Source organism: Hemicordylus capensis, chromosome 11 (genome assembly GCF_027244095.1).
Source record: "Hemicordylus capensis ecotype Gifberg chromosome 11, rHemCap1.1.pri, whole genome shotgun sequence".
NCBI lineage: Eukaryota > Metazoa > Chordata > Lepidosauria > Squamata > Cordylidae > Hemicordylus > Hemicordylus capensis.
Window position 1 is genome coordinate 14189097 of NC_069667.1, and position 136470 is coordinate 14325566.

General features: G+C 51.0%; 2 protein-coding genes and 1 long non-coding RNA gene across 15 annotated transcripts; 1 reads left to right on the forward strand and 2 right to left on the reverse strand.

Annotated features, from left to right (window-relative positions):
• Nucleotides 1-375: 375 nt before the first annotated feature.
• LOC128335744 (gamma-aminobutyric acid receptor subunit gamma-4) lies at nucleotides 376-34434 on the forward strand. Of its 9 annotated transcripts, none has more exons than XM_053274459.1 (9): nucleotides 376-507; nucleotides 10652-10800; nucleotides 11347-11414; nucleotides 20695-20915; nucleotides 21830-21912; nucleotides 25598-25735; nucleotides 30548-30700; nucleotides 32327-32529; nucleotides 34109-34434. In XM_053274459.1, exons 1-9 carry the CDS (start codon nucleotides 452-454, stop codon nucleotides 34400-34402), a joined length of 1365 nt encoding a protein of 454 aa, XP_053130434.1. In that variant the 5' UTR covers nucleotides 376-451; the 3' UTR covers nucleotides 34403-34434. The 9 variants fall into 9 exon arrangements, with proteins under 9 accessions (XP_053130434.1, XP_053130435.1, XP_053130433.1 ...); XM_053274460.1 differs by having other exon boundaries at nucleotides 20725-20915; XM_053274458.1 differs by lacking the exon at nucleotides 11347-11414 and adding an exon at nucleotides 16444-16556.
• A 35773-nt stretch (nucleotides 34435-70207) lies between these two features.
• LOC128335523 (uncharacterized) lies at nucleotides 70208-80903 on the reverse strand. Of its 4 annotated transcripts, none has more exons than XR_008311645.1 (5): nucleotides 79718-80903; nucleotides 78607-79543; nucleotides 73898-78443; nucleotides 71774-73734; nucleotides 70208-71484 (listed from the first exon to the last, which is right to left on the reverse strand). It is a non-coding gene; the product is annotated as an uncharacterized LOC128335523 (long non-coding RNA). The 4 variants fall into 4 exon arrangements; XR_008311646.1 differs by having other exon boundaries at nucleotides 78607-78812; nucleotides 79411-80903; XR_008311647.1 differs by having other exon boundaries at nucleotides 78607-79906; nucleotides 80800-80894.
• Nucleotides 80904-121239: 40336 nt separating this feature from the next.
• On the reverse strand, nucleotides 121240-134334 carry CNGA2 (cyclic nucleotide gated channel subunit alpha 2). 2 transcript variants are annotated; one of them, XM_053274165.1, is made up of 7 exons: nucleotides 134166-134334; nucleotides 130708-130856; nucleotides 128696-128800; nucleotides 126916-127092; nucleotides 124707-124814; nucleotides 123667-123773; nucleotides 121240-123062 (listed from the first exon to the last, which is right to left on the reverse strand). In XM_053274165.1, the coding sequence occupies exons 2-7, from the start codon at nucleotides 130821-130823 to the stop codon at nucleotides 121660-121662; spliced, it is 2016 nt and encodes a 671-aa protein (XP_053130140.1). In that variant the 5' UTR covers nucleotides 130824-130856; nucleotides 134166-134334; the 3' UTR covers nucleotides 121240-121659. The 2 variants fall into 2 exon arrangements, with proteins under 2 accessions (XP_053130140.1, XP_053130141.1); XM_053274166.1 differs by lacking the exon at nucleotides 124707-124814.
• Nucleotides 134335-136470: the final 2136 nt, after the last annotated feature.

Consider the following 136470-nt stretch of genomic DNA (forward strand, 5'->3'; position numbering starts at 1 on the left):
GACGGCGCGATGCCCAACTTTTCCCGACCTCCCCCAAAGCAGAACCAGGAGCCGGAGGCAGAGCGCTCGGGGAGGAGGCAGGGCGGACGGGCAACGGGGAGTGGCGCCGGCAGCAGCAACCGGTAGGGCTGAGAGACGAGGGGGCAGCAGCAGCAGCTGATCTCGCCCGAGGGGCAGCGGCGCCGGGAGGCGCCCCTCTTCTTCCCCAGACCAGCCCGGCATCCAGGCTCCCTTCGGTGGGGATGTCGCTCCCTTCCCGCCGGCCACGACTCCAGCCTCTTTGCTCGGCGGTAGCCACAAGTGTCTTCGCGCCTGGCTCCCGGAGCGCCTAGTCCCGCCGCCGCGCCTGCCAGTCTCTTCCCCGGGCGAGGCCTCCGCCGCCGCCCGCCGCCTGGGCGCCCCCTCGGATGCAGAGCAGAGCGGCGGCCGCCTCTCGGGCTGGGCGCTGAGGATGTCTGGGAAAGTTCTCCTGACCTGCCTGCTCTTCTGTCCAGCCTTCCAGATCAGGTGAGGCTCTTCCGGCTGCCGCCCCGAGAGCTCAGTCCCGGGCTCGCAGAGGCCCCCTGAGCCCTGGGCTCCACCCCGAGAGGCAGCTTGCGCGTGGGGCAGAGAGGGTGGCTGTTCCTCGCGGGTCGGGCGGCGAAGGGCTCGGCGAGAGACGTGCGTGCCACGCGGCGGCCTCGCGCGCGCCCCTGACCTGCTGCGCCAGGGACACCTCGCAGGACGAGCAGCAGCCTGGCCAGCCTCTCCACCAGTGAGGGGGCTGGCTGGCTCAGAGTCAGTGAGGGGGCAGCCTGGAGGACGGGGGGCTCCAGAATTCCGTTGCAACTGGCAGGAGCGGCCCGAGCTGAGCCTGGGCTCCCCCACCGGCTGGCAGGCTCGGGCTCCAGCGCTGCGTGCTCCTCTCACCCGCCGCCTCCGTCTCTATCCCTGCCGCCTCCGCGGCTCCTTCTGCCCTGGGATTCCCCGGCGCTCTCCTCCCTCTCGCTTCTCGAGACTAGACTCTGTCCAAACCCTGCCAGATTTCTGCACAGCCTTTGATGCCACTTGGAGATCAAGAGCCATCGGCAGCTCGCTCTTTCTTTCTCTCCAGGGTGGTTGCAAAGCAATACAGGTACAACAGAAAGAGACACACCTTTAGAAGTATACTACTTAATTTCAGGTAAACAGAGAGAGAGAGAGAGAGAGAGAGAGAGAGAGAGAGAGAGGGTTAGTTAGTCACCCTAACCCAGTCCAAATCCAGATCTTCTCTTTGCTTCTGGAAGATGCTCAGCCCTGGCCTTTGGGATGAAGGGAGGGAGTCCTGGTCAGACCTGTTGCCCTGGGGGAAAGCAGAGGATGCCTTCAGCAGAGCCTGGAGACAGATGCATCAAGGCTTCCTTTGATGCTGGGCAATAAATCATCCAAACAGCCTCTTGAACTGGGCCATGGCAACCAGGAAAGCCCGTCCAGATGCAGGAGAAGGGGGTCAGAGTGGAGCTGCCCACCACACAGGAGTCAGGTTCCTTTGGTAGAGCTTCCTGGTCAGATTTGGGGAAATGGTATTCCTTCCCTTGCGCCTTCATTCTCCTAGCTATGGTCTCTTCCGATGCCCAAAGATGGGCTATACCAGGCTAGAATACTTGGAGATGATCTAGCTAGTTTGAGAAAGGCTAGTTTTCTGCTTTCCCCACAATGACTTTTCCTTCTATGTGGGGTTGCTAGGCAAAGCTGCCTGCTCCATGGGCAAAGGGGGCTTCTGTCCCCACTGCAGCCAGATGCTGGAGAGCTTGTGCCATGCCCCCCCCCAACTGCAGTGGTCATGCTTCCTCTCAAGAGAAGGGTGTACCCCCAGAGGTGCTCTTACCCCTGGACTTCGGGGCCCAAGTCCAGGGCCTCCACACCCCCTGGGCCCCCCCAAATCCTCTTTAGTCTGTCCTGGGTGGTGTGGTAGCCACGCCACACTGCCAGCCCATGCTGCACCGGGCAGCCGAGTGTGATCGTGACTTGCACTGGCTGTTTTAGAGATGGGTGTGTGTGTGGAAAGAAATATGTGAGATGGGAGTATGTTTAGTTGCGTGTTGAAATGTTTCTGCTAATGCATATTTGCATAAATATACCTGTCTTATATTCTTACATTCTTGTGAGTTTTGCTGGTGTTTGTGCACTCATAAGAACATAAGAACAGCCCTGCTGGATCAGGCCCAAGGAGGCCCATCTAGCCCAGCCTCCTGTTTCACATAGTGGCCCACCAGATGCCTCTGGGGAGCCCACAGGCAAGAGGTCTATGCATGCCTTCTCTCCTGCTGTTGCTCCCCTGCAACTGCTATTGAGAGGCATTGTGCCTCTGAGGCTGGAGGTGGCCTATAGCACCAGACTAGTAGCCACTGATAGACCTGTCCACCATGAATCTGTCTAAGCCCCTTTTAAAGCCATCCAAGCTGGTGGCCATCAAGAAGCCATGTGTTAAACATGCTGCATGTGTCACGGTGTGTGTGTATAGGGGTATGATGCAAAACCTATAGGGGGGGGCTCCAAAGACCATTAAGTCCAGGTTCCAAAATTATCTAGAGGCACCTCTGTGTATAGCTGCCTAATGGTACAGCGGGAAATGACTTGACTAGCAAGTCAGAGGTTGCCAGTTCGAATGCCTCCTGGTATGTTTCCCAGACTATGGTAAACACCTATATTGGGCAGCAGTGATATAGGAAGATGCTGAAAGGCATCCTCTCATACCACGTGGGAGATGGCAATGGGAAACCCCTCCTGTATTCTACCAAAGACAACCACAGGGCTCTGTGGTCACCAGCAGTCGACACCAACTCGACGGCACACTTTACCAGAGAGGAGAGCTGGTCTTGTGGTAGCAAGCATGACTTGTCCCCTTAGCTAAGCAGGATCTACCCTGGTTGCATATGAAAGGGAGATGAGAAGTGTGAGGACTGTAAGATATTCCCCTTAGGGGGTGGGGCCGCTCTGGGAAGAGCAGAAGGTTCCCAGTCCCCTCCCCGGCAGCATCTTCAAGATAGGGCTGAGAGAGATTTCCACCTGCAGACCTGGAGAAGCCACTGCCAGTCTGTGACGACAATACTGAGCTAGATAGACCAATGGTCTGACTCAGTATATGGCAGCTTCCTATGTTCCTGCCTTTACCTCTGTGTACCCCTGGGGCACATAAGGCATAAAAGGGTCTGGCCAGTTGCCAGAAGTGCAGAGGCAGTCAGCTTAAAGTGAGAGAGGAGTTGCCAGGCCCCACCCGGGACACCCAAGCTCTCTGCTGGGGTGGTTTCCAAAGCCTGCTGGCTGGTATGGAGGAAACAAACAACCCACAGCAGGGGAGATCCAGCCAGTCGGGCAGCTCCCCGACTGTGGGAGTTGTGCAGTTTATTTTTATTTATTTATTGGTTTGATGCATATACCTCTTTCCATTAAAATATAATCTAAACTAATCTCAAAGCAGTTAGTAGCATAAGCCTATGTGGTGTGGAGGACCCTCCTTCTCCCCAGCACACTTCAGCTCATCTGTGCCTGGACTGAACTCAGCATCCACAGCAGGCTGCAGGGCAGAGCCCTGGTAAGCCCAGCACCAAGTCTGCCTGCCTTGAGCAGGAAGGAGAGCTTTCTCTCCCTGGGCGGCAAGTGGCAAATCTCTTCTGAATGTGGGGCGGGTGGGGAGGGAGCCCAAAGTGATGCGGGGGCTCCAGTCCTCCTCGCTCTGATGCTGAGCTTAATGGGTGAATCCAGAGGAGGAGGAGATGCTGTCAGTGGATCATTTCCCCAGCACTCTGGGGAAGAGAGATGTGGCTGGCTGGAGTTAATTGACAGAGTAAGCCGACTTAAGGTCCATGAAATCCTCCAAGAAGTGCTGCTGGTGGGGGCGGGGCGGGGTGGGGGGCAGGAATCCGATGACTGGCCCTTGGAAGGGCACTGAGGACCACACCATGCCAAGGCCAGGCACGGGTGTGTCTGGCTGCCCCTTGTGTGCTCTTCCTTGGCCCTGGGGGTGGGGGGTCATGCACGGATGCCCAGCTTTCCGGAGGTGGCCCTCTTCCTCACACAGAGGTTTGGCTCAAGCAGAGTGGATAGGAGGAGTCAGTGAGCCTGCTTGGGTTTCCGTATGGGCTCAGATGACGTGTGGGAGGGAGGGAGGGAGGGAGGGGGCCCTGACTGCCATCTCCTGGCCTGAACCCTGCCTCCTTGTCAGTGCAGCCAAACCCTGCTCCCCACCTGCAAAGGGGGACTCAGGGGAAGGTGGATGGGCCAGCTCTGCAGCTGCCTTGAGAGAGGACCTCCTGTGGGCCTCCCCACTGGACTTCCAAGATGCATTAGCACCCACATGGGGAGGTCTTTGGCAGAGAGCTGCCACCCCCTACCTCGATATTTGATATTTTCAGGGCTTGCACATGGACGGTTCTTGCCCTGAATCAACAGCCTGGCCTGGAATTTGTTCTCGCGCTCCTAGGAAGCCATTGCTCCCAGCAGGCCGGTATGGATGGCTGTCCAGGGGCTTCTGAAAGCTACAGACATGGTTTTGGAATAGAGCCATTAAAACCTTCTGGAAGCCGGTGGGGCTGCTGGTAGAGAAGACATCCCCTCCCCTAGGACTGGGAGTTGGGGGCTGTTTTGGTTTTTATCTGGTTTGGACAAATCTTACAGGATTTCCCATGCTCATTCTTTTTTCGAGGATATTGAATGAAGGTGACAGATATTCTCCCCAGGAAATAATGCAGGAAAAAAACATTTAACATTTAGAAAAACCATTCGAAACCAGGATCAAGAAGTGTATAGATTGTTGGTGACAATGCTGTCAGCAGACTGAGCACACTGTCACAGCGCCAACCCCTCTGCTAACACGGGGTGGAAAATCTTGATTGGTGATGCTAATGACACGTTTCCCATTCTCTCTCGTGTAGACACCATCTAGTCCGGCCTCTCCCCTCCACCGCCCATTCCCCCCACACAGAGCAAGGCCTTGGGGCCCTTGGAGAAGCGAGGGAGGGGAGGAGTGGCGAGCTGCCATTCCCCAAGTGGCCTGCCCTCTGCACATGCCCCATTGCTGTATCAAGGCTAATCTGCACCCCCCTTTTGCCAGAATTCAAAGGCCAGATTTGTCTCAGGGTTGCCAGTTCTTGACCTCTCTGAAGGTGTGCAGTGGTCTTTTTCACTGACCCATCATCCATCTAGCCCCGAATAGTCCTGATTAAAGCTGGTACAAAGAAGCAGAGACAGAAGGAAGTGTCTCCTTGCCCTCTAAGGTAGTCAGCCTCACAGAGCACCCCATATCTTCGGAAGACACACCCACCCACTTTATTCTTCAGCACAAATACAGCCTGTCACCATAGCCTGTCCCTGGGGAAACCTCAGAGCACTCGTGGCCCCTACTTGGTTGGTACCCAACATCTGGTCACTAGAAGTCCACTGTCTGCCTGTCCCACACATGTAGCTCTCAGAAATAAGTGCCACAGAACTGTGCAATGCTTTTTTGTAAAGACAAATGCAAGGCCAGTGCAATGAGTTCCACAAGTAAATGTGCAGACGTTTAGCTTCTGTTTGTTCTTTGCAATTGCTTTAACTGGCTGTCTCCGGGTGTCTTGTTTAGAGAGAATGATCAGTTTTTCTATTCACTCTCCATAACTGCATCTGTCAGTTAGCGTGCCCCTTCACTCTCCACCATCTTTTTAAGAAGAAAGGAACATAGGAAGTTGCCATATGGTCAGACCATTGGTCAATTTAGCTCAGTATTGTCGTCACAGACTGGCAGCGGCTTCTCGAAGGTTGCAGGCAGGAATCTCTCTCAGTCCTATCTTGGAGATGCAGCCAGGGAGGGAACTTGGAACCTTCTGCTCTTCCCAAAGCGTCTCCATCCCCTGAGGGGAATCTCTTACAGCGCTCACACTTCTCGTCTCCCATTCATATGCAACCAGGGCAGACCCTGCTTAGCTAAGGGGATAAGTCATGCTGGCTGCCACCAGACCAGCTCTCCTCTCCTATCAGTGTCTTTCTTTCAGCTTCTATTGGTGTCTTTCAGGCTACTGGCACCCTCTCCAGGTGAGGACCCAGCAATCTTGGGAACATAGGAAACGGCCATATACTGAGTCAGACCCTTGGTCCATCTCAGCTCAGTATTGTCCACACAGACTGGCAGAAGCTTCCCCGAGGTTGCAGGCAGGAATCTCTCTCAGCCCTATCTTGGAGATGCAGCCAGGGAGGGAACTTGGAACCTTCTGCTCTTCCCAGAGCGGCTCCATCCCCTGAGGGGAAGATCTTGCAGTGCTCACACATCAAGTCTCCCATTCATAAGCAACCAGGGCAGACCCTGGTTAGCTATGGGGGCTATGAGCTATAGTCATGCTTGCTACCGCAGGACCAGCTGTCCTCTCCCTAAGCTAAGCCTTTCTCCCAAACTCCCTAGGCCTTCCTGCTGTAACAAGATGCTCAGCCATATATCTCCATCTCCATCTCCATCTCCTCCTCCTCCTCCTCCTCCTCCTCCGTTTCTAGAGCTCAACACATCAATCTGAGTTCCACCAAGTAAGGCCCTTGGTCCATCTAGCTCACTGTTGCCTGCACTAACTGGCAGCAGCTCTCTTGGATTGTCAGCAAAGAAGGGTTCTTCACAGGTCGCCTGGAGATGCTGCCAGGGTCTGGAGCTGATACCTTCTGCCTGCCAAGTATGGCTCTGCCACTGTGAGGTTGAGCTTTAGAGACCTGACCAGAATTGCACCTGCTGTTCTCATGTGGATTCTCCATTCCAGTTCTGTGGCATCGGGAAAGCATGCCAGGTCGGCCCATCAGGCCTATTTGCTATCATTAGGAGCGGAGGGCAGCATGCCCTTTCTTTAGCCAAATGCAATTAGAGCCTGCTGACACGGCATGCTCTTGGGAGAAGGTCAACCACTGCTCAAGCAAGGGATGCCGGCTCCATCTGTCCTCTCCCAGGTCTGATCATTCACATGCTTGACGCATCCCTGGCCCAGTTAAGGAAGCCATCCTTGGCTCTCATATAAGAACATAAGAGCAGCCCTGCTGGATCAGGTCCAAGGCCTATCTAGTCCGGCATCCTGTGTCACACACAGTGGCCCACCCGATAACTCTGGGAAGCCCACAGGCAAGAGCTGAGGGCATGCCTTGTCTCCTGCCGTTGCACCCCTGCCACTGGCATCTTGCCTCGGAGGCTGAAGGCGGCCTATAGCCCTCAGACTAGTATCCATTGATAGACCTGTCCTCTGTGAATTTATCCAAGTCCTTCTTAAAGCCATCCAGGCTGGTGGCTGTCACCACATCTTGTGGCAGAGAATTCCATAGGCTAATTATGTGTTGTGTGAAAAAGTACTTCCTTTTCTCAGTCCTAAATTTTTGGGCAATCAGTTTCATGGGATGACCCCTGGTTCTAGTGTTATGCCAGAGGCAGAAAATTTCTCCCTATCCACTCTCTCCACACCATGCATAATGTTATAGACCTTTATCAAGTCTCCCTCAGTCATCTTTTTTTCTAAACGAAACTCTCCTGCTCTTCAGACCTCCTCAGAATATTCCCTGCCCCACCCCCAGGGCCCTGAGAATTCTGGGCAAACTCCTTCCTTCCTTCCTTCCTTCTGTGCATTCCTATGCAATGCATTGCTTCTTCCAAAGAGGTGGGGGCTGTTTTGACACCAGGTTCTGCAAAATGTCAAGCATGGATCGCTCTCTCTTCTGATTCTGACTGAGCCAGCTTGGATCCGGGCTGCACCTTTCACAAGTTGCCGGATTGAAATGCTCAGGTGCAAAGCAGCATCTCTGCCCATCCGCTCTGCCCCTGATTGCAAAATGTTTGCTGCATGTGACATTTCCATTAAGAGATGCGAGGCCCAGCCCTCTCTCCACCTCCCTAATTGCTCAGTGCCTGGAGGAGCCCAGCCATTGCTTATTACACCTGGGAGATGGAAGCGCTTCCTGCACTTGTTACTGGAAAGTGCCGGCAGGGAGGGGAGCTCACCACCTTCCCGCTGAAACTGAACTAGCAGTCAGGCAGCCTCTGCGGAAGCCACTGCCCTGTGCCTTGGAAGTGGCCCTTTTCTCCCAGTATTTGGGATGTGGAGGGGCACAGCTGACTGTATCCTTGGCAATGGCCCGACTGAGCAAGCTCTTCCTCCTTCCCTGCTTGTGCCGCTGCTCAAGGCTGTCAGTTCCAGCCCAGGCAGAGACCCCCTTCATCTGACATGGGGTGAGGCAGCTTCATTCCAGGCACAAGCCAGGCCTGAAGGGCAGCCGTGGGCACAGCCGGGAGGCCTTGTCCCAGGTATTCCAGGCAGCGTCCCTCTCCTGGAGGCTTGCCAAAGGCAGGGGCTGGGCAGTGCTCCTGCATGGACTGGCATTTGGGGACTAAGTGTACTTTTGGACAGGATGCCCATTTCATGCAAACAACTCAAGCCACATTTCTGCTGCAGGTCCACACAGACTTCACGCTTGTAGAATCTGAGGTGGCCTTTGTGTGACTCTTGCAGCGGAGACAGGTGCAGCCCCCAGAGAGGAGTTCTGACATCTAAGGGCATCATATCTAACATCTGTCTAAGGAGTTCTAACATCTATCTAAGTTAGGAGTTCAGCTATCACCTTAGGGGTTCACCTAAGTTAGGAATTCATCTAACTAAGTTAGGAGTTAGCCAGGTTTACGGGCCAGGCAGAGGCCAGGTCTCTCTGCCCATGGCCATCTTATGGGTAGATCAGGAGTTCTAACTTCTATCTAAGGAGTTCTGACATCTAAGGGCCTCACACATCAGGAATGAGCCCCCCTCTGACCCACAAATCTCCTTTGTAATGAAGGAGAGGAGCCATGTCTGGAAATCCTTTTGACAAGATGACACCCTCGCATAGAGCAATGCATCTCACTAGCCCAGTTGGTACTGGAGATTTCCAGCACCCCAGAGCACCATATTCCAAATTGGCTTTCTTGGCCACAGCCTGATAGCAGTGGATGCACAAGAGAGGGAAGGTGCTTTGCCCTCCAGGTCCCACAATGGGGGGGGGCACCGAGACACTCCTGCCCAACCCCCACCCCCAGGACCATTTCAGCAGCTAGGTGCTATAGTGATATTTGGGCATAAAAAGGGAGGAAAAGGAGAAAGGATTAATGGACAGACAGCAGTAATTCCACACATGCACTCCTCTGCACAGAGCAAAAACAGAGAATGCTTAAGGGATCAAACTCAGCACGACTCCCACTCCCAGCCATGCTGGAGAGGGAAGCAAGAAAATGAGTGGTGCCTGCAAACTGAGCTTTCAGATAGCACTGAAATGTATACGGTGGAACTTACTTGTGAGTAGGCATCGTGGAAGGATCTTGGGAATGTAGTGCTGTGCAGAACATAGGAACATAGAAACTGCCATATACTGAGTCAGACCCCTTGGTCCATCTAGCTCAGTATTTTCTTCACAGACCGGCAGCGGCTTCTCCAGGGTTGCAGGCAGGAGTCTCTCTCAGCCCTGTCTTGGAGATACTGCCAGGGAGGGAACTTGGAACCTTCTGCTCTTCCCAGAGCGGCTCCATCCCCTGAGGGGAATATCTGACAGTGCTCACCCTTCTTGTCTCCCATTCATATGAAACCAGGGTGGACCCTGCTTAGCTTAAGGGGACAAGTCTTGCTTGCTACCACAAGACCATCTCTCCTCTAAAAGAAGCATTGGGGGTGGGGCTGTAGCTCAGTGGTGGCTGAGCATCCCCTTGGCAAGCAGAAGGTCCCTTGTTCCATCCCTGGCAGAATCCCACCCCGAGATTCTGGGAGAGACTCCTGAGCCAATACTGGGCTAGCTGGACCAATGGCCTGACTTGGTAGGAGGCCTGTTCCCATGTTCCCATAAAGCTCCCTTTTAATGCCCCTTCCAGCTAGTTGCAGAACAGGTCTGCCTGGGGCTAGGGCTGTTGTGGAAGCAACGTGTGCTGTTGGGCAGCAGGGAGGGACAGAGATGGTGGTGGACAACTGATTTATTTGCCTTGTGGCTGAGTAAACAAACTGCTTGGGCTTTCCTTGGCCTTGGGCTTTCCTGATGGGAAAAGGCTGCAGCATTTGGAGGGGTTTTTTTGTTACCAAAAAAGGGAGGTAGCTAAGGGGGGAAAACAGCAGAGGTGCATAAAATGATGCCCACCATGGGGCCAGTGGAGAGAGAGGAGAGGAGTTCTTTCTCCTTCTCTCCTAACAGAACTCAGGTCATCCATTGCACTCTGTTGGCAGAGATGGAAAGCAGATGAATGGAAAACCTTCTTTGCACAATGTGGACTTGATTTGTGGTATTTGCTGCTGTGGGAGATGGCCATGGCCACTGGCTCAAGCTACAAAAAGAGAGTTGGTCAGTTAATGGAGGAGGAGGGAAAGAAGACTAGCCATGGCTATTGGCCATAGTGAATTGTAGAGACTGGGCTTGGAAGGGCTGGGCTGTTTTCTTTGTACCCTGTTGATGAGCTACCCAGAAGAACCTGGTTGGCCAGTAGCCACAGTGGCCAAGGTGGCCCCAAGGGGTGCTGCACATCCATCCATCCATCCATCCATCCATCCATCCATCCATCCATCCATATTTATTTGCCCCATTTCTATACTGCCACATATACAAATCTCTGGGCGGTTTACAATGTCCTTGTGGACATTATGTCCTGACCTCCTTGCGGGCAGCTCCCTGACCATTTGCCTGTTTCCTGCAGGGCAGAGAGTGCGGAGGAATATGACTATGATTACCTCAGCACGAACAAGACGTGGGTCCTGACCCCCAAAGCCCAGGAGACGGACGCCACCCACATCCTCAATGCCCTGCTCCAGAACTACGACAACAAACTGAGGCCAGACATTGGCAGTAAGTCCTGCTCCCAAGACCCTGGCTGGCTGGCTGGCTCTCTCTTCCCTGCGCAGATGCTCTCGCTTTGCAAAGGGTCATGTACGGCCAATTCCCGAGCCCAGGAAAGCACAGTGGCTGGAGGTTGTGGGCAGGAAGTTGTAGGCCATGTCAATTCAGGAGCGCAAGAAGTTGAGAATGGACCAGGCTCAGAGAGCATGTCATGGGTGGCGGGAGTCAGGGCGAGCTCAATTCATTCTTCTCAGCCAGCAAGGCAGGTAGAGACAGGTGTCCAAGGGAGCCCTGGAGAGCTTGTGTGTCAGTTGGGGTGGGTGAGATTCTGTCTACTTTTCAGTCCACTAACAAATCTAAAGCTCCCTTCAAGAGGGTGAAGGAAACCAGGACTCTAAAATAGCTGTAACTGTGCAGCAGCAACTGTGTAAGCAGAGGCCTTGGTTCTGCACTGTCCCTCATTTTCTGCACAAAACCCTCCACTCCACACCCCTCTCCCCTGATGCCGTTCCTTCCCCACCGGCTGAGCCTGGTCTCTTTGGCTCTCTTTTCCAGTCAAGCCCACTTTCATTGATGTGGACATCTATGTAAACAGCATTGGGCCCGTCTCTGTGATCCACATGGTGAGTGTCGAATCTTCTGGGGAAATCCATGGAAATCCATCAGAATGGAGAGCCGGGTTGGAAAGCCCCACTGGGGAGGGAGGAGGAAGTGGAGATGGCCTTTGAAAGGAAGCCGATTTCCAGGACCCTCTTCTCTGACTTGGCCTCCCCTGCCAGGCCTCAGCTCATCCCTGCTCCCCCTGCTGATCATTGACCCCTCCGAGCCTCAGAGCCTCTCTTTATGAGGTTTCTGCTTTCCTGCACCCTCCCCATCCCTCCACTTACGGCAGCACAGCTGTGTCACAGGTGCACCGTTTTAACTGTTGCAAGCTCAGCTCATCAGATGAAAAAGCATAAACACTAACCATGAATGTTTGAAATGCCAATTGTCATTTAAATTAAAGGATGTTAACATTTTTACCATCTGAGAAAAAGTCTGAAATCTGGCTGATTCCCACCCCCTCCCAAACCTCTAAAGCATTTCCCCCCTTGACTTTCCTCTGAACAGCTGAAAAGGTTTGACTTCTCAAGGGAAGAGACCTGCTTTCTCTAGGAGTCCGTCTCTTTCCCCAAACTAGAGGAAGCCTCTAGAGGCCAAAGTCATTGACCAGGAGATCCAGCAGGGAGCTCAAGAAGCCTTTGCTAGATCAATGAGGTGGTGAGGCCGGGGTCTCAGGGGACACCGCTGTGAAGGAGGGGCATGGAGAAGAGACCACGGCTTTGCAAACCAGCATCGCTTGCAGGGAAAGCAGAGCCTCTTCCTGGGATGTGCAGAAGTGTCCATGTAGGAAATCATTCCAACCACAGCTCTGGTGAAGATGAACTGTTGTGGGTAGGGGGGGAGAAGAAGGAGATGGCCTGCTGTAACAGAGAGCTCTCAGCCCTGTGGGACAGATGTGCACCACCATCACAGCTGGCTCTGTGCTCCCTTCCTAGAATGTGCAGATGCTTCTGGCCAAGGGAAGCGTCAGCGCTCTGCCTGACTGCATGCCTTTGCATCCCTTTGCATGACTCTTGTAACCCAGGCCCTCAGAAGCAGCTGGTACCTTGGAAGGGGAGCTGGAGGGGCACTGCGTGTACCTGGAAGAGGACAGACCTTCTCTAGCATTAATGGAACAGGGTGGTACATGCACAATGGGCCAAGAATGGACTGGCAGAGGGGAGAGGGGGCTCTGTTCAGTGGAAAGTGATGCCCTTTGGCTGTTGCGCAGACTACAGCCAAAGAGATGCAAAATGTGGCTCAATTTCCTTCTAGAAAGGAAATTGCTCCTCACCTTTTGCGCCCAGAGAAAGAGATGAAGGGGACAATCTGCCCAGAATTATCTGCACATAATTATTTAATTTTTTAAAAAATTACATGTTATATCCCGCTCTTCCTCCAAGGAGCCCAGAGCGGTGTACCACATACTTAAGTTTCTCTTTCACAACAACCCTGTGAAGTAGATTAGGCTGGGAGTGAAGTGACTGGCCCAGAGTCACCCAGCAAGTCTCATGGCTGCATGGGGATTCGAACTCGGGTCTCCCCCGTCCTAGTCCGGCACTCTAACCACTAGACCACGCTGGCTCATCCGATGCTTTTCCAGCGCTCTGTTGCTGGCATTTTGCCTGGCTGCAAGATGTTGGCTTCACCACACAGCACCCCTTCCCACATGCACATTGTACTGTAGAATCTGAGCTTCCGCTGTGGGGAGGGACCGATCCCAGGCTGAGGAAGTCCAAGGGGTGCCATTTCCTTCTGCTGTGGGGTGGATCCCTGAGCAGTGCAATGTGGCCCCATATCAGAAAAGAGGGGTGCTGAACTGGGTGGCCTTTTTGCCCTGCCTTTGGCAGAAGAGCTCACCACCGTTATGTGAGCATTTGGAGAATAAGGCCAAGGCTCACTGCCCTGAGACGCAGGAAGGAGGGCTGAACCCAGCAGCTTCAATACCCTGCATACCTGCCTGTTCTCCTTGGACTGCCCTGGATGATGGTCAGGATTTCACCGGGACCACCACTGCCTTAAGGGCATTTGAGACCAGATCTGCCTTGGGTACCCCCCTCTGGCTCATCCCTTCCTCACTCAGCTCTCACCAGCACATCTGTAGACTCTGCAGGCCACTTTGGGGTCCACCTGGGGTGTGTGGCAGGGTCACAGCATCCTGGAGAAAGAGCCCTCCCCCTCCAGATTGGTCCTCTCTCTTGGTCGGTCTGCGCAGGGCCCAAAATAGGGGCCTACCAGGTGCAGCTGCATCCTTTCTGCAGTTCTCCCCATCTGGAAAATACTCTTTGGAGGCACCATTGCAGCAGGATCCCCTTAAGTGGTCCCCCTTGGGCCTCCGCTCCCCATTTGTTGCTCTTTAAAATCATTTGCAAACATCTCTGGATTAATGGTGTTCCCCTGAGTGGGCAGATGTGGAGGCTGCCTTTCAGGGGAACCGAGGGACAGAACTCTTTTGTTTTTCAATTATATTTTTGCTGACTGCTGTGGTTTACTGACAGGATTTGTGGCTGGTTTTATTTTGGAATTGTTTTATTGTTATGGATGATAGTTCTAATGAGTGTCGAGGGCAACCTGACTCCTTTTTTGAGAAGCCTGCCTTTACAGCTCCTGGAAATGCAGCAATCACTCCATGCTTAGGACAGGAGAGCTGGTCTTGTGGTCGCAAGCATGACTTGTCCCCTTAGCTAAGCAGGGTCCACCCTGGTTGCATATGAATGGGAGACTTGATGTGCGAGCACTGCGAGATATTCCCCTCAGGGGATGGAGCCACTCTGGGAAGAGCAGAAGGTTCCAAGTTCCCTCCCTGGCAGCATCTCCAAGATAGGGCTGAGAGAGATTCCTGCCTACAGCCTTGGAGAAGCTGCTGCCAGTCTGTGAAGAGAATACTGAGCTAGATAGACCAATGGTCTCACTCAGTATATGGCAGCTTCCTAGGTTCCTGACCCTGTCAGTTGCCCCCGTGAGCAGAGGTGACATACTCAGAAAGGACTTAGACCTGCCCACTTTGGAGACTGCTTTTTATCTCCGCAAAGTTTGCAAAGACAAGGAAAGTATCACTTGGTCAGCAGCAAGCAGAAAAAGCTGCAAAAAAGGCCTCCTCTTTGACTAGCCTGTTTAAAGAGGCTTGTGGCACCCAGACCACTGAAGAAGAGGTGAGATGGGCCAATGCTATGTGGGTTAAATGCAGCCCACTGCTTGGATTAATCCATCTGAAAGCCTAGATCCTCAACTTCAATCAGCCTAGAGTGCAAGTTCCATTTTATGGCAGCAGCAGAAACAACCCATGTAGTCCCTGCCTCATAGGAACATAGGAAGCTGCCTTATACCGAGTCAGACCCTAAGTCCATCTAGCTTAGTATTGTCTACACAGACTGGCAGCGGCTTCTTCAAGATTGCAGGCAGGAATCTCCCTCAGCCCTGTCTTGGAGATGCTTCCCAGAGCAGCTCCATCCCCCAAGGGAAATATCTTACAGTGCTCACACATCAGGTCTCCCATTCAAATGCAAACCAGGGTGGACCCTGCTTAGCTAAAGGGACAAGTCATGCTTGCTGCCATGAGACCACCTCTCCTCCCCTTTCCCTGAGTGAGCAAAGCAGGCCCAGGAAGAGCTGCTGCCTCCTTCCAGCTCCTCAAACCCCACCTGTGTGGGCTGCCTAAAGGGAGGCCTGCTTGTGTCCCCAGCCCCACTCCCCAAAGCCTCTGTGAACGAAGTACATCTCCCAAAGGGGGTCAGTTCCCAGGCAGGCCTGGTCACACAGCCCTGAAAGGCCACTCCTGGAGGATGACCCCTCCCCCTGCAATGTACCTGAGGTGTGCCTGCCCTCCCCTGCCATCCTGATCAATGGCTTCCCCCAGTAGGGTGCCCACCACTAAAGCGCACCAGTGTAGAGAAGGAGAAACCACATCCCTGCCCAGGACAAACATGGCAGAGAGCAAAAATTCCTACATGGCCCCAAAGGTGACTGGTTCCTTGGGGGAAGGGCTTCTCATCACGAAGTGCTGGCACCAGTGGTGTCAGGTTGCACCTGAGAGAGTGGGAGGGAGGGAGCACCAGCCCCCAGAGTGCCACTGGGCTCCTCATTAGTCAGCCAGGAAGTTTGCAAATGTGACCTTTGCAAATGGGGATTGCAGTCAGGACCTTTGCAAATGGGCATTGCAGTCAGGACCTTTGCAAACGTGAATTGCAAACAGGACCTTTGCAAACGTGCATTGTCAGGGGGAGGTTTGCAGACGCGCTCTTGAGATGGGCAGGCAAACTTCTTCTTGGCACTGAGTGCTGTGGGGTGCCAACTCCTGCTCCTAGCTGGGGTTAGAGGCTAGGAGAGGCTCTCTAGAAAGTGGGTGGCTGAGAAAGGCTTCAAACCCAGGACTGAAGTGTCAATCAGCTGGCTCTTCCACAATCGGTTTACATCAAGAACTGATCCTGCTGTGCAAGGGCCAGCTGATTCACCCATTAGCCCAGGGTCTGAACCCTTTATTTATGTATAGAAGGATGTCTGCTCTGCCTTCCAGCCCCCAAGTGGTTGCTGCCAGATCACAACAACGTTAAAAGGTTAAAACCAAACCAAACAAGCCAACATGTAAAAGACGAGGAGGCTGTTCTCACATGCAGGCAAAACCAGGCTAACAAAGCCCAGCCTGGTCTTGCCCGCAAGTGAGAACTGCCAGGATTGTGCCCAGTCCCCGTGACACCTTGGCAGCAAATCCACCGAACCAGCCACCCTCTTAAACGGGGTGAAGAGAGAGAGAGCATTCTCTTAACCCCACTTTGCTGGCCATCTGCCAGCCGGGAGACTGCAGGGCACACAGTCACACAGTGCCTTATGGGTTATGGAGTTCTGAGGGCTTCCTGGTCCCCAAACCTCCCGGATGCCTGTAGCAGCCAGCGAACATCTGGGTGAGCAATCCTCTTGCCCAGCAAGGCGACCAGGACCGCCTGCAGGGGAGGCAAGCAACGTAAGGCTTCCTCCCCAGCAATCGCGGGGCCCCTTTCTCCGTGATTGTGAGAAAGGGCTCAAAGACTGACACCCTGACTAAATGACTTGACTGTCTTGTCCTGTTCATTTCAGTGGGACTTCCCTGGTGGCACGGAGTCAGGATGCCAGCCTTTGAGAACAGCAGCAAGGACAAAGGTTCACTCCAAGGGGGCAAATGTAGCCCTGAGCTAGGAGCCCCTCCAGGGGTGAGTTTTTTGGGCAGCTCTGGAGGGATTCGGCCATTGTCCAGGAGGGGGGCAAGCAGGGGGAGGCCGTGGGAGAGCCCTGAAGCAAAGGGGGCCTTTATGCCCTGCCACAGGAATGTTTTCCATACTAGCCTGGGATTACCATCCTCTACAAAGAATGCAGGAGCAGCTGGTCCTAATGAGTGGGGTGCGGGGTGGGTGGGGGCAGCACAGCTCCCTCTGCTTCCCAGAGCTCGGTTTGCACCTCTCTCTCCTGTCCCACCCCAGCATTAATGAGAGCCACTTTGCCTGCAGGCTGGCCATTTGTCAGGTTAACCGTGCAGCTCTACCTGACAGATGGCCAGCCTGAAGGCAGGGCAGGCAAGAGAGGAGCTGCAGGAAGCAGAAGCAGCTGTGCCTCCTTTGGCACCCCACTGACTCATTAGGACCCACCTCTCCTGAAATAATGGTGGCTGGCCCGTTCCATTCTGAGGCCTTCCATATTGTCTGCCTGTCTTTTTCCAGGTCTGATTTATGGCTATCTTTGTTTACAAAGAGTATAGCTGGCTTATACGTTCAAGAGACGCTTGCAAGGAAGAGGAGGGGCCTTTGCAGAGAAGGGCTTACTCCAGAGTAACCGCAGGGTAGTGTCTTATCCGTGGGCGTGATGGGATTTTGAGGGGAAGTGAAGAACTCTGTGATGTGCTCTGTGGAGCCACTGGTTAAATTCTGTGCCTAGCTGATTCTGAAGAATTAAGGCCTTGGGGAGGGGGTCAAGGCCCCCACATCGGCATTCAGCCTTCATTGTTCCCAGGGCTTAACGCTGGTAAACTTATGCTACAGTCCAGAGTGTGTTCGTCTCTGATTTGCTGCTCAGGAAAACCAACCCTGCAGGTCCTTTCCTTTTGCAGCCGACCCTTTCCTAAATGAGCTGGGGGGTGGGTGCATGGGGACAGAAGGGAGCCCCCCCCGGGATCATTGATGAGGGAGTGGGGGCAAAGAAACTGCCCAGGATTCAGAGCAGCAACCACAGAGAATTCCCGTGTGCTCTGAGCGAGATGCATTTAGTCACGTGCCTCCAAATCACAGCGTGCATCTGGACGGCCTGAGGCACAACAGAGTCTGGAGATAACAAAATACATCTAAGATGTCTTTGGCTGCCGGGATGTCTTCGGTGAGACTTGCACGTCCCAAAGAAGTGTGCAGCTTGCAAGGGGTTGCAATGGCTCTTTCTCCTAGGGAAAGAAAGAAAACTTCCCCTGGCCAGCTGAAGACTCCCTTTATCTCCTCTGCGGTGTCTGCTGGCAGCCTCAGCCTGTCTTCTCAGTATCTCTTTCACTGGCCTTCCCCACTTGGCGGCAGGGAAAAGAGAGGGCATCAGGGCCACAGCTTGCTTTGGGGCTGAGCTGCAGATCCGAGGTCACTGCTGCCGCTGCCTCCACTCATTGGAGGGCCCAGAATTGTCCTGCAGCTGAGCAAGAGACCGCAAGAGAGATGATGACAATGGCCCCTTTTTAATCCATGGAGCATCTGTGCCAACTCTGAAATTCCTGGTGGCAGCCGCATGCCATCCCTCCATGGCAATGGCCTTGGCACTCCATAGGATGGGGTGAGGAGGTCAGGCACCACTTGGGAAGCATGGAGGGTTCCCTTGAATAGGAAGACAAGCCTCCGGTGTGAAGTGGCCAAGGCTGGCATCCCTGGGCATCCCTCCTACCTGGGCTGCCAGCAAATGGGACCTGCTAGAGGGAGGAGAGCTGGTCTTGTGGTAGCAAGCATGAATTGTCCCCTCTGCTAAGCAGGACCTATCCTGGTTTACGTTTGAATGAGAGACTACATGTGAGCACTGTAAGATATTCCCTATAGGGGATGGGGCCGCTCCGTTAAGAGCACCTCCATGTTGCATGCAGAAGGTTCCAAGTGCCCTCCCTGGCAGCATCTCCAGGACTGGGCTGGGAGAGACTCCTGCCTGCAACCTTGGAGAAGCCGCTGCCAGTCTGGGTAGACAATACTGAGTTGGATGGACCAAAGGTCTGACTCAGTATAAGGCAGCTTCCTCTGTTCCTATGAGGGGAGCCCAACTTGCCTTTCACTCCGCGCAGAAGGTGCTGCGGTTCAGGGCAGCTCTCTGTGGCTGCAGGCAAAGCGAGAGGCGGAGAAACAGAGCCATTGCAGCTGCCGAGATGGGAGACTATTGGGAAGGCAGCTGAGCAGCCTAGAAGGGAAGCTGGTTGCTGCTGAGCCCAATTACCATTCCGTGCATATGTGGGGAGAGGATGTGCTTGCTAGGCCACACAAAGGCAGTCTGCCATTCAGTGGCAAGCACACACACACACACACACACACACACACACACACACACACACACACACACACCCTCTTCCCAATGCCTCCCATTCTTCCCAAATAGCGTTCCTTCACAAATCTCCCTCGCACATGCCTTCCTCCAATTAGGCCTCTGATTCTTTCGGAGGCATCCGCGCAAGAAAAGAGCAACAAAGAGCGGAGGAAGTGGAGAAAAGCCTCTCCCGGCTGCGGAGATTTCAGAGGCAACATTGTGCTGGAAGCAGAGCGGCCCTGCTAAGGAACTGCTCCCCAGCGGCCGCCAAGCACCCTGTTGGCTCCTTCCTTGGCCCCAGCCGGGGAACTCTGGCCAGAAGAGTTCCAGCAATGCACTGGCCGTTCACTGCAACCAGGAGGTGGGATGTCTGATCCCACATGTGGAAAGAGAGAATTGGCCACGTGCCGTGTGGCCTGGCCCTAGGATTGCCATATTCTGGCTCTCCACATCTGGGCACCCTAATGACATATTATGTAAATTGGCTTGTAAATAATTTGCATATATGAAAATTAGCAGGTGCACTTTTCCATTGACTTGAATTTGCACTGGATATCTACCAATAGTAGTTGGGGAAGATATCTTTCCTGACCATTTTCCTTGACAGCAATAGAACAACAACAACAACAAAATGCACAGTTTTTCAGGCTGCAATTCTGTCACACTTACTTGAGAGAAGAACTGATTGAAACCAATGGTGCTTACTTCTAAGTAGGCATACATAGGGGATTACTGTACTTGTGATTTCTTCCCAGCTAGCCTGCTGTGCCTTACCTGCGTGGTGTAGTGGTTAGAGTGCTGGACTAGGGCCGGGAAGACCCGAGTTCAAATCCCCATTCAGCCATGATACAGGTGAAACTCAGAAAATTAGAATATCGTGCAAAAGTCCATTAATTTCAGTAATGCAAATTAAAAGGTGAAACTGATATATGAGACAGACGCATTACATGCAAAGCGAGATAAGTCAAGCCTTAATTTGTTATAATTGTGATGATCATGGCGTACAGCTCATGAAAACCCCAAATCCACAATCTCAGAAAATTAGAATATTACATGGAACCAAGAAGACAAGGATTGAAGAATAGAACAATATCGGACCTCTGAAAAGTATAAGCATGCATATGTATTCAGTACTTGGTTTGGGCCCCTTTTGCAGCAATTACTGCCTCAATGCGGCGTGGCATGGATGCTATCAGCCTGTGGCACTGATGAGGTATTATGGAAGACCAGGATGCTTCATTAGCGGCCTTCAGCAATTCTGCATTGTTTGGTCTCATGTCTCTCATCCTTCTCTTGGCAATGCCCCATAGATTCTCTATGGGGTCAGGTCAGGCGAGTTTGCTGGCCAATCAAGCACAGTACACTGTATACTTTTCAGAGGTCCGATATTGTTCTATTCTTCAATCCTTGTCTTCTTGGTTCCATGTAATATTCTAATTTTCTGAGATTGTGGATTTGGGGTTTTCATGAGCTGTACGCCATGATCATCACAATTATAACATACAGGTAGTATCCCATTCAAATGCTAACCAGGTTGGAACCTGCTTAGCAAAGGGGACAATTCATGCTTGCTACCACAAGACCAACTCTCCTCCCGACCAGCTCTCCTCCTCTAGAGGAGCCCCACCTGCCCATCCCCAATTAAGTTTCCATCCCATTGCTGCCCTCGCCCCAAGGCAAAAGGTACCACCCGGTCCCTGGGTGCCATCTGCGATGCCTTATCCCAAAGCCTCACGAAAGATCACCTGCTACAGTGGAGGTCTTCGAGGCTGCGTTCCAGGCCGCGCCGCGGGTAACGGCTCTCGGCTGTGCCTTTCGCAGGAATACACCATCGACATCTTCTTTGCGCAGACGTGGTACGACCGGCGCCTTCGCTTTAACAGCACCCTCAAAGCGCTGACCCTCAACACCAACATGGTGAGCCGGATCTGGATCCCCGACACCTTCTTCCGGAACTCCAAGAGGGCCGACTCCCACTGGATCACCACCCCCAACCAGCTGCTCCGCATCTGGAATGACGGGAAGGTGCTCTACACGCTCAGGTGCTGACTGACCCCCCAGGAAGGAGCCAAACCTCACAGGGGTGGGATGGACAAAGCAGAGCATCCACATTCAGGAGGGGTGGGTGGGTGTCATGAAAGAGGGAAGGGGAGAGAGAGGAATGATGCAGCACCAACAAGTGTGTGGATCAGCAGGGCCGTTCGTATATAAGTCAAGAGCAACAAAAGGGGGGGGGCGTTCAGTGAAAACGTATTGGTGTCATCAATGTTGTCATTCAATGAAAATTTTGGTGTCATCCCAATTTATTGGTGCCAATTGGTTGGTGTCATCCCAATTTATTGATGTCATCAATGTTGTCATTCAATGAAAATTTTGGTGTCATCCCAATTTATTGGTGCCAATTGGTTGGTGTCATCAATGTTGTCATTCAGTGAGAATTTTGGTGTCATCCCAAGCAGGCTGTCATCAGTTCCAGGCCCTTGAGTTGGATGCCGTCTTGTAGGAAGCCCATTGCTGGAGAGGAGACTCCCCACCTAGGGCCAATGCTTCCAGTTTAATATGGGGGAGGGACATTTTCAAGCTGAATCCGAAAGGGCCAGCATCTGAAGGCGGTGGGGTTCAGGCTGCTTCCCAGCTAAAAAAGGACAAAAGGATTCTGGAGGGGACCTTGTGGTGGGTTTCCAGAGGTGGGCTTTGGTCAGCAGCATCAGTGCAGGCTCTGCACTTAGTTGGAGGTGGGGGCAGAGGCAGGGGGAGAACTCAGGATGCTTTTGCAGAGATGAAGTTTTGCCGTTGCTTTTCCTTCTGCTGCATGGCCCTCTGGGCTGCAGTGGCAGCAAAAGTGGGAGAAAAGCTTTTGAAATAACCTAAGCAGTCCTGATGCAACTGAAGCTCGTTGTTCAGCTGTAACTGCAGCGAACTAACATTTCTCCGCACCCCTCCATCTCTTCTCTAGGCTGACCATTGAGGCTGAATGTCTGCTTCAGCTGCAGAACTTCCCGATGGACACCCACTCCTGCCCCCTGGTTTTCTCGAGTTGTAAGTAAGGGCCATCATTTCATTTCCAGACAGCCTCTTTGGCCAGGACTGCCTGACACACCTTCTGGGCAGGGGCGGGTATCACCCGACATAATCATCCAGGCATTGTCCACCTCTGTTCTCCCCACACTTGAATCATTTAATTTTTATTTATTTATTTTCATTTATATCCCGCTTTTTCTCCAAGGAGTCTAGAGTTATGTCGGTCCTCACTGAGGTAGGTTAGGCTGAGAGATATGCGACTGGCCCAGAATAATGCAGTGAGTTTTCATGGCTGAATGGGGATTTGAACTCGGGTCTCCCCAGTTCTAGTGAAACACTGCACCACACTGGCATCCCATTTCTCCATGCAGGAAACCTTTGGGAACAGAATGCAGGAACACAGGAACCAGAGAAGGGGACTGTGATTAGTGCTGCTGGCTGACCTATGAGGAGAACTACTATGAGGAGAATTACTCCCATTGAACAGGAGTGTCTTGTCCTAACGCGCCAAGGCAGAAGGGTGGGCACCAAAGGATGAACAGCTATTTTCAAGACTGGAGCTGCATTTGCTCCTCCCTCCTCCATCTCCAGTGTTAACGAGAGCTGCTCTGTTGGCAGGCTGGTCGTTTGACAGGTAGAGCTGCATGGTTAGCTGTGCAGCTTTACCTGATGAATGGCCAGCAGGCCATGCAGGGTAGGCAAGAGAGGAGCAAATGGAGCTCCGGAAAGCCGTAGGATGAGCCACTCCCATTGAAATCAAAAAGCTGGGTGATTCTCAGGAAGATATTTATAAAAGTGGAAAGGGTTTTGGAGGGAGGGAGGCAAAAACCACTCCCTCTCCCCCTCCCTGCCTGGTCTATTGCACAAGAAGCCTCCTTGCATCACCGGAGGGCTGCAGAAAATGTCAGCTGCTCTGGTGTGGACGATGAATATGCCACTTCTCGATAGTATCGAAAATGCCATTCCATATTATCTCTGAAAAGGCACTGGCTATCGAGGAAGCACCAGGCAGGGCCAAGACAGACGTGGCCTTTGCTGAGTCCCGGGTTCAAATCCGAATCTGCCCTGTAGGGAGCTTGCCGCTGGCCCGGGCACAAGCCCTTTTGCCCCCTGGAAACCTCGGAAGCAAGAGAGCGAAAGAAGCCCCCAGCCAGCCAATGCGGGAGTGAAGCCCCAGCTGGACAGGAGAGGCCTTGCCTGGTTCTCCCAGCACTTCGTGGGGCAAAGGGGTGCCCTGGGGGAGGGGCGAGGGGGAGCCTTGCCTCCTCCCCCCCTTATCCTGGTGGCCCAGGGATGCTTGTCCCCCTTTGTTCCACACCCCTGACCCGAATCATTCAGACACATGAGTGTGGATCTGTGAAGAGGAGCCTGTTGTGGGGGGGCAGCGGAGCACCCCCCCCCCCACCTTGCTGCCAAGCTCAGTGGCCCAGATGGTGACTTGGAACTTTGGGGGGCAGCCAAGGAAGGTGCCACCAGGCCTCCTGGACTGGCCTCAGCCCTCCCTCCCTCCCTCCCTCCCTCCCTCCGTGTGTGTGTGTGTGTGTGTGTGTGTGTGTGTGTGTGTGTGTGTGTGTGTGTGCTTTCTGATGGGTGCTGAGGTTGCCTGCTGCTGTTTGCTGGACCCCACCAGCCATTGGGCCTGGGAGCTGCTCTCCGCCTGCTTCTTGCTCAAACAGACCCTGCGCAGCCACTGTTGTCCTTTCCCTGCTGCTGCTGCTGCTGTTGCTGCTGCAGCCGGTGTAGCTCCCCGTGCAGTCTCCCCAGCCCCCTCCCCCTGCCTCGCCAGCCTGGGCCCATCTCTGCATCTTAGCTAATTAACAGTACACGCTATGCATGCTTGGCAATTAATTATAAACATAGTTTAGCGATGCAGCGAGGTCTCTCCTTCTCCCCCGAGGAACTTTCATATAGGCATCAAGATCAGTGTTTCAAAATAGTTTTGACATTTTCATTTTGCAAAATAAAACCAGGATGCCAGACGAAACCACCCTGGCAGATGCAGGAGTCCCATTCCTGCTGCAGGCAGGGATCTGTTGCTACCTCCTCCACCCCGCATGCCTCCCCAAACACAGAGAGGGGTGTGGGGGGGGAACCTCTGCAGGTGGACCCCCCATGGCAGGGATCTGCTTTGCTCTCCCTTCTGTGCATGGCTGTGCTCTGACGGGGAGGTTATACTGGACAATCTGGCTGGAAGGGCGGTTTCTGTCCCCTCTAACAGGGATTCCCAGATGTTGTTGACTACAACTCCCAGCATCCCCAGCTGCAGTTGCCTTTGGCTGGGGATTCTGGGAGTTCTAGTCAACAACATCTGGGAATGCCTGTTAGAGGGAACACTGTTTCTGTCCCCCCACAACAATCTTCTACCCATGTCAAGAGCCTCTTGATACCCACAAAGTTGTTCTGAGGTGTTTCCAGAAGAGATGTGGGGCTGGAGATCCTAAGGAGACCGGAAAAGATGTCCCCCATTTTTCCCGAGAAGATGGCTCCATGTTCTCAGCATCAGCTGCCTCTAGTCAAGCAAAGGATGGGCTTTGAATCCCGCTGGAAACTGCCCTTCCTCTCTGCAGTGGGGCCAGACAGGGTCAGCCCAAGGATTGCTGGTGCTCTTGGCAAAGCCTGACTTTGCCACCCCCTTTGCCCACGTGGGCACCCCTGCCCCCTTCACCCAGGAGGGTGGCAGTCCCTGTTGTCTGAGCAAGCAAAGGTCTCCACTGGCCTCCCTCCCACCTCCTTGCCATCCTCACCTTCCCTGCTGCCTTCACCCACCACTTCTGCTTCTGGCCTGTGGTGGTGCATTATAATGACATCCCCGCACAGCGTGGCAACATTATTATAATGGGCCACAGCAGGTCCAGAAGCAGCTGGCGGTGGCAGGAGCAGCGGGCTGAGGAGGCGAGGAGAGCAGAGCAAGTGGGTGATGGGCAGGTGTCAGGGATGGGGAGGGCCTCCTCCGTTACCTGCCTGCTCGCTCACGTGGGTGATGGGAGATGCCCGTGAGCGCAGGCAGGTGAGGCGGGCAGGGATGCAGCCACACACTCCACAGGCTGCTGCTCCAGGGGTCTGCAGCCTGAGGGTCGGCCCTTCTCTTGGCTCGCCAGGTAGCACGTGACCCAGGCTGTTCCTCACCCCCACCCCAAACCTCAAAGCAGCAATACACGCCTCCTGCCTGGGACCCCCTCGGGGCCTTTTCCACAGGGCAAAGGGCAGTCAGTGCCCAGCCAAGCAGGGACTGCCACCTCCCACAGCCGTGGGATAGGACCCTGATGCCTCCTTCCGCAAACACTGGGGGAATCCTCTGCTACACTTCCCCCTTCATTGGGAGTCGGAGGGGAGTACAAGGAGAGGCATTAGAATGACTGGCTGCTTCCCCCCACTTTGAGCTCTTGGTTAAGGCTCAGCCTCGGTTTTGCATCTGGCCAGCTTGCCTCTGGTTAGGAAGGGCCGAGGGGAGATGTTGATGGCTTCCTGCCCAAAGGTCTCTGCTGCTCTGAGACCTCGAAGCAACTAGGAAGCTGGCACAGACAGAATACGCAGTCAGGATCTTTCCACACTTGATCAGGGTGGCTCCGGTGTGTGTGTGTGTGTGTGTGTGTGTGTGTGTGTGTGTGTGTGTGTGTGTGTGTGCGCACCTGCCTGCCTCCACATTGGCCTTCTGTGCAAAGGATGTGGCACTGACCATCCCCTTGGCCTGGCTCCCTTCCAGATGGCTACCCACGTGAGGAAATCATCTACCGCTGGAGGAGGTACTCCATTGAAGTCTCTGACCAGCGCACCTGGAGACTGTACCAGTTTGACTTCACGGGGCTGAGGAATACGTCTGAGGTGCTCAGGACGGGCGCTGGTAAGGCACCACAGCACTGGCCACACCGGTTCTGAGGCCTTTTGCATGTCAGGGAAAACCTCATGATCAAGAAGGGTATGATGGGGGGAGAGCTGGTCTGGTGGTAGCCAGAATAGACTTGTCCCCTTTGCTAAGCAGGGCCCACCCTGGTTGCATCTGAATGGGAGGTCTTACATGTGTGAGCCCTGTAAGATATTCCCCTTCGGGGATAGGGCAGCTCTGAGAAGAGCACCTCCCTCCCTCCCTCCCTGGCATCTCTAAGATAGTGCTGAGAGAGACTCCTGCGTGCAACCTTGGAGAAGCCGCTGCCAGTCTGGGTAGACAATACTGAGCTCGTTGGACCAAGAGTCTGACCCAGTATATGGCATGTTCCTATGTTGTTCCTAAGAGACCAGCTGCTGCCTCAAGACCCAGAAGGGATCCTTGGAGGCACAGGCACACAGCTGAGTTGCGTGGGGATGGGTGGTTGGGTGGGTGAAGAGGCAGCCTTCCCTGGGCCCAATGTCCCTGGCTCAAAGCTCCACGGGAGCCGGTGTCCTCCTCCTTGGCTTCCCAAGGAAGCTCCCTCTTTCTCTTAGCCAAGTGACTATGCTCTTTCTGGCCCCCAGCTAGGGGACCAGAATTATGTTGCATGTGTGGAGGGAGGAGGAGGAGATGGCCAGGCGAGGAGAGGGGTTTGCTCCCCCTGCCACACACGGGATATCCATTTTGGAAGGAAGGGCTCGAGATCCCTCTGTTCCCCCCCAGCCCAATGGAAAAGTCCTCCACTTAGTTTGCCAGCAGCAGACCAGGCCACAGACTGCCCCAGGCCTCCTTGACTTGTGCCATGGGATCTGATGGAAGAGAAGCCGTTCTGGGGGAGGGGGGATGCAATTGACTCTGAAATCAGGTATTGACTAATCTATTCAGGACTGCCTGGCTGCAGATGGGTTCCCCACCCCCACCCCCAAAGCAGCTTTTAATTGGAGGCGTTCTCTGTGACAGACGTAAAGGGCAGATGTCTTTGCTCTCAGCAGTCCAGCATGCATCTCTTGATCTGGGCAATTCCGGGGAGGCAGCAGCTGCCTTGATCATCAATTCTTCGCCGGCAAAGTATAGCTGAGGAAAAATTATGCCTTGCCTGTACGATCGGCTAGATTGTACACACTCCTTCACTGGGAGTCCTCAAGATATCACCTGGGTGGAGACTCTGTAATATTTGGTTTCAAGATGTGCCGGCATCGGAGATAATTTTTTCAGAGGTGGAAGGATCCATCTGCCTTTTGTTCCCCAAAGTGACAGGCAGAGCAGGTCTCCTTGTACCAGCTCAGAAGCAGCGTCAGGCATGGGCTGGCGGGTCCGAGGTGCCCTTGGCACTGCACCTGCATCTTGAATGGATGGCTGCCTGCCAGGGCCACTCTGATCCTGGCTCTGTCTCTGGCCTTTGCTGGGGCAGGGATGCCAGTTCAGGAGTTTAGGGGAGTCGGGCATCCCCATCCGCAGTTGGGGGGCCCCACCATTCCTTCTGTAGTATCCGGAGCTGTTGCAACCCATAAGAACAGCTTTGCTGGATCAGGCCCAAGGCCTATCTAGCCCAGCATCCTATTCCACACAGTGGCCCACCAGATCCCCCAGAGAAGCCCACAGGCAAAAGATGAGAACATGCCCTCTCTCCTGTTGTAACTCCCCTGCAACAGTTAAGAACATAAGAACAGCCCTGCTGGATCAAGCCCAAGGCCCATCTAGTCCAGCATCCTGTTTCGCACAGTGGTCCACCAGATGCCGCTGGAAGCCACAGGCAGGAGTTGAGGGCATGCCCTCTCTCCTGCTGTTACTCCCCTGCAACTGGTACTCAGAGGCATCCTGCCTTTGAGGCTGGAGGTGGCCTTTAGCCCTCCAGCTAGTAGCTGATGATAGACCTCTCCTCCATGAAGTTGTCCAAACCCTTCTTAAAGTCATCCAGGTTGTTGGGTGTCACCACATCTTGTGGCAGGTAATTCCACAAGTTGATCATGCATTATTTAGAGGTGTCTTGCCTCCAAGGCTGGAGGTGGCCTGTAGCCCTCAGACTACTAGCCGTTGATAGATCTGTCCTCCATTAATTTGTCCAAGCCCCTTTCAAAGGTATCCAGGCTAGTGGCCATCACCACATCCCATGGCAGAGAATTCCATAGATTAATTATGCGCTGTGTGAAAAAGTAGTTCCTTCTCTTGGTACCTTCAGTATCATGGTTCTAGTGTTGTGAGAGGGGGAGAAAAATCTCTCTCTGTGTGCACTCTCTCTACTCCATGCATAATTTTATACACCTCGACCATGTCTCCCCATAGTCACCTCTTTTCCAAACTAAAGAGCCCCGGATGCTGTAGCCTTGCCTCATAAGGAAGGTGCTCCAGGCCCCTGATCATCGTGGTTGCCCTCTTTTGCAACTTTTCCAGTTCTACAGTGTCCTTCTTAAGATATGGTGACCAGAACTCTATGCAGTATTCTGCTCTGGGCTCCTCGGAGGAACAGCAGGATATAAATGTAAAAAATAAATAAAAAATAAATTTGTTATAAGGGCATTATAATATTAGCATTTTTATTTTCAATCTGCTTCCTAATGATCCCTAGCATTGAATTTGCCTTTTTCACAGCTGCCGCACACTGAGTCAACACTTTCAACAAGCTGTCCAACGTGACCCCAAGATCTCTCTCCTGGTCAGTCACTGACAGCTCAGACCCCATTCACATATATGTGCTATTGGGTTTTTTTGCCCCAATATACATCACTTTACACTTGCTTACACTGAACCACATTTGCTATTTTGTCACCCACTCACCCAGTTTGGAGATATCCTTTTGGAGCTCCTCACAACCTGATTTGGATTTCCCTACCCTAAATAGTTTAGTGTCATCTGCAAATTTGGCCACTTCACTGATCCCTTCACTGGTTACCCCAACTTCTATATCACTTATGAACAAGTTAAAGAGCACTGGTCCCAGTACAGTATAATCTCAGTACAGACCCTGGGGGACCCCACTTCTTACTTTCCTCCATTGTGAAAACTGTCCGTTTATTCCTGCCTCTGTTTCCTGTCCTTCAACCAGTTCCCAATCCACAATTGAACCTGTCCCCTTATCCCATGACTGCTAAGTTTACTCAAGAGCCTTTGGTGGGGAACTTTGTCAAAAGCTTTTTGGAAGTCCAAGTATACTATGTCAACCAGATCACCTTTATCCACATGCCTGTTGACACTCTCACAGAACTCCAAAAGGTTAGTGAGGAAAGTCTTGCCCTTGCAGAAGCCATGCTGGTTCTCCTTCAGCAAAGCTTGTTCTTCTATACTTTTACAATGTTATCCTTAAGTATGTTTTCTGTCAATTTACCGGGAACACAAGTGAAGCTAACCAGCCTGTAGTTTCCTGAATCCCCCTGGATCCCTTTTTGGAAATCGGAGTTACAGTACCTTAGCTACTTTCCAGTCCTCTTGCACAGAGCCTGACTATAGGGACAAGTTACATATTTGGTAGAAGATCAGCAGTTTCACATTTGAGTTCCCTCAGAACTCTTGGGTGGATGCCATCTGGTCCTGATGATTTGTTAATTTTTAGTTTTTTCTGGTAAGGATGTTAGATTAGAACATCCTCTCTCTTCACTTCAAATTGAAGCTCAGTTCTAGAGAGGGTATATGGTCAGTATCTTCCACTGTGAGATAGATTTAAAGAACTCATTCAGCTTCTCTGCAATCCCATCCTCTTTAATAATCCCTTTCACGCCCTCATCATCTAAGGGTCCAACCACCTCCCTGGCAGGTTTTCTGCTTCTGATCTATTTAAACAAGTTTTTGTTATTCCTCTTGACACTTCTAGCTATATCATGTGCTCCACAAACTCTCTTCTTGTATCCCTTGCATTTTGTCTTCTTGCATTTCTTTTATGGAAATGCAAGGAATTTATTCTCTTCATTTGGCCAGGACTTCATTTTCTGAAGGAAGTCTTCTCTCCTTTTATAGCTTCCCTGACGCTACTTGTTAGCCATGCTGGCGTCCATCTTCCCGAACTTGGTGATACCCTTCCTCCTTCTTGGTATACATTCCAATCGAGCTTCTAGTGTTGTGGTTTTAAATAAGGCCCATGCTTTCTGCAGTGGTTTGACCCTCCTGACGTCCCCTTTCAGGATTAGCGGTGAAGTGCTGCAGAGATGCATCCAGTTGAAACAGGCTCCAGGAGAAGGGAAACATGGAAAACAAATGCAGTTCACTGTTAGCCTGGCCTGGCCTTCAGTCGGTCAACACCTAAGCACCAGTACCCCACCCAACCACAATTGAAGGCTGAAGCTTGCTGGATGCGGGGGTTCCCCTCCTCCAAGTCATCCCAGGCTGGGGGATTTATACACCCCACCTTCTAGGCACCTTCTCTTTGTTGAAGGCACATTGTGGCCAGGTTTGGATCTGGTCTGAACTGGTGTGGGGATCCTGGAGGGGATCTCTTCCAGATCTGTCACTTGTGGCTCCCGAGTCATTCAAGCTTAGCATTCTCACTGACATGTCTCCTACAATGGATTTAGGATTCCTTCAATGGGATTTAGGAACCAGGAAGGGAAACTGAGAAGTGCAGGATCTCCCTACACGGGCAGTAGGAAGTGCCAGGGGAGTGCCTGCCAATCCTTGCTGCAGAAAGAGCCCCTGCCTCCCCCCTGGGGCCCTGGGTGGCTCTTGCAAATGCCAGACCAGCTCAAATGGCCTCTCAGGTCGGAAACAGCACCTTCTGCAGTCCAACGACCTGTCAGGGTGGGCAGCCAAGCCAGACAGACTGGATGGGTAGGGCTGTCCTGATGTGTGGCCTCTCCCCAGGAGAGTACATGGTCATGACGGTGTCCTTTGACCTGAGCAGAAGGATGGGTTACTTTGCCATTCAGACGTACATCCCCTGCATCCTGACGGTTGTCCTGTCCTGGGTCTCCTTCTGGATCAAGAGGGACTCCACGCCAGCCAGGACATCTCTGGGTAAGGACAGCACTGCTGCACTCCACACGTGGGAAAGCCCAGCACCTAAGAGAGCTGTTTAAATAGATCTTGCCTATCTGCTGTGCTGCCTAACTCAGGGCAGTGTGTGGGTAGAATCCTAGCAACATCTCCCGACTATGTTTCTAACTCTGTGGCAGAACAACCACCACCAATATTTATATACCGCTTTTCAACAAATGTTTCCAAAGCAATTTACACAGAGAATTAACAAATAAATAAATAAGTAAAGATGGCTCCCCATCCCCAAAGGCTCAAATCTAAAAAGAAACATAAGACAGACACCAGCAACAGTCACCAGAGGTCCTGTGCTGGGGGTGGAGAGGGCCAGTTACTCTCCCTCTGCTCAGTAAAGAGAATCGCCATGTTAAAAAGGTGTCTCTCTCTGTCCAGTTAGCAGGGGCTAGCAGAACCCCTGCTTTGCATGCTGGGCCCCCCAGATCCAGCCAGGTAAAGCTTGGAATGGAAAGGACCTTCTCTGTCTGAAATCCTGAAGACCTGCTGCCCATCAGTGTAGACAATACGGAGTTCCAGGGATCACTGGTCTGACTTCGTAGGAGGCAGCTTCCTGTGTGGCTAGGACTGGCTTGAGAATTCCTGCTGAACTCAGAGCTGCTCTGCCTCAAACGCCACATTGCAGTCATGAGAAGCAAAGCAGCTCTCCTGGGGGTCTGCAGGATTCCAAGCGGGGAGGCAGGACCATGGACAGCTCCCTGCGCAGAAGCAGGTAGGGATGTGCCTCGGGGTGCTGCTGCTGTGGCCATGGGGGTGGGTGACGGTGGCTCTCCCCCCCCCCGCTGGCCTCCCCCCTAGTCTCCTGTGGCTGGCTCAGCCTGTTTGGGGGCCATTTTGTTTATTTGCACACACTGCTGCCCTTTTTTGCCATTGTGCATGACCGGTCACGCAAATGGCCCATGTGCATGTGCGGTGGCCAAGAAAATGGCCTCCCTGCACTCAAACACGGCCAAAATGGCCCCCCAAAAGGCTGTGCCGGCCACAGGAGACTCGGGGCAAGGCCAGTGGGGGGAGGGGGAGCCACCGGAGACAGACACACACCCCCATCCCCGCAGCAGCACTCCCCAAGGCTGCCGAAGCCCTCCAGCAATGGTAAGTTGACCTTCTTTTGTTGACAAAATTTGATGGTATCTGGCACCCCTGAATCAGGCCCAAACCTATTCGAATTTGAAGCAAACTGGGGGGGCTCTGTTCAGTGGGGGCAGGGGGAGCCGAACATGTCCGGTCCGGTTTGAATCCGGTTCGGATTCAAACCGAACCAGGCAAACTGGTTTTGTGCACATCCCTAGGAGCAGGCTGGAAGCCGCACTGTGTCCCCATATGGGCTTTTGCGCTTCAGCCATGTTTATTCAGGGCAGCCTCCTGCATTTCTGGGCCCTGCTGATGCAGGCTCCTGGGACTCTCTTCCTGGGACGGTAGCTTCTGCGACTTCATGGGGGAAGGTTCTAGGGCCTTCCCTAGCTTCTGTGTCCTCAGACCCCTCCCCTGATCACAGGGGATCTGATCCAGGAGCAGGATGACACCGAGTCCTGCTCACAGTCACCAGTGTGACCCTGGAAGGTCAGCTCACTCTTGTGGTTGTTGTACTCCCAGGGATCACCACCGTGCTCACCATGACCACCCTGAGCACCATCTCCCGCAAGCACCTGCCCCGGGTGTCATACATCACAGCCATGGACCTGTTTGTCTCGGTGTGCTTCATCTTCGTCTTTGCCGCCCTGATGGAGTATGCCACACTCAACTACCTGGTAGGAAACAAGAAGCCAACAGAGCACAGCAGCCGGAGACCCAGGCTGGTAAGCAAGGGAGCTGGGAGTGGGGGGAGAAGCTGCCAAGGGGAGCAAGGCTTCCGAGTCTGTCCATTCAATGGGTCCAAATGAGGAGAGTTGCTGGGAAAGGAAGGGAAGTGTTGGGAGGTGAGGCATCAGCCACTACGCACAATCCTGCCTGGGGCAGGGGTCAGTGGCAGCCAAAGATGGAAGGAAGTGGAGAAGCTTTAGGGTGTCGGGGGGGGGCAGGTGGGCATCAGTAGTGTTTTGCCCCATTTGGACACACACACCCCCAATAGTCCACTGACTGCAGCAGCTGGCTCTGGGTATACCATTGCTCCCCAGTGTGGCCTCCTTGCCCAGAACAAGGGATCACCTCAAAACCTTCAACTGCAGCACTGACCACAGAGAGGTTTCCTTTAATTATCTGAGGCGCCTTTTGTTTTTCTGTGCTCCAATAGGGATGGGCACGAACCGGTTCGGCAGTCCTTTTACGGACCGCTGTACCAATTCAGATGTTTGGCGTTCGGATCGTGCGGTGGCGGGGGGCAGGGTTTAAGCAGCAGAGAGGGTGCCCACCCAGCCCGCCGCCTTCCCTCCACTGGCACTGGTGCCAGAAATGCTGGCGTGGGGTTGCTGTGTACTTCCTTGCAGCCCCAGTCAGTGTCATACTGGCAGTGGCCAATGCACATGAACACCTCACAGACATGCATGTGCACCGGCCATGTCTGGTACGAGGCTGACCGGGGCTGCAAGGAGCTATGCAGCAGCCCTGCGACAGCATTTTTGGCGACAGCGCTGGTGGGGAAATGCAAGGGGTGGGACAGGCACTCTCCCTGCTACTTAAAGGTAAACCGCCCCCCCATGCTGCCAAACCATCTGAACACCAGTTTGTGCACATCCCTAGGTTCCAGAGCCCTGCTGGATTGCCTCTTGGGCTCCCAAAAATCACTATGCTCACTGGGCAGGTGTCCAGCTAGAAATGTACCCAGAAAGGTGAGTCGAAGGGATGGGGGATCTAGGAGACCCCTTGTCAGGGGGGGACTGGACCTGCAAGTGGTCAGGGGAAAGGGCAAGATACAGGGATATCATTGTCAAGATCAATGAATGGAGGGCAGGAAGTAGTCAAGGTCAGGCAGGCAGCCAGGTCCCAAAGGGTGGCAAACCAAAGGCACAGGAGGCCAGGAGAGGCACAGGAAATTGTGTAGCTCCTCTAAACTGTGAGATGTTCAGACTGAGGAGCCAAGCCTGAAGTGATGTAGGGCCATTTGGCTCCAGCTGGCTCCCCAGATCCCCTGGTCCTGGCCTGAAGAGCTGCAATACCCTCTCTGGCCATTACCTGGGTGGCACTGCAGAGCAGCAAAGGTCAGACCTCTCCAGAGACCTGCCCTGGCAGTGCATGGAGTGAAGTTCCTGACAGGCTTGATCCTTCGGTGCCTTGTGCCCCACCTGAAGTGTGCCTGCAGCCTGGCCCAGAGATGTGCTGCCCCAGAGAAGCCCATGTGCCACCTGAGTCAGGTTGAGTGTCTTGGAGAAGGGAGGCTGTGGGGGGAGGGCTCTGCTCCTTCCCTGCTTCTCTCATTTGCTGCCCTCTGTCCCACTCCAGCCAGCGGCTCACGCCCACCTGGTGCCCTCCTACACCACCATCAACATCAACAGCTTGGTGCACTGGCCTCCTGAGGTCGACGATGAGGAGAGCGAAGACCTGGGCTCCCCTTGTGCAGAAGGGAAGGAGTGCCAGCAGTTCTTTTGCTGCATTGAGGACTGTCAAACAGGGACTTGGAGGGAGGGCCGGATCCGCATCCACATTTCCCGCCTGGACTCCTATTCCCGGGTTTTCTTTCCCACTGCCTTCCTCCTCTTCAACATCGTGTACTGGATCGCCTATCTTTATCTCTAGTTCCCTCCAATAAAGATTTGCAAAAAAGGGGACCAGACTTTACTCCTCATTGCCTCCTCCATCACTCCTTTCCAAAGCCAGAGGGTGGGGGGATGGAGGGCGGAGGAAAGAATTGGGCCTTGCCCTGTTAGAGGTTGTTGATTTTTACCCACAATAGGTAAAACAGCAGAGCACTAAGGAATGAGCACACACTCCAGTTACAGAGTAGGAAGCAGAGGATGGTTGGGATATTGCCGCTATTTAGAGAAAAGACATGGAGATCCTTGTATGACTAAACACTAAACATTTATTGGTTAAATACACTTAGATAGGAAAGACCTATCTCTAATCTAAAGGACTACATAGTGGATAGGTAAGGAGAGAGAGAGATGTTTCCATCTGTTCTCTAGGAAGGAAGGAAGGATTGTGACTCAGCACAGGAAGTGCTGCAGAGTCAGTTCAGGGGTCATAGAGTAGGGACAGATAGGGAGACCCTGACTCACTGCCTCTACTCCCAATGCCCTTAGTGGTCATTAGGACAGTGGGTGCAAAAGGCCGATGCACTGGAAGTTCATCTCCAACATGCCCTGTGTGGACAGGGTTCTCCTCCCTTTAGCTTCAAACTAGAGTTGCCATGCCCTCTGAAATTCCGGGTTTCACCCAGATTTTAAGCATCTTACCCAGATTGCTTAGCCCACCCAGATTTGCCTGGATTTCAGCTTTTATTTAAAAAATAATAAAAAATTAAAAAGCTAAGCTCTAGCCCTTGTAGAAGCAGAGCTATGGAGCAAAACGGGCAGTCACTCTTCTGCTCAGAAATCATTTCCCAGCCAATTTACAGAATGGTCAAATTAGGCACCCGGATTTGGAAAGCCAGAATAGGGCAACTCTACTTCAAACTCACTTGGTGTTCTTTTGCTGTGCTTCGGGTACCTTGATTACCTTGATTTTGCAACGGAAAGCTATGTTTTGCTCTGTTCATTGAGAAAAGCTATTGGCCCCAAACATCTTCCAAATAACACCCTGCCATGCGACTGGGAGTTTTATTGGTAGCACAAAGCGTGACACTGGATCCAAGCACCCCACCCCAGTAAAGCAGCACGCAAGCCCATCCAGCAAAGCGGGTGGCCCTTGGCTTGTGCTTGCTCAGCCAATGCAAGGGCCAAGAAATGGAAGCGGGGCCAGCCTTATGGGATAACAGGGCCCTCGCCACGGCTGGGAAATCGGCAGCTCTGCATGACGCTGGGAAAATCTCTCCGGAGAGTCAGATCCGAAGTGAAATGGGGAGCTGCACCCGCGTCTGCCTTTACACGCGTCTCCTATTTGCTCAAAGCCTTGTCCCATTAATATTTAGCCGTGATGTAAACTGCGAATAAATGTTTTAAAGAGAACATACTTTAGGACCGAGTGTCACATTAAAAGCCTGTCATTGGGTGAGATGTGGTGGGATGTGGAAAAGTTGCTGACAGGGACAGCTGGGACTTCTTCTTCTTCTTCGCAAGCAGATCCCGTCCAGGCAGGCAATGGGCTGTGACACTGTTGAATATGATCCAAATAATGATGTGTCATGTTTAATTCATTCCTAAATTGAGCTTCGCCTGGGTTCTGGGGAAGCTGAGGGCGAGCCTCATTACAAAATGGCACAAAAGCTCGGAGAAGCAGAAGCAGCAGCAGCCGCCGCCATGCGGAGTGCAGCCACAAGGCAGACGGCTCCCTGCTTCATGCACAGTGCCCCCAAAGAGTCCTCCCGGGCCAGACCAAAGAGGGGCCATCTTGCCTAGCAGATGCCTCCACGGGAGGTCCACCAGCAGGCCTGAATGATACATGAGCGGGGGTTTCACGCAACTTCCCTTCCCCAAAGTTCCCCTTCAGCCTAAAAACTGCTGAGAACAAAAATTCGGCACAGCCCTGAAACCGCTTCAGTCACCGGTTGGAGCAGATTTGCTCATCGTGGTACTGAGTGAGGAGGAGGGGGCGGTGAGCCAGCAGGACCCTCACACCATGCTCTCCGCTTCTTGCCTCTGCTAGGGCTGTGCAAGGGAATAAGGGACATGAGGCAGGGAGAACGCAGGAGTAATCGGATGCCTGAGTGCCAATGGCCCCTCTAATTTTTCCCCACCTCTGTGTACGGAATGAATTTTGTTCTGGGCAGCAGTATCAAGGCAGTGTGTGCTCACATGCATTCAGGGTGGGGCCTTCCTGATTCAACCTGAGTGGGATCTAAAATGGACTGCGCAGGCATCAGAAAACCGGTGAGCGCGTGCATGCTTTCACACTTTAGAGCAGGCCTGCACAACGTAAGGCCCGGGGGGCCAGATCTAGCCCGTGGGGACTTTTTGCTGGCCCCAGGGGTGGCTCAAAGTATTGTGGTGCCTGAGGTGCGGTGCAAAATGCCACCTTGACCCATAGGCTTTGTGGGGGTCAGCCCCCTTTCAAAATCGATCTTTGCAAGCCTTGAAAGTGCATGGGGTACAGGGAAGAGGAAAGGTTGCTAGGGGCCTCCTCTTACCTTCTCATGCTGTGGATAACTAATAATTGCTTTCATTCATATTTTTAATAATTAATTTTAATGTGCTGAACATTCGCCTTGATCCCAACATACCAAGGCATGGTTAGTTCTGGCCCACCAGAGAATTTGACTTGTGCACCCCTGCTTTAGAGGGAACACTGCTGAGTTAAGTATGGGTTTTTACCACTTTCAACTTAAACAATGGTATAAGTTCCAACTTGGACTGCTTCTCCTCTGCTTATTGATATAACCACGGTAAGCCAAACTGGGTGTGATGTAATTTTGTTTTCTAGAGCCAAAGTGGTGCTGTGGGTAGAGTGCTGGACTAGGACAGGGGAGACCCGAGTTCAAATCCCCATTCAGCCATGATACTAGCTGGGTGACTCTGGGCCAGTCACTTCTCTCTCAGCCTAACCTACTTCACAGGGTTGTTGTGAGGAGAAACGGAAGTATGTAGTATACCGCTCTGGGCTCCTTGGAGGAAGAGCGGGATATAAATGTTGTTAAAACAACAACAACAATAATAATAATAATAGAAAGAGAAGCGTTGTTAGCCAGTAAAAATTGGATTCACTCATGAGCACTATCTGGTAGTCATCACTTGCATGATTTTCATGATCCTGATATCTGGATAATGCTAAGGAAGCCAGTCATTGATGGCTGTGAATGTCAATGTTTTTGTTAATGTCCCCAATATGGGACTGTTGGCAACCCAAGGCCTGTCACCCACCAGAACCACAGAGAATTCTGGGAGGGAGGGAGAAGGGGAGGGAGTCGGAGGTCATAAATTATGTTGTTATTAGTGAAAATAACTGGCTTGATCTGAGCCATAGGTTCTTCCCATTAGCTGAAAATAAGGGACAAATGGCATCCTGTAAGGGACAGGCAATTCTTGGCTGAAATAAGGGATGTCCCTGCTAATAAAGGACTGTGGGTAACCCTAGGCTGTGGACCCTGCTGAATTAGGCCAGCTGAGATCCTTGAGCTGGGTTAGGGTAACCTCTTTCCAGCCACCCCCCGCTTTAATTGCCAGCTGCAAACCAACAGAAAGAGCTCCCATTCCCCCACCAAAAGGGAGAGGGAACTCAGATCTCCCACTATATCCAGTTGCAAGAGTTCACAAAGTTAAGGTTGTACAGTCCGCCTTTTAAGTAGCCCCTTAGCAGCTCAAAGCCAAGAACACTTCTGTGGTGAGCCCCCCCGGGTGTAGCAAGACCCTTGGGGGCCAGGGGGCCATATCTGGGCAGGGGCCCCCCAGATCACGTGCACTAAGCATGTGCGTACCCCAGTGCCCTAAGCCACACCCCCTGCCTCTGATGCCAGATTCAAGGGGCGGGGCAACTAACACCTCCCCTTTGCCACTCCCGCCTCCACTGCCCCTGCCCCGCTGCTGCTTTTAATCTTGGCCTGGGGCGGATGGCAGCTGAGCCGAGCAGGGCATGCCACCCCCCATGGCAGTGGTGGCGGGCGCTGTGGCTGGCAGGCCTCTCTGGCCAGCCTGTGCAGTTCGAATATGGACATTGCATGTCCATGATGCCCGTGACAGCATGGGCGTGCGACGTCCATAGTCAGACTGTGCAGGCGTGCAGTTTGGCCAGAGAGGCCTGCCAGCCACAGCACCTGCCACCACCACCATGGGGGGGGGGTGGCTTGCCTTGCTCAGGTCTCACCAGAGGCCAACAGATAAGAAATAGCAGTGGGGCACAGGTGGTGGTGGGGCAGGGCAGGGGTGGCAGGGTGGCCTGCTCGGGGGCCATTTGGGGCCCCCTGACCCTCTGGGCCCAGGGACAGTTGTCCTTGCTTGTCCAACGGAACCTACACCCATGTGCCCCCCTTCTACTTAGAGTGGAAGCAGGGAGAGTAGCAAGGAGTGATCTGAATAGTGACAGAGAACACACATGAAAGGCTTGTGGGATCTGGGCAGCAGAGGGGGCCTGTTTTGCTTCCCGAGAAGGGGGACCATCTTACAGGGAGTCCAGTTGCCACTGGGAGAAGAGCGCAGTGCTTGGGGAAATGAAGGTGCAAGTCGGGAGAGAAGAGAGTGCAGCAATCATGGTCGTGACTCTTTCTTTGCAGAAGAATCAATTGAGGAATCTCCTCCTGAGCTAGCCACAGAGGAGGAGAAGGAGGAGGAGGCACAAGGTGACCTACGTTGGGTGGGGGTTCAGTTGCCAGTGGCTGCAGCCAATCCTGGGAGAAGGGCTCCATTGGATCCCTCCCTCCCTCCCTTTCCTTCCCAGTGGTTTTGTTGCCTGCGACAGGAAGGAGAGTGTCATTAGCGTGAGGTGTGAAATAAGTCGGGCTGGCAGAATCCAGAGACAGCTCCGCAGCACTGGAAAAACGTCTGGGATAAAATCCTGCTGTGCTGGGGGTCCTGAGGCTCCATTCCAGCATGCTGCAAGGACTCGAGTTCAAATGGGTTTGACCTTGAAGAAAAATCAGCTGGTGACGACAACTGCCTCATTTGCATGGTGAGCAGGCACCCATGGCTAGCCAGCTGGTCACAGGGGGCCCCAGGTTGTGACTCAAAGCTGCTCCAGAGATGCATCTCCAGAAGGTTTGCTTCCCTGCAGTGCCTCTGTGCATGGGTGTATCGTGATTTCCACCATGGCAGGGGCCTTGTGGGAAGTGGAATGGCAAAGCCCCTCCCCACATGCTCCATTTATTTACCTTATGTGAATTCTCCCACCACCCTCCACTCTGGAGATTTGGGTTTGGGTTCAAGGCAGGCAGGAGCCTCTCTCGACAATGGAGGCCCTCCAGACACTGCTGGTTTAGATCTTCCCTTTGCTTCAGCAGCAGAAACTGGCAGAAGTACAAATGTCCACCAGAGCAAAAGAGGAGAAAGGCAGATTCAGGAACACATGATTAATAAGAGATGAAGACACCAGATGCTGCCTCCTCCTCCTCTTCCTCCTGCCTCTGTGTTGTGGTGCTTGCCTTGTTTTCTGTGCACACACACACACACACACACACACACACACACACACACACACACTCTACACTTCCTTACATTGATGTATTTCATCAGTCTGTTTGATGGCACTTCCCATGAACAAGGATATCGTGGTGTCTCAGAAAGTCACAGGCACAAGTGAGTTTCACCCTCCCAGTGGCTCCAGGAGTACAGCTCTGAAGAAAGGAGGAGAGCTGGTCTTGTGGTAGCAAGCGTGACTTGTCCCCTTAGCTAAGCAGGGTCCACCCTGGTTGCATATGAATGGGAGACTAGAAGTGTGAGCACTGCAAGATCTTCCCCTCAGGGGATGGAGCCGCTCTGGGAAGAGCATCTAGGTTCCAAGTTCCCTCCCTGGCAGCATCTCTAAGATAGGGCTGAGAGAAATTCCTGCCTGCAACCTTGGAGAAGCCGCTGCCAGTCTGTGAAGACAATCCTGAGCTAGATGAACCAATGGCCTGACTCAGTATATGGCAGCTTCCTATGTTCCTAAAGAAAGGCTGGCTGGCTTGACCAAAGCAGCTTATGGGAAAGGGTGGAGGGTTCTCTGAAGTCAGGAAGACGTTCTGCCCAGCAAAGCCAGCCAGCCACTGGCCTCCATCCCTAATGAAAGGCTTGAGCCCACCATGGGTTGAAGGGGTCTCCTGGCCCTTTCTCTTTAGAAGGTGAAAAGGAAGGGCAGCGACCCAAGGAGAGGCATTAGAAGGCAGCTTGTTAGGGCTCTGGTGTGTGAGCTGCCCAGGTGGCCTTTGAAGCTAAGTTAGTGGGACAGGAGAGCGATTAGAAAACCTTTTTTAAAAATCACTTAGGAAGGCTCCTGCAAGGATGATGGGGGGACTTCTGACTCCTGTCTCCCCAAGGGCCTACTGCAGTGGAGCCTCCAGAGTCTCTGCTTTATGTGTATTCCTGGAGTGTGGCATTTGCCCATCTCAACCACTCCTTGTACCATCCAGCAGCTGTGCTTGAAAGAGACGCCAGAAGGGGAGCCCAGCAAGCTGGCGGGGTGGGGGGGCAACCTGGGGAAGAGAGCTGGTCTTGCAGTAGCAAGCATAAATTGTCCCTGTTGCTAAGCAGGGTCCACCCTGGTTTACATTTGAATGGGAGACTGCATGTGTGAGCAGTGAAAGATGTGTGAGCACTTAGGGGATTGAGCCACTCTGGCATCCCCACATCTTGCATGCAGAAGGTTCTAAGTACCCTCCCTGGCACCTCCAATAGGGCTGAGAGAGACTCCAGCCTGCAACCTTGGAAAAGCTGCTGCCAGTGTATGTAGACAATACTGAGCTAGATGGACCCATGGTCTGACTCGGTAGAAGGCAGCTTCCAATGTTCCTGTGGCAGAACTACTTGTCCCACTTCTGTGACATGACACCACATGTGAAGGAATTTCAGATCCCACCAGCCCCATGATATCTATGCTTAACCTCTGCCACCGGAGTAGACTTTTCTTTTCTATGGTTGTGTCTACTAAAACAGCCCTTAAACTTTTGCAGCACTGTTTCCTCTAAGGCATGCACATGTGCACATGCTCACACATTTTCTGAGGTCCCCTCAGTTAATTTTAGATCCTACTCAGGTGGAATCAGGAAGGCCTCACTCTGAATGCACATGCACACACACTGCCTTAATACTGCCTCCCTGAACAAAACTCATTCTGCACACAGATGAAGAAAATTAGAGAGAACACTGCTCTGCAGTAATAAAAACAACAACACCCAAACCCTTCAGTAGAGTGGAAGGCTTTTAGGTGGAGACAATCAAACAGAAGCTTCCAATCAAAACAGTAGCTTTGGTTTCTTAGTGCAGCATAACCTTGGGGCAGGGGCAGTTACCATAAGAGCATAAGGTAGAAATAAAATGGTTGGAAAAACACATCCAACTGACCCATCTAAATCTGGTCCCTAATTCAGAGTCCTCTGCAATTACATCTTTTTACAGCAACCTGGCTTGTTCCTTGTGGTCACATTTTCAGTCCTGGGGTTCAACCCAGACTCCTTCTTCTTACTTGTGAGTTATTTCAGCCCTTCAGCGAGTCTCCACTCTCTGTAAGTGATTTCACAGTTCTTCCTCCAGTCTCAGTCCTGATCCTCTCTCAGACTGTGCTGGCAAATCCTTCACTTGGATTCTTCAGCTCTGCACTCCTTCTGGTACTCTTCTGAACTTCATTGCACAGTCTGACTTGGAGAAGCCACTGCCAGTCTGTGTAAAGAGTTCCTGGCTCTCAGGGAACAAGTCTGTTCCCTTGAAGCCAAGGTGGCTGACCACACTCCAGCTCTCCAACTTGTAACTTCACACAGCAAGGAAATCAACCAACCAACCAACCAATCACCAAGAAAACAAAAGGGAAAGGACAAGCTAAGTTTCTTAGGGCTAGTATTTTCTAGGATTTGATTTCTGGCTGGCTGGAAGGCTGTGTTTTTGACAGAGCAGAGCAGAGCAGTTAGTCTGAGTGGGGGATAAGCTCCAGGTGAGTTACTTGGCTTGTGGGAGGGCTCACATTCCTGAGGTGACTCAGTTTGCCAGCAGATATTAAAGACAAGGCTCAGACCAGCAGCTTTCTTCCCAGGAACTTTGCAAAAAGAAGTTTGCAAACAGATATTGAAGGTGTTTTGCAGGAGTTTAGCGGGAGTTTGGCAGGGAACTCAGTCGGGAGGCACACAAACTGTCCCTTTCATCACAGAGGAGACATGCAGTATGAGGAGAAGGTGAGTACTACCCCACTCCTGTAATTTTCTTGGGAAACAGTGCTTAAAACCTTTAACTAGCTGACAACTGCACCCAAGACATAGCTTCAAGTGAGCAAACCCAATATATTCTAAATAGCCAATCAAACCAGTTATTTATTTATTTATTCATTATTTATTTAAAATATTTATACCCCACTCCTCCAGTGCACTACTGCTCAGAGCGGCTCACAACAATAAGATAGACACAGATACAATAGAAGTAATAAAATTAACTAAATTTACAAAGTGGGGGGGGGGAGTCAGATTAAAAACCACAATTATTCAGTTCAAATTAAAATGGAAAATTATAAAAAGCTAAAGAACCTATCGGAAATAACAAAATAATAATGGAGCATTAAAAGGGTCCAATATAGTTATGAAGGTAGAATGCCTGCAGGGGATGGGGTGCTTCCCAGTGTATTGCACTGAGCGTTGCATGTATGTCTATCTGCCTGAGGGGCAGAAGCCCTGGGTGTGCACTCGGGGCAAAGAGCTCCTGGCTCTTGGGAAACAAGTTTGTTCCATCAAAGCCAAGATGGCTGACCTGGAGAAGCTTTAGGAAGCAGAGAGGTGTGTGGATGAGACCCTCAGGGATGTGATAGAGGCATCCCACTCCCAGGCTGATGGCGCTTCTGCTGTCATGGAAAATGAACCAAAATGGAACCAGATAGCCGGTACTCAAAATCAAAAAGGAGATTGCCAGCGTGGTGTAGTGGTTAGAGTGCTGGACTAGGACCAGGGAGACCTGAGTTCAAATCCCCATTCAGTTATGATACTTGCTGGGTGATTCTGGTTGACTTTGGTGCCGGGTAAATTGATGGAAAGCACACTTAAGACAAAATTGTTAAACATACAGAAGAACAGGCCCTGCTGAAGGATAACCAGCATGGCTTCTGCAAGGGCAAGTTGGGCCTCACTAACCTTTTGGAGTTCTTTGAGAGTTTCAACAAGCATGTAGATTAAGGTGACTTGGTTGACACAGTATACTTGGAATTCCAAAAAGCATGTGACAAAGTTCCACATCAAAGGTTCTTGAGTAAACTTAGCAGTCATGGGATAAATGGATAGGTTCAATTGTGGATTGGGAACTGGTTGAAGGACAGGAAACAGAGGTAGGAATAAATGGACAGTTTTCACAATGGAGGAAAGTAAGAAGTGTGGTCCCCCAGCAGTGTTTCCTCTAACAGGGATTCCCAGATGTTGTTGACTACAGCTCCCAGAATCCCCAAGCCAAAGCCATTGCAACTGGGGATTCTGGGAGTTGTAGTCAACAACATCTGGGAATCCCTGTTAGAGGGAACATTGTCCCCCAGGGGTCTGTACTGGGACCAGTGCTCTTTAATTTGTTCATAAATGATTTGGAAGTTGAGGTGAGCAGCAAAATGGCCCAACTTGCAGATGCCACTAAACTATTTAAAGCAGTGAAATCCAAAACAGATTGTGAGGAGCTCAAAAAAGATCTCTCCAAACTGGGGGAGTGGGCGACAAAATGGCAAATGTGGCTCCATATGTAAGTGTAAAGTGATACATATTGGTGCAAAAAAAAACCCCCAAAAACCCAACTTCACGCATCTGTTGATGGGATCTGAGCAGTTGGTTACTGACAAGATTTTGGGCTCTTTGAAATTGTCAACCCAGTCTGTGACAGCAGTAAAAATGGCAAATTCCATGCTAGGGTTCATTAGGAAGCAGATTGAAATTAAAAATGCTAATATTATAATGCCCTTGTGATGTAGCCACATTTGGAGTACTGTGTGCAGTTCGGGTCACTGTATCTTAAGAAGGATATTGTAGAACTGGAAAAGGTGCAGAAGAGGAAAACCAAGATGTTCAGAGGCCTGGAGCACCTGCCTTATGAGGCAAGGCTACAGCATCTGGGGCACTTCTTAGTTGGGAAAAGAGGAGACTACGGGGAGGGGTATAAAATTATTCATGGAGCAGAGAGAGTGGACAGAGAGAAAATTTTCTCCCTCTCTCACAACACTAGAACCAGGGGTTATCCCATGAAACCGAAGGTCGGAAAATTTAGGACCAACAGAAGGAAGTACTTTTTTCACACCGTGCATAATCAATGAAATGTTTTGCCATGGGATGTGGTGATGGCCACCAGCTAGAATAGCTTTAAAAAGGGCTTAGACAAATTCATGAAGAACAGGTCTATCCATGGCTAGGCTAGTCTGGGGGCTATAGGTCAACCCCAGCCTCAGAGGCAAGATGTGCCTCTCAATACCAGTTGCAGGGGAAGCAAGAGCAAGAGAGAAGTCATGCTTTCATTTCATGCCTGTGGGCTTCTCCGAGGCATCTGGTGAAATACTGTGTGAAACAGGATGCTGGACTAGATAGGCCTTGGGCCTGTTCCAGCAGGTCTGTTCTTATGACTCTGTGTAACACTGTCTCTTGCTAAAAGCAACTTCCTTATATACACCATTTTCTTCAACAATTTTTTTAAACAGCCCAATCAGCACAACTTAAGTTCCCTCTATTTAAAAAAATTTAACCAATGAAATCAAGCCTCCCTTTCCCTCCAGAATCAAGCCAGTACATTTTATCGCCCTCAAACAGAAACTGCAGGAACAGCAGCCATGAACATTTGATCTTCTCAGCTTTCTGTATACAGAGACTAGCAAGGTGAATTACACATACAGTCCTACCAGGGGTGTATCTAGGGTAGGGCAGGTAGGGCACGTGCCCTGGGCGACACTTGAAGGGGGGTGCCATTTTTTAAAATTTAAAAATTTAAAAAAATTGCCACTGAAATGCCATGCCAGGCCTTACAGAGGCCATTTGAGCATGCACGGTGGCCATTTTGTTTTCAGCAGCCATTTTTTAAAACCTATTTTTAAAAATGGCCACCGCACATGCTCAAATGGTCCCTGTGAGGCCCTAGAGACCAGCAAGGAGAGGGGGAACCTTTGAAGACCCCCCACGGCATTTAGGAAGCCACCTGAAGGGGCTACAGGTAATTTTTTTAAAAAAATAATAATATAATATAAGTCATTGTACACATATTCAGATTGGCACTATGTACAGAGAACCAGGGCTTGTGAATACTGAGCTGAAGCTTATGAGCTAAGATTGTATTCATTTGCTCTTAGTTTGCTTCTTGTGATAAATGAGTTAAATGTGATGTCTTAATGATATGGCTATTAATGGTGAGTTTGACTTTGAATCAGTGTGAGATCCTTAGGATTAAGGCCCACTGGGAGTTTCTTGCTCTCTTTCTCTCATTTTAACTGTCTTTCTGAAATACTTGAATGTATTCCAAGCAGTGACACAGTTTACTCTGCATATCTTTTAATTATTTTCAGAATATCTGGGAAAAGTCAAATTCTCCATTTATTTTTAAAACTTATGTGATAGTGATGCTACAATGCATAGCAGAGAATTAGACAGGCACTTCTGTTTAGTTTTCCAAGTACACCTCCACATAGTATTTGGGTATTTCATGAGCCCCAGCATACTGAAATTTGTAGTTTTCCAGCATGTTTTGGTCTGGCTACGTCCACTGCGAAATAGTTTTTGAAATATTAAAAGATTAATGAGCTTGACTTGTATTTTTGAGCTGATATTATGTTAAAGTTATCTGAAAGATGGGTGTCAGATGTTTGGACAGGGGGCGCAATTTCAGTACTTGCCCTAGGCGCTATTTTCCCTAGATACGCCTCTGAGTCCTACTTGCAAGAAGAAGAGGTTTGGGCCTCATTCCTCTACAGTCCCTGTGTCCCTAACCTCCCTCTTAGGCAGACAAGGCAGCTTCAGCCCAGTAGCCAGACTCAGAATGCCCCCCTGGCCCAAGAAGCATTTATGGATACGCAATTGATTAATGTATTGATTGATCACCAAAAATGCTTGGCAGTACAATAAGCAAAAGGCAAGTTGCTTCACCTCCATCTCAAGTCCCTGCCCTGAAGAGCCCGCAATCTGAGGAGGCTACAAAGGGAGAGAAGGAGGAATAGAGAGGTAGGCAAGGGTCAGCGGGAGAAGAAGGAGCCTTCAGTCCAGTTTTGCTCAGGGGTTGGGCCAAAGCCTTCATGGACTTTGAACTGCAAGAAGGAAGTGGTATCATGGTGGCATCCTGGGAGGCAGTTCCAGGCATCAGGGGCACCAAGAGAGTCGTTGAAGGGAGGAGAAGACCTGCTGATGTCTGAAAGTGGTAGAGCTGAGGAGCAAAGGTCATCAATGGGGGAGATATCAAGGGAAGCAGGCAGTGAGATGGAGGTGAAGCCACTGAGGGCTGTGATGGAAAGGAGGAGAAGTTCCTGCTGGATAGGCAGGAAGCCAGAGAAAAGGCTGAAGGGGCATCACACAGCTTGAACAATGAATGGCTTTGGCAACAGTGTTCTGCATGGAGCTAAGACAGCCAAAGCATGGGAGTTGAAGGCCAGAGAGGAGAAGGCTGCGGTTGTGAAGGCAGGAGATAACTAGAGCGGAAGCCAGAGGAAGAGAGGCTGGATTAATCAGGGGTGGACTTGGATGCTCTTATCTCATGTTCAGCTGCTGAAGAACATGGACAAAGGTACAAAATGGAAGGAATGAGCCAGGACTGAGGAACTTAGGGGTGAGGAGTTTGCTGGGAGACTGGGCTGCATGAGAAGGAGAGACCGCCCAAGAGAGGGGAGGGAGGGGAGAGCAGCATAAAGGGGAGGCAGTTGCTGAAGGGGGAGAGAAGAAAGCATCATGGAAGAGGCAGCTACTTCCTGGTGAGGGGAGGGAGGGGTGGCCATTCCCCAAGAGACCTTCCTTCCTTCCCTGCATCCACAAAGTCTGACGGCAACTGAGGAAGGTGTCCTTCTCCTGCCCGTAATCCCAACATTTCAACAGGAGAACATGGCAGCCTCTCTACTCCCCAACAACGTGATTAGGGGCAGTGTTCCCTCTAACAGGGATTCCCAGATATAGTTGACTACAGCTCCCATAACCCACAAGTAAAAGCCATTGCAGCTGGGGATTCTGAGTGTTGTAGGCAACCACATCTGGGAATCCCTGTTAGAGGGAATACTAATTGGGGCACCAGCTGCTGAGCATTATGAAAGTGCATTGCCAATTCTCTCCTCCTCCTCCTCTTCCTCCACTGGGTGGATCTGCTGATGCGTCCCCACTTTGTGCAATGTCACCTTTTTTTGGCTCCCATTTCATCTGGGAACACAAATGTGATGGAGAGGATGGTGATGATGAAGCAAAAAGGCTAGATGGCTCGGATCAGCTAAATGGATTATCGGAGCTCAGGTTTGGTAAAAGCTATTTCCAATCTCACCTCCGGCCTCCCTTTTTTTGACACTAGGATCAGCTCCGCTCCTCTGAACAAGGATGGAAAGAGCAGCAAGGCTTCGAAAACTGATGCTGCCCCCTTGCAAGAGAGTTGTGGGGCCCTTCTGGGCATTTTTGGATGCATCCAGTAGAACTCGGGTTAGCAGCACGAGGCAGAGGTGAACAACCCCAGGGGCTGTAGCTCTACCTAGGCTACCTGGCAGGTCACAGCCAGTGGTCTTTGCAGGTAGGGAGCCCCCCCACCTCAATGCAGGGCACCCTCCAGGGTCTGATGGAAATGGTGGACAGTCTATAACCCTTACAGCAAATCTACACACACACACCCATTTATAACACAAGGGGGAGTGGGAATTTGTGCCACTGGTCCCAGATTAGTAGGAAAAGATTGTGGGGTGTGCAGGTGGAATCTGCCTTCTTCTCCCTCTGCCTGCCACTGCATCATTTAGGAATGCCCTATTTCTCCCCAATGCCTCGCCGGGCAGGGCACAGGAGGAGGCAAAGGCAGGCTGGTGTAAAGAATATGAGAACATAAGAACAGCCCTGCTGGATCAGGCCCAAGGAAGCCCATCTAGTCCAGCATCCTGTTTCACAGAGTGGCCCACCAAATGCTGCTGGAAGCCAACAGGCAGCAGTTGAGGGCGTGCCTTCTTTCTTGCTGTTACTCCCCTGCAACTGGTATTCAGAGGCATCCTGCCTCTGAGGCTAGAGGTGGCCCATAGCCCTCTAACTAGTAGCCATTGATAGACCTCTCCTCCATGCAGTTATCCAAACCCCTCTTAAAGCCATCCAGGTTGTTGGCTGTCACCACATCTTGTGGCAGAGAATTCCACAAGTTGGTTACGTGGTGTGTAGAGAAAGTACTTCCCTTTGTTGATCCTAAATTTCTTGGCAATCAATTTCATGGGATGATGCCTGGTTCTAGTGTTATGAGAGAGCGAGAGGGGGGGGAGAGAGATTTCTTTCTCTCCACTTTCTCCACACCATGCATGATTTTATACACCTCTATCATGTCCTGCCCGCAGTTGTCTTTTTTCTAAACTCAATAGCCCCAGGTGTTGTAGCCTTGCCTCCTAAGGAAGGTGCTCCAGGCCCCCGATCATCCTGGCTGCCCTCTTCTACACCTTTCCCAGTTCTACAATGTTGGCACTGCCCCCATGGCTCTGGCAGAGCTGCCCCCTCTCCACTGCCACGGCTTGGAGGCAAGCGAGCTCCAAGGCCAGCCAGTCAGAAGCAGGAAAGGATGGGGCAGGTAGGGAAGGGAAGACAAGGCAAGGCAGGCAGATGAGGCTAACAGCAGAGGACAGCTGGCCTAGAAAATGCTGCAGGCTCATCAGGGAGGAAAGAAGGAAGTGCCCAGCTCCTGCTGAGTCCACAAAACAGGCACAAAGTGCCAGCAAGGCAGCAGCCCAGGAAGGACGGGCAACAGCTCTGTGTCCTAATGGTCCCGTTTGCGAAGAAGAAGGGATGCCTGAGTTGGCTTTTCTCTCTGCCAGCTTGTGGGATTCTGATGCTAGCAGAGACCTGGTCAGGGAGAGGGAGAAGCCAAGAGAGCAAGCAGAAGGCCCCACCAGGTAGGCTCAAGAAAGGTCTGGCCTCAACCCAGGCCCTTATTATTATTACTATTACTATTATTATTATTATTACATTTTGTTATTAATTCAATTTCTATACTGCCCTTCCAAAAATGGCTCAGAGCAGTTTACACAGAGAAATAAGTAAATAAGTAAGAAAGAAAGAAAGATGGATCGCTGTCCCCAGGGGGCTCACAATCTAAGTTTTGACGATGCACCTGTCTCTTGCTCCCAGATTCTTGTTTGCTGCTCTGGAATTTAACCTCTTCCTGTTCAGGACTCTGCACCCACTTGGATGGACAGTCGGCTCTCCAGAAGCCCCAGAACTTGACTCCCAGAAGCCTGACCCTCCCAGGGACCAGGAAGCAAAGAGAGAGGACCCGGGCTTCAAATTCAAAAAATATGCAGCCATATTTTTCAGAACTCAAAAAGTAGCTTCTGAAAAAGATTTCCACATCTCCAAACTGAAACGTTCCCGTCATCTTGGCTCTAGTTAGAATCCTGGATTACCTAGCAATCTGCACATGTCAAATTAGCATAATGCTAATCCTCATTAGGCAGAAGTGTTTATCACCCTGTACACCCTGGAAATGTTTTGGTGTCCAGGAAGCTCTGTGCGGCTTTTGAAAGCACCTTGGATGTGAAACCCCCCTGCTGTCTGCCTCCTACGGCTGCTGGGCCCTTCACAACACACTTTCCACTTGGCTGGCTCAGCTTCAGGAGTCTGTTAAAGAGTGAAATCATGTAGCCAGTATCTTTGGGAGCGCCTGCAGGGATCTCTGTGGCTAAACTTTGCAGAGGACTTTTAATCGGAGCTGGAAAGCAGGAAAATACTATTGCTTCTCAGTAAGACCCTTAAGAGCCAGGCCTGTTCCAACAAGAAGTAATAACTTTCCTTTCAATCAGTACCCACAAGAGAAAATCTGATTGCAGCGAAGGACAGCTGGGCAGGCTCCTAGCTGCAGCTTTGGGTCAAGGAAGCTTAGAATGGGCATTTGTGAGGATAGGCAGTCCAAGGTGCTGTGGCACCACCCAAAAGGGGCATCAAATCTGCCGTGCCCCACAGCCCTGGTGCGGGCTAGCCCCCTTTCAAAGCCAACCCATGCAAGCTTGGGAAGAGGCACAGTGGGTGGGGAGGAGGGAAGGTTGCCGGCAGTTTCTGTGTGTCTCTCCTTGTGCTTCTTGCAAACTTTGCAAGGCGTGTGAGGAGAGGTTCTCTTTGCAAAGCCAGATCGCTCCCAAAGAGCTGCTCTAAGAGTGGCCGTGGGGAGGATCTTGTCACCCTCCTGCTGCTCCACTCATCCGCAGCCTGAGGTGATTGCCTGACCACGCTTTGTGAAAGGACTGCCCCAGTTTGGGATATCACTTGCCCTCTCAAAACTTGAACATCTATATTTATCCGTTTGGGTCCGTTGGGACTCTCGGCCTCTTTGGACTCGAGCTCATCTTTCAAAATCTGTTCTGGACGTGGACGTGGCTTCTTTTCCGTCGATCATCTTGAATATTATATATATCTCTATATATATCTATATATATATAACATTTATATCCAGCTCTTCCTCCAAGGAGCCCAGAGCAGTGTACTACATACTTGAGTTTCTCTTTCACAACAACCCTGTGAAGCTGGTTAGGCTGAGAGAGAAGTGCCTGGCCCAGAGTCACCCAGCTAGTTTCATGGCTGAATGGGGATTTGAACTCAGGTCTCCCCGGTCCTAGTTGGCAGCTGCCAGGTCCGATCTATGACTATGGCCCAGCTCCATCCTGGTTAGAAGTTAGCCAACTCCTTGGAGTAGTGGATTGTGGGAATTGCCCAAATTCCATGAGCAGTTGGTTCAGTCATTTGAGAGCAACAGCTCTGGGTAAAGAGGAACAAGAGTTCCTTAGCAGCAGAAGACACAACCAGCAATTTAGACTGGGTATAATATAGATCCATAATTAACATATACAGACTGTAATAGATTATGGTACAGGTTGCGTATCCCTTATCCAGACTGCTTGGGACCAGAAGTGTTCCGGATTTCGGATTTTTCCGGATTTAAGAATATTTGCATAATGAGATATCTTGGGCTTGGGATCCAGAGCGCCAAAACAGACGCCAACAGAGCAGGCACCAAAATGAGCAGGGAGTGGTGGAGGGGGGGCTTTCCCTTTTCCCTCTAGCGCCAAAGCGAGAACATCAAAAACATTAAAAAGCTTCACTAAGGAGAGGAGAGCTGCTCTTGTGGTAGCAAGCATGACCTGTCTCCTTCGCTAATCAGGGTCCTCCCTGGTTGCATCTGAATGGGAGACTTGATGTGTGAGCACTGTAAGATATTCCCCTTTGGGGATGGAGCCGCTCTGGGAAGAGCAGAAGGTTCCAAGTTCCCTCCCTGGCAGCATCTCCAAGATAGGGCTGAGAGAGATGCCTGCCTGCAACCTTGGAGAAGCCGCTGCCAGTCTGTGAAGACATTACTGAGCTAGATAGACCAAGGGTCTGACTCAGTATATGGCAGCTTCCTATGTTCCTATGCACTATAAAAACAGAGCTGCAACTATAGAGAATTACAGACAAAACCCCTGTCACTAACAGCCTTCTGAAATAAGTAAGTTTTGACTGCATGTTTAAAAGCAGCAAAATTGGGAACCTGCGAGTGAACTGAGGCATTTTGTTTTACGGTGTGGTGTCCGGATTTTGAAGCATTCCGGATTTCAGATGTCTGGATAAGGGATACTCAACCTGTATAATATAGACTAGGACAAATAATGGGCTTCTTACTATAGGAGGAGAGGTCTATCAACGGCTACTAGTCTGAGGGCTATAGGCCACCTCCAGCCTCAAAGGCAGGATGCCTCTGCGTACCAGTTGCAGGGGAGTAATGGCAGGAGAAAAGGCATACAGGAAGCCTGTGGCTTCCAGCGGCAACTGGTGGGCCACTGTGTGAAACAGGATGCTGGACTAGATGGGCATTCTTGGGCCTGATCCAGCAGGGCTGTTCTTATATTCTTATATATAAAAGACTATAATATTATGTAGACTAGGACACATAATGGGCTTCGTACTGCATGCACAAAGATAGGGTGGTGCCTAATATGCACTCCTCACATGTCATGCTTTATGCTTTTACTGACACAACCTTTTTTTTTTCCTCTTGGGAGGACTGATCCCTTTTAGGCCTAGATTGCAGAAATAGGGATTAATAGAGTCCACAGGTGAAGCCTCCAGGGCTGAAATGGGGATCAAGCCTCCATTGCAGCTTCCCTTGTGAAAAATCCACATGACAAAAGTTCTCCAGCAGACAAAGTTGGAGGAAGGAGAACTTAACCTTGAACAAATAGTCCCAAACCTGAACTTGCCACTCCAGGTCTCCGCCTGGGCTTTGGACCGAATATTTGCCTACTTGATGGTCCTGGTAGAATCCTGCTCTTCTCCAGGGGAGAATGAAGCAATTGCATGGCAAGCCCCGCTCCACCCCGCCCCATTTAGGAGCTGAGAGACCTGACCTCTCACCCCATCCCTTTTACCCACTGGCTTCATGGTGTGCACAGGGCTGCCGCTGTAGCCTTCACTGGAAAGCAAAGGCTAAGCCTCTCACCTTGAAAATGAAACTCAGGATCCAGGGAGAAAGAGAAGATGCTGCTTGCATGTGGGTGGGAGGGAGACGTTTGCTTTTGCGTATGTCAAGCCGCCTTGCTACCCAGTGGTGATTTATGACATCAGCAATATGTTCCCCATGAATAATGCATTGCCGTCTCTGACAAGGGGCTTCTTGCCCAGGGAAAACAAAGCACTCCCTGATTGGGGCTTGCTTGTGCAAAGGGCGCACCACTGGCAGGACTGATGATGGGCCACCCTCCATGGGAGGGAAACAGGCATTGGTGCTCCACTCTCTTGGGCTGCTCCTGTCCTTGCCTGGAAGCTGCGGGGTGGGGAGGAGCTTGGTGCTGGCCATGCAGGAAGTGGCACCAAGCCCAGCCTCTGGCTCGCCCCCTGGCCTCTAATGCCATGACCCATAGCCAGGCCTCCTGACTCTGGAGGAGAGTTGGTCTTAGGGTAGCCAGCATGAATTGTTCCCTTTGCTGAGCATGGTCTCTGGTTTGCATTGGAATGGGAGACGACATGTGTGAGCACTGAAAGATATTCCCCATAGGGGGATGGGTATGCTCTGGGAAGAGCATCTGCATGCAGAAGGTTCTGAGTTCCCTTCCTGGCAGCATCTCCAAGATAGGGCTGAGAAAGACTCCTGTCTGCAACCTTGGAGAAGCTGCTGCCATTCTGTGTAGACAATACTGAGCTAGATGGGCCAAGGGTCTGACTCGGTAGAAGGCCGAGTCAGACCATTGACTATATAATCCAATAACAGGCAGGTAGGACAACCAGTTTTCTTCCTTCCCACTTTGAGTGGGATGCTCTGCCTGCCCTCCACACAAGAGCTGATGGTCCGAGGATTGGTATATGGTCACAGGGACTATATTCCTATGTCCCTATGACTGCCATGCCCTTATAAATGGCTACCATGCTCATGAGCAAGAGTTGCACGTTGGAGCGGGACAGGCACACCACTCGTCCAACAGAGATGCTTCGGATCTTGGGCTTGCTCCTAAATGCTGGCAGGGGCTCATGGGAGTCGCAGCAAACCAGAGTGTCATGGGAGCAACACAGGAAATTGCCTTACAGTGGGTCAGACCCTGGGTCCTTCGATTGGACCAGTATCTATGCCAGCCCTGCTCAACTTAGGTCTGTTGCTTTTGGACTACAACTGCCATAATCCCCAGCCACAGTAGCTAATAGCCAAGGATTATGGGAATTGTAGGCCTAGATAGATAGATGAATGAATAACATCTGCCGGGGCGGGGGGGCAAAGTTGAGCAGCCCTGATCTATACAGTCCATTCGGAGGGACTGCCTGAGTGTGGAGACCAGGCCTGCTCAACTTAGGCCCCCCAGCTGTTTTTGGACTACAACTCCCATAAACCCCAGCCACAGGGGCCAATAGCCAAGGATTATGGGAGTTGTAGGCCAACATCTGCAGGAGGGCCGAAGTTGAGCAGGCCTGGTGGAGACCCTGCTGCAACCTGGAAAAGAGAGGCGTCCTGCTGCTGCTGGGGTGGGGGAGGGATGAAGATCTGAACAGTCTTAGGCGAGGGCTGGTGCCTACACACACTGGGACAGCACCAGTAAAGGGCTGGCCTAGTGTGGGACCTGCTGCAGCAAGCCCACTGCTGAACTGGCAACCCCAGAAACCCCATCCAAGATCCGAGTGCTTGCACTCAGGTCTCGTGTCCCCTGCTAACCAGCCACAGGCCAGTCTGATCCTGGAAGGAACCCCCCCAGGGCTAGTGCCCAGATGGCTGATGCTAGAGGGCCTTCCTCCACGCTTGCCTCTGGTCCTGCTGACAGTCGCATTCTGCTGGTGGATGCTCTCCGTACAACAGCAATGACCGTACAGGGCTCACAGGGCCAGTGTGCTCATCGGCGCAACTGCAGAGGGCTGGAGTGGCTGAACTTGGAATCCCTCTTGAACCCAGGAGAGGGAGAGCTGGTTTCTACGGAGTTCTCTCCTCCAGGGTAGACATCAGCAGGACTGGCCGGCCTGTTATGCAAACTAGGTGGCCCCTTAGGATGCCCAGTGGGGAAGGAAAATGACAGCCTGGGTCATGTGTAATCAAATTTGTCATCAAATGTAATGTAATAATAATAATAATAATAATAATAATAATAATAATAATAATAATAATAATAATAATAATGATGATGATGATGATGATGATGATGATGTGTGAGCTCGCAGGCAGGTGGGCACACCACTGGAGTCAGCCAACCAGCCTCCAGTGACAGGTGATTTGGGGCAGGCGCACACACCGTGGGAGCCAGTCAGCCAGCCACAGCTGGGGCAGGAGACAGGGATTGCCCACTTGCTTGATAGGAGGTGCCCGCCTGCATGGGGAAAGGCTGTGGGATGGGGAGCAGCAACACCAGGCTTTGCCTAGGCACTCCAAATCCTTGGACTGGCCCTGGGCATCAGCTCTTGTGTTGTTTTCAGGGCAGGTAGAACATCCCACTCAGAGTGGGAAGAAAGAAAACCCTGGGTGTCCTACCTGCCAGCAGTGTCCCCTCTAAGGCGTGTGCACTCACATGTTTTTTTAATGTCCGCTCAGTTAATTTTTTATCCCGCTCAGCTTGAATCAAGAAGGTCCCTCCTTTGAATGCGTGTGTGCACACACCGCCTTGATACTGCCGCCCAGAACAAAACTCATAAGAACATAAGAACAGCCCTGCTGGATCAGGCCCAAGGAAGCCCATCTAGTCCAGCATCCTGTTTCGCACAGTGGCCCACCAGATGCCGCCGGAAGCCACAGACAGGAGTTGAGGGCATGCCCTCTCTCCTGCCATTACTCCCCTGCAACTGGTACTCAGAGGCACCCTGCCCTTGAGGCTGGAGGTGGCCCACAGCCCTCTGACTAGTAGCCATTGATAGACCTCTCCTCCATGAAGTCATCCAAACCCCTCTTAAAGCCATCCAGGTTGTTGGCTGTCACCACATCCTGTGGCAGAGAGTTCCACAAGTGGATCACGCATTGTGTGAAAAAGTACTTCCGTTTGTTGGTCCTAGACCTCCTGGCAATCAATTTCATTCTGCACACAGATGGAAAAAGAGTTTGAGAGAACACTGCCAGCCTGCTCCTGAATTCAAGTGTTGGGGCCACATCTGTCAAGCATCCAGAGGACTGCTCCATCCCTGGATCGCCTGGACTCCACCCACAACCACACATCAAGGCAGGCAGCCAGGGCTGGACTGGGGGCACTGCGAGGGCGGTGGGATGAGGGCGGAGGGGGCCGGGTTTTGAGCAGAACGGGTCCTTAAGGGTGGGTGTGTTCACTGCTGCCAAGTGTGGCGGGGCACCCCGGGAAGGTGCCCTGTTGCCCGGTGGGCCGGTCCTCGACGACATCTCCCCCACCCATAACAGACATGCCCCCTCCGGATGCGGTTTGGGGATTAATGAGGCGCTGCAGCCTCGTATGCCTTCATTAATTCCACACACCCCCTCGGCACGCGTGCCTGGCCTTGACGGGGTGCATAAATCGGAAGAAGCAAGCATCACTCGAGTGGAGCTCTTGAGTGAGCTAAAGAAAGAGCAACTGTTGTCTCTGGAGGGGAGGGGAGGGGCTGCTTCTGCCAGCAGCCAGCCCCCTCCTCACCCACAAGTCCTTGGGGCGTGGGGGGGGAAGCCTGCAAGGTGAGCTGCATCACCAGGCACCACAAACCCTTCCCGGGCTTCCCGGGAACACATTTGTGCATCCTTAACTGGCAGCTGATTGGGGAGCCCCTCCTGGCAGAGAGGTGGGACAGGGATATAGCCGCACCAGCAGGAGCCAAATCCCCACGCTGTCAGCTTCTCCATGGAAAACAGCCCCCCCCAACACACACATTTTCGCAAAGGCACCAGAAGCTGGGAGGGAGGGATGCTGTCCAGCTCCAGCCCTCCCACCCTGGCCCCGATAGGCCCTGCAGCCAGTGCTGTTCTGAGCTGCCCACCGCCTGTCCAGGTCAGGCTGCTTTGCTTGGGTTTGCCCTGCAGGCAGCCACGAAGCTCTTTCCTTTCAGCAGGGGTTGGAAGAACCGGCAGGCTGCCTGGACACAGTTTAGCTTGTGCTCAGCAAAGGAGGCTTGCAAACGGAGGGTGCAAATTGCTCGGCTGATTAGTGTTCATGCCTACTGAACACTGGGAGAAACTGTCATTCCACACTTCCTAAAGCCAGAAGAGACGCAAAGGGACACACGTGAGCTTTGAAAGAGGCCTGCCTCTCGCTCGCCATCTTTGAGGCTGAGCAACTGAGGCTGGTATTTTCCTCTCGGCATTTCAGGGCTGGGGCGTGTTAAGAGGTTGTTGATTTTTACCCACAATAGGTAAAACAGCAGAGCACTAAGGAATGAGCACACACTCCAGTTACAGAGTAGGAAGCAGAGGATGGTTTGGATATTGCCGCTATTTAGAGAAAAGACATGGAGATCCTTGTATGACTAAACACTAAATATTTATTGGTTAAATACACTTAGAGAGGAAAGACCTATCTCTAATCTAAAGGACTACATAACGGATAGGTAAGGAGAGAGAGAGAGAGAGAGAGAGATGTTTCCATCTGCTCTCTAAGAGGAAAGGAAGGATTGTGGCTCAGCACAGGAAGTGCTGCAGAGTCAGTTCAGGGGTCATAGAATAGGGACAGATAGGGAGACCCTGACTCACTGTCTCTACTCCCAATGCCTATAGTGGCACTGGAACTTCATCTCCAACAAGGTGGGGGGGGCAGGGGCATGTGAGCCCAAGAGCCTCCACCCCATCCAGACAACCGGCAGCTCCATCCCAGTCTGTGTGAGAAGCACAGGCAGCTGGGCCTAATGAGAGCTGGTCTTGTGGCAGCAAGCATGAATTGTCCCCTTTGCTAAACAGGGTCTGCCCTGGTTTGCATTTGAATGGGAGGCTACATGCCTGGGCACTGTAAGATATTCCGCTTAAGGGAGGACACCACTCTGGGAAGAACATCTGCCTGTTTGCATGCAGAAGGTTCCAAGTTCCCTCTCTGGCACCTCCAGAAAGGGCTGAGAGAGACTCCTGCCTGCAACCTTGGAGAAACCACTACCAATCTGGGTAGGTTGTTTAAGAGAGCACCTTCTTCTTCATGAACCCCACCGCCTATTAAGATCATCGGGGTAGGTCCAGCTGCGATTGCCACCAGCTCATTTGGTGGCGACCCAAAACCAGGCCTTCTCTACAGTTGCCCAGGCCTCTGGAACAGACTCCCAAGTGAAACCAGAAGCTCCCCATCTCTGGCTGTTTTTAAGTGACTTTTGAAAATGTGCCTATTTTATCAGGCTTGTAGTTTATAATGTTTACAGTTTTATTGATGGTTATTTTAATTTGTTTTATATGACTTAAGGTTTTAATTGTAAACCACCCAGAAATTTTATATGGGGTAGTATTATTTAGCTATGATCAATAAACGATAAAGAAAGAAATAATGCAAGCCAAGTGCAGGGTGAGTATTTCTGGCCACCAGAGAGCCCTCTTCCAAAGCCACCTAACTACATGGCCTTCTGCCCTGGCACAGTCTGGACAAGAGAAAGCATGATGCAGCCTGTGTTCTAAGTTATCGATTCATGCACAGCAGCAAGCACTCATGGAATGGATTGTAACACTGGCATTACCACCAATGGCTTTGGAAAGGATGATAGAAGCTCACGGAGGCCATAAACGGTTGTGTTGGCTTCTTTGGCAGCCGCTGCCTTGCAATATGCTGTGAATGAGCCGTTTGGCTTGATGGTGCACCACCAAATGCTGCAAGTGCCACTTGGTTTCGAAAGTGGTGTCCTTGGCCTTTCAGGGATATCTTGGTCTATCAGGGATATCTTGGCCTTGATTGGCCTTTCAGGGATATCTTGGCCTTGATCGGCCTTTCAGCTGTGCCTGCAGGGATGGTATTTGCTTCTGCACCACCATCTTAAAAGCCACCTCATGGTACAGTGGGGAAATGACTTGATTAGCAAGCCAGAGGTTGCCAGTTCAAATCCCCGCTGGTATGTTCCCCAGACTATGGGAAACACCTATATCGGGCAACAGCAATATAGGAAGATGCTGAAAGGCATACTCTCATACTATGTGGGAGGAGGCAATGGAAAACCCCTCCTGTATTCTACCAAAGACAACCACAGGGCTCTGTGGGTACGAGGAGTCGACACTGACTCAATGGCACACTTTACCTTTACCACCATCTTGCTTGAATTAAACTGGGGCATCAGTTCTTGTGCTGCACATGCATAAAGGTCCTCTGTTGGGTGCTTTGCAGACATTGCACCCATGTAGAGTGTGCTCAAAAGCCACCTAATGGCGCAGCAGGGAAATGTCTTGACTAGCAAGCCAGAGATTGCTGCTTCGAATCCCTGTTGGTATGTTTCCCAGACTATGGGAAACACCTATATCGGGCAACAGAAATATAGGAAGATGCTGAAAGGCATCATCTCATACTGCGTGGGAGGAGGCAATGGAAAACCCCTCTTGTATTCTACCAAAGACAACCAAAGGGCTCTGGGGTCACCAGGAGTCAACACCGACTGGATGGCACCCTTTACCTATTAGAGTGTGCTCATTCCCTGCTCCAGCTTGCCAATCTCTGTCTTAGATCTTAGCAAAGTGGTTTGGTCTGGAGCATTTGTTCCAAACGGTTCCAAAAGCACGCTATGATCTTCTTGACTTGTGTGCATTGCCACACCAAGTGCAAATTCTTTTTTTCTTTCCTCTTTTTGCTGCTGACCTGCCCTCTTATCATCTTGTGGCTGAAGCTTAAGCCATTTTTTCAGGATATGTGGTCTGACTTTGCTCTACACAGGAAGGCTATTTTGCATTTGAACAGTGCTCAAATGCTTCCAATCTGCATGCATTGTTACTTCTGTCACCATCTCTTGAGCTTGAGAGCTTGTAATTGCTCCTGCCCTGCAGATATCAATTGCTTGAGCTCAGGTGAGAGAAGCATTTTCCAAAAGCTGCTTCTTTGGTTTGGTATCCGTTACTGAGAAAACCATTTTGTCCCTCAGCATAAATGCATCTGCAGATCCAAATCCACAGTGCTGTGCTGTGCTGTGCTGTGTTCCTGAGCTCTATGACAAAGTCATTTATGCTTGTGGCTTCTTCACTGCAAATTGCCAGAACTTGTACCTTTCAAAAACAGGTGTGTGTTTTTTCCTGGGCTCACAATAGTTCTTAAAAGCTACTCGTATTTCTGAAAGAGTTTTGCTACTGGGGTCTGCGAACACCCCTTTGAAATGTACATTTCCAGGGCTTTCCCCACATGCAGTGAAGCATTACTATAGCCTTATAGTCTTTGATTCCCTCTCGGCTTCTGTGACTTAGAGATACAGTTTAAGCTGCTGCTTCCACCACCTCCAATTTTCTCCCAAATTTCAGTTGAAAGACAGGGCTGTTGGAGGACTAAAGTGCCCATCTTTCGTTAAGGGCAGTCACTTAATTTAGTTGTCTGATGACCAAAGGAATAACAGGCCAATTTCTGACACCATATTGAAACTATTGACACAACCGTGCGCACAGGTGAGGTGTGTGTGTGCAGGCAGGGGGGAAGGCGGGGTTCAACCTACCTTCTCCCACATGATTGCTCTGGATCCTTTAAGAGCGCATGCTGTGCACCCACACAACCTGTGCTGCCAAGTTCCAAGTTCCCTCCGTGGCATCTCCAAGATAGGGAGAGAGAGACTCCTGCCTGCATCCTTGGAGAAGCCGCTGCCAGTCTGGGTAGACAATACTGAGCTAGATGGACCAATGGTCTGACTCAGTAGATGGCAGCTTCCTGAGTTCCTAATAAGGGCTGGTGGGAGCCGGAGCTGGACTTTGTGGCTTGGCTTCTTGCCTCAGGATTTTGTTTGGGGGCCAAAGAGCTGGAAATCCCCTCCTGGGCCCCCTGTCTAGAAACGGGCCCCCAATGGAAGAAATGCATCAGCAGCACCAGCTCCACAGCTGGGCTGGCACAGCCTCGTCCCCGTAGCACCAGCTGCAACGTGCCCGCTGGAGTGGCTGGGTCTTTCCTGCCCATCTTGCAATTGTGGGGAATGCCACTGGCAGCCCTGCCCAGTGGCAAGATCTGGGGAGCTCTGCTGGGCCTTTGCTTCTGCAGATCCCACCTTCTGTGGGCTCCGCTGGGCATCCTGTTCCCCAGGGAGGAATGGGCTCTACTCCATCTTGTGCCACTGTGTTCATTCCAGTTACTTTAAATAATTCAGGCTGTCACAAATCCCCCGGCATGAAGAAGGCGATTAGGAATTAATAGGCACAAGCTAGAGCAGCCGAGCTGCTCTCTTTAAAATAAATGAGTTTAGATGGAGCACATGAGAGGGATACATTGAAAATGCAGCAGCACTTATGCTGCATGAAAATGCAGCGGGTCTGTGCTGGATTCTCCTGCACCATTTCTCCTCCCCAGGACAACTCCCCCCCACACACACACATACACACACAACTCACATGGGTCAGTCCCCCTGCTGCATCTTTCCTGGGTCTCTTGAGTGGGGCAGGATTTCTATCAGAGATGCCCAGGCATGACTGAGGCCAATGAACGTTCCCAGAACGCAAACTGCTATGACCAGGGCCACTGCTGGAGTGAGCAGGATGCCCTCTGCGCATCATTAAGACCTCTTCTGTAGAGCCACCTGTTGGCAGTGAATGGACTGCTGAAGAGTGTTAGGAACCACTTGGGTTCAGGTCTGCATCACAGTACACCGAATGCACAATCCAAAAACTGATCAGGTTATCATCAGGGCAGGAGGAAACCAGAGACCTTGCTCCGCCTGGGATCTCAGATATTTGGGACGGCGGGACCGTCATCATCAACCCCTGAAGGACAGACCTCTCCCATGCCACCCTGCTGGCTCCTGCCCTGCCCCCTGCTTTCTTCTCTCCACTGACAGAAAGACTTGGAGCTGTAGCCAGGAGCTCCTCCATTATCTGAATCATTCTTTGCCTCAAAGTACTTTCCAGTGATGTAGCCACAAATGCAGAAGTGCAGGCGCCCTCCATGATAACCTCCATAACGACGCCCGCCCTGACAGGCAAGACCCATGGCCACACCCATCCCAATGGCCACACCCCTCATTTAGATAGATGCAATAATTGTGGGGGCGGGGTGTTCTGTTGCAAGAATTCAAGGATCATGTAGATTCTAGGGGATGTATTAGAATGAATGACAGGGAATTAGAGTTGTCATGCCCCCCGAAATTCCAGGCTTCACCTGGATTTTAAGCATCTCACCCAGATTGCTTAGCCCACCCAGATTCGCCTGGATTTCAGCTTTCATTAAAAACAAAACAAAACAAAACGAAAAGCTACGCTCTAGCCCTTGTAGAAGCAGAATTAGGAACAAATTGTAAAAAGCAGAATTGTAGGAGCAAAACATGCCGTCACCGTTCTGCTCAGAAATTATTTTCAAGCCAATGTACATAATATGCCAATTAGGCACCCGGATTGGGAAAGCCCGAATATGGCAACCCTACAGGGAATGCCCACTGAAATGCACTGGTTCCTTCCAAATGGCCATAGGAATGCATGTCTAGTCTACCATAGGACTTGCATGCTGATGGTCTCAGGTTCAATCCTTGACAGCATCTCCAGGGAGGGTTGGAACGACTGATGTTTGAAACCATGGAGAGCTGCCTCCACAATAGTGGGTGACAGACTATAGTGTAGACAACACTGAGCTAGATGGACCAAGAGTCTGACTCGGTGTGAGGCAGTTTCCTATGTCCCTAAGACAGGAAGAATGGCAATAAATGGTTGGGACAGCAAGAGCAGCCCATGATTTCCATGTGGAAAGCCCAAGGCTTTGCATCCCTGCTGAGACCCGGGAGGGGGGGAGTACTAGGACTGCATCCCTGCCGCACTTCACCACTGGTGCTTCCAGGCTCACAATCTTTTAAAAAAACCAGGACAAAAGAAGAAGGGCTTAGGAGGGAAAGGACAAGCTCTGCCCATGCTGGGGGAGAGCAAAGGAAAGAGAGAGGAGTGAAAGAAGCAGTAGAATTCACCTAGGAGCAGGAAAGAAACCCAAACATCAGATAATCCATTAAGGGCGTAATGCTAGAAAGAAATGTGTTCATATCTTCAAGTTGTTAGAGGTTGTTAATTTCTACCCCAGTGGACAAACCAGCAGAGCACATAGGAATGGGCACACACTCCAGTTTACAGAGTGGGTAGCAGAGGATGGTTTAGTTATTGCAGCTGTTTAGAGAAGAAACATGGAGATCTTTGTAGAACTAAACAGTAAGTATTTGTTGGTTAAGTACACTCGGATAGGATAGGAAAGACCTGAAACTAATCTAAAGGACTACATGATGAACAGGTAAGGAGAGAGAGAGAGCTGTTTCCATCTGCTCTCTAGGAGGAAGGGAAGGATTGTGGTTCAGCACAGAGTCAGTCCTGGGGTCACAGAGACAGGTAAGGAGACCTTCACTCACTACCTCTACTCTCAATGCCCCTAGTGGCCATTAGGATAGTAGGTGCAAAAGGTTGATGCACCGGAACTCCATCTCCAACACAAGTAAGACAGAGAAGGCCAGCCACTGGCCACTGCTACCATAGTGCGAAAGCGTGCAAAGAGCACGGGCCGCTGCCTCCAAGGAGCCGCTGTCTTTCATCCCCCACCCCCACTCTCCACCTTCGCTACAGGGCCGCCCCCCACCCCCCTCCCTCACCCCATCTGATGATTACCACCCCTCCCCCAGTTCCGACAGGAGAGATTAGCAATTAGCAGTCAGATAGGGATTTGACTGCCTGCTTGACCACTTCTTGAAATGAGTCATCCAGTTTCCTAGAGAAGCAGGCAGGAGGAAGAAACATTTGGCTGCGGGTAGCAGCAGCAGCCCGCCGGCACAAGCAGGCAGAGGAGCGAGTCTGCAGCAGGGCCTCTTGAGAGAGAAGGCAAGGAACTGGCGGGGGGGGGACAATCTTTGCGGGGGTGGGCTGTAACAGTGAGACTCACGGTTAGGGTTAGGCTGGAGCGGGCAACTGCAAATCTGCAACTAGTACAGAACAGAGTCTAGTACAGCAACTAGCAACTAGTACAGAACAGAGGAGGAGAGTGGAGAAACTGAGAAGAAAGAGATCAGCTGCAGGCAGCAAAACACTTCTGGGCTGCCACTGTAGCTCAGACACAGCTTGTCACCTCTTCAGGTTTTTGTGGGAAGTAGGGCAAAGTGTGGATAGAATTGCAGGCATGTGACTTGCACGTAAGGCAACAAGGGCGCCAGCGTGGTGTAGTGGTTAGAGTGCTGGACTAGGACTGGGGAGACCCGAGTTCAAATCCCCATTCAGCCATGAGACTTGCTGGGTGACTCTGGGCCAGTCACTTCTCTCTCCGCCTAACCTACTTCACAGGGTTGTTGTGAGGAGAAACTCAAGTATGTAGTACACCGCTCTTTGCTCCTTGGAGGAAGAGCGGGATATAAAATGTAAAAATAATAAATAAGAATGACACACTCATCAAAAATGCTAATGGTAAATTTTAGCAATGTCAACATTGTGATGCCTTAATCCGAGTCCTGTTTCTCCCCCAAATAGCCCTACAATCCTGCCCCCTGATGCTGAATTGTCTTATTTGTATTATTACAAATAAGAACTTGTATTATTTGTTATTTATTATAATTAAAGTTGTGTTTGCCTTTTAGCATGTTCTTGTTCTTTGCTAGTGCCTGGATACCCATATTACCTGTCAGACAGATGCTTGCTGCCTCTTGCCACTATAGCAGGAGGAGGCTAAAGCTTCTTTTCCCTCTCTCTCTTTATATGCAGCCACCAAAAAAAAAAAAAAAGGCGGGGAGGGGCCCATCTTCAATTCTTGAACATGGGCCCCTTCAGGGCTTGCTACACCCCTGAGAAGGTCCCAGGTTCGATCCCTGGCAGCATCTCCAGGTAGGGCTGGGAGAGATTCAGGGCCTGAAACATTGGAGAGCCACTGTGTATTGTCTGCCCCAGGAGTTCTCAGGCCCCCAGATGTTAGACTACAACTCCTATCATCCCGTACCAGTGGCCAAAGGCCATTTATGGCAAAGGATGATGGGACGAGTAGTCCAACAACATCTGGGGGTCCAATTCTGAGAACTCCTTGTATAGATAATACAGACTTAGATGGACCAATGGTACAGACAGCACAGAGAAATTGCTTGGGATATTTTAAAAGCCCCGTTTTGAACACTTACAATCTGATCTATGGACATTAATAGACTGCCAGACTCTCTTCTTCTGCTCCTCCTTTTCCATCAGCAGCGGCACTGTATGTTCCACAGAAAATTAGTATAGACTGTGAGTACCTATGATTCCCATAGCTCCTGGTTCGTGGCAACCTTTGTTCTACTGCCTCGAGCTTTGCAAAACTGTGTGCATAGAGAGTTAATTTTTTACCTTAGATTATACACCAGAATCTGCCCCAAGCCAAAAAAAAGAAAGAAAGAAAGAAGACCAACAAAGCACACACACACACCCCGCCACCACCACTGAAAACTGATACCTGAGATTCTAGTGTGTGTCAAAAACAGATTTGGCCGCAAACAGCAAAGAATCCTGTGGAACAAAAACTCACACATTTACTGTGTTATAAACTTTTGCATATTGAAGTCCATTTTGTCAGATGCATGGTGTGCTATTCTAGTTATATTATATTAATATTAAATTAATATTTATATTATATTATATTATATTATATTATATTATATTATATTATATTATATTATATTATATTATATTATATTATAAACACAGTATTCCTTGTTTGTTTCAGAAAAAGAAACATTGCCTTGGCTTTTCAATCAGTTGAAGGAGCTGGCTGTTCCAGAGGACTGTATTTGCTCAAGCAGAAGAAGACGACCCTGAATTCAAGAGGATGGCTTTAAAAGTACCTGTAGATGACTCTCCATTGTGGAATGAGATTGTGGGATGCTCTCCCTACTGAGATACGATCCTCCGCATCTCTGACAATTTTTTAAAAAGCATTTGAAAACCCACCTCTTCATCCAAGCTTTTTCAGCTCTTTAAAATGTTTAGGTTTTATCTGTGGTTGATTTTTAGATGGTTAAATTGTTTTAAGTTCTGTATATGTTTTTAACTTGTTTTATGCTATTGTTAACCACCCAGAGATGAAAGCTTGGGGCGGTGTACAAATCTGATAAATAAACAAACAAACAAACCTAAAACAATCTCCACCCACATTTAACAGGAAAGAACAAGAGCGGGGGTGCGAGGGGACTAGCCCAGGCAGCGGTTTCAGTGGCCTTTCCCCCTTTTCCCAGTGGGGAAGCTTCCTGACCAACCAGGGCTGGCGGGTGACTCCTGGGACTGGGTGGGTGCCAGGCAGGGCAAGGGAAGGGTAGAGACACAGTGGGTAGTGCCAACGATAGTGGGTGGAGGTTCCCTCCCTCCCTGGCAGCCTCTCCAGATGGGGCTGAGAGAGACGCCTGCCTGCATCCTAGGAAAAGCTGCTGCCAGTCCGTGAAGGCAATCCTGGTCCTGTACGGAACTAGATACGGCAGCTTCTTCTGCCACCGAGCGCCCCAGTCCAGGAAGTGGTGCTACTGCTGGTGACATGGAAGGAATGAGGCGAAGGGGGAAATGGTGGTGGCCAGGCCACAAGAATCAGGAGGGAGGAGTTGTTGGGGGTGAAGTTTTATTTTGTGGAGTGAAGAAGCACAACGCAGAGAGGGAAGCTGCTGGTTTCATTAAACCTGAAAGAGAAACTCTGCAGGGCCTTTAGATTCTTGGCTAGGGAAGAGCCGCCTGGCGGGGTGCTACCTGGGAATAAGAAATGGATCCCAGGCAGGACAGTCAGCAGAAGGAGCAACAGAGGAAGCCGCTCTTTGGAAAGGCAGCAGAGAGGGCAGTCAGTCCGAAGCCTCTCTCTCTCTCCTCCATCACAGCCCCTTTGCTTTGGGGGTGGATGGGAGGTTTGTGTGTGGTTTTGTATGCACCATGGTGTGATATATCCTATACCCAGACATGGCTTCTAAGACAGACACCAAAAGGAGAGAAGTGTGACTAGCGGCATAGGAACATAGGAAGCTGCCATATACTGAGTCAGACCATAGGTCTGTCTAGCTCAGTATTGTCTTCACAAACTGACAGCAGCTTCTCCAAGGTTGCAGGCAGGAGTCTCTCTCAGTCCTCTCTTGGAGATGCTGCCAGGGAGGGAACTTGGGACCTTCTGCTCTTCCCAGAGCGGCTTCATCCCCTGAGGGGAATATCTTACAGTGCTCACACATCAAGTCTCCCATTCAGATGGAACCAGGGCAGACCCTGCTTATCTAGGCGGACAAGTCATGCTTGCTACCACAAGATCAGCTCTCCTCCTTAGGAGGTCAATCTTGAACTACCAAGGAGATCAATGCTATATCCAGCAGAGATCTGTCAGAAGGTACCATAAGCTTTTTTTTGATCATGCAAAAACATGCCCCTGATGAATTCTTTTATCCTGCCTTTCCACTTCAAAAAAGAGCTCTGCTGGGCAGCAAATTTTAGTTTCCTCTCTAAAGTGCCTCAAAAATGAAGCTGCACTCAGGTCCACTTCTGCGATTCACCTGTACTTTTTCCCAAAATGGAGAGAATTGTTGAGTGTTTTTGACAAACGTGGACATGTGACAGCCCTGATCCTGAGTACAAGCAGAGTGTCTTTCCTTTCTTAGGAAGGGGATTGGAAGGTCAAAGTGCCATTAGGAAGCTCAAGAGCAAATAGTGGTGCACTCTAAGGCACTGGAGCATGGTCAGCAAAAGAACAGCACATGGGGGTGAATAAAGTTGCCAGCACAGAGGCTATTCCTGCACCGCCCGTCTCCTCCCACTGGCAATATTTTGCACAAAACCAGGCCATAAAAATCCCATGATGGGAGTTGTAGTCCAACAACCGCTAGAAGGCCAAAGTTGTGCAGCCCTGATCTGGATGAACCCGAAATCTTACATCAGGGGTTACATATGAACATGGGAAGCTGCCTTGTACTGAGTGTGATTCTTGGTGCAGTTAGCTCAGTAGTCTACAACAACAAAAACCACAACACCCCAGCTTCACAGATATGCTGATGGGATTTGAGCTGTCGGTGACTGACCAGGAGAGGGATCTTGGGGTTGTGGTGGACAGCTCGTTGAAAGTGTCGACTCAATGTGCGGCAGCTGTGGAAAAGGCCAATTCCATGCTGGGAATCATTAGGAAGGAGACTGAAAATAAAACAGCTAATATTATAATGCCCTTATACAAAATGGTGGTGCGGCCACACCTGGAGTACTGCGTACAATTCTGGTCACGTCACCACATCTAAAAAAGGACATTGTAGAAATGGAAAAGGTGCAGAAGAGGGCAACCAAGATAATCTGGGGCCAAGAGCACCTTTCTTACGAGGCAAGGCTCTAGCATCTGGGGCTCTTTACTTTGGAAAAGGAGGGACCATGGGGAGACATAATTGAGGTGTATACAATGCATGGAGTGGAGAGGGTGGACAGAGAGAAATTCTTCTCCCTTGCTCACAGCACTAGAACCAGGGATCATCTCATGAAACTCAAGGGAAGGAAATGTAGGACCAACAAAAGGAAGTACTTTTTCACATAGCACATAATTAATCTATGTAATTCTCTGCCATGGGATGTGGTGATGGCCACCAGCTTGGATGGCCTTAAAAGCTTCAACAGATTCCTGGAGGACAAGTCTATCAATGGCTACAAGTCTGGATGGCTATAGGCCACCTCCAGCCTCAGAGACAAGATCCCTCTCAATATCAGATACAAAGAAACAACAGCAGGAAAGGGTACGCCCTCACCTCTTACTTGTGGGCTCCCCAGAGGCATCTGGTGGGCCACTGTGTGAAACAGGATGTTGGACTGGATGGGCCAAGTTGTGCCTAATCCAGCAGGGCTGTCCTTATGTACCCTGACTGGCAGCAACCCTCCAGGGTTCCAGGCAGGGGTCTTTCCCAGCTCTACCTGAAGATGCTGCCAGGGAGTGAGCCTGGTTCTTAAACTGGGGTTCTTGGATGCTGATGAATTACTACTTTGTACTCCCAAAAACATGTAGGGACGCCCATCTGAGAAGTCCTGGAGCATGGTCAACAAGAAAACAGCACATGGAGTGATGGGGGTGAATAGGGTTGCCAATACAGAGGCTCTTCCTGAACCACTGCCACCCCCCCCCTCCGCGCAATATTTAGCACAAGCCATGAAAATCTCAAGGGTTGCCTTCAAGTTATCTGGAGATAGAGGTCAGTTCCTGGAAACTCCAGGGCAGGTCTGGAAGGTGGCAACCCCAGCGACAAAGATTTTACTTGTGGGGATATGGAGTGATAAGAGACAGGTATAACTAGACCTTGGCCCTCAAAGCATGGCAGAGTATGCCTTGAAGAAGGCCCACAGTTACTGCATCTATGAGAAGCACCTTGTGTGGCTGGGAGGTCAATTGCCTTTGAGACTTTGGAAAGAGAGCACTGTAGACATTTCCCACAAAGATGACAGGAGAAACGGGCCTGCCCTACTGCTTGGCGTGTTACTCTTTCAAAATTCCACCCAGTGGCACTCTGACCCTGGACTCTGAGGCTAGACACCAGGGCTTCCACCCACCCCGGGGGCCCCCAAATCCTCTTGAGTCTGTCCTGGGTGGAGAGGTTGCCACTGGCCCCTACTACGAATGTGATTGTGGCCTGTGCCAGGTGCTTTAGAGACAGAAGAATGTGGGAAGCATTATGTGGGATGGGAATACCTTGAGTGTTCAACTGTTTCTGCTCATGCATAAATATACCTGTTTTATATTCTTGTTGGTTCAGTTGCTGTTTGTACCCTCAACCCACATGTTAAAAATAGCGTGTGTGGGGTGAGTGATGCTTAACGTGCAGGAGTGGAAGAGAGGCAAAGGCCTTTAGGTCCAGGCTGCAAAGAGAGCTAAAAATGGAGGAAGAGATATAATTATATGGTCCAGTCTATTCCTCTTGTGCTCTGGGCAAACTAGGACTGAACTTGTTTGACCAAAATCATTCATTTAACCCAATTTAACCATTAGGTGGGGGAGAGGTCTCTTTCCTAACAGTCTGCAATTCATGACATCAGTGGCCATTTTTCAAAATGTCCTTTGTTTCCAAGAAAGTGTCTCTCACTCCAGACCCTCTTCGCCTTTATTTCATGAGCATCTGTTCTTCATGAAGCAGGATCTCGGCCTCAGTTTCTCCAGCAAGAGCTGCACCAACTCTAGCCCAGGACAACAGTACTTTTGAATGCCACAACTCTTCCAACAAACTATGGCAATCTTCGATTCTAGCAGACAATACTGACAGCTTTTTATTTAGCATATTTGGTTATGACCACCCAAAACTCATGTCTCTGGGCCATTTACAAAAAAACACAGGTTAAAACAACTTGAAATAAGAATCAGTTCTGGGTGCTTGAAAGAAATACCATCTTCAGCATCCTATAAGCCTGTCAGTAAACAAAGCTACATAAAGACAATATTGATCTTTATTTCTACTTCAAATCGCCCAAGCACCCATCTTTGCATCAAAGGGGGAATAGTCTGTAAGATCCTAGCAGGAAGAGACCCGGAGCCATGGAAGAGCTAAATGAGGGACTGGTGGATGTGTTCTGGCCTTTCAGACTTTCAGTAGCAAAGTGCTTTTTCTCACCATTCCCATATGCTGCTTTGAATATTATTTTAATACACTAGTTGGTCTAGAATATCTAATCTACTTTGAAAATGCTTGATTTTATTTCCTATTAGCCTTCCTAATTAAGTTAATAGAGCTGTATTTCTTATATTATACTATACTTGTTTAATCTTTTTAGATTTTATCCTAATCTTTTAGATGTTATCCTACTTATATTATACTACACTTGTTTATTCTTTTTAGGTTTGATCCTATCCTTTTAGAGGTTATCCTATGCAACAGCTATTTTTGTTTTAGTTTTTAACATATTTTAAGTTTGTATTTAAACAATATTGCAAGCAGCAAACAGAAATAATGGGGGGCAGAGAAGCCATCTAGGATAAAACCCTGGACACACCCAAGGCCAGTGGCTCTCCAGTCATCTCAGTGGCTGCTCTGAGCAATCTGAAGCAGAGATATCAAGCCAGGAATGAAGAAAACCACACTCCAAGTACCTTGGGGATTTCTCAGAGCAGGAAGTAGCCGAGACACAGGGTCAGGCATGAAGACTGAACTGCCAGAAAACTGCCCCTCAAGCATGCCACTCTTTCGAGACCCCCACCAGCTGACAGGCTAAGCAGCTTCATGGGGCTGTGCCAATATTTAGACGCCATCAAAAATTGAAGTCCTTTGGAGACAGTCACCATCTTGGGTTGAAACAGGCTCACAGCAATGTGGGGATATTTCTATGTGATAGAATTGCTACTCAGTCATGAAGGAGGCAGTCAGCTCCGAGGATGGGAACCTGCCTGTTTCTTCTCTCCTGCTTCTTGTTATCCGGTCTTTTACTCCCACTTCTCCAGTTAGTCTTCAGGGCTCCTGTTGGGACTTTCTGGTGTTCTTTCTCCTTGTTCTGCAATTGTTCCTTCAATCTTTCTCGTGTTCTCTTCTAAAACACGGAGAACCAAAAAGATTCAGAATCTTTATCCTCCTTATCCTTACCCACTTCTGTTCCTTTCTGCCTACCCAATGTGCCTAAGCCCAGATTTCCACACTTTGTTTAGAAGACAAAGGGGAGAAAAAAAAATAAAGATAAAAGTTTGTTCTTTACTCTTTTCTCTATTAAGAAGGCCATGTTGAGGAAAATCTATGTTCAGCCAAGAGCCCAAGCCAAAGGGAATGAGACCACAAAGCCTGAGGTTTCAGGAAACATCTCCATGTCTGATCAGTCCACTCACCATGTGCTTTCAGCCAACAGAGCGTGCTCAGCATATCACGCGGCTTAAAGAGGTCAGAAACGCCGCACTTCAACTGCCGCACCACGCCAGGCCAAAGGTACCACTTCATCACCATTCAGAAAAAGAAGAGCAAAATAACGAAGCCAGAATTGAAGCTCCCCGAGACATTTAAATGTAATTAACATGCAAAGAAAAAAATGTAAAATCCCAAAAGAAAAAGTGATACCCAAAGCCCACTGTATGGCCACTAAGAAAGACAGTGCAAAGACGTGAAGTCCAGCACGAGAAAGCCACACCTCAGCTGAAATAGGGGCTGCTCCTTGTACGGCCCCTATAAAGGGCCACGTTCTCACTATTTGTATGGCACCCCAGTGCAGAGACATGAAGTCCAGCACGAGAAACACGCTCCCCAGCCAAATCAGGGCTTCTCCAGCATACAGACACTTCCCACAGTTGTAGGGCTCCCCAGTGCAGAGACATGAAGTCCAGCACGAGAAAGCCGCAGCCCAGTTCAAGAAAGGGCCACTGAGCGTATGGACACCGAGTCCATCCTGTCATGTCCACGCCCCTCCCAAACCCGAGGCTACTCAGGGCAGGGACACCCGAAGCCTCCCAAAGCAGCCAGGCTCCAGGTCAATCAGCCTCTCCTCAGGGAGACAGAGCAGAGAGAAAGCCAGCAAGGAGGCCCTCCAGCTGGTCGAAGCGGAATCTCCCCCTTCTTCCTTCTGTGAAGCTGCTTGAGAGCCCCTCTTCTCCGCCTCCTTCTTCCCTGCTGTTCAGGTCTCCTCCTGGTGCTGCTTCTTTTTCGCCAGCCTGTGGCACTTCTTCCTTCTGCCCTTTCTCTCCCTTGCCTCCTAAGGCAAGAGATCAGCTTCTCGCAGCTCTTGACTCTTTTCCCTCTTTCGAAGGCCTTCTTGAGGACCAGCGCTGCTCATGCAAGAGCCCCAGCCAAGGAGCATGAGCACACCAAGCGTCAGGCGTGTGCCTTCAGCCGGCAGAGGCGGCTGCTGCTGCTGCTGCTGCTTGAAGAGGTCAGGGAGGCCACACTTCTACCGTCCGTCCCGAGCTTCCTCCGCGGGCAGGGCGGAGTTGCCAGCTCAACCCCACGCAGAGCATGGAGGGCAAAGTCAGGCAGCAAGGATTGGAGAGAGCCACCCCCTGGCCAATTGAGGGGCTTCTCAGAGCAAAGACGTGAAGCTCGTGGCGAGAGGAAGCAACACCCCCAGCCCTCACTGGGGCGGCTCAATGCAGAGACGTAAGGCCTGGCAGCACAAAGCAACGCTCCCAGCCCCAGCCCGGGGCGGCTCAGCGCACATACCCGAAGGCTCGGCGCGAGAGAAAGCAACACCCCCAAGCTGAGCCCAGCCAGGGGCAGGCTCAGCGCACATGGCATCAAGCTCGGCGTGAGAAAGCTAACGCCCCCAGCCCCGACCAGGGGCGGCTCAGCGCACATACCTCTAAGGCTCGGCGCGAGGAAGCAACACCCCCAGGCCAGCCTACCCAGGGGCAGCTCAGCGCACATACATAAAGCAGTGGCGCGAAAAAGCAATACCCCCAGTCCCATCCAGGGGCGGCTCAGCACACATACTTCAGGTCCAGCATGAGCAAGCCACCTCCCACCCAATTGCAAGGGACTCGGTGCAGAGAGATTCAGGGCGGCCTGAGAAGGCCGCACTCCCACCCCTTTCAGGGCTCCTGAGTGCAAAGACATGAAGTCCAGCACGAGGGATGCCACGCTGCAGGTCCAGCAGCCCCACGCAGAGTGATCAGTGGCCGAGAGAGAGAGAGAGAGAGAAACAAAGCCGTCCGCCTGGTGGAAGCACAGCCTGCCCGTTTCTTCTGCAAAGCTTCTGGAGAGCCGGTCTCCTCCTGCTTCTTTTCACGTCTCCTCTGGCGCCTTCCTGCTTGCTTCTCTTCCTCCTTCTGCACCTCTTTCTTCTGTCCTTGCTCCCCATTGCCTTCTAAGGAAAGAAAAAGAGCTTGGTCAGTTTCCAGAGCTTGAGACTTTCCCCTCTTTAGAAGGGCTTCTTGAGGACCCTGGAGCCCTGTCCATCCAAGAGCCCAAGCCAAGGAGGAGGAGACCTCAAAGCGCAAGGCTTCGGGCCGCGTCTCCCGGCCACTCACCGTGTGCCTTCTTCAGCCAGCCAGCAGGGCCCGCTCGGCACACCACGCTGCTTGAAGAGGTCACGGATGCCGCACTTCCACCGTCCCTGGCTTTCTCCGTGGGCAGGGCGCACCAAGCTGAAGACTAGGGACCGGGCAGTTGGGAGATGCCAACTCGCCACCACTCACAAGATGAAGGGCAAAGTCACGCAGTGAGGAACGGCACCCTGCAGATAAATGAGCAGCCACGCAGCATACAGACACTCCGGCTCGTCGAGAAGGCCAGGCTCCCACCATTTTCGGGGCTCCCCAGTGCCAGGACGTGAAGTCCAGCATGAGAAAGCCGCTCCTCAGCCAAATCGGGGTTCCCCGGTATACAGCCACTACGATGGCCATACTCTTACAATTGCGGGGCTCCCCAGTGCAAAGACATGAAGTCCAGCACGAGAAAGACACACCTCAGCTGAAACAGGGGTTCCCTAGTTTACTAGGACCGGGGAGACTGGAGTCCAAATCCCCATTCAACCATGATACTAGCCGGGTGACTCTGGGCCAGTCGCTTCTCTCTCAGCCTAACCTACTTCACAGGGTTGTTGTGAGGAAAAAGTCAAGTATGTGGTACACTGCTTTGGGCTCCTCGGAAGAAGAGCGGGCTAGAGATAGGGCTCCCCAGTGCAAAGACGTGAAGTCCAGCACGAGAAAGCCACACCTCAGCTGAAATGGGGGCTGCTCCATGTACGGCCCCTACGAGGGCCACACTCTCACTATTTTTATGGCACCCCAGTGCAGAGACGTGAAGTCCAGCACGAGAAAGCCACTTCCCCAGCCTAATCCGGGCTTCTCCAGCATACAGACACTTCCCACAGTTGTAGGGCTCACCAGTGCAGAGACATGAAGTCCAGCACGAGAAAAACACACCTCAGCTGAAATAGGGGCTGCTCCTTGTACGGCCCCTATAAAGGGCCACGTTCTCACTATTTGTATGGCACCCCAGTGCAGAGACATGAAGTCCAGCACGAGAAACACGCTCCCCAGCCAAATCAGGGCTTCTCCAGCATACAGACACTTCCCACAGTTGTAGGGCTCCCCAGTGCAGAGGCATGAAGTCCAGCACGAGAAAGACACACCTCAGCTGAAATAGGGGCTGCTCCTTGTACAGCCCCTATAAAGGGCCACGTTCTCACTATTTGTATGGCACCCCAGTGCAGAGACATGAAGTCCAGCACGAGAAACACGCTCCCCAGCCAAATCAGGGCTTCTCCAGCATACAGACACTTCCCACAGTTGTAGGGCTCCCCAGTGCAGAGGCATGAAGTCCAGCACGAGAAAGACACACCTCAGCTGAAATAGGGGCTGCTCCTTGTACGGCCCCTATAAAGGGCCACGTTCTCACTATTTGTATGGCACCCCAGTGCAGAGACATGAAGTCCAGCACGAGAAACACGCTCCCCAGCCAAATCAGGGCTTCTCCAGCATACAGACACTTCCCACAGTTGTAGGGCTCCCCAGTGCAGAGGCATGAAGTCCAGCACGAGAAAGACACACCTCAGCTGAATTAGGGGCTGCTCCTTGTACGGCCCCTATAAAGGGCCACGTTCTCACTATTTGTATGGCACCCCAGTGCAGAGACATGAAGTCCAGCACGAGAAACACGCTCCCCAGCCAAATCAGGGCTTCTCCAGCATACAGACACTTCCCACAGTTGTAGGGCTCCCCAGTGCAGAGGCATGAAGTCCAGCACGAGAAAGACACACCTCAGCTGAAATAGGGGCTGCTCCTTGTACGGCCCCTATAAAGGGCCACGTTCTCACTATTTGTATGGCACCCCAGTGCAGAGACATGAAGTCCAGCACGAGAAACACGCTCCCCAGCCAAATCAGGGCTTCTCCAGCATACAGACACTTCCCACAGTTGTAGGGCTCCCCAGTGCAGAGGCATGAAGTCCAGCACGAGAAAGACACACCTCAGCTGAAATAGGGGCTGCTCCTTGTACGGCCCCTATAAAGGGCCACGTTCTCACTATTTGTATGGCACCCCAGTGCAGAGACATGAAGTCCAGCACGAGAAACACGCTCCCCAGCCAAATCAGGGCTTCTCCAGCATACAGACACTTCCCACAGTTGTAGGGCTCCCCAGTGCAGAGGCATGAAGTCCAGCACGAGAAAGACACACCTCAGCTGAAATAGGGGCTGCTCCTTGTACGGCCCCTATAAAGGGCCACGTTCTCACTATTTGTATGGCACCCCAGTGCAGAGACATGAAGTCCAGCACAAGAAAGACACACCTCAGCTGAAATAGGGGCTGCTCCTTGTACGGCCCCTATAAAGGGCCACGTTCTCACTATTTGTATGGCACCCCAGTGCAGAGACATGAAGTCCAGCACGAGAAACACGCTCCCCAGCCAAATCAGGGCTTCTCCAGCATACAGACACTTCCCACAGTTGTAGGGCTCCCCAGTGCAGAGGCATGAAGTCCAGCACGAGAAAGACACACCTCAGCTGAAATAGGGGCTGCTCCTTGTACGGCCCCTATAAAGGGCCACGTTCTCACTATTTGTATGGCACCCCAGTGCAGAGACATGAAGTCCAGCACGAGAAACACGCTCCCCAGCCAAATCAGGGCTTCTCCAGCATACAGACACTTCCCACAGTTGTAGGGCTCCCCAGTGCAGAGGCATGAAGTCCAGCACGAGAAAGACACACCTCAGCTGAAATAGGGGCTGCTCCTTGTACGGCCCCTATAAAGGGCCACGTTCTCACTATTTGTATGGCACCCCAGTGCAGAGACGTGAAGTCCAGCACGAGAAACACGCTCCCCAGCCAAATCAGGGCTTCTCCAGCATACAGACACTTCCCACAGTTGTAGGGCTCCCCAGTGCAGAGACATGAAGTCCAGCACGAGAAAGACACACCTCAGCTGAAATACGGGCTGCTCCTTGTACGGCCCCTATAAAGGGCCACGTTCTCACTATTTGTAGGGCTCCCCAGTGCAGAGACATGAAGTCCAGCACGAGAAACACGCTCCCCAGCCAAATCAGGGCTTCTCCAGCATACAGACACTTCCCACAGTTGTAGGGCTCCCCAGTGCAGAGACATGAAGTCCAGCACGAGAAAGCCGCAGCCCAGTTCAAGAAAGGGCCACTGAGCGTATGGACACCGAGTCCATCCTGTCATGTCCACGCCCCTCCCAAACCCGAGGCTACTCAGGGCAGGGACACCCGAAGCCTCCCAAAGCAGCCAGGCTCCAGGTCAATCAGCCTCTCCTCAGGGAGACAGAGCAGAGAGAAAGCCAGCAAGGAGGCCCTCCAGCTGGTCGAAGCGGAATCTCCCCCTTCTTCCTTCTGTGAAGCTGCTTGAGAGCCCCTCTTCTCCGCCTCCTTCTTCCCTGCTGTTCAGGTCTCCTCCTGGTGCTGCTTCTTTTTCGCCAGCCTGTGGCACTTCTTCCTTCTGCCCTTTCTCTCCCTTGCCTCCTAAGGCAAGAGATCAGCTTCTCGCAGCTCTTGACTCTTTTCCCTCTTTCGAAGGCCTTCTTGAGGACCAGCGCTGCTCATGCAAGAGCCCCAGCCAAGGAGCATGAGCACACCAAGCGTCAGGCGTGTGCCTTCAGCCGGCAGAGGCGGCTGCTGCTGCTGCTGCTTGAAGAGGTCAGGGAGGCCACACTTCTACCGTCCGTCCCGAGCTTCCTCCGCGGGCAGGGCGGAGTTGCCAGCTCAACCCCACGCAGAGCATGGAGGGCAAAGTCAGGCAGCAAGGATTGGAGAGAGCCACCCCCTGGCCAATTGAGGGGCTTCTCAGAGCAAAGACGTGAAGCTCGTGGCGAGAGGAAGCAACACCCCCAGCCCTCACTGGGGCGGCTCAGTGCAGAGACGTAAGGCCTGGCAGCACAAAGCAACGCTCCCAGCCCGGGGCGGCTCAGCGCACATACCCGAAGGCTCGGCGCGAGAGAAAGCAACACCCCCAAGCTGAGCCCAGCCAGGGGCAGGCTCAGCGCACATGGCATCAAGCTCGGTGTGAGAAAGCTAACGCCCCCAGCCCCGACCAGGGGCGGCTCAGCGCACATACCTCTAAGGCTCGGCGCGAGGAAGCAACACCCCCAGGCCAGCCTACCCAGGGGCAGCTCAGCGCACATACATAAAGCAGTGGCGCGAAAAAGCAATACCCCCAGTCCCATCCAGGGGCGGCTCAGCACACATACTTCAGGTCCAGCATGAGCAAGCCACCTCCCACCCAATTGCAAGGGACTCGGTGCAGAGAGATTCAGGGCGGCCTGAGAAGGCCGCACTCCCACCCCTTTCAGGGCTCCTGAGTGCAAAGACATGAAGTCCAGCACGAGGGATGCCACGCTGCAGGTCCAGCAGCCCCACGCAGAGTGATCAGTGGCCGAGAGAGAGAGAGAGAGAGAAACAAAGCCGTCCGCCTGGTGGAAGCACAGCCTGCCCGTTTCTTCTGCAAAGCTTCTGGAGAGCCGGTCTCCTCCTGCTTCTTTTCACGTCTCCTCTGGCGCCTTCCTGCTTGCTTCTCTTCCTCCTTCTGCACCTCTTTCTTCTGTTCTTGCTCCCCATTGCCTTCTAAAGAAAGAAAAAGAGCTTGGTCAGTTTCCAGAGCTTGAGACTTTCCCCTCTTTAGAAGGGCTTCTTGAGGACCCTGGAGCCCTGTCCATCCAAGAGCCCAAGCCAAGGAGGAGGAGACCTCAAAGCGCAAGGCTTCGGGCCGCGTCTCCCGGCCACTCACCGTGTGCCTTCTTCAGCCAGCCAGCAGGGCCCGCTCGGCACACCACGCTGCTTGAAGAGGTCACGGATGCCGCACTTCCACCGTCCCTGGCTTTCTCCGTGGGCAGGGCGCACCAAGCTGAAGACTAGGGACCGGGCAGTTGGGAGATGCCAACTCGCCACCACTCACAAGATGAAGGGCAAAGTCACGCAGTGAGGAACGGCACCCTGCAGATAAATGAGCAGCCACGCAGCATACAGACACTCCGGCTCGTCGAGAAGGCCAGGCTCCCACCATTTTCGGGGCTCCCCAGTGCCAGGACGTGAAGTCCAGCACGTCAAATCGGCACCACAGCCAAATCAGGGGTTCCCTAGTTTACTAGGACTGGGGAGACTCGAGTCCAAATCCCCATTCAACCATACTAGCTGGGTGACTCTGGGCCAGTCGCTTCTCTCTCAGCCTAACCTACTTTACAGGGTTGTTGTGAGGAAAATATCAAGTCTGTGGTACACCGCTTTGGGCTCCTCAGAAGAAGAGAGGGCTAGAAATGTAAAAATAAGAATAAAAAAATAGGCCACGCTCCCACAATTGTAGGGCTCCCCAGGGCCGAGACGTGAAGTCCTGCAGTAGATAGCCACACTCCAGCCCTGTTAGGGGCTTCCGCATGCATGGCCACTAAGTTCATGTTCCCACATTTTCAGAGGTTCTTAAGTGCATGTACATTGGGTCCAGCACAAGCAAGCCAGGCTCCAGGAACTCAAGAGTGATACATGGCAGAGAGGAAGTCAGCAATTTAGCCTTCCAGTTTGTTGAAGAATAACCTACCTGATTCTTATGTCATGCATCTTTAAAAACAATCCCTCCTCCTACTTCTTCCCTTTTGTTTCCTCTTGTTTCTCCTTTCTCCTTGTTTTTCTTCCTCCTTCTGTACTGCTTTATTTTTTCTCCCCTTTTCCTCCTAAACAAAAGAAAAATCTTCATAAGTTATCAGACCTTTACTTTTTACTTTCTTTTCAATGGTTTATTGAAGACCATCTCTGTTCATCAAGGAGCCCAAGCCACGAATGAGACACTGAGACCTGTTTGGACAGAGCAGTATATAACTGTCATAAATAAAGTAGGAGAACCAAACCTCAAATCTTAAGCCTTCAGGACTTGTTCCCTTGCCTCATCACCATGTCCCTTCAGTCAGCCAAGCCTGGTCAGCACACCACGCTGCTTGAAGAGGTCAAGGATGCTGCATTTCCACTATCCTTGCTTCCTCCATGTGCAGGGCAGACCAAGCTGATCATCTGTGCAAGTCGGATATGCCATTTCACCACTATTCAGAGCATGAAAAGTAAGGTTACACAGAAAGGTTTGGACATCAACACCCACCAGCTAAATGAGGGGATTCTTAGAACAAAAGTGTAAAATCTAGGAGAAAGGCACACTGCTACTTAATGAGGCCATGTAGAACAATGAGACACAGTCTAGAACAAGAAAGCTATTCAGGCTTTTATTATGGATACGCTTTTTCATTATTTCCATATGCTACTTTGAATATTATTTTAATACACTAGTTGTTCTAAAATACCTAACCTGCTTTTAGAATGCTTCACACTTTTCTGTTAACTTTCCCTGTTATATTAATGACCTATATTTCTTTTATTATACTGCACTAGCTCACTGTTTTTTAGATTTTATCCTATTCAAGATTTTATTCTCTGCTTATTTGATTTTATCCTATTTAAAGCCTATTTTAGTTTTACTTTTTACAAATATTATAAGTTTGTATTTAAACAATACTCCAAGCAGCAGATAGAGATAATGGGAGTGGGAAGCCATCCATAATAAAACCCTGGAAGCACCCAAGGCCAGCCACAGAATTGCTATTAAAGATAGCTCTTTAAAGGAGCCACCACCGTTCAGACAAAGGAGCCTCCTCACAGGGTTGGGGGTACATTTACAGGCTACCACGTTGCCACTGAAGCACCAAGGTGCTCTTTTGAGGCAGCCCCTATTTCCCAGGGGAAGTTGCCTCTCAGGGCTGTGTGGGGAGCTCTAGAAAACCTCACAACAACCCCCCTTCCAGCATGCGCGACTCTCGTGGGGCTCCTTGCTCGTTCTCTCGGGGCTGCTTCGCGAGGCTGAAACGAGAGTGAGAAAAGGGAAACAAGCCACTGAGTGTGGTGAGGCACAATACATTGCAACGGAGGAGCCTTGGGCTAGTACCCCGCCTTGGCTTTCCACCCCTGGCGGCGTCCCTGCTCGCGCCCTGAGGCGACGCTGCGGCCCTCTCCCCCGATCCTCCCGCCCCTTCAGGCGCCTAAATTCAAAATGCGAGGAGACAAGCAGAAACTGTCAAGTTGCCTGGGCGGAGCCAGCAGCCAGCCAATCAACGACCGCGACCAAAGTTTGCGCGCGGAGACTAGACAGAGCTGTCAAAGAAAAAAGAGGGCTGCGGAGGGGAAATGGGTGGGGGGAGGGGAATGCCCAACCCTAATGGCCCTTCCCGCCTTTATCCCCCCCCCCCCCGACACAAACTGAACCAAGTTTCCCCTCTTTCAAACTGCAATTCTCAGGCCATGACTGGCCCGCCTGAGACAAAAAGCGACTCCAGGACTTGATGCCCCATAGAAAGGAAACTAGGGTGTCTCGTTCCCTAGCTAGGAGGAGCACCAGGCTTGCCCATTCTGTCAGAAACTGATCCTGAAGATTATGCTCCCTCCAATATTTCTCCACAATGTCCATTCAGATCTCCAAGCTCCCTAGTTAGGAAACACACACCAGACTTGCCAATTCTTTATGACAAGAATTGATCCTGGAGATGTCATTTCCTCCAATATTTCTCCACAGTATCCATTCAGTTCTCTCCAAGCCCCCTACCTACAAGGCACACACCAGAGTTAGCCACTCTTTCTGACATTAATCGTTCCTGGAGATGTTATTTCCGCCAATATTTCTCCACAATATCCATGCAAATCTCCAAGCTCCCTAGTTAGGAAGCACACACCAGAGTTAGCAACTCTTTCGGACAGGAATCGTTCCTGGAGATGTTGTTATTCTTTTATTATTATTATTTGAAATATTTATACCCCGCGCCTACAGTGCAATACTGCTCAGGGTGCCTATTTCCTCCAATATTTCTCCACAGTATCCATTCATTTCTCTCCAAGCTCCCCTGCCTACAAGGCACACACCAGAGTTAGCAACTCTTTCTGACAAGGAATCGTTCCTGGAGATATTATTTTCTCCAATATTTCTCCACAGTACCAATTCCTAGAGACCCCCATTTGGAGTGGGCAACCCTATAGCAGCCTGACTGGAAGGATTTGGGGGCAACTGAGGAGAAAAAGAGCTCCCACAGATACTGGCAGGCTCTTTTGCCCAATCTACCCACTCCACAAGGGAACAGGGGGACCCCTGCATCTGAAGACATTTATTTTGATGTGTTTCGATAGTATATATTTTCCAAGGGTTCTTTTCACTCGACTGTCTGAGAGAGATGTGTTCTTGACACATTTATCTCAGGCAGTCAAGTGAAGAGATTCCTTGGAAAAGATGTGTCCTCGAAATTGGAATAAATATTGCTTCAGCAACAGCTCTTGTACTGTTTTTGAGGCCATCTCAGCTGATATTGATCCTCCATTTTAACCCCCCGCATATCTGTCACGAAGAGATGCTTGAGTTGCCATTTCCACTGCTAAGAACTTCTGGAAGTTATCGGTTTATAATAAAAATGTGTTTATATCCCGGTTTTCTACACACAAGAATGCTCTCAAAGCAATGTACAAAAAGTATGAGAAAATTGTTCCTTGCCCCAAAAGAGCTTACAGTGGGGCTTGGGGTGGCGGGGGGGGGGGAAGATGGAGACAGCAGCAATAGCCACTGAAGACATGCTATACTGGGCTGAAAAGGGACAAACACTTCCCCCTGCTTAATATCAGACTAGAGCACCACAACTTTAAAAACATGCCCCTTTGCCTGGTTTGTAGGCAGAACAGTTCCCCTTTTGCTCTCTGGACTTTTCAAAAGATGTAACCAGACACAAAATGTGCAGTTTAAAACAAGCAAATTGAGTAGTTCTAAAAGAACATTTATATTATGTTAGATGGTGTAAAGAAGTGGCTGGTAAGAACGAGAAAAGTCAGGTTTTTGCCAGGCACCTCTCAAGCCCAGAAGGAAATACAAGCTATATGGATGTATTTTATGTTGAAGGAAGGAAGAATGCTCAGAAGAATAATGGACGGATAAGGCCAGTTGCTCTCCCCCTGCTAAAAGAGAGAGAGAGAGAGAGAGAGAGAGAGAGAGAGAGAGAGAGAGAGAGAGAGAGAGAGAGAGAGAATCACCACTTTTGAAAGGTGCTTCTTTGCTCCCCACTCCCTGCTCTGTCTCTAAAGCAGAGGTCATACTTGTCCTCCTGGCACAGGTCACAGTCAAGCTCGGCTGCCCAGCTCAGCATGGCAACCACACCACCCAGGACAGACTAAATTGGATTTGGGGGGCTCCAGGGGGTGTGGAGGCCCTGGACTTTGGCCCAGAAATTCAGGGGGAAGAGCACCTCTGCCTGCCACCTACTACCCGATCCTTTAACTGGAGATGCAACATATTTACCTGGGACCTTCTCCATGCAAAGCTGGGTCCATGTGTGGTCCATCCCTGCATAATATTTCACACGTGGCATTTATAAGGTGTACATAAAATGTTATCTGCTGCCAAGTTTTCCTGGTGGCCATTTTAATAAGAACATAAGAACAGCCCTGCTGTATCAGGCCCAAGGCCCATCTAGTCCAGCATCCTGTTTCACACACTGGCCCACCAGATGCCTCTGGGGAGCCCACAGGCAAGAGGTATGTGCATGCCCTCTCTCCTGCTGTTGCTCCCCTGCAACTGGTATTTCGAGGCATCGTGCCTCTGAGCTGGAGGTGGCCCACAGCCACCAGACTAGTAGCCCTTGATAGACCTGCCCGCCATGAATCTGTCTTAGCCCCTTTTAAAGCCATCCAAGCTGGTGGCCATCACCACATCCCATGACAAAGAATTCCATAGATTAATTATGTGCAGTGTGAAAAAGTACTTCCTCTTGTTGGAAGAGGAATTTCCCGACCTTCAGTTTCATGGGATGACCCCTGGTTCTCGTGTTGTGAGAGAGGGAGAAACATTTCTCTCTGACCACCCTCTCCACTCCATGTATAATTGTATAAACTTTGATCATGTCTCCCCTTAGTCACCTCTTTTCCAAGGTAAAGAGCCCCCTGATCATTTTGCTTGCTCTCTTCTGTACATTTTCCAGTTTTACAATATCCTTCTTAAGATACGGTGACGAAATCTGTACACAGTACTCCAGATGTGGCCACACCATAGATTTGTATAAGGGCATTTATAGTATTACGGTAGCATTTTTATTCTCAATCCCCTTCCTAACAATCCCTAGCATGGAATTAGCCTTTTTCACAGTCTCTGCACACTGAGTCGACACTTTCAATGAGCTGTCCACCGCAACCCCAAGATCTCTTTCCTGGTCAGTCACCGACAGCTCAGATCCCATCAGCGTATATGCAAACTTGGTCTTTTTGCCCTAGCGTGCATCTCTTCACACTTGTTTACACTGAACTGCATTTGCCATTTTGTTGCCCACTCCCCCAATTTGGAGAGATCTTTTTGGAGCTCCTCAGACTTTGTTGTGGATTTCACTACCCTAAATAGCTTAGTGTCATCTGCAAATTTGGCCAATTCACTGGTCACCGCAACTTCTAGATCATTCATGAACAAGTTAAAGAGCGCTGCTTCCCTTTGGGGATGGGGCTGTAGTAGCTCAGTGGTAGAGCATCTGCTTTGCCTGCAGAGTCACAGGTTCAATCCCTGGCAGCATTTCCAGTTGGCCGGGGGGAAACTCCTGCCTGAAACCTTGGAGAGCCACTGCCGGTCAGTGTAGACCAGGGATTCTCAACGTTGGGTCCCCAGATGTTTTTAGACTTCAACTCCCATAATCCCCAACCAAAGGCCACTGGGGCCAGCTGAATAGTTAAAAGAAGAGACCTCCACCAGAAGAGGGAAGGAAGGAAGAAGCCATGGAGCTGAGCAATAGCACAAGGGGGCAGAGAACAAGGCAGGCTACGGAGGCCCCTCAGTCAAGCCTCAGAGGTCGATGGCCACTCCCCACATGGGGAAAGGATGTTCTGGATTGGGACTGCAATGGGGCAAAGATTTCAATCCCCTTCCACTGCTGCAGTCCTGATCCAGATCAGAGTCCCCAGGGCTGGTATTTTATCACCCTCCACAGAGGCTAAAGTCACATTTATTTATTTGATTTCTATACCGCCCTTCCAAAAATGGCTCAGGGTGGTTTACACTGAGCTAACTGGGCAAAGAGGCACCTTTTAACGTGGTGATTCTCTTTATTTAGCAGGGGGAGAGTAACTGGCCCTATTCACCCCCAGCACAGTACTTCCAGTGACTGTTGCTGGTGTGTGTCTTAAGTTTCTTTTTAGAATGTGAGCCCTTTGGGGACAGGGAGCCATCTTATTTGTTTGTTATTTCTCTTTGTAAACCTCCCTGAACCATTTTTGGAAGGGCGGTATAGAAATTGGATTATTATTTCTTGTTTACACAGTCAGACAGGTGTTATTGACTGGTTTGTTTTATCCAGACATCAAGTCCTTCCCAAGTCCATAGGATGGCTGAATTTTATTGTCAATGTTGTTGCTATTGTTATAGATATCGTCGCAGAATATAGGCTGTTCCCAGTAAAGCTGCTTTTTGTAATTGGCTGATGGTGATTTCTGTGGCCCCTATGGTGTTGAGGTGCTCTTCAAGGTCTTTTGGAACTGCACCCAGGGCGCCAATTACCACTGGGATTATTTTGGTCTTTTTCTGCCACAGCCTTTCAATTTCAATTTGTAGATCTTTGTATTTGGTGATTTTTTCTATTTCTTTTTCTTCTATTCTGCTATCCCCTGGTATTGCTATGTTAATTATTTTGACTTGTTTTTCTTTCTTCTGAACTACAGTTCTATCTGGTGTATTGTGTGGCAGATGTTTGTCTGTTTGTAGTCGGAAGTCCCATAATATTTTTACATCTTCATTTTCTACCACTTTTTCAATTTGATGGTCCCACCAATTTTTGGCTACAGGTAGCTTGTATTTTTTGCAGATGTTCCAGTGTATCACCCCTGCTACCTTGTCATGCCTTTGTTTGTAGTTAGTCTGTGTGATCTTTTTACAACAGCTGATTAGGTGGTCCACGGTTTCATCTGCTTCTTTACAAAGGCGGCACTTGCTGTTTGTTGTTGACTTTTCTACTTTTGCTCTTATTGCATTTGTTCTTAGTGCCTGTTCTTGTGCAGCCAGTATTAAACCCTCTGCTTCTTTCTTCAGGTTGCCATTCTTAAGTCATTGCCAGGTCTTGGTGATGTCTGATTTTCCACTTATATTGTGCAAATATTGACCATGCAGGGGCTTATTTCTCCATTTTTCTGCTCAGTTCTTGACTTGTTCTTTCTTGTAGGCCTGCTTTCTTTCATTGGTGTTGAATAGTTTTGCGTTATTGACCATTTGAAGTGCAAATTATTTATTATTATTATTATTATTATTATTATTATTATTATTATTATATGATAAATAAGTAAGATTGAGTTGGCCCTGAGGTTGCCTGACCCACTCTGGCCCACACTTCACGGCACTCCTGGGCAGTCTGCTGCCACCTCTGGGAATGGCCCTTGAGGGGAAGGGAGGATTTCCGACTCCTTCCTGGTGCTTTGGGAGGTAACCAAGTCTTTGGCTGGCTCTCTCTGCCAGACCATCCTGTCCAGCCAGCCCTCCACAGTGTCAAATAAGCTTCCTGCATTCTCCTCCTCCCAGAGATGGCTCTGAGGAAGCCCATCCTTTAGCAGCTGCCAACATCTCTAATGCTCCAGAGAGATTTATGGCGAGGTTTTAACACACATGTGGTGGGCCCTGTTATCCGCCCCTCCCCACCCCCAGCAGGCATCGCAGGGATGCCACCGGCTCAGCCCCTTTGATTCCAAACGGGGTGAGCTATGATTTTGGCTTCGAGCTTGGTAGCTTCATGAGGGCCTATCAAAGAGAGCCATGCAGTGTGGGGGAATTTTCAGTGACAGGCATCCCTTGATGCAAATAATCCGCCCGGCTGTGAACAAAAGCAGAGCTGCCCTCTGGAGCTGTGCAGGGAGCCTGATATGTGGATTGATATTCATGGGCTTGGTCTGCTATTCAGATCAGCTGCTGTGACTTCCCCCCAGGGCGGCTCTCTGCTGAAGGATCACATTTCCTTTTCATCCTCCTCGTCCTGCTCCTCCTCCTCTCCATTCTTTTCTTCTTCCACTCCTGGACATGTGACCCTCCCTTCTGGAGTGGAGAGGCTGGAGCTGAAGAATCCTTTGAAGCACAGATCAAAAGACAACACGGCTGCACACATCTACCATGTGAATCCAAGATCTCCTGCCATCATCAAGGCTTGTGGAAATGGGCACACACCTTGCCAGGCCAACCTCTCTTTCATCTGCCAGGGGCCTGCTTTGAAGAGTGTAGGAGATGAAGAGCGGCCACCTCTGGGGACAGCTGAAGTTCTCTGGTGGGCTGAGCCCAGTCTGGTGCAGCAAAGGCCTTTGGAGTACCCAGTCAGGACCAGGGTGCTCCCCCAGGGAAAAGAGGCAGCTGCGCCCCACCTAGAATCCTCAGCTGTCAGAGGCTGTGGAATGGGAGGCATTTGAGGGAGACCCCCAACTGCTGATTGGGCCCAGCCTCTCAGGTGATTTTGTCCTGCTGCTGCCGTCTCCTCCACCATCAGTTTCAGTTCCTCACCCCAAATGTGTGAAGCCACTTCTGCCTTTCCCTTGGAAATAGCCTCTACTCTACCCCTGCCAGTGAGTTCTAGGTCCTCCAGAGGGAATGGCCCTGACACCCCTGGGTCTTCCACAGTGGATCCATCTCTCCGGCAGTTGATTCTTCTCCAGGCCAGTGGGCGAGAAGGGTGATGCTTCCACCACAAGGTGAAAGGAGAAGGTGGGAGACAGGAAGCCAAGAGGAGGACGTGGTGGTGAAATCTGAGCCCCTCACTTTGCTGGTGATTTTCTGCAGTCTCACAGCTTCTGAGCAATCCAGGGATCCATACATAGTGTGCATACTGAAGAGCATATACAGGAAAGAGCAGCAGCTTTTACACACCTGAGAACATACAGATCTGCCTGATCCTGCATCCTCTTGCTTCTTACTGCAGTGGCCAACCAGATGCCTCTGGGGGGAAGCCCCACGAAGAGAACCCCACAAGCACCTCTGGTGCTGCTGTTCAGACATCTGCCTTTCAAGATCCACAAAATGGCATGCCCATGTGCACCACGATGCTTTGGAAGCGGCAGACCAAGCAGGGCCTCAAGCTGGTGCTGCCAATGCCCACTGTTCTTGGCTGCTAGGGATGCCATATTCTGGCTTTCCAAATCTGGGTGCCTAATTTGCATATTATATAAATTGGCTCATTGTTAACTGCCCAGAGATGAAAGTTTGGGGCAGTGTACAAATCTGAATAATAAATAAATAGTATAATATAATATAATATAATATAATATAATATAATATAATATAATATAAATATGCATATGCAAATTAGCAGCTGCACTTAAAAACATAAGAACGTAAGAACAGCCCTGCTGGATCAGGCCCAAGACCCATCTAGTCCAGCATCCTGCTTTGCTTTCTAGTTGGTTTATATTTGCTCTGGATATCTACTAAAACTAGTTGGGGAAGATATTTTTGCCTGACCATTTTCCTTGACATATTAACAGCAGCAAAAGAACAACAACAACAAAAAAGCACAGCTTTATGCAAAGCCAAGGAAGTCCCTAAACATTACAATACACAGCCTGGTAGGCAGGTAGTGATTCACATCAAAAGCAAGCGATCCTCTCAACTGCCCAATAGAGATCCCCTGCTGATAACAAACAAGTCAACATTCTTCAGGGGATTCTTGTACTTGTGAAAGTGAAGCCCTCCCTGCTAGCCTCCTGTGCTCTTCCTCTCTTAATCCAAGTCCAGTGGTTGAGCAGAATCGTGACAGCACGCTTTGCTCTATAACTCCGCTTCTACAAGGGCAAGAGCTTAGCTTTAAAAAAAGAAAGAAAGATAGCTGAACTCCAGGAGAATCTGGGTGGGCTAAGCAATCCGGGTGAGATGTTTGAAATCTGGGTGAAACTCTATTTGCAGCCTTCTGTGATCAAGAGGGGGAGCAGCAAAAATGCAAGACAAGAAGATTCCCACAAGCAAAGCTTCTCTTGCCCATCCCAGGGCACTTTGGCAATGTTGATTGAGGAAGTGGAGGAGGAGGAGGAGGTGGCAAGCCTACCCGTACTACCAAGCAAAGGAGGCAGAAATAACCAAGCAGGCAGAAAGGAAGCAAACCAGAGGAAGCATTCTCAAAGACATTCATCTGCCCGGTCATGCTCTTCAGAGCAGTCTAATATAAGCAAGGCTTTTGGGGAAAAGATGCTACAGGTGGAGTTTCCTCCCTCCCTCCCTATGCCAGCTGTGCTACCCCAGGGAGGGTCCTCACCTCTGCATTTCTGATGACTGGCGTTGGTCCAGAGAAAAACATGCCAGGAAGACACAGCTGTGTCAAGAAGTAATGTTTGCTTGCCTTTTGCGTATGGATTTCTCCTCCGTGTTAACTGCTTGGTGTAAATTGTTTTTCTAGAAAAACAGCCTAACAGGTCATGACATGGAATTAAAGGCCGTCTTATTAAAGGCCAGTTGCAGCTGCAACCCCTCCCCACACCCCCAGGGGAAATGCAAACAAAAAGCCCCCCCCCCAACAGAATGCTGTTGTATTCTATCACACAATCTTTTATGCTTTGTTAATTAGAAGTTTGTCCCTGTGGTGAGGGGGGGGGGGCGCGGTGGAGTCAGAAAGAAAAGGGAGGGAAAGGAGAAGGAGAAAAATGGAATTGTTTCTGAATAAAGCTTAGTTAAACAAACATACAGTTGCTTTGGTGTTTACAAGGCAAGCAGCTATAAAACAAGTACAAACAGGGGTCTGACAGAAGGGGCTCCTGCAGGGTCGTGCTCACAAGCCCTTCAGCGGCACAATCACATGTGAATCTCTCGGGAGCCTAATGTGCTGACACTGATAGACATGTTACTGATGCTCCAGGCGAACAGCAGCTTGCAGTAGGGAGACAGCAAGAGTCCATGCTGGCCAAGAGGGGGGAACGGGCACTTCCCCAGGACCCCCCAACACTCCAGTGGGGCCCACGAAGAGCTTGGCCCTCACTGCGTTCCGCAGAGCCCACACAGATGCGCGTTTCGCAGTTCCATTTATTTTGAGAGCTTTTTGGAGAAGCAGGGAGAGGAACTAGTTCAGTGTGTGGATTTATGCTGTCGTAGGGAGGTTGGGAGTTGTAAGTACAATTCCCCAGCGGGTCTGGCTTAAAAGAACAGGTTATGAGAACGTATGCAGACATGAGGCCCACAGGGAGGGTGACGCAAATTGGCAGAGACAGACTCTGTGGTAGAAGAAGCTTGTGCGTGCATGCATGCGAGTGTGTGTGTGTGGTGGTGTGTGTCCCTTGGTCCATCCATCCATGAATGTGTGTCCCTCATTAGGATGACGTAGCTTAATATATTCTCAGCCTCTGCATTCAGATTTGCCCCCTTGACTCTTCCCCGGGGCAGGGATGAGTCCTCGTTCATCAAGGAAGCCAGGGCTGTTAGGTTTTCTGGCTCCTGGGGCTGAGGCTCTGGGTTCCGGGTTCCAGGGCTGCTGGCTCTCCTTGCCGGAGGTGGGGGCATGTTGTGCTTCAGAGCTGACGAGCGCTTGGCCGAGTGAGATGGTGGGGAGGCATCACTGGAAACCCAAGTGGACATGATGGGCCTGGAGGGAGCAAAGGCTGCCGGCTCTCAAGAGCAGGTCTCCTTTTGCAGCAATCAGAGCAGCAAAGCCCTCCGGAGCTTTCACTCACTGAAGCAATGTTGTCCCCCCTTAAGGATGTTGCCACCTCCTCTCCAAGCGCTGTTGCGTCTCTTCAGCTAAGCAGCCCCTCCCTGTGGGTGGGGTGTCTCCATTCACATGGATCTGGCTGATCACAGGCTGTTTGTGTGCAAGAGGATGGCTCATCACACCCCCACAAATGCTCCTCAGAATTCTTCTCTGAAGACTTTGGTGGCCAATACTGCCTAAGCAGGTGGCTGTTCTGTGAATTCTGCTGGTCCAAGGAACTACACCTGGAATCCCAGCACTGTGGCTCCTGCCCCCTCCTGGCTTCATCTTCTCCTTGTGCCTTGATGCTTCTCTTGCTCTGGGCCCAGTTTGGTCTGCAGGTTGCTGACAAATGCCAGCCCTCTGCTGCCTTCAGTGGTGCCATGTTCCTCTCTGCAGCCATCTTTTGACTGATTAAGTGCCATCAAGTCGGTGTCGACTCTTAGCGACCACATAGATAGATTCTCTCCAGGATGATCTGTCTTCAACTTGGCCTTTAAGGTCTCTCAGTGGTGCATTCGTGGCTGTCATAATCGAGGCCGTCCAGCCTTCTTTACCTTCTCAGAATCTGGACTTGGGAAATCAAATGCCTCTGTTGTGCTCCCAGTTTCCTGAAGGGAAGCTATTAGTGATCTCGAGGAGGAAAATAGAAGTGTGTGGATGAACGGCATTTACTACTAAACATTTTAATTTAATTTTATTTTTTACATTTTTATATCCTGTTCTTCCTCCAAGGAGCCCAGAACAGTTTACTACATACTTAAGTTCCTCCTCACAACAACCCTGTGAAGTAGGTTAGGCTGAGAGAGAAGTGACTGGCCCAGAGTCACCCAGCAAGTCTCATGGCTGAATGGGGATTTGAACTCGGGTCTCCCCGGTCCTAGTTCAGCACTCTGACCATTACACCACGCTGGCTCTATAAACATGCCTCTATAGTTATTTTTTGTAAACCGTCCTGAGCCTTTTGGAAGGGCGGTATAAAAGTTTTAATGATGATGATGATGATGATGCTCCTTGCCTCAGGGCCTATGATCAACCCACATAGGGGTGTAGCGAGGTTACTGGTATCTGGGGAACAAAGTGTAGCCAAGGGGCCTCCATCCATCACGGGCGCAAAGCATTTGCACACCCCAGAGCCCCAAGCCACTCCCCCTGCATCTGACATCAGAGGCAAGGGGGCAGGGCAACCTCACCCCCCCATGCCTTCCCCTCTCCATCTCTTGAACTCACCATTCAGTGAGCCTTTTGGGAGGGTGGCCACAGCAGCGCCGGCTTGACAGCGTGGATCGGGCCGGGCATGGGGATGCTGGGGACACCGTCCTCTCTCTGGGGGCAGTGGCAGTTCGGGGCTGGGCAGCCCCTCCTCAGGTGGCTTCTGTGTGGCGGGGAGGCCAAGAGGCTGAGCGGTGAGGGGCTGGGAGGAGGAAGCACAGGGGAACTTGGGGGGAAGCATGGGGGGGAAGTGCCATGCAACCCAGCAGCGCCCGGCAGCAGCCTCGTGAGCCCCCTGACCCTCTGGGCTGGGGGACATTTGTACCCCCTTGTCCAATAGACACTACGCGCATGAACCCACAGTAAAGGAGGAAGCATTTATCAGAAGGAATGTCTACTCCTCATTCCCAAAGTGTGTGCATCAAACTCAGCTGTGATTTTTACTTCCACTATGATCTGTAACACCTAGGAATGATTTCCATGCACAGAGAGATGGAGGCCTCTGGTGACCACAGTCCTTTGGAAAGCCAGGAGGAATCTGGCTCAAGTGCAACCCGGGGGTGGTCATTTTACGGAGAATTCCCTCCCTCCCCAACAAGGGGGGTTCATTGAAGGCAGTGCTTTGTTGTGAGAACAAGGAGCTGGACCAGTCAAACGGATTAGGGAGTTTAGATTAATGAGATCAGATCAGATCAGATAAAAAGATAGATTAGATGGAATCAATAAAACTAGATTTGGGGAAAGAGATGAGATTAGATTGAATCAAGAGAGATTAACAGGGAACAGGGACAAAACCCTTGGAAAATGAGCTGAGGGAGGGAGGGAGGGGAGTGTGTGTGTGTGTGTGTGTCCCTGGGCAATCATGTCAGGTTTGTTTGCATCGCTTTGCTTAGGGGAAATAAGCAATTATCACTGATGCTGCTTTATTGCATGTGCAATGGCAAACAGCTAACTTACTGACTTCTACATGCTGGCAGCATAACAATTGGGCATGGAGAGAATTGCAGAGCAGTTGAGATGCATCAGGCGTCCGTCTCCTTCCTTTCCGCTGCCACTGTGCATTTTGAGCTTTCAGCAGCAAGAGCCAAGCCTGTCAAGTGGGTGGAAGAGCTCCCATCACCAGATTCTAAATGCAGAGAGCTGCTCCTGGGGGTAGGGGTGAGGTCCTGTGGGTCGCCCTGGGTCGCTTCTCCCTTCAACTCCCTGTTGTTGCTTGAGGAAGTGGGCAAGATGTGAAATGCCACTTGGGCGCCTTGTCCCTTTGGCTAATGACACCTCTCTGAGCCAAGATCAATGTGTCCTTCTTGACCACCAAGGGCCAACAGGTCTCTGGAGGAGGAGCAGTGATCGTCTGTCTGCTCCGTGGACCCAGGTGGTCTGAATGATAGATGCAATTCACATTTGCCTCTTGGGACCAGGAAGGCAACTGAGCAGGCAGTGGAGGGGCGACCCCAGGAATGATTGGATGATGGGATCAGATGAAGGGCAGTGTTTTGAGAGTTAAGTCGACTAATTCTGAATGTCTAAGGCCTGGAAAATCCCTTTCCCCAGCTGCCTGTCTCCCTCTCTCCGATTTATTTTGTGAATCCAACATCTGGATTCAGCAGCAGCAGAATGTTTGAAATCCTAGCAGGCTGGGGTGTGTGTGTGTGTGTGTGTGTGTGTGTGTGTGTGTGTGTGAGAGAGAGAGAGAGAGAGAGAGAGAGAGAGAGAGAGAGAGAGAGAGAGAGAGAGAGGTGGGGGGAGGGAAGTGGTCCAAAGAGACCACTAATTGTGCTTAATTCACCTTTCTTTTGAATGATGATCTCTGAATGACAGCTAGCCAAGGCCAGTAGGGATGCCAAGAGGGGGCTTCTCTCCCTCCCACTGTGCAAGTAAGTTTTGTTTCTCACATGGTAGATCTGGAAGGTTCGAAGAGAGCTTTTCCTTTGCCTAAGAGAGAAGACTTTTGGTGTGAGAATGTCCCAAGCCTACACAAACAACCTTCCTGCTCTCAGAGGTCTCCCCAGGAATGTCATTAGGGGGTGGCCCATGGGCCCCCAGTGAATGGCTCAGAGCCCCACGTTTCATCAGCCACCCCGCTTCTCCCTGACCTCCTCCAAAAAGGAAGTGCAGCAGTGGAGACACCTGCGCAGAGCAGAGGAGAGGGCTCATGGCCTCACCCAGCTCTCTGCTGCTTCCTATTAACAGAATGGTTCTCGAGCACTTGTGGAATGCCCCGACACTACTCTTGGGCTTGTGTGGGGAATTAGCAAGACTATAGTGAACAGTCTCTTACTGTGTCAATATGTGCAAAATTTGGGTCTGAAAATAATGAGAGAGAAAGATATATGACACAGCAAGATTGATTTACTTAGGCAATTAGGGATACAGGAAGTTTGATTTACTTAGGCAATTAGGGATACAGGAAATGAAAGACTGAATAAACAAGGCAAGGAGGCAATCAAACATTAACTAATAGTGCTAATTTGGAATCTCACGAAGAGGCGTCTTAGCTTAAGGTTTGAATTATTACCGAATTAGCTCAGGGGTGGCTAGAGACAGGGCCTGAAGATCAGCTTTAGACTGAAAGAGAAAAGAGAAGGGGGAGAGGAGATTCAGGATGACAGGCAGTTAGTATTACTAATCCAAGATCTGATGATGTGCAGCTAGTGTGTGTTGGTGGTCCTCACAGGGACAAGGCAGGGTAAATAAGAGGAAAGTGTGCCCCTTACAAGCCAGGAAACCAGGATAGCTTCTGATTCCAAGAAAGGTCCAGAGGTGCTCAGGTCTCTAGGGTCCAATTATCTAGAGCAGCCAAGTGTGGTGTGCGGTTTGGGTCTGGAGACAGGTCCAAACTGGAGGTTGGGATCCTCCAAGCTGGAATCAAGGCTGGAACAAAAGCTATAGCAAGGTAAAACCAGAGCACAACATTTGTTGACATTTGGGCTAGATATAGGCAAAGTCATGCCTTCAGGCCATCCACAGGTCACACCTCCTTGCTGTCGGGTCTGACATCCTTGTTTGAAAAAAAGGATTCATATTGCTTAATTCGATCACCAGTAGGTGTGATCTCCATGAACAATAAAGTGAAATGATCTGAGCAATCTGTATAGGCTGGAGTGAATGGGCAAGCTCAAGGCTTATCTGGAACACAAGGAAGATCTTCCAAGTGGGGAGATAATGATTCTTTTGATATCAAGGACTGCTCCTGCCAGGTCATTAGTGCAGCGATAGTGGGGTGGGAGTGCTCAGCCTTATCTCAGTTCCTGTGAAGGCAGTTAGTGAAACTAATCCTTTATGCAAAAAAAATCTGAGTTTTTGAGAAATAGTCTCTCTCCTTCACTCTTGTCTGCTCAACTAGCTTCCTTCTCTGGATAGAAGCCCTTGCAGTTGCTTGTTATACTAACCTTGGGTAATAGTTGCCCCATATTTGCAACCAACTTGAGAGTTTTGCCAAATATGGGCATGTGCAGAGTTCATGGCCCCCTGAGCTCATAGCCAAGATGGAGACTGCAAGCCTGCAGTTCGAAATCACATAGTGGGGTACTGTATGTAGCCCCCAACAGGATTTTCTAGCAACATTCCACCTTCATAGGTGCTGTATTAAAATGTTAGAGATTTTACAAAACAAATGAAATTATTCTTGGGGGGGGGGGTATGATTGGGTTTAATTATCAAAGTCGGGGGGATATCTATTAAATGCCTCACTACGCCCCTGGGTCTCCCTGTTCTGAAAAGCAGCTGATCCTGGAGCCCTGTTGGCCCCTGAAGGGATCAAAGGGGTTGATGGAACATGCAGTCCCCACGAGCAGCAGCGCCAGAGCTGGGTGAATCCCTGATGTGGGTGAGAGATGATGTGGGTGAGAAGTCCCCTTGCAAGGGTTAGTCTCACCCTTGATGTGGGTGAGAAGTCCCCTTGGCAACTTCTCTTGGGCTGGCCCTGAGTCTGGCCTGGCCTTTGACTGCTTAGCAAAGAGGGATCTGATTTCTAGCTCGGAAGTGGCACCTTCCAAGAACAGCCACAGCAAACCCAAGCAGTGCCCACGTGGCTGTCTGGAGACATGTCAAATAGCTCATGAAAGGCCAGCGCTCTCCGTTCTGGTCAAGGCTCATTGACTTGACAAGGCCCATTTGTTCTCTCTCCCTTCCAGAAACGCTTTCTGAGCCATGCGCTAGGCATCAGTATGGGCCACACTCCCAGGACTGATAAGCATTTGCTCTGGAATGTAACTTGTGATGGTCCACACATCAGCGCACACAAAAATGAAAGCAAACAAGAAGCTTGACCACACTAAACAGAGGCCACCTGTTGGAGATCTGAAGCATTCTGCCTCACAAGAGCCTTGGCTGCTTTGCCCACTCCATCACCGCCTCATGTAGATCCACGTTCTAATGGAATAACTGTCCAGATTCTCTGAACCAGCCAGTCCACACAGCTAGAGATGGAGGCATACAGCAAAGGCTGCTCAGCCCCCAGGATCAAAGTTCCGCCTTGACGTTCTGCTTGGAATTATAAAACGTACAAATTAACTGTGAGTTAATGAGAATTGTTATGGGAGTTACAGCCTTCCCAGATAACCTCCTAATGAGTGCATTCCGTAGCTACAAGATCCTTCTCCCCTGCTGTCTGTGCTTGGGAATTAATTTATCAGCCGGCTCCACTTACAACTCAGAACGGCTGTGTAGGAAGAAGGAAACCTTTCTTTAGACGGAGGTGCAGTTTCTTTCCTGCAGCCTCAGATGTGGCCGTGAGATAGGCCATTTCTCTCTCCACTGGATTGTGGGCTTTTTTATCCTTTCTCCTCTTGGGCACCTGTCAGAATAATGGCGGGTTCTTCTTCATGTGACCGAGATGCCTGTGGAGATTCCCCTTGGGAAGTCTGGCTGTAGGGCCTGTTTCAAAATGGTCCATTTTGAAGCACAAGAGAATGCTGCCTGCCCACCCTAGAGGGGCTGGTGCTGCGACTGCATTTCAATGTGAAAACATATTCACCACAGATCAGGTCTGAAAAGACACAGGAGGACAACTTGAGGAACCCTGGAATGGTTGGCAAGAACATCACCTGGACAGGAACATAGGAAGCTGCCATACAGTGAGTCAGACCATTGGACCATCTAACTCAGTACTGTCTACCCAGACTGGCAGCGGCTTCTCCAAGTTTACAGGCAGGAGACTGCCTCAGCCTTATCTTGGGGATGCCACCAGGGAGGGAACATGGAACCTTCAGATACTCTTCCCAGTGGCCCCACCCCTAAGGAAAACATCTTACAGTGCTCACATGTAGTCTCCCATTCAAATGCAACCAGGGTGGGCCCTGCTTAGCAAAGGGACAATGTGTGCTTGACCGGCTCTCCTGCTGTGACTCCGGTGGCTGTGAGGCTTCTCCTGTCAAGGCGGCCCCGGGAGAGGAAAAGGCCACCCACAGAGAGGCTTCTCACCCACAAGCCTGTTCCAGCTTTTCCCCTTCAAGGGAGTGGTGCCGCAGGAGGCATGGGCCTCAGAGGAGACCAGGCCCCGATGCCTGCTATCATGGAAATGCCTCCCTCCCTTCCACCCCACCCCCCTGCCCTGAGGAGAACGTCAGTGTGGCTCCCGGCTGCCCAGTGTGAGGAAACTGTTTTCCGGGCATCCATTTGCGTCTTTGAGGAGACGGGAGACTCCCTCGCCAAAGGAACTCCGAAAGGGCACCCAAGGAGGCTGCTCAGGTGGCTCCTTTCTCTCTCACACCTTGCCCAAGAGAGAGAGAGAATGACTGCCTGCAAGCTGGCCATTTGTTAGGTTAACCGCACTCTCCCTGATGAATGACCAGCCGGCAGGTAGAGCGGCTCTTGGGTGGGGTAGGAGAGAGAGGAGCAGCATGAGCTGCCTCCTTTGGTAACCACCCCCCTCATCAGGCCATGTGGGAGGAGAGCCTGGTGAGGAAGGGCCGTGCAGCAGCAGAGGTGCCTTTCTGAAGCCCCGGGAGGACCAGCAGCCACACAAGTGGAATCTGATGGTCCCCCAGGCCCTCCTTCTCCGCCTCTTGTCAAAGGCAATTGAAGGAAACCAGCCTCTGGTCCTCTCCTTGTCATTTCCCCCTTGCATCTCATAATGTATTACAAGATTGTGTCATAACTTTATGCAGCTCACTGAGATGCGTCTTTGAAATATATTTGTTAAAAACTAATCAATACTGGCTTTGGGCAGTGCAACACACACACAAACCCAGCATTGGTGTGAAAAGAGAAAAAAGCAGCTAAGATGATTAATGGATTAGAGGAAATGTGGTTAAAAAGAGCAATTAGCAAGATTGCATGATGCAGAGTTTGGCTGGGCTGTCTCTCCTTTTGCACCGCAAATGTACAAAGTTGAAAGTAGCTCCTCATCTTTGCTGCTGTTTACCCTGACAGCAACCTGATCCTTGCAGCCACGAAAAGGAATTACAGCTGGGAGCTTTCCAGACTACACCCTGCAACGGGGTCACGACGAATCTCTGAAGTGTGCTTCCACACTTCAGTCCCTACGCTGACAGCAGGGTGCCGTTCATATTCCCAATGCCTTGTTTCAGATATAATCATTGAGATATAGTGCTATGATGTTCTATATCCGACGTAAAAAAGTTGCTGGTTTTTTTCAGGTTAATTTTCACGAGACTGCTCCCCCTACTGTTTATGTTTTGAATGTGATCTGCCTGAATGGAAGCATTTTGCTGCTGTTGAGCAGCTAATCTGGAAAGCGCCCTGGCGAGAATGTGTGTGTGTGTGGGGGGGGGAGAGTTGCGAAGAGCAGTAGTGTGGCGTAAGCCCCACCCAAAGGCAGCTCCATCCCAACTAAGCCCTCCCCACCAACACACCACAAAAATCAGTCCCTGCAGCCCAGATAACCACAAACAGAAGGCAGCTTTCCCTCCCTGAAAGATACCAGACAAAGCTGAATCTGAGAAATGCTGGCTCTCCAAAAGAAAAGAAAAATCTAACTTATGGCATTTTTTAAAACAAAGACATTTGCTTCAGCAGAAGCTTCTACAGCAAACTTTATCCAGTGTTACTTTCACCTGGCAGGTGTGTGTGTGTATATATATATATATATATATATATATATATATATATATATATAACACATATACATATACAGACACATAACACGGTTATAGAGGGAGGAAATAGGACCAAATGGCCATGAAGTGCTACACTGGTGGGGTGGGGGGTTCATTCTGGGAGAACTTCACATAAAATTAATGCCCAATGATAAGCCTGAAAATGCTTATTTATTCATTTATTTATACATTTAATACCCTGCTCTTCCTCCAAGGAGCCCAGAGCGGTGTACTACATACTTAGGTTTCTCCTCACAACAACCCTGTGAAGTAGGTTAGGCTGAGAGAGAAGTGACTGGCCCAGAGTCACCCAGCTAGTTTCATGGCTGAATGAGGATTTGAACTTGGGTCTCCCCGGTCCTAGTCCAGCACTCTAACCACTACACCACGCTGGCTCTTGTGAGCCAGATTTGCCTTCTTCAATAGGTAGCTGAAGTTTATGAAATGAAAATCTGGGCAGGTGTCCTTGCCATAAGAAGTCGTTGACTAATTTATAAACTTGCTTAAAATATGATAAAGGTATAAAAATTGGAAGACCTCTTAAATTATATATGAGCCTCAGCATTAGATTCATCTTAACTTATTTTACCCTAGACACTCAGCAGAATTACCATAGATACTCAGCAGAACTGTGGCCCACTGATCTGTCATTTTATTTGTTTGTTTCTTTGTTTATCAAATTTATATACTGCCCAAACTTTCATTTTGATTCATTTCATTTGAATCAAAAATTCAGAAAAATGTTAATTTACTAATTGAGAAAGTTTCCTAGATTACTATGCCTAAATAGACAAATTACTCTAGCCATCACCTAAAACTCCAAACCCTACACTGATCAGGAAAATCTGTAGAACCTAAGGGCATCATATCCAGTTTGCCCCAATTTATGGAGTAACTAGAAAAATTACCAAGCTTTTGAACCAAGGAAATAAGATTAGGAATTGAGACCTCTGGTTTATAAAGCATAAAATGTCATCTGCCTATAAAATCAACTTGTGCTCAATCCCACCTAGTGTTATACCCTTTATGTTATCAAAATCTTGTAAAATGCCAAGGAAAATCCATCTAGCCCTGGGGCCATAGATTTAATTGTGGTCATTATTTCCTATAGAAAAAGAGTTGCAGCTAAAACATTCATCTGATCCTGTATTAAGTGTGGAAGATGCACCTTTTGTAGAAAGCTATCTATGTCTGCATCAGTATTAGATATGCTACTACTACACAGCTTGGAATACAACTAAAAAGACACCCTGCTGATTTATTAATTCAGAGTCTGTATAGACATTGTCTTTAGTATCACGGATAGAAGTTATAATGTTATGCTGTTTTATCTGCTTCCATCTAGAAGCCAAACATTTACTCGATCCCCTGCTTCCCAATATCATTGCTAGTGCAATTCAACATAAATTCAGTTTCTAAGGAGTATAACTTATTAAGTTAATATTTAGTTGTAAGTAAAGTTCTATATGAAGCCACCTAATGATGCAGCGGGGAAGTAACTTGCCTAGGGAGCAAGAGGTTTCCAGTTCAAATCCACGGTGGTATGTTTCCCAGACTATGGGAAACACCTATATCGGGCAGCAGTGATACAGGAAGGTGCTGAAAATAGGGGTGTGCACGGAACCGCCACACTGTGGTGGGGGGTCGCTTTAAGAGCGGCGGGAGGGTTTACTTACCCCTCCCGCCGCTTTCCGCTGCGGCTCTGTAAAGCTCCCAGTAATGCTTTGCGTGTGCGCACATTGTGTGCGCGCTTCACGTCACTGATGTGCGCGTGCACAAAGCATTACATTCACCACCCATACTAGCAATAAATATAAGAAAGTGACCTTCATCAACTATTATTTCCTGTTCAACAATTAGCTTAGAAGATTTGTGAATTAAAATAGCCCCACCTCTCGCCCTTGAAGAATCATCACTTGCATAGACACTCCCTTCCCATGCCTGTTGCAAAAGCAATGGATCAACTGGCAAAAATATGGGTTTAGTTTCAAGACCATCAATGCAATTGTCCTGATAAAGGAGGTATATTCCCTAAGTGGAATACCTTATGGTGCTCACGCATCAAGTCTCCCATTAAGATGCAACCAGGGCACACCTTGCTTATCTGCGGGGACAAGTCATGCTTGCTAACACAAGACTAGCTCTCCTCTCCCAAATGGGAGAGTTTCTCCTCTCCCCAATCAGACCAGCTGGCAGCACTGAGGTGCCTTTGCTTCCCCGCAAATGGCTCATTCGAGGTGTCTGCAACACTCTGATCCAGGGGAGGTATGGAGCAGTCTGGTCTCTGGAAAGTGATTAAGCCAGATGCTGCTTTGATAGCTCCCAACTCTAAGATTTGTAGGAGGTCAAAGAACACGTTGTCCTGGATAGTTCCTATGACAGGAACAGATGGAACAAATGATGCTGCTTTATAACACTAGCCAAACCATTGGTCCATCTAGCCAAGGACTATCCACCCTGACTGGCAGCATCTCTCCAAGGTCTTGGGGAGGGGAGGGTCTTTTCCACCACCTGCTGTCTGATATACTTCAACTGGAGGTGCTGCCAGGGATTAGACTTGGGGCCTGCATGCAAAACCTCTGAGCTATGGCCCCTTTCCATGAATCCTGTAATGTGAATGTGTCTGTGTCTGCCTAAAAAGGTGGGGGACTTTCCATCCTCCTTAGGCTGTGTTCAGACAAGTGATGTGTCCACACATCATGACAATCCTGCTGAAAGAGGTACCCAGGATCACTCAGCTGATTGTGGGAAGCCAGGCAAATCCTGGTTATCTATCCTGGTTAAATGCAATTTGACCAGAGCAGTTAGACCAGGACTGCCCTGAAATTCTGGGTTTTCACAATCAGCTCCACAAAGTTCAATAATCCTGATTAACCCAGATCCTTGTGCTTGTGTGAATCCAGCCTTAGTGAGATTGAAATTTAATAAATCTCGCACTCTGCATCCTTTTAGGCATAAAGAATCTGAAGTGCAGAGAGCTTGAGTACCAATGGGGGAAACTGTGCATTACATTCTTACCCATCATATTTGTATTTAAGTAATGGGCATGTTGTCTATAAAATGCTTGATGAAGCCAAGAGTGCTACACCCCAAATCCTGCTACAACCCCAAATCCCTGGGCAAATCCTTGATATCACTCCTTGGCTTCCAGTCATCTTCTTAAACTTTACCCTGTTTTAGGATAGAACATTTGGATTTTAATTTGCATGGGGGCAAAGTTAGAACCTCCCTACTTGCTGTTCTCAGGCCACACACTGTCCACCCCAACCAACAAGGATTCCTGATAAGAAGAATTGCTGCCTCTCGCGTGAGGCTGGAAATCCAGCACCAGGGCAATTCTGCCCTTTCTGTGGAGCACTTCTGACCTCCAAACACTGTTTCTCCTGCTGGTTTCTGGAAGTGGGAGGGAAGAAGAGCTGGGCAACCATCCTTCACAGGAGGAGGAACTGCCCTGCCAAGCCTGGGAATGGGGGGAAGGCTCCCCAAATATTGTGGAGGTCACTCTATGGAGCTCACCTCACTATAAGCTCAATGTTTTATCTTCCCTCCTTTGCCCTGAGCAGCAGAGACTGAGCCATCAGCTGTCCTCCTTGGTGCTTCAGCAGACAGTCCCCACTGATCTCCTTCGTAAGAAGCATGGCAAAGATGTGCAGAGAACTGGAATTGCACAGCAGATCATCTTGCCACAGGCTGCAATTACTGTGAGTGGCACCACAGTCCCCGATGGCACTGCCCAGGAATCCACACACAGTGGCACACAGGAGGAGAAGAGGCAGGAGGGGCTGGGGTCAGAGCCCTCCCACACAAGGAGCCTGCAGATGAGCCAAGAGCCTGGGCCTCACATCCCCTTGGCAAGCCTGGGCTTGCAGTGAGGAAGACGAAGGGGGGTGGGGGGTGGGGGACTCTGTGTTACAACCTCCACATCCAGCCCACTGAAAGGTGCTTCTCCTTGCCAGCATCTGTAATGCCCCATGCCACTTTCTATGTGTATCCCCATGCATGCAGAGAGAAGCCCCCATATCATGCCAGCCCCAGCCACTTTGCTGCGTTGTCAAAGGGAGGATGATGATGGCCTTGTGGCCATGCTAGGAGCATTTTGAGCCCATAGGAAAAGAGTCCTGGGCTGAGCCAAAGGGCTGGCAGGAGGTCAAGGGAAACGTCCCTGGTGTTCATGGGTCCCCCGGACCGCTCCAAGAGGTCCCACTCCGGAGTGCGTGGCAAGGAAGTCGCCTTCGGAAACCAGCCCTCTCCACTGAGTAGGAACAGAAGCTGTGTTGGCCTTCTCAGAAGCTCAGGTTTCTCATATGATCCGAGAACTCTCTGGTTTCTCATTCTGTTGTCCTCTCCACCCCCCGGCACCAGAAAGAGAGAGGACAACCCAAGAAGTAATTAGAAATCATTTTTCACTACTTGGGGATTGTGGATGAGGTTTAATAGTCTTGCTTTCTGAGAATACAGTACAGCCATGACTTCGGATGAGCTAGAAATTCATGGGGTCGGTCCACACACATCCCACACTTAATTAAAACCCTTGGTCATGGTCACCATTCCCCTCCCTCCAGGGCAACCACTCAATATGTCTATGCATTTTATTGGAAACAATCTTCCCCGGCACTCAGATGTCTGGATTGCGCTAGGGGGAAATGTGGCATTTGGCTTGGGGAGTGAAAAAAGAGTAGGGCACAGGAGAGGCTGGATCCACCCCCAACCCTGTTGCCTGCACTTGATGTTGGAGATGCAGCTCCTGATGGCATTGACTCTTAGCACCAATGACTAGGGGCTTTAGGGGTAGAGATGCTGAGCAAGGGAATCCCCTCTCTGACTATGCTTCCTCTACTCCCCCTTGGTTGTTTATTTATTTATTACACTTATATCCCGCTCTTCCTCCAAGGAGCTCAGAGCAGTGTACATGGTTATTTTTATCCTCACAACAACCCTGTAAAGTAGGTCAGGCTGAGAGATACATGACTGGCCCAGAGTCACCCAGTGAGTTTCATGGCTGAATGGGGATTCAAACTCGGGTCTTCTTGGTCCTAGTCCAACACTCTAACCATTACACTATGCTGGCTCTCTGATAGGTTTCAAGCTCTCATCTGGTTAGACTGATAGATTTCATCTGGAGAGAGAGACATCCTTCTTCTCCCTTCCTCTTCCTGCATGTCTCTAGCAGCAAGGCATGTAGGCCTTATCTATCTCCCTGATGGATTTCCTAAATAAACTAATTTACTTAGAACTTTAACTCCATGTCTCCAGACAACATTAATTAGCTCCTTACCTGTGCACTTCTGCTGCAGGCTGCAGCTGGGCAGATCCAAGCCATTCACGTAGACTTCTGATGGATTGCCCCTTGGCTCCTGGATAATGGATTGCTATAGCTGGAAGGGACCTTGAAGGTCCTAGTCCATCTGCTCAGTGCAGAAAATTGCTACTGCATCTCTGACAGATGGCTGTCCAAACTCTGTTGGAAAACCTCCAGGGAAGGAGAGCTCAGCCCTACATGAGGCAGACTGTTCCACTGTCAAGCAGCTCTTGCATTCAGGAAATTCCGCCTGATGTCTAGCCTGAACCTGCTTCCTTGAAATTTCAACCCATAGATTCTAGTCCTGCCCTCAGGAGCAAAAGAGACTGAGTCCACTCCTTCTATGGCCATTTGAATCTAGGCTTAATGTGGGTTACTGACATTAGTGTGATTGTGTGAGCCCATGCCAAGGTGGTTTATGGCCCCAGATGAATCTGAGATTCCTGCCTTGTCATGGGTTCACACAACCACAGTGAAGTGAGTAGCCCACATTAAACCTAGATTCAACTGATTGCATGAACCAGGCCTTCAGATATCTGAAGCCAACTATCATATCTGCCCCTTAGCCTTCTGTTCTCCATGCTAAATATGCCCAGCTCCTTCAGCCTCATGGGAGAGCTGGTCTTGTGGTAGCAAGCATGAATTGTCCCCTTTGCTAAGCAAGTTTGCATTCGAATAGGAGGCTACATGTGAGCACTGCAAGATATTCCCCTTAGGGGAAGGGGTCGCTGTGGGAAGAACACCTGCTTGCTTGCATGCAGAATTTTCCAAGTTCTCTGCCTGGCATCTCCAGTTAGGGCTGAGACAGATTCCTGCCTGCAACCTTGAAGCTGCTGCCAGACCATTTAGACAATACTGAGCTAGTTGGACCCATGGTCTGACTCACTATAGGGCAGCTTCCTATGTTCCTATGACTTGGTTTCCAGACCCCTCACCATCTTGGTTGCCCTCGATCTCAATGTCCTCTTTCAAAGGCAGTGCCTGGAACTGGACACAAGATTCCAAGTGACTATTGCAGGAAAAAAAAAGTGGAAGAATTACCTGTCCTTCCAGCCTGACCCAAACTTCCCTGGTTCAGCATTTGCTTCAGGATGGAAAAGCCTCTGAAAAGACCTCTTTCTGTGTTTGACGATCTACTTTCTCATGTAAAGACCTGTGCAAATAGAGTCGTTCAAGATGTGCTTGCTCTTAGGAAGAGGCTCCCTTCCTGTGCAAACAGCAGTCTCTAGCCATGACTTTCTCTTTCCTTATGCAAAGCTCTTCTCCTGCCTAAGTAAGAACTGGCTGACAAGGCTGAGCAGAAGTAGATCTGGCCTGGCAGGCAGCCAACGGAGACTGGTGCGGGTGTGCTGGGTGGGCGGCAGGAGGCACCTTTAACTGTAAATTAGTAGTCCTTACCTCTCCTCCCGCCGCACCTAAAAGCTGTTCAGAACAGCGCCGCGCCGCCCATCACCCACTGCGGTGTAGGATCGGCTCCCGCCACTCAGCTGGCAGAGGCGGGGCGCTTTCCAGATCACCCGCTACAACAGCAGTAAAATGCTTTGGCTTGGCAGATGGCATTCAAAATTTAATAAAGGGTTGAAGCTGTTTGTTGTGCAAAGCCACCAGCAGGGGGAGCCAGGGGGCGTAACTAGGGGAGAGGGGGCCTGTGTTTGCCCCTCTCCCTGATGGCCCCTTGGATTGAGGGAGATAATGAAGAAAATAGGGAGGGGTGGAGCTGGGGGTCCCTCAGAAGAAGGGGGAGCCCAGGTTCTTTTAGCCCATCCGTTCAATTATAGCTACACCCCTGGGGGAGGGGAGCAGTCTTTTCTAGCTTGTGCAAAACTCCTACAATGGGAAAATACAGCTTTTTTTTTTTGCAATGCACATGCGACATTATAGGACTGTAACGCATCAATAAAACCCGAAAGAAGGCATCGGAAATGTGAACGGCACCTTGCCAACAGTGCAGGAACTGCAATGTTGAAACACAGGCAGGACGGAAGCACACTTGGAGGACATGTAGTGACACTGAATGAATGAATGAATGAATGAATGAATGAATGAATGAATAAATGTGTGCCGACATTCTTGCGGCTTTCCAGCATTCATGAGGCTAGTTCTTGTCCCACTTCAGGAGCTGCGCCCACTACCGCTCTTGGGTCCTGTGTCAGCAAAGACACAAAGTAGCATCTCATCCTAATGAGCTGAGGGTGGCGGGCGGATGTGTATGCCAAAGGAGGCAGCTTGGGTTTCCTTTCGGCCATTCATCAGGTAGAGCTGTGTGGTTAACCACACAGCTCTACCTGATGAATCGCTAGTCTGCAGGCAGTACGATCATGGCTTTCCGGCAGGGTGGGGGAGAGAGGAGCAACTCAAGCTGCCTCCTTTGGTCCCCACCCCCCCCCACCGGCTCATTAGAATGAGCCACTATGGGTAGGAGGAGGGGGAGTGTTTGTGCTGAAGGCAGGCTCAGCCTCCAATGGCACTGCCTTACCCTGCGCTTTTAAAGGTAAAGTTGTGCCCTCGAGTTGGTGTCGATTCCTGGCACCCACAGAGCCCTGTGGTTTTCTTTAGTAGAATACAGGAGGGGTTGACCATTGCCTCCTCCTGTGCAATATGAGATGACGATGCCTTTCAGCATCTTTCCTATTTCGCTGCTGCCCGATAGAGGTGTTTCCCATAGTCCGGGAACCATACCCGTGGGGATTTGAACCAGCAACCTCTTGCTTCTCCTCTGTGCTATTAGGTGGCTACCCAGCACTTCTACCCAGCATATTATCAAGGGTGGAGGAAACACCCTCGGAGTCTGTGCCCACCTCCCACGTGATCACTTCCCCCTCCTCCCACCTGGGTCTTTGCTGACTGGGAGCATGCACAAGACTGGAATGTTGCTTCCAGGTGAGCTGTGTGAATTCTTTATTCCATCCTTGTTAATGATGCATGCTGCATCTCGGCTACAGACCTCCCCTGTGCCCATTACATGCACACACCCATCCTGTGCTCACAGTCTCTTAAATGTCAGTTGCTGCCACTGATAAATTGCCACTGCAACACTGAACTCACAGTATGCTAAACACCTCCTTTCCTTTGGCAGCCTGCGGAACCAGTGCCAGACAGCACAGGCCGAAAGCAGATGCTTCGGGATGCTGTTCTTCAGATGCTACTCAGAGGATGGCAGTGTGGGAAAGTGGGTGGCAGGATTATTGCAGCTCTTTCCCCCCAAAGTGTCATCCGTTTCCCACTGGCCCCAAGCAAGTGAGTTAGCCAGCTGTTTAGAGGGGAGTTTGGTAAGGCCAGCAAAGGCTGAAGAGATCTGCCACCTCTCTCTCTCTCTCTCTCTCTCTCAAGTTCCTTCTGTGCAATTAAGAGTGTGGAAGTCAGAGGGGGGAAATGAGTTCAGTGGAGACAACCCCAAGATCTGAGGGGGGAAATAAAACAAAACCACAGCAGAAAGACCGTGGAGGCATCCAATTAATAGATTGGCTTCCCCCATAAAAGCGGAAGTGATTGGGCAGGGCGGAGAGAAGAGCTGCAAAGAAGACAGAGATGACCCCGCCATGCGGCCAAAGCAGCTGAGGTCGTCCCCAGGCTCTTTGGCCCTGAATGCCAGCGGTTATGGGGCAGAGACAAAAGGCCTTGCAGTGTTCATCACATGGCCAGTCTTCATGTCAAATGCAAACTGAAGCCATGGAGGGGGAGCAAACCTCCTGGGGCTCCTGAACAGGCACAAACAATCTTATTATCTGGCTACTGGCATGCTGAGCAACCTTGGTCAGCCTCTACCGGAGCAGAACAGGCAGCGTCTCCAGTTCAAAGGACCTCCAGGAACTGGGCTGGGAAAGGCCTCTCTCTGCCTTTCCCTCGTTGCTGCCAGGTGAGAGGGAACAAGATGGGCCAACGGGCAGCCTCTGCCTCGGGCAGCATCCTTTGTTTCCAGTGAGACTGTTCCAGAGGCCCTGCCCTTGCCATGCTCACCAAACCCCCGTCTCTGCAGAGAGCCCAGGAGGAGCCTCCTGCTGCACCAGCAGACCAAAGTCCTGTCTAGTCCGGCATCCTCCTCCCTCCCTCAGGAGGCAACCAGACCCCACCCCTCAGAAGCCCTCCCACGGCCATCAGGCAGGCCATGAAGTCCAGTTGACACAAAAGGTAGCCTGGCCATGTCTCCTGGAATTTAGGGTGGCCCCCGGATTTTGGCTCCTCCCCCTGGCTGCTAAATTCCACCCAGATTTACACGGATTTCAAATGTGATGCCCGGATTGTCTGGATTTCACTCTTGATCTGATCAAATGGGAAGGCAGAGGAGGAGGGGAAAGTATACGAATCTGTCAAATAAGTAAATAAATTTAAAAAATGCACATTAGTTGCCACATAATTTGCATCATATGCAAACTAGGCCACCCGGATTTGGGAAGCTTGAATATGGCAGCCCTAACCAAAGGGCATTTTTCAGCCTTGTGTGGCTGCTTTACTTATATAGTTTAACCATTTCAAGAGGCCTTTATTATTCTTTGATATCATTTTCCTGTTGTGGGGATCTTTTCTAAAGGTTTTGCATGCTGTCAAGAACACCTTGCAGAAAGGCAGAATACAAATCTATGAAGGAAGGAAGCCACTTTCACCACCTGGTTGCCAAGGTTGCCCTAAACCAGGCCTGCTCAACTTAGGCCCCCCCCCCGCCCCCGCCACCACCAGCAGCTATTTTTGAACTACAACCACCATAATCCCCAGCCACCATGGTCAATAGCCTAGGCATATGGGAATAGTAGGCCAAGATCTGCAGGAGGGCTGAAGTTGAGCAGCCCTGTCCTGAAGGGAGCCACAGCCAGGAACCTGAGGGCTGGTAGAAGCTGTTGTGAGGTGGCCTCAGCTGCTGCCAGGGAGCAGAGGCAGCGGCCCCTCCTTTGGCACCCCCTGACTCGTTAGGGCCAGCTGCTTTTGGGTGGTTGGCCATGAATCCAAGCACTACAACTGCTGAGCCATGGCACCTGGGGCCTCCAAGGATGTCTTTTGCAAAGGAAAAGACTGCATCCGTGCTGGTGAGAAACCATCCCTTTTTTCAATCTCAGGATTGGGACTACCTGGGGAAAGGGGACATTGATCAGGCCTGGTTGACATGCACTGCATAGCGTGGAGGGAATTAGCTAACAAGCCCACAGATTGCTAGAACACACACACACACACGGCTAGCTTCACAGCTCCTCCAGCTGAAAAGGGCTTCTGCTCAGCCACTCCTGCAAGCTCTCCACTCAATAAGCTCAATAATGCCTGTGCAGCAAACGAGCACCAGACAAAGGCAGAAATGTCAGAGCCAAGCTTGCAATTAAGGGTGAGGCACTCTATGTTTCAAGCCACCTCATGGCGCAGCGGGTGGGGGCAAGAGTTTGCTGTTCCGAATCCCCGCGGGTGGGTGTCCCAGACTATGGGAAACACCTCTATCGGGCAGCAGCGATATAGGAAGATGCTGAAAAACATCCTCCTCTCATAATGCACAGGAGATGGCAATGGCGAACCCCTCCTGTACTCGACCAAGAAAACCACATGGCTCTGTGGTCGCCAGCAGCCGACACCGACTCGACGGCACAACTTTACTCGACGTTTGGGCGGGGGGAAGTGTTTTCTGCTCCTCTGGGCCACCTCCTGACAGAGTCCCATTCGCAGCCATTGAGTCATGGGATGAGGAAGGTTGGCCAGGGCTGAGGAATGATCCTCTCCTGGACCTCCCTCCATCAGCATCTAACTGGGGATGCTGATGGAAACTAAGCCTGGGACCTTGTGGCTGCAGAGGAAGGCCGCTAGACTGGTGAGGGCTGTGAGAGAGTTCTTCAAGAGAGTGCTTTCCCTTGGCTGGAAGGGATGGGGAAAAATCCTCAGTTGTTGACAGGCCCATAGCCAGCCTAAAAGTTGCGGCGGGAGTCCACAAAAGCACCTGGATGGGGAGCAGGCTATATGGCCTTTTAAAAACAATTTGCAGCCTGGAGCACTTCTATTGAAGTAGTGCAAAAGTCAACAGGAATGGCAGTTTTCTAAATCAATGTCTAATCAATGCAATAAAATTTAACATTTCTTAATAATCCATTTTGTTTATCTTATTTATTTGTTATTTCTCTGTGTGAACCACCCTGAGCCATTTTTGGAAGGGTGGTATAGAAATTGAATTTATAATAATAATAATAATAATAATAATAATAATAATAATAATAAAAAATTTCACTCTCCCCCCCCCCCCATCTCTCAAGACTCCAAAAGTGCACTTTTGCTTTTAATAAATATACATACAAAGAGAACTTTGGTAGATGGCATTTTTCTTAACACACTGTTGCAGTGTTGAAACTGAGCACAGTAGCACTTAACAAGGCTTAATTAATGCATATTAAAACATCTCAAAATTCATTGTAATCACAGCTGCTTCCCTCCCCCCTACCAAGGTTTATGTGTGAGCTATTATAAGCACTGAGCAAAAGTTTTAAAGCTGCTAATTCTTTTGAGGAAAGCCATATGGGAGCAGAGAACCATTTTTTTTCCATATCTTGGGGGAGGGGGACTTACTGCTTTGGAGACCTTTTTGTTTAAAAGTGGGGGGTGTAAGGCAGAGGTGGGGAGGGCGTCGAATCAAACCAGTTTTAATATTAGCAAACAATCCAGGATGCTCCACTCTTCCTCAAGTATTGTGAGCCCTTCTGGGAGCAAGGAACATTTTCTAAAATGCTTTGTTATGTATACCATTTTGAGAACTTGTTTAGTTGAAAAACAATTGAATATATATATTGAACAACCACCACCATAGACAAGAGTAAAACCAACCAATAACCCCACCAGCACCCACCAGCACTCCATTCCCCTCAGGGGATGGAGCCGCTCTGGGAAGAGCAGATGGTTTCAAGTTCCCTCCCTGGCTTCTCCAAGATAGGACTGAGAGAGATTCCTGCCTGCAACCTTGGAGAAGCCGCTGCCAGTCAGTGTAGACAATATTGAGCTAGATAGACCAATGGTCTGACTCAGTATATTGCAGTTTCCTATGTTCACCATGCACGCACCCCTCTCTCTTCCTTCTTGCCCTTTCCTTACCATGGCAAGTTCCAAGGGGGAAATCACATGGGTCAGGACTTAGAGGGAAGAGCCAATCATTTTAAATCATTTTTTAAAAGTTAAAAATATCTCACTCAATCACGAACAAGGGCCTGGGGAAGAAATGCAAAGGGGTGCTTTCAATTGGGGATGGAATCGCTCTCTCGCTCTCTCGCTCACTCACACGGTTCATAAAAGTGGGAAGGAGAAAAACACACATTGGCTTCTGAGGGGAAGAAACCACACAGAGAAAACAAAAAGATAAGCGTTGCTTGTTTCTTTGGCTTTCCTTTCCTCTTTTCCTTTCCACGCTTCCTCCTTGCTCAGCAACAGCATTCAATTGCAATGCAGAGCCGGGGAGGAGCACATGGCGAGGAAGACCAATTAGATGGCGGCCGCTGCTGCTGGGAGAAGACAGGGCAATAGAATATACAATACAACCAATATTTATATACCACTTTTCAACCAAAGTTCCCAAAGCGGTTCACATACAGAAATAAATAAATAAATAGAATGGCTCCCTATCCCCAAAGGGCTCACAATCTAAAAAGAAACATAAGACAGACACCAGCAACCGCCACTGGAGCGATGCTGTGCTGGGGATGGATAGGGCCAGTTGCTCTCCCCCTGCTCAATAAAGAGAATCACCACTCTGAAAAGGTGCCTCTTTGCTCGTATAGCAGGGCTGGTTTTTAACCCTTTTCTTTCTCTGCAGATGCTGATTCTCCAAAAGAGAATTGACTCGCCGCAATCGGGAGTCACAGAAAAACTTGGGACTGCAGCTGTCTGTGGGGGGAGGAGAGAAACTGGGTGGGGGGCATGTTCGCCCCAGGCCTCTCACTGGCTATGGGGCCTGGTTGACTGGACCTGGTTGATCCTTGGGAGGAACCCTTAACACATATATTTTTCGAATTTCATCCACTGAACTGCAGGAGCTTTCCATACATATTTGAATGGAACAACATGGCTTCCCTATAGGCAAGAAGGGTCTAAACCAGGGGTGGGGAAACCTTGGCCCTCCAACTGTTTTGGGGGTTGTAGTTCAAAAACAGCTGAAGGGCCAAGTTTCCCCACCCCTGGTCTAAACAATACCAACCATTTCTTCCTCTCCTCTCCACACCATGCATTAAGAGCCATGCAGGTGGCTCTTACGGTCTTCCTCTACCCGGATGCCTCCACTTCCGTCAGCCACTTGATCTGTTGTTGGGCTGGTAGTGGTGTGCAGAACTGGCCATGTTGCCCCCTTGTGGGCTGCAAGACATAAAATCAATCTCCTGCAGCCACACCAGCCAAATGGCTTGCAGATTTAAACCAGCAAGGTGCTTTCAGGCAACTCAAAAATTATCCAGGGCAGCTTAACGAACAGACAGCTAATGAACATTCTATGCACTAATTGCACCACTTTTCATTAAAATTGGAGCCATCAGGGGAGAGGGGGCAATACCCCACACATGAAGTTCCTCTAAGGCAGCTAAGGATCCCATGTACCCCTTCCAGGTAACTGACAGGCTTTATTTATTTAGAGAGAAAGAAATTGTAATAGCTTTCAGGTTAAAGAATTTCATTCAGCTCTTCCTCCAGCAAGCAGCCAGCGACTCTCCTGACAGACTATTTAACTCTAATAATCATTTGCAAGGCTACAAGAGGCCTCTGCTTTCATCCAAGGATTTCAGAATGTTGTGCACATATTAGCTAATTAAACCTTGCAAACCCCTTGAAGGCAAGTGAGCAAAATCCATGGGAAGTCGGGAATGAATGAAGGGGCTGTAAGGAGGGAAACGGCAGCTGTGGAGCCCTGGGAAACTGAGCAGCAACACTGGCACACACCTGTTTGCCACAGACAATGACTGGGGAGAGTAAGGAGGACCCCCACCCATACACAGAAGGGAGCAGGCTGGTACGCAGCCAGGCTCGCTGGAACCAGAGATGTGCACAAATGGGTTTTTGCCATTTAATTTGAGCTCAAATTGAATTGCAAAATACTAGAATTGGTTTCTCGAAACAGCAGCCATTGTTGGCTGTATTGATGAATCAACTCAAATTGATTTGAGTGATTTGGCCATAGGGAACAATGGGGAACTCAAATCACTCCATTGTTCCCCATGAGTAGGTCCTAAGGTTGGGTGGATGACATGTGTTGGGTGGTACAGTTCAAAATTTTAACCTTTTCCCCCAAACCCCATAGGATCCTATGAGGGTTTTTGAGAGGGGAAAGGTTAAACATTTTCTAAAAATTGCCCGCTTGCCTATTTCTTTTGTGGGTTGGGTGGTAAGTAGCACCCATCATGCTGTACTACCCAACCCACTTTGGTGTCCCTAGGACCTACCCATGGGGAACAATTGGGTGTTTTGAGTTCCCCTTTGTTTTCTATGGCTCAAACAAGTAGAGTTTCACATGTTTTGCAACCCTGCCTTGAAAAACACTGCAGAACAGAAGCACACCACCCCTCCCAACACAGAACACCACATTTTGCCAAACACACTGTCCAAAAATGGCCAAAAAAGAATCACTGACCCAGAATCCACTGCCAGACACGGTGCCTGCACTTGAGTAACATCATTGACGTAAGTTGCTCTCTCACATGCAATTATGACTCCTTACATTACTTCCTAGTATTGCAGCAGCTGACACAGCAGCACCCTTAGCAGCAAGCATAGCCATACACTCAACTACCGGGGCAACTTCAGCCACATTTTGACTGAGTACACCTTGCAGTGCAGATGGCGGAGCAGTGAATAAAGCAGAAGTTTGTCTCCAAGCCAGACATGGAGATCTTCGCAGCAATCACCAGGAAATATGACACACAGACACGTAGAGCTGAGCTGCCACTGTCCATTTCTAGCCACAACACCGTCCAGCGGTGCTCTTAGGACCAGGCCATCTGGCCTGGTCTTCGCCGCCTGGGGGGGGGCATCCCAATGCTCCCTCCCTCCATTCCCCAGTCCTTCTTCCCCCCACCCCCCGCCACCAGCAGAGACTGGAGAGCAATGCTGGGCCTGCCATTTGGCCCAGCGTCTCTAACGAACTGCAGTTGTGAAAGCTCATCGTAAGCCCATGACATCACGGGCTTGCGTGACGAGGTCCGGCATTGCTCTCTGGTCACTGCTGCCGTCGCTGGCAGGGGGTGGAGGGAGAAGGACTGCTGTCACCTTCTGGCAACTGCCCCTTGGCCAAGCAGCGGTTGGAAAAAGCTTTTCAAAGGAGTGTTCCGCACGGCAGGGCAGGCGCAGGAGGCCCCCAAAAGTAGATCGGAGGGGGCTTGCGCCAGGGGGACCTTCCTGCCAGGGGCAGCCTGGGAGCCAAAATGACCTAGATGCACCCCTGACACCATCTCACAAACAGACCAAACCACAAGCAGGCACCCAAGTTCTGCCTCCGTCAATCTGAGATCCAGCAAAACCAGATGGTGAACACTCCAGATCTTAATGGCAACCAAGAACGGCTCGAGTGCCAAGACGACCTTGGAAAAGAGCGGCCAGTCCTGGTTGGTTGCCAAGCCATGCCTCCTTGCCAAGGCCTGGGTGGTGGCCTCTTGCTCCTGCAGGCAAGAGAAAGGTGGTGTTCCACCATGTCGGAAGGGAGATGGGAAGAAGCATGGGAGGCTGGTCTTTAAGGGCAAGAGGGGCAACACACACACTCCCCGCCAGCCTCCTCTTTGCCAGCCCCCTCCTCCAGTTCTCCTAAACATACCATCTCGTTTTCTTCCTTGCTGCATCTTGTTTTCTGTTTCTTTTGTACAACTACTGCAGTGCTGACCACTAGAGGGCACCTCGCCCGTCTCCTTGTCCTTTCTTAAAATACATTTCCTCCCTCTCATGGTGTTCGATGGGTTCCACCACACCCCCAAAGGAGTAATTATTGTTCTTAAAGGTAAAGGTGTGCCATCGAGTCAGTGTCCTAGCAACCACAGAGCTCTGTGGTTGTCTTTGGTAGCATACAGGAGGGGTTTACCCTTGCCTCCTCCCGCACAGAATGAGATGATGCCTTTCAGCATCTTCCTAGATTGCTGCTGCCCAATATAGGTGTTTCCCATTAGTCTGGGAAACATACCTGCAAGGATTCGAACCAGCAACCTCTTGCTTGCTAGGCAAGCCATTTCCCCACTGCACCATTAAACTGCAGATCCAGCACCAATCTGGATCTGCTTTTTCCTTTTCTTTCTTTCCCCCCTCTTGGGGGCGTTCAGTTAGAACGCACTCTACCAATGAGAAGTCGGAATAGCTGACAGAGAGGTATTCTGACCAAGCACCAGCAGCTAGCTGGGAGCCTTGTGGTGGGCGTAATCCAGAGCACACTCACACAGAGGGTCTCGTTGAGGAGCTGATCTCCTGGCTTGCTGAGGACAAGTGAGGTGAGTGGCACCTGCTTAATTGGAGAAAGGGAGGGACAAGCCCAGGCTTCTGAGTCAGGCTGATTGGTGGGAAGGGGTCAAGGAGGGAGTCTGGAGTCCCAGGGTTTGCAGTCCCTGTCTCTTTCCCTGGAGAGACTTCTAGAAGCAGCTGTCGTGAACTCTCAATGAGTCTTGCCTCTCCCTTGAGTCCCTAATGTAGTTGGGGAGAGAGACCTCCTCCCTTGCCCAAATAATCTCAAAAAGCAGGGAGTTTAAGCTCCCTGCTTTGGAACTGGCTTGCAGGACACCGAGTGGATGAGTCCCTCCCGTGTGTCACCCACAGGGACCCTGGGTAGTTAGGTTTTCAACATTATCACCTTCAGAGTAAGAGAATCAGATAAGCCTTGTTGTGTGTGGGTGTGTATTTGCGCTTGCGCTCTCTCTCTCTCTCTCTCTCTCTCTCTCTCACACACACACACACACGGCTGCTTTGGACTTTGAGTGCAGTCAGCTTGGCTGACCCCCCTTGATTCAGGAAGGAACACACACACACCCCAATATGCACCTTTCCCTGAAGAAAAACGCCTGCTAGTCCTGGCAGCATATCTGGAAAGTTTTGTTGCAGAGTTTCTTGCTAGTTAATATGGATACCAGTCTCCGGTGCTAATGGCCTTATCTGAACCCCCAAACAGCATTTCCAGTTCAGGTGGAAGAAAGGCCAGTTGGCCGGAATAAAGATTGGGATGTCAGGTTACATTCCCAGTCTTCTGTGTGATTTCCCTTGGCTGTGGTGGGTTCGAATCAGAGCAGTGACATTCCTTTGGAGGAGGGGGCTGAGGGCTGATGCCGCTGGGAATGTCAGCGAGTGTGATGATGACTCCAGGCCCCTGACTTGCTTATTATGCACCCGTATTGGCTCGTGGATCATGCGCTTTGCTTTTGCAGAGCCACAGAGGATCGATGTATGAGGTTCGTGATTAGTGTCCACCAGGAACGGCTTGTCTTAATGAGCCAGGGGAGGGTGCACAGCTGCCTCTCCTTCCTGGAACTCCCATCTGTTCCTCTCCCACCCCACACACTGCCTGCAGGCTGGCTATTCATCAGGTAGAGCTGCATGGTCTGATCAACCATGCAATTCTACCTAATGAATGGCAAGCCTAAGTGCAGCATGGTGCTCATTAATACTGGGGCAGGGTGGAATGGGAGACAGAAGAGCAAAGAGCTCTGAGAAGAAGAGGCAGCTGTCTCGCCTTTGGCACCCTGGTGTCCACCATGAAGGAAGAAACCCAGAAGCACACAGCCTCACCAATGGCTTGGCACAGAAGGCAAGATAAAGAGGGTGTCTTTGAGCTACTGGTGCTTCCAAAATGATCTGCCAAATATGTTTGGAAGCATCCATCCTTCTAAAATCTGGAGCAAAATTCCCAGCAGTATCAGCCTCACAACAGTGGAAATGCTGCCCAGGAGAGCCAGAGGCTCCCCTTCCAAGGAGACTCTCTGGAAATGATGGCGGGACAGACACAGCACAGGTGCTTGCTTGGGGCAATCCAGGGTTCTGCTTCAAGCCACCAAGCAGGAATGGATGACGGGAGCTACTGAGCTCCAGGGTGCTCTGGGTGGACGTGCAGTTTCTTTGAGGCCCCTGGGGCTGAAGGTGCCCCCTTCCAGGCTCCACCCAGAAGTGTCCAGAGAAACCGCATCTCAGCCTTCCTTGGCAACTGAGGGCCCCAAGCAAGACCACACCTCCCTCTAGGTCGCACCGCATTAGCACAATCCTTGGATTATAGCCACTCAAATGCAAGTGTTGATCCCATGAGGGATCTGTGAGTCTGAAGTCCTGGCTGCATAAGAAACCAGGGAGGGTCTGCTTAGAATCCATGAGGGTCTCCCCCCCCACCTTGCCCACCACTTGAGTAATTCATTGACTGGCTGGTAGTTTCCCCAAGTGGGTTAATAGGTTGGCCAGTGGCAGATTTTGGCTGATGCCAGGAGATTCCTTCAGCTCTTTCAGCCCCTTCCCTCCTCTATGCTGCAGGGCACATTTCCCTGGAACTGTTCCTTTCCCTTGTCGCTGTCCAGAGTGCTGAAATAACTGTAGCTCCTGGGTGTTTTGTTCTGCTTTGTTTAAAATAATCATAATAACAACAACAATAAAAGCCTCCCAAAGCAGTCCTCTGTGCAAATGGGTCACCTGATTCCTCCGCCATGAGCAGAACCTGGAATCCTGCATCCCAACCCAACCCCCATTACGGGCTGGGCAGCAAAGTGCACAGTTCCAGTGCCTTCATGCAGAAAATGAGTCAGATGCTTTCTTTGCTCCAAGCAAGTGGACGGATTCAGCAGGAACAGCAGCTGCTGCAGCAAAGTAGCTGCTACACACAAGGCAAGGGGGCCATGCACCTGCTCGGCACCTGAGATTCAAAAGAATCTCAGGTGGCAGCTGATAGAAAAGGCCATCCTCTGCCTGGGAACCCTGGAGAGTTCCCAATGCTGCATCAGATGGACCAAAAGTCAGACTCCACAGGCAGCTTCCTGTGTCTCGCACCAGGGTCCCCTATTTCAGTCGGAAGCTTGCAACTGCCTCACCTTTTGCCCAAGCTCTTGAGACAGCACAGTAAAAATACACAGGGAGTGGGGCAGCACTGGCACCCAAGAGCCAGCGTGGTGTAGTGGTTAGAGTGCCGGACTAGGACCGGGGAGACCCGAGTTCAAATCCCCATTCAGCCATGAGACTTGCTAGGTGACTCTGGGCCAGTCACGTCTCTCTCAGCCTAACCTACTTCACAGGGTTGTTGTGAGGAGAAACCTAAGTATATAGTACACCGCGCGCTCTGGGCTCCTTGGAGGAAGAGCGGGATAGAAAATGTAAATAAATAAATAAATAAATAAATAAATATTATTATGTGCGGATAATTCTGGGCAGATCGTCCCCTTCATCTCTTTCTCTGGGGGCAAAAGGCAAGGAGCAGAGGCTTCCCTTCCCTTATTATGCTTAAGAAGGAGCCAGTGTGGTGTAGTGGTTAGAGTGCTGGACTAGGCCCGGAGAGATTCGAGTTCAAATCTCCATTGACCCACAGACTCACTGGGTGACTCTGGGCCAGTTACTTCTCTCTCAGCCTAACCTGCCTCACAGGGTTGTTGTGAGGAGAACCTTAAGTTTGTAGTCTACCGCTCTGGGCTCCTTGGAGGAAGAGCGGGATACAAAATGTAAAAATAAATAAGATAAAATAAAACTGCCCGTCTGTAGGCAGTGTGGCTCTCAGGCATGGCGGGAAAGATTTGCCTTCTTTCATCCCCCCCACCCCCCACCGGCTTGTTAGGACAAGCTGCTCCTGAACTGGCATGGATCCCCATGGCCCGTTTCAGTGGCCCCCTTGCCGCCCAAGGCCTTTGCCGTGCATCTTGTAGTGTGGTGAGATATTTACCTTTGAAGATGCCAGGGATGCAGGTGAGCTGCTCAGAAAAGTGTCCGGCATGTCTTGATCACAGGCCACAGAGAGGGCCAAGTTGCAAGGAATAAGTTTCGGTATCCAGAAAATTGTGTTGACATGTAAGGAGCCCTCCGCCTTGCGAGCCATTCAGCGCCCACCTGGACTGTATTTATTTTATTTTATTTTATTTTATTTTATTAAGATATTTAATATACCGCCCAATCCACAGACTCAGGGAGGTGTATCTCCCTGAGTACCATCTGAGAGTTATGGGTGTGTGTGGAATAAATAAAACAAACAAACAAACAAAAAGGGCAAACGCCTGGTGGAAAAGAAATGTCTTCAATAAAGTTTTGAAGGCTGAAAGGGAGGAGGCAGACTGAATTGGGCGGGGGGAGAGAAGTCCAAAGTGAAGGGGCAGTGAAGCTCAAGACACCTTTGTCAAACTTCAGAGGCAGGTCAGACCGAATGCTGATCGGCCCTGGATTTGAAACCCTTCACAAGTGTGGAATGCATGCTGACCATCGAATGCAGGGGAATCGATGTGAGAATCCACACACAGGGTTTGCCGTTTTCATGTTGGGATGGGGGGGGGGCTGGGCGACAAGGACTCATGCATGTGTGTACAAACTTGGGGGGGACCATGAGCTGAGGTGGAGGGCCTGCTTTGTGGGGGCCCACGACAGGATTGCCCCCAGTCGCCCCTCCCTCTGGACTGCCAAGCTGTTTGATGGTTGCTGCTGGCTCGGTCTGCATTCCAGACCAGGCTGAGCTAGGCAGACCTTCCAGCAGTTCCGTGGTGCACAGCACCCCCTTGTGGTTCCTGCTCTTCCTCTGCAGGAGGGAAGGTCTGTCAGCTGCTCCCTGGCACGAAATGAAGGTCTGCCCGGCTGCTACAACTCCGGGGTCACCTGAGCCTCGCCCTGCAAGGAGCGCGACTGCAGGGCAATTTTTTGGTAAATAAAGATGCTCATGGCATGTTAACTTCTTGACCTGAACCAAAGTCCCAGAGGTCCTCCATCCTCTGCTCGTCTTAGCCCAGCACAGAGAGGGGCAGGAGCGGGAGAGAAGGCAGGCAGGCAAATGGCTAAGACAAGCAGCTGCTCCTACATTCAGTCCTTCTTTTGAAGATGCAAACAGGCCCCAGGAAAGCCCAGCTAATTGCAGCTTTCTTGGCACATGCCCATGAATCTTATGTCAGGGCACATGTCTGTCAGAACCCAGGTTTGTGCAAGTGTGTGAAGAGCAGTATTCCCTCTAACAGGGATTCCCAGATATTGTTGACTACAACTCCCATAATCCCCAAGCAAAAGCCATTGCAGCTGGGGATTCTGGGAGTTGTAGTCAACGACTTCTGGGAATCCCTGTTAGAGGGAACCCTAGTGAAGAGGCCCCAAGTCCGGCTCTCAGCTGGGCAAAGGGCTGTTCTTGGGAGCTGGGCTGCCCTGAGCCCACACACGGCCCCCCATCCAATCTCTAGTGAGTTTCCTTTTCATTCCAGCACAGGAAGAAGGAGAGCTGGTCTTATGCTAGCATGCTTGACTTGTTCCCTTAGCTAAGCAGGGTCTGCCCTGGTTGCATATGAATGGGAGATTTGATGTGTGAGTATAGGGGATGGAGCTGCTCTAGGAAGAGCAGAAGGTTCCAAGTTCCCTCCCTGGCAGCAGCTCCAAGATAGGGCTGAGAGAGATTCCTGCCTGCAACCTTGGAGAAGCCACTGCCAGTCTGGGTAGACAATACTGAGCGAGATGGACCTATGGTCTGACTCAGTATATGGCAGCTTCCTGTGTTTCAGACATGATCTCAGCAGACCCAGCCAAGTCCAGTAAAACAGCATAGAAGTACTTTGGTTGAGGAGTTTGTGGTTAACCGATGGGAGAAAAGTGGCCACATTAGACTTCTCATGCATGAAACGGATGCTGCTAGGAAAGCTAAAAAAAAAAAAACCCGACAGCTCAGTTGAACCAATTAAGTTTGCCCACAAAATGTTAGTCCAGTGGTTGGAGCCATCTTGCAAAGATCAAAGTGGGGGCAGGAAAAAAGGAATGGACAAAGGAAAGGTAGTCTGAGGAGGTGGGTGAAGTGAACTGCCTCCACTTTCCCACATCCAAAAGAAATTCGGGTTTTTAAAAGCCAAACTTGAGAGTCTTTTTAGAATCCAAATCTCTCATAATTTTGCGAGATGCTAATCTTTATTGAAACAGATGGATTAGGTGCACACGCACATGTACACACACACACACACACACACACACACACACACACACACACACCTCTCCATGGACAGGCAGAACAACATCTGTCTTGGGACTTTTTATCAGATTTTGGAACCATGCTTTGCAAAGGGGGAGAGTTATATTACAAAAGCAGTTGTCAAAATAAGGCTGTGAGCAGGTGGTATTGTCCAAAGAAGCCAACTCCTCCTGGCCATTTGGCATGTCTACACAACTGGAGGGAAGGAAATACAAATCGGAGCTTCCTGAAGCAGTTCAAGGGAGACTGTAATGGCAGCAGCAAGAGCACAAGTGACCAAAGTTGTCCATCTGAAACAAGGAAGGGAAGGGCAGTGAACCTAAGTAAGAGCTCCCAGGAGCTCCCAGCTGTGAGGAGACCAGGAGGGAAGCCATGAGTGAGGCAGCAGCCTGGAGAAAGATCTACTGCAAGAAGGTGTTGAGCAGTGGGAAGCAGCAAACGCCCTCTCCACAGCAGCGTGGAGGCTCAGGGCTTTCTACTCATACTTATCTGGCCCAAGGCTGTCTGGGGTGACTGAGAAAAGCTCGTCCTGGATGTCCTGCTTCGCCTTGGCCTCCAAGGAGGTGATGCGCTGCTTGAGCTTCATCTGGGTGGCATCGTACTCCCCCAAGAGTCGGGAGAAGCGGCTGCTGAGTGTCTCCAGGCTGGTCTCCAGCCTGTCCAGCTTCTGCCCGACATCCATCCCTTCTGTGCCTTCAGCCGCTGCTGCCTCGTCCAACAGCCCTTCCTTGGTCAGGATCTCACGGCCCCTTTCCTCGAGGACCTTCTTGGCATCCGGGTACTCAGTCACGGCTTCCATGAGATCTTCCTTCGACAAGCAGAAGAGGTCGGAGTAGCCGATGCTGCGGATGTTGGCTGTCCTTCGGTTCCCCATTTTGCTCCCTTTGATGTTCAGGATGCTGATCTCGCCAAAGCAGCAGCCCGCCGTGAGCAGTGCATACTGGGTCACGCCATCCTCAGCCACCACTGCCAGCTTCCCCTCTTTGATGATGTACATCTCCTTGCCGATGTCTCCCTTCCGGCAGATGTAGTCTCCTGGGCTGAACACCTGAGGACGGAGCTTGAGCACCAACTCCACCAAGAGACCAGCCTCACAGTCGTGAAATATCCGCACTTTCTTCAGGGTCTCCAGGTGGACGTTGATGGCAATCTCAGCCCGCAACTTGTCAGGCAGGTTCTTGAGCACCTCCCACTCATCCACGGTCTTCTTGTTGGTCCAGAGGTAGTCAAACCATTTGATGACCTTGGCCTCCATATCCTTGCTCACTTTGCGGAACTGCATGTAGTGCTTGACAGCATCAATCTTGGCTTGGAACTCTGCCCTGGTGGCGTTCATGTTGGAGATCATGGAGCCCACGTTTCCCACAATGGTAGCAAAGATGAGGACTCCAATCAAGAAATCAAAGATGACAAAGAGGTACTCTTCATCCCGCACTGGAGGGGGAGTCTCTCCAATGGTGGTCAAGGTCAGTGTGGACCAATAGAGGCAATAGACGTACTCCCTTGTCAAGTAGCCAAACTCAGGATCTGAGATGTTTGGATACACCCAAGTGTCCTCTCCAAAGCCAATGGACTTTGAGATGGCATAGTAGATGCAAGCATTCCAGTGGATGATGATCAAGATGTACATGATCAAGTTGCTGATCCTGAAGATGTTGGGGTAGCTGGTCCTTGTCTCCGTCCGGTCAAAGAACTCAAACATGCGAGAAAAGTGCAGCAGCCGGTTGAAGCGCAACTCAGGGCAGTGCAAACCAACAGCAAAGTATGCCAAGTCGGTGGGCAAGATGGAGGCAATGTCCAGCTTGAACTGCATGGTGGCAATGTACTTATCACGCAGCTTCTTGAGGTCTTTGACGAGTAAGCCCTGCTCAAGGAAACCTGCCAGGGAAAGCAAAGTGAGGCATTAGCCCTCTGGTCTTGTGGCTACTTGTGCAGTTGCAAATACGGCTGTTTAAACAGTCACAGCCCATCCGCTCATTCCACAAGCCTCTGCCTTTGCCTGCCTCTAGCCTCTTCATCTGGTGAGAACCACGTACAAGGCATTAGCTGGGGCTTTGGTTCTGATGACACAAAGAGACAAAGGAAAGCAAAATTTTCATCCTCACAGTGGGTGAATTAGCAGGGCAGGGCTGGGGTTGCTGAAACTCCATCCCAAGGCTGAGCTCCAGATATTCCAAGACCATTAAAATTCTGCATTTTCCTCCTTCAAATCATTCATTAATTTGCCAGGATATTATGGCAGAGGCCTTCGCCATGCCTGAATACTAATGCCCATGTGGGTAATTCTGAAAAATTATTCAGTGGTGAGCTTGATAAATCTTTCATTGGGACAATCTATTCTTCAGAACGGATGTTAATAAGATTTCCTTTCTTGGGGTCATTTTCAGCCTTGTGAGCAGAACGAGAGAGGAATGTTTGGCCACCACAGACTTGACTGGCAATGCAGAGCCTGTCCTAGCCCAGGCTCCTAAAGCCCACTCACCTGTGCGCAGCCGCATGACAATGTCCGCAATGTAGATGCTGTCTGAGAGGTAGTCCAGGACCAGCCAGACGGACAGGTACTTCCTTTGGAGCTCATTGAAACAGGCTCTGCAGGGAAACCAGAAGCCAGGCCATGAGAGCCACGGGGTGGGAGAAGAAGAGGAGCTGCCCAGACAGGCAGACAGACCTCCGCACTGCTTTGGTCTACTCAAGGGGAAGTGCAGCCTAGGGATAGGCCACTACTCAGGGGAGGGGGGAGGAGCCTATTTGCCCCCGTGAAACTAGGACAAGGATGCAGAAGCAGGGCAGGTGTCCCTGTTGCCAAAACAATAGAGATGATGATGATGATGATGATGATGATGATGATGATGATGATTTATTCTATTTCTATACCACCCTTCCAAAAATGGCTCAGGGAGGTTTACACAGAGAAATAACAAATAAACAAGATGGATCCCTGTCCCCAAAGGGCTCACAATCTAAAAAGTAACATAAGATAGACACCAGCAACAGTCACTGGAGGTCCTATGCTGGGGGTGGAGAGGGCCACTTACTCTCCCCCTGCTGAATAAAGAGAATCACCACATTAAAAGGTGCCTCTTTGCCAAGTTAGCAGGAGTTGAACACACACACCCCTCAATTGGCTGGGCATGAACAAGAGCACACTTTAGACTGTGCACACACACACACACACACACACCCTTCCATGCCAGTCGAGCAGCCCAAACAAGGGCTTGTAGCAGCCAGCCCCACAAGCTGAGGCTAGGAGGGGGTCTCCACAGAAAGGGGGAGAGCTGGAACACTAGCACATAGGGATCACTGCAAGGATCTGGGGAAACACTATCCAGAGGAGAGCGGGCAGTGAAGGGAAATGCAAGGAGCTGTTTTGCACATCCTGTGGGCCATTGCTTCCAGTTCCCAGCAGATGGGCCGAGGGACCAGACGGGCCGAGTCTCCCCACCCACCGCCCAGGTCCACCACATGCATGAAAAGGCTTGCTTTCAAGGGCTGCATCACCTAGCAACCTTGTCTCCAGCTCACCGTGCGACCAGGATGCACCAGTTATATAGGACGGGCACTGCAATGACCAGAATCCAGCGGTAATACCAGTCCCCAGCCGGATCCAACACAAAGACTCCCCATTTCTTCCTGGAACCAGAATCAAAACATTCTATCAATGGCCTGTCAGGAACAGGAGGTCAGAACGCTGCTTGTGAGCCCAAAAGCCTTGGTTAAAATTTCCACTTGTTGAGACTGGATGAAGGAAGTAGCTGATTTGGAGCAAACAAACAGTAGTGGTGGTGGGGAGTTACACACACCCCAACACCCCTGGGCTGCAAAATCTTCCCCTAGATATTGCTTTGATAACATACCATCGCAGCTTGATTGAATGAGCTGGGGGGCACCCAAGGAGGCAGCTGGAGTTGCTCTTCTCTCTCCCACCCGGCCCAAGAGCTGCACTGCTTGCAGGCTGGCCATTCGTCCGGTAGAGCTGTGCGGTTAACCGGCCTGCAGGCCGCATGGCTCTCGGGTGGGGGGCAGGAGGGAGAGGAGCAACTCCCGCTGCTGGGAAGCGGAGACAACTGGGTCTCCTTTGGTCCCCCCACCCCAGCTCCTTAAGATCAGCTGTTACTGATAACAATAGCACTGAATATGCTTCTTTGTACATAAGGGTGTGAGCCCCACAGATAGCCAGAGGCTAAAGTGCAGCAACAGCCCGGTCACTTCCTTCCATTACTGTAAGGTAAGGCAAAGGAGGAGAATGCAGCCTCCCCCTGAAGAGGAGCCTCGCCTGTTCCTTGGGCCTGATGTTCACCTTCCCTCCTAGCAAGGGGTCTCTTGGCCATCCTGGTTCACAGCATTTTTAGGTGCCTCTCCCCAAAAAGGCTTACCAGCTAGGGGTCGCTTTCCACTCCTGCTGCTAGGAGGGCTCCTCCTGGATGGAGATCCTGCCCAGGAGCTGTTCTCAAAGTGCCTGGTGCTGAGGATCTTCTTCTTCGTGCATGTGGCAGAGACAGACAGCGGGTGAGGGGCTGGGCTGAATGTGCCCGGGTGAGGACAGCAGAGCATGGGTCCCTCTCTCAGCAGCCTCTTGCTTTCAAGGGGGCCGAAATGGCAGCAGCCCTCCCCACCCCTACGAAGGGGGAACTCAGTGGCCAAAGGGCTGCCCCTCCCACTTCCAGCAGAGTCTTCCTGGCAGGGAGGGGCTGTGGAAGAGAGCTCCCTGCAGCTGCTCAGTGCTCCTTCTCTGCCCAAAGGCTAGCCAGGCTGGACTGCACCTTGCCTTGGGGGCAAAGGCTCCCAGTGGCCTTTGCCCCCAAAGGTGGCTCTCTGTGGGTAGGGTTGCCATGCCCCCACCCGGAATTCTGGGTTTCGCTTGGATTTTAAGCATCTCACTCAGATTGCTTCGCCCACCCAGATCCACCCAGATTCCAGATTCCATTTAGAAAAAGAGAAAGGAAAAGCTAAGCTCTAGCCCTTGTAGAAGTGGAGTTATGGAGCAAAACGTGCCGTCACTCTTCTGCTCCAAAATGATGTTCAAGCCCATTTACATAACATGCAAATAAGGCACCCAGATTTGGAAAGCCAGAATAGGGCAAGGGGAGCCGAGGGGGCAGGCAGCGGAAGAGGGACCAGAGTAGTCCCAAATCCAGGCTTCCAAGGGAAGCACGTGACCTAACCCTTTCCCCAGTAGGCCAAGGGCCCCTTTGGCCAGGTTGGATGAAAACAGATTCCTGATGCGAGCACCGTGACCAGCCTCACCCACACTCACCAGCGATCTCAAGGCACCAGCAGCACCTAGGCTCCCAGGGGCAAGTGGGGCTCCTCCGGCAGGCCCCCCTCCCCACCCTCTCACTCTTGCCCAGGCTCTGTCCTCTCGTAAGTAACAAGACTCTCTTAACCTCTCCGGGAAGACCTCATTTCCTTCCACACTACAAATGCCAAGAGGTGCCCAGTCCTCAGCCTCTCTCTCCTGCAGAAAGCAATCCTTTCTCCTCGCTCCAATTACCTTGGCTAATGGCAGGGTCCAGCCTCATCAGCGAAAGCCCTGCCCCTCAATTCTGCAGGGAAGGAAGGAGAGGCAGGCAGTAATTTCCTCTCCGTGCCTGCTGAACAGATGGAGGCAGGGACGCAAAAGAGCCCTTGCAGTGCACACAGCCGGGCAGAGCAGCTGGGCTGGTTGGCAGCCGAGGGCGACGTGGCCCTAGCAGCCAGAAGGGAGGGCCCCGCTGCTCTTCCAGAGCCTTACTTGTTCTGCTTGGCCCCCTCCTTGTCGTAGTCTCCCGAGCCGTCGTCCTCAGCTGCTTTCGCCAAGGTCTGCAGGTCAGGCCCACGGAAGCGGTCGAGGAAGGAGTCCGGGCGCGCAATATCGTCCTTCAAGCTCTTATTCGCCCATCCTCGGAACAACATCACCAGCCGGGCTATCCTGGAAAGGAGCCGGTGGGGGGAGAGAAGGTTGAGCAGCCCCGTTAGGGAAGGAGGACAGTCCCTTGGCAGCAGGGAGGGGCAGCGGTGGGGAAAGCCCCCGAGGCAACATTCCTGTCCTGGACTGGAGCAGGAAGAAGTGGTCCAGGCAGAACCAGCTCTGGAAGTGACCATCTGGCAACGTCTCCCATGTCAGGACAGCTTGCAATTTCCAGCTCAAAGGCAGAGATGGTGGCCAAGGCAGAGTGCCATGGGAACAGAAAACACCATCAAGGGAAGGGCTGCGGCTTAAGAGTAGAGCCCCTCCCTGCTTTGTATGCCCAAGGTCCCAGGTTCAGTCCCCGGCGGCATCTCCAGGCAGGGTGGGAAAGACCCTTCTCTGTTGGAAACCATGAAAAGCAGCTGCCAGTCGGTGGTAAATCAGGGATTCTCAACGTTGGGTCTCCCCAGATGTTATTGGACTTCAACTCCCATAATCCCCAACCCAAGGCCACTGGGGCTGGGGATTATGGGAGCTGAAGTCCAATAACATCTGGGGACCCAACGTTGAGAATCTTTGTTGTAGATGATACTGAGCTAGATGGATCAAGGACCGAACTCCTGCTGAACAGCTCCCTGAGAGCTCCCTGCAGAGACACTAACGGTTGCCTTTTGTGGTTGCCTTTTGTTTCCCGTGACTGGCACCATCACAAAGAAGCCTCCCCGGAAGGAGGAAGAGAAAGAAGTGGCAGGAGCAGGAGCAGCTGCTTCTGCTTCCCACCAGCAATTGAGTTGCTCCATCTTCTCTCTTCCCACCCCACCCGAGAGCTGCACGGTTAACTGTGCAGCTCTACCTGATGAATGGCCAGCCTGCAGGCAGTGTACAAGAGAGAGAAGGCCACCCAACCTGCTGCCAGGAAGCTGCGCCTCCTCTAGCCCTCCCCTGGCTCATTAGGACAAGTCTGAAGATGCTTTACGATCCTTAGAGGGAAAGTGGCCGCGTTTCATCTTCCCCTCCGTTGAACTGGGCTCCGAAAACTGAGCTGCTTCCTGCCAGACTCAGAAAACAGCTCCATTTATTCCATCGCAGGTGCAGTCGTGTTGGACACCCTCCCCCCAACCCTGCCCCCCAGCGAGAGATTTTCCTTCTCTCCTCCCAGCCAGCGCGGTCAGTAGCCTGTTCGGCATCTTTGCCCACCTGCTTCTGCACCCGGTGCATTGAAGAACCACATGTCACGGCCCAGAGTGGGGGTGGAAACAGACACCCCCACTGGACCAACAGCCAGGGAAGGCGGGGACGGGGCTTGGAGGATCATGTATGAGTGTGGGGAGGAGCGGGATCCTTCTCTAGCTGGGGTTAAAATCCAAGCTGGAGAACCATTGTTGGGTCAAAAAGCTCACCTCGTATTTGAGGAGAGCAAGAGGAAGCCCTGGAGGTTCAGATGGTGGAGCCCGCCTATACCACCTTTAGCGACACCACATTTCAGGCCGCAGTCTGGCCTCCTGCTGCCCCACAAAGCCCACACACAGGCTGACCAGCCTCCCCGAGGCAGGCTTCCCCACCATGAGGCCCCCTTGACCATGCTCTGCCCCTCAAGCAGTGCCCAGCCAAGGCCCACAAGTACCTGGAGAGGCCCCCTTTCCCATGGGCAGTAGGCTTCTGGTCTGCGTCATCCAAGGAAGCAACCTGCTGCAGCTCCGAGGAGGTGTCATCCTCAGCCGACTGCCTTCTGTGGAGAGACCAAAGAGACAGCTTTGCTGCAGGTAGAGGAGGGCTGGGTGGATGGTGTTGCCTCTCCCTGCTCCTCCTCCCTCCTTTCTGACCAAATCCAGGATCTCTCTCTGTGTGTCCCCGCCCAACACACACACACACACACACACAGGCGGGCCTGGACAGAACCTGGCTGCCTTCCTCCTCTCTCCCTTGTGTTCCTGCCTCCTGTTGGCCTCTCTACCCGGACTCCAGCCTGAATTGGATCAGGGGCTCCCTGCTTCGGGGCATCAGACAGAGCAAGTGGCAGGGTGCAGAATGCCACCTCATGGCTGCAGGGGACCGATTCTGCTACCACGGGCCTGGCTCTGATGCGCTGCTGATACCCATCACAGCCCGGTTGTTGGTCTCAGTATCCTCAAAAGGGGAGGTCAAGAGGGCATTTCAAGGCATGCTGTTTCCCACTGATGCACCACCTCTTGTGGCCTTGCGCCCAGGAGGAGAAGGCTTTCCCGGGATCCAATCATCTCCACTTCCGGTATAGTGCGGGGAGGGGCGGAAGGTAGATAAAGACCTACTAGGAAATCTCTGGGCAAATTGTAGTTGGTTGGTAGCCCTTTCTGACTGCCAGTGGTACTGAGCATGAAAGTGCTCCATGACCCTGGCAGATTAGGCTGCTGGAAGGTTAAAAGGGGGGTGGGATTTAGAGTGGATTTTTGCCTGAACCGACTGAGAGACCAAACCTCTGAGCTGAGCGCATGCTCAGTGGCACCTCTGCCTTCATTCTCTCCCAGCCACTGTTTTGTGCCTGGTGCCGAGAATGGGCCTCAGGCTTCTAGACACAAAAATCAGAGACAATCCCTCCTCCTGTCCAACCGCCATGCAATGGATCATTTGCCCCTGAATTCCTTCCAAAAGGACTCCGCAGAGTTTTCCACTTCCCCCCACCCCACCCACTCCTATTCAGTTGGGGGAGAGCTGGACATGGTTGAAGATTGGCTGGAAGCAAGAGTCTTTCTGAGCATGTTCCAAGTGCCTCCCAAGATGACTCCAATGGGTAGCAAGTGCCCCCCCCAAAAAAATTTCCTACTCCCCCTTCCGCTCTCCCCTCCACCAGCCTGGAGCTTTATAGCAAAATGGCAGACAATACAGTCATAGAACATTATGTCCTATAGTGTGAATTAAGTACTTTTAAAACACTCTGGTGTACTGTATCCTTAGTGAGACCACGTGTGCCGTGGGGGACGCAGAATCATCTCCCCTGCAGATTTCAGCTGGCCTGGTACTGGCTTCTCTCCCCACCACCCCAGTCTTTCCTGCCACATGGACAGGGAGAGAAAACAAACCTGGAAAGCAGGCTGGAAGGTGCGGCCTAATCCCAAAGGACGGTGATTGGAATCTGGCCCATTTCCTGAATAAGTTTGAAACTGTCAAGCAATCTCCATTAATCCAGTAAACAAACTACCGGTACCTCGCCTCTTTAAGCAAAGTTCTCACCAATCATGATTATCTTTGCCACCCCTTTGCTCCCCCAAGATAGTTGTTCTAGGGTGGGGTGGGGGAAAACCTGGCCCACCAGCTGTTGAACTACAACACCCATCATCCCCAGCCATAATAAATTGTGGCTGGGGGTGATGGAAACTGTAGTTCAACAACAGCTGAAGGGCCACATTTGTCCACCCCTGGTGCCTCCCTCACTACTGAGTGACCCAGCCTACCCCATGCATATATGGGGCTCGAGAGGTCAGCCAGGACAAAGGCTTCTCCTCCGGGAGGATTTAAGGTCGTGCAAGTCTTGCTGATGGCTCCAGACAGCCCGCTCTTCCCTCTGTTTGCAGCAACCTCCTCCTGCAGAGGAGGCAACCTCCTCCTCTGGCACGTGAGGATCAGGGCCTGGCACCTGGCGAAAAGCTCAGAGGGCCTCACCTGCTGTACCTGTCCAGCTTGGTCCGCTCCGGACTGCCTTCCGTGGGTGTTTCCACAGAGACATGCGGGGCATGGTTGGCAGCGGGGGGCTTCAAGCCGTTGCTCTTTTCGGTCATCCTCCATGCACAGAAGGCTGCCCCAGCGTGTACCTGCTCAAGAGGAGACAAATCAGGGCCCAGGAAAGAATGCTGAGAAAGGCGCTGGGATGTGCACAGCATGGAGGGTGCTGCAGATCTAGTTTGGATTTTGGCAACTGCAGAGTGGAACTGTGGGCTCTCCGGACCTTTTATTTCTGCATAATTTATTTTAAGGCCACAAACACACCTGAGCCCCTGGAGCAAGTGCAGTCTACCAGGCAGCTCTTCCTGAGCTTTGGCGGGGGGGATTGGACTCCACCTACATTGCTGAGAGATGCTCAAGGTTCATTTCATGCCTGCTTTTCTTCCTGGGACTCAAGGTGGTCTCCCACCCAGGCACAGACCAAGCCTGGGCTTCCTGATATAGCCAGGCAGGGGGCTATCGGAAGCTGCCTTCTGCTGAGTTCATCTAGCTCAGTAGTGTCTACACTGACTGGCAGAGGCTCTCCAATGTTCCAGGCAGAGGTGTTTCTCAGCCCTACCTGGAGATGCTGCCAGGGAGTGAAGCTGGGACCTCCTGCATGCCAAGCCAATGTTCTGCCACTGATCATCCCCAGCGAGCTCCCCAAGCACCCCCCGGCTGATGGTCTGGGATGGAGTGGATGAGCCCCCTCTGCTCTTTCTTCCTCCAACCTGGTCTTTAGTCCCCAGGGCCCTTTCCATCTGGACCTTGAGCAGAAAGTCCCACCACCACCACCACACACAGAGATCTGGGGTTTCGGCTTTGCCTGCTTCCAGCCCACAATCTCACTCTGCCACCTGGATGATGCGATACAATTCCCCACCAGACATCAGGACAGTTCCGTCTTTGGGTACCACCAGGTCTTCTGGTGGCAATGTGGAATCGGATCTTCTCAGTAGCCACTCCTAGTTTGTAGAACATACTCCCCGCCGGGTATAAGAGGGCCATCATCCCTGGAGGCCTTCAAGAGAGCCATAAAAAGCCACTTCTTTAGCCTAGCTTTTAATAATAGTTAAGAGGTTGTAATGGTTTTGAATGAGTTTTATATTAATATTGCAAAGGGCTTTATTTCTGACTGCACTGACCTGAGCTATTTGTGGATGGGCAGTGTATCAGTGAAACAAACAAACTTATGTACCCCACAAGTTGTAATGAGGAAGGAAGTGTAGCTCAGTGGTAAAGCCCCTGCTTTGAAAGCAGAAGGTCCCAGTTCCTGGCAGCATCTCTAAGTAAGGCTGAGAAAGATCCCTTTCTGCCTGAAGCCTTGGAGAGCAGCTGCCAGTCAGCACCAAGCTAGATGAACCAAAGGCTTTACTCAGTAGGCAGCAGCTTCACATGTATTGGGCGATAATGAGGACTAGAGCCGGTTAGTTTTTAAAAACTGGGTTTATATGTTATAACCCCACAGGTGTCAGATCATCACCATTTTCAAAGAGTACCAGTGTGAACTAATCAGATAAATGTTAAATGTTTGATATTCATCCACATTTTAATTGTGTCATGTACAGAATAATTCCTTCCCAGTTCCCTGCCTCGGTTTCTCCACCCTGAACCCCCTTCCCTTGGTCCCCTGCCTCTCGCATGTGGTGCCTCCATGTTGTGATTGAAGAAGAAAGAGAGAGACTTCTCCCAGTGGCTTTCATCTGTGTCACCGTTGCCACAGCAACAGCATCAGCATCATGCCCTACCCTAACAACAGGTGTGAGATGTTCTCCTCGCCATCCTCAATAGGTCCATGGGGGCAGGGAGACCCTGAGGGGCAATGAGTAAAATGGGAGGGAGAGATGGCGGGTGGAGAGAAAGCAACTCACGCCTAGCTCAGAGGTGCCGTTTCTGAAGGACACTTGTGCTATTGCTCTTCAGAAGTTATCATGGGATACCCTGCATAACCCTGATTTTCGAACAGATTTTAGTAAGTCTGACAAGCAAACTCCATGCCTAACTAGTCCACAAAAGCTTCAGTAAAAGATTTAAGATATACCACAAGACTTTGCTGTAAGTCGTGTTTGTGTGTGTGTTGTTACACAACCTGGAACGTGCTTTGCTTCAAACACTCATTACTGGAATGTCCGGTCTGGGGTGAAGGCCCTGAAGGGGGGCAGGGGCAGCCACCATATCCCCACAATCCCCTGCAGTAACTCTAGGCAGAGCGCCTGCAGCTGGACGAATGCAGAGAGCAGGCCTGTGCCATGGAGTTCTGCTGGGCACTTCCTCCTCATGGCCACTGAACTGCCCCAACTCAGCTAATGTGCGGGGTGGATGCAAACCCTTCAGAAGGGATCAGGATCAGAACAGCATGAAGACACCCGGGCGGGGGGGGGCGGTATTCTTTCTCTCCCAGACTCTGACTGCATGCCTAGCTTAATCCAAAGAGTTAAGGCTGGACCTCCTTTGGTCAGCAAAAGGGCAGCCAGCTACGAGCAAACGTGGACGGGAAGGGGACTCCCAGCCAGCTGACATGGCTTGGAAAAGACAGACTCCCTGCCCGAAGAAAAGACCCCCCTTGCTGTTTAGGCTGTGCTTTCCCTGTGCATTTCAACAAGTAGCTAAGGAGACATTGGAGTGGATCTTATGGGTGGCATTTCAGTGTGTGGTAGAAACGTCCCTGTTTTGCTGCCCTTTAGGCCTGGTGGCCTCTCTGCTTCCTTGTCAGGGTGTCAGAGTTGCCAGAACCTAAAGGGTATACTCGTGGGTCAAATGGGCCGTCAGCCAGAATTTGGCTTTTTTAAAGCCAAATCTGGCCACCTAGGTGTGACTTTGTTTGCTGTTTCTCAGGTTTTAGTCATGGTGGATTTTGGTTTTGTTTCATGGATTGTTGGGTTTTTAATTATTTTAATCCATGTTTGTGAGCCATCTTGGGGGGCCTTTTGGATGGATGGATGTATGGATGGATGGATGGATGGATGGATGGATGCATACAGACATACAGACAGTGTGCCATCGAGTCAGTGTCGACTCCTGGCGCCCACAGAGCCCTGTGGTTGTCTTTGGTAGAATACAGGAGGGATTTACCATTGCCACCTCCCACGCAGTATGAGATGATGCCTTTCAGCATCTTCCTATGTTGCTGCTGCCCCATATAGGGTTTCCCATAGTCTGGGAGAAACATACCAGCAGGGATTCAAACTGGCAAGCTCTGGCTTGCTAGTCAATTCATTTCCCCGCTGTGCCATTAGTATGTATGTAAACATACATACACACACATAAATACATACACACATACACACAATCTCAGCTGAGCTACTCCTACCTTTGGGGGCAGGAGCTTTTCCTCCCTCTACACACAAGGTCAGCTCTGGCCCCCACCACTCCAGTCTCATCAGAGCACCTCGCGGCCCCACCCCCCACCCTTTTTTTACCTTCTAGGTTTCCTCCCTGAGCACTAGTCTCCACTCCTGGGGGCGAGGGGAGCTGACCCCAAAGAGATGCAGAGAAAGGGGTGGGGAGAGAGGTGTCCTGGTCTCACTGGAATGCCAGCCAGAAGCAGCCTGCAGTGGGCACAAGCTAAGAGCATTCCAGGGCAGTTGGTCAGTTGGCACCCAGGAAAGAGTCCGTTAGGACAAGGAGAGAGGAGGAGGGCCTGGAAAGAGAGGGGCTCCCGGTGAGTGTAGCCTGTCCAGATCTGCTCTTCACGTTATAGGGGTGTATTCATTCATAATAACCAGCAGGCAATGAGCAGGACTCCTTCAGTCTAAATTGCTGGCATATTGTGAGGGGGGGGGGGAGTCTATTGTACAGGAGGATTTTCGAGGTTTTAATTTACTGTTATTTTATTTACTGATCAATATCGCTTCAGACTGAAGTGTTTGCCCTGGGCTCCATCCTTTCTCCCACATTACTGTTCAAGCAGGCAGTGGCTTGTATTGGCCACGCCACATGAAGGTGAAGTATTTGTTCCTGGGACACACTTCCCTGTTCCGTGCTTCTGCAATAATTTCCGAATTCTTTAGCAAACCTCTCTGCCTCTTTCGGATGCCTAAGCTCCCTGTCGAAACCTGGATGGAGCCTGGCAGAAAGAGGTCTCCACCCCACCCGCTGTGCCCGTGCCCATCGGCACAGCCGAAAAGGGAGCTCAGCTGTGCCAAGGTGAGGATATGAAATGACAGGGCCCCAAGTGTGTGTGTGAGGGGGGGGGCACTAAGCACTACAGGCATTTGGCAGAGCAGGCAGATCATAGCCTCCGTATCCCACCCCAGTGCAAAAGGGTGGCATTTGACCACTGCAGCCAACCCTAACCCGCAACACACACACACACACACACACACACAACGGCCAGGTGAGGGCTATGTCATCCCTCCCCGCTCCTTTACTCACAAGTTAGGTGTCCTGCACAGAGCCGTGGCCCAAACCCAGCATGGGCAGCAGAGGGTGGGCTGGTGGCGGCTGGTCCTCCTCGTGGCCTCTGATGGCAGGGCAGAGCGGCTCACTCTCTGGTCCTGGGCCCCCCTTCTCGGCACTGCGTGGGGCACGTGGCAAGAGCTCTGCTGCTGCTCGGAAAGGCACCGAGGAGGCGTCCAGGCTTCATCCCAAGGAACATGGAGGAGCGCCTTCAGCAGGCTGGGGGGGGGGAGAGGATGGCCCCCTCTGGGGGCTGCCTGGCAGGGAAGGGCAGCCCTCCGCCCCCCTCTCCGCAGCCCAGCCCTGCAGCTCGCTGGCAACGGCAAAGGGGGTGCCCACGGAGGGCTGAGAGGCTGAGCTGGCTTCTGGGGGTGCAGAGGGCAGGCCCAAGGCCCGCCTGGCTCCAAGCGGGTGGGCGGTAACTTGCCCCTCTTGCTGCTGCAGCTCACCTGCTGCCTGGCGCTCCTGCTCGAAGCCAAGGTGCACTCCGCCAGAGGGACCAGCTCTTGGCTGTGTGTCAAGGGGATGAAAGAGCCACAGGCAGGCTCTCCCTCGCCTCTTCAGCTGCCTGCCTTTTAACCCTTCCTCCGGCTCCAGTTCAGAGAGGAAGCCGGCTGTGCGGTGCCTGCTGCAGGCCGTCCTGCCCCATCGGGGCTGCCCTTCCGCAAGAGGGGCTGGCTAGGCGGTGGGCTGAAGCTGAACCGCCCCCCCCCCCCCGGGCTGGAGCCAGCAGATGAGCAAGCCAGTGCATCTCCCTTGGTTTTAGAGACGGGGTCCCTCGCTTGGATATGATTTCCAGGAGTGCAAAAGCCTTTCAAATTCCTCATCACAACAGGGCCCTCACAAAACCCGACCATTTCTCACCCTGGACACCTGCAATTCTGTCTGGGGTGTAGAGGCCTATTTTGCAGAGGTATTCCCCAAATTTCTTGGGTGGCTCGCAGCACAAAGTCCCATTTCGAGTCCACTCCTAGCCAAAAATCAGGGGTCACCTTTGCAAAGGAAGACGGCAATAATCCCAATGTTTTCTTTAGTGTGATGAGATGATACACTCACAGGTCTCCACTCTCCCTCCTGTGTGAGAGAAGGCAAACCTGACACCTGCAGCTTGCCCAGACACCAGGCTTCATCACAGGTTTGCTGCAAGTTTGAAGTCCCCTCCACCAAAAAAACAGATGCAAGGTGGATTTTTTTAAAAAAAATCCTGGATATAAATCAGGCTGCACTCTAATGTGCAGTGAAATACCCAAAGTGTGTGTGTGAAGCACTCCCCGATAGCTCACAGGGATTTCAGGATAAATTTGGCCAATATGCGAATGCACACCT

Bases quoted from the DNA above. Each gene is read 5' to 3' on its own strand.
- LOC128335744 (XM_053274458.1), top strand. From the start codon at position 452: ATGTCTGGGAAAGTTCTCCTGACCTGCCTGCTCTTCTGTCCAGCCTTC. The intron at 508-10,651 runs GTGAGGCTCTTC...TGTTTCCTGCAG, and splicing joins TGTCCAGCCTTCCAGATCAG to GGCAGAGAGTGCGGAGGAAT. The intron at 30,701-32,326 runs GTAAGGACAGCA...TTGTACTCCCAG, and splicing joins GCCAGCCAGGACATCTCTGG to GGATCACCACCGTGCTCACC.
- CNGA2 (XM_053274165.1), bottom strand. From the start codon at position 130,823: ATGACCGAAAAGAGCAACGGCTTGAAGCCCCCCGCTGCCAACCATGCC. The intron at 127,093-128,695 runs GTACTTGTGGGC...GCTCCTTTCCAG, and splicing joins GGGAAAGGGGGCCTCTCCAG to GATAGCCCGGCTGGTGATGT. The intron at 123,063-123,666 runs GTGAGTGGGCTT...TTTCCCTGGCAG, and splicing joins TGTCATGCGGCTGCGCACAG to GTTTCCTTGAGCAGGGCTTA.